A 144,179-nucleotide genomic window follows, 5' to 3' on the forward strand; every position below is an offset into this window, starting at 1 on the left:
TGTGGTGACAAGGTTTAGGTCCCTAGAGTGTGTAGCTCGGTGGGGGCTTTAGGTGTAGCATGTCCAACAGCTCTGGGTTTGACATAGCTTTATATGTTAGGCAGAGATCACCTCGGAGTAGGCAATATGCTACGGAGTAAAGCTGGAGTTTTTTGAGATGGTCAGTGTAGGGCATTTGTTTGAGGCCAGTAATCCTCTTTGTGAGGTACTTCTGTGGCCTTTCCAGCTGCTGCCGATGTCTTGTGAGGTACATTCCAAAAGGGGCGTTGTACTCTATAATGGGTCTAATGAGAGTAGAGAGGAACAATGACCTCTTTTTTCCTGGATGAGAACCCTTTTATGATGAGGTGTGCAACATAGAAGGACTTCCTGACTACTGTGGCAATGTGACTATCAAAGGAGAGACTACTGTCCACCTAGGTCCCAAGGTCTCTTATCACACATTTGGTGTTAAGTAGATTGCTGCCTATGTGGTAGTTCATGGGTACAGAGTTTTTACCAAAGGTGATGACACTGCACTTTTTGGCATTGAACTTGAGGCCATGGCTCTGACACCAGACATCTGTCTCAGCAAGGCCCTTCTGTAGGATGTCCACATCATTTGGGGACTTGACTATGCAGTCATCTGCGAACTTCGTTAGCCAGAGGTCTTCTATGTTAGCCAGTACTTCAGAGAAGTAGATACCAAACAGGAGAGGTCCTAGGACCGAACCCTGTGGTACTCCACTTGTCACTGCTTTGAGGTAAGATTTGGAGTCTGCAACTTTTATAGTGTGGGTTCTGTCAGTGAGCCAGTTAGCAACCCATCTTGTAATGTAGGGATTTATACCTAGTTTAGCAAGTTTAGCTATAATTCCAGAAAGGGGGATGGTGTCAAAAGCCTTGGCAAGGTCAAGATAGGCTGTGTGAACCACCTTACCCTCATCTACGGCTTTGGTGACTGCCTCAAAGAAGTCGATCAGGTTCAGGAGGCATGATCTGCCTTTCACAAACATGAACTGGGTGGAATCCAGAGTTTGGAGGTTACCAAGGTCTTTGTTAATGAGTTCCATGATGATACGTTCCATGGCCTTGCAGACTAGGTTCATCAGGCTAATAGGTCAATAGTTCCCGGGATCAGAGGTGGCTTCCCCTTTGTGGAGTGGGATAACTGTTGCTGTGTGCCATTCAGTGGGCACAAAGCCTGATGCGAGGCTATTATTGAACATGGTGCTTAAGTGGGAAGCCAGTTTGTTCTGAAGTTCATGTAAAATGCAGCCTGGGATATTGTCCGGTCCCATGGATGCTGTGTTTTTGGCTTTAGAGAGTGCAGCTTTTACCTGCATAGTTGTGATTACAGGGACTCTGCATTCTTCCTGTATAGACATGGGCTCTTTAGGGGGTGGGGGGTGGGGGTAAAGTTAGCACTGAACCTATCTGCCAGGATGTTGGCAATATCAGTTGGTTCTGTAATTTTTGTGCCATTGTGCTGTAACTCAGAGCAGATCTGGGTGTTGCCATCAAGATTCCTGACATAGCTATAGAATGCTTTGTGGTTGTCCTTAGAATTAGTGGCAATTTTGTTTTTGTAGCTAGCTTTGGAGGATCTTAGAAGGGATCCCAGCTTCTTACTGAGGCTGACCAGGGAGCTCTTCCACTCATGGGATTTTACTCTCTTTTGCAACAGTTTTTTCCTTCTGTTGTACAGTTTATTTATGGCAGGGGACCACCAGATTGGCTTCCTTTTTTGGAGGATAACATCTTGGTTCTGTTTGGGATAGCACGATCCATGCACTCGTGTAAGTGCTTATAGAATGCATTTGTGTAGGATTCAGCAGTCATAACTGTATTGTCCATCTACTTGGGTGTCATGAAGTTAACCACTTCTGTCTTAAGAAGCATGAAGTTGGCTTTGGAGAAATTCTTTACTGTGGTTTCCTTAATGGGGGTGTGGGAGGGATGTGGATATCAAGGGTGATTAGCTTATGGTCGGATCGGACCAACGAGGAGTTGACTTCAGGTGTGGAACACCGGTCACTCATGTTAGTAATGACTAGGTGTAGGATATTGTTGCACCTGGTGGAGGTGTGGATAAGTTGATCCAGGGCATTGGAATTTATGAATTCCAGAAAGCATTGAGCTAAGGAGTTGGTACACAAGTAATTTTCCCAGTTAATGGTGGGGTAGTTGAAGTCGCCCATTATTAGGGTGTTTAGTTGAACCCTAATATTTTCCAGTACATCAAGAAAAGAGGAATGGGAATTCTGGGGCATGGTGGGGGATCTGTAGAAAGCTACAATTTGGATTGCAGTTTTGCCCAGAGTTAGTTGCACTTGGATAACCTCGGATGCATTATGCTGGGCAACTAGCCTGGAGGTGTGGATATCCTTAATAAATATGGACACACCTCCACCTTTGGTGTTTTGTTCCAGGTTACATGGCCGAAAAGTGTGGTATGAGTTATAGCCTGGTAGTGCAGGGGTGCTCTCTGTAGCCGTGAACCAGGTCTCAGTCACTGCACAGATATCGATGTTCTCCATTTTAAGGAATGCCTCGAGTGAGTGCATTTTGAGATTTAGACTTCTAGCACCGAGTAGCATTACCCTGAGCTTTTGCTTGCTTGTTCCTGCTACGGTGGTGAATTTGTCATTTGAACCTTGCCTAAAAAAGGCACTATAGGGGCAGCAAGAGTCTTAGCCAGTATCCGGAATCCCAGGGGCGACAGATGCAGGCCATCTGTAGCAAAGTATCGTGGTCTGTCTACCATGTCATCCCAAGCAGATACTGGATCCCCTTAGAATGACACCAGAAGCTTAGCCAATTGTTGAAGTCAATCATTTTGTCCTTGTACTGCGGTATCATTCTGGGCAATGGCAGAATGCTACTCAGAGCTAGGGTCATACCTGCCTGGGCTACAAGAGCGAGCTGATGATAGTTATGAGTGATTTTTACATTTGTGATCTATTTTGTGATCTGACAAGATAACCCATGCACATGATTATGGTAGTGTTCTGTGTCCTTTATGCCATGCAATATATACTGATGCTTATATTATATAGTACATTAGCAGGTGATACTAGCTGCAGACATTGTGTAATTGTACAGGCTAATAGATTTATTTATTTTAATTAATTATTTAATTTATTTATTTGCATTTTTAACTTGGACATTCTGGCTAAGAAAAAAGCCCATTTTCAGTGTAGTCCATGGAGAAAAATTTCAACATACATTTAAGATGTTTCAAAATATAAAAGTTAAAATAAAATATACTTGAAAATGAGACAGTAATTTGCATAGTATATTGAATAAAGCTGGGAGGTAAATAACACAATAAAAGATGCATTTTAAAATGTTCATAATTATATATTAAGTGAATACATTTTGTACTAATCAGACTGCATATAGAAATATTAGTAGTGTGAATTACATATAGTTATAGTCCATATTTTAGTATTTTTTAGAATATATCATGCATTACTGATTGCATCACTGCAGTGAGAAGGCATTAGAGGTATTAAATAATAATACTTAGCTTGTGTTAGTTTTGTGAGGTAAGGAAACAATAGGTGGAGGGATGAAGAAAAGAAGAAGAGAAAGAGAGAGACCAGGGCTAGTGGATGAGCTGTAATGGTGTTTAACAATCTTTTTTTTTAATCATATCTTGATATAAATTTGTAGATGACAAAGGATATTCTAGTGATTTGGTCAGAATTTGTTACAAAGGCAATTCTAGGTAGATGATAGATATTTCTTTGTTTTTTGCAGTTGTATTTTAGTTGTGATTATTTGATTTTGGTTTTGAGCTCTTAACTGGGTATGTTGTATATTTGAACCAGAGTTTTGACTGTTGGACTTCTGATAGCTTTGTATAATATGTTACTAACCAGTTGATCTTTCATAGTGCTGTACAGTGACATGTTTTGTTTGTTTGGTTAGCTGCATATTTAGCAATTTAGTTATCTTTGTTTAAGCTTGTGAATTTAAATGTTTTGGATGGTAGTTGGACTGATGATGTGTATAAAAGGCTGGAGAGTAACAAAGCATATCTGGTATCAAGTTGTTCTTGTTCTGTTAAATAATGCTTGGATTTATATAGCAAGCAGAAAGTCTGATTAGTTTTGGATATGACATAATCAATCTGCTTATTTACTGGTCTAGCACACCTCTTCTGCTAACATTCAGCTGTTTTGCATGTCTTCTTATGCATGTACACTATCCATGTATATTACATTTATTAAATCTTAGGATGTAGACATCAGCTTTCGGAGGACAGGAGAAAGGAAAGAGGAACATGGGTCTTTCTGCTTGTGTCTACCTTCACACAACCCTTTTAGTAATCAGGAACCTGTGTAATGCCAGGAATGCCACTCCTCACAAAGGCATGTTTCCATATCCCTGTGTTCTTGTTTACAGTCCCATGCCTGATACCTGAGGTTGAAGCCTGGCTTGTCTACGGCTGCCAGGGGTCATCCAGGCTACAAATGACAAAAGTTACTAGACTTACCCTAGGATGTTCAATTTGGCAATTTACCACACCCATTTCCACCACCACTAGCCTGATACTTGACATTACATCACCTGCATGGCATTGAGTATTCCATCATTCTACACCATACATCCAGCAAGTAATGGCTGTATTATAAATTTATGATTTGTAGATGAAGTAACAAACTGCCTACTGAAGCTTGTAATGGAAATCTGACCCTGTGCTATGTCCTTTACTGCTTTGTAGTTGTAACCTAACTATGACAAATGATGTTATAGCTTGGAGAAATACATGTCTAAAAATCAAAAATGAATAGGGTAAAAATGCTATGTTCCCCGTTACAGTATTCTTGAATGCATACTGAATAAAGAAACATCACACCTCCTATAAGGAAAATAGGATGGTTCCATTTTTTGATTAAACATCTTTAACAATTTTATTGTTATACTTTGGTCCAGAGTCTGTCTTCTTGCTATAAATCAAGACTGTACAGGAAAAACATTTTATCTGGTATTACTAATTTTAGTATATTGGGTAGAATATGTGCAGAAAATGTTTAAATCGATTCTGTCTTCATAGCATAGAGTTATGAAGCCACGATGATGTCACATATGACCTGAGATAGATTAGTGGCTGGGGCACTCAAGTAGAATGATAGTGAAGGGGGGGGGGGCTTGAGTGGCCTGTTGCCAGTGTCAGCTCCTCCTCTTAGGGGGGTAAGATGTGGTATGGCCCACTGCAATAATGATACCTACTGTAGAGAGGTGTATATACCACACATGAGTATAGGTTAGAGATGTGAGATTCACTGTATGAAGCTACAGTATTTATTTTGGACTATGAGTGGAAACATGTAAGCCATGTGAGAATTCATAGTATCCCCTCATGCAGGCTGTCACAGAAGGGGGTTTGCCCAGAAAAGACAGTGTCTAGCATGGTTGTGTTTATGACAGCTGTGCCATGACCAGCATTCATTCCCATGAAGGGGAACAGATGGTTTGCAGTCATGGGGAGATGAGGAAAAAATACAAAATCAAAAATGTTTGCATGTTGGTAAGTCAGCCTGTCTTTGTTAAAACTGAAAATATTTTTAACAGGGTTTAGGCAGTTAAACTGTTTCTGGTTGAATAAATGATAAACCAACAAACCCCTTCCACTTTTAAATAAAATCAGATACTCATAGGAGAATTCTAGTCAATGTAAAAGAATATGTCTTCCAAAAACATTGTAGAATAGTTGTTACGTCCATGGGATTTGCTGATTTTAATATTCAAGTTAACAACTAATACTTCCTCTGTGAGGTCTTTTATCTAGTCCTTCCAGTTGCTTAGTTCTGTCCTGTTGGATTCCAGGTTTTATTAATTTTGCTGGGGCCCCTGGCTCTGTACTCATTTTGGGTGCACCAATACTGTTGAAAGCTTACGGTAGGCTGCCTGATTGCATTTTCTTCGGTGCAGAATCACAAACATGAATTCTGCAGATGGTTTACCAAAACTTTAGTAAGTCCTGCTCTTCAAACTTCGTAAGGGGGAAAAGGTCTTTCATTATCACTATATGACTAAATAGCTATAAATAAATCTTTTGAAAACAAAAGAAGCCCATTATATAGTAGATGTTATTGCCAGAGGATCTTTTAGTCCCTTTTAGGTTCTATTATTGCTCAATGAAATGCACTTTGGAAAATAATAAAATAAACGTGTCAGTACCGGTAGAAGGTGATGTAGCTATTGCAAGACTTTTTTTTTTATTCAGGAGCTTTTCTGTTGACTGCATTGGTATGTGGTGTTGCTGATAAGTTTTAATAGCCATGAATGGGTCTATGTTTGTGCATTGAAAAAAAAAATACAGCAAATAGCTAATAATCAAAAGTTAAACAGCGAAAGTTTAACATACCAAACATGCTTAATGGCAAAAAATAATTACTCAAATGGACATAGTTAGCGAACAACCAGGAAGTACCATGATGCATAAGGTAATTGAAGAAAACCTTTTTTAAATTTGCCCTATTCACCACTGCAGTGCGATCTTGGAGTTGGTATATAGAGTTTATGGAGGATGTGGGGGTACAACCCTCACACTGGAGGGAGTGAAGGTGTGAGGGGTGGAGCCCCCACCTTGGTAGATTATGTTCGTGATGTTGGCCAACTATGGCCATTCAATGAATTATTTTTCACTGTTAAGCTTTTTTGGCACATTAAACATTTGCTGTTTAACATTCGATTATTATCTATTCGCTGTAATTTTTTTTGATGTGCAAACATAGACTTACCACAAACTCACTACTGTGTTGTTTGTACTTTTTTATTTAGTTTTGTATGCAGCTCAAATGACCCAGCTTTTGGATTTATAAAGGTCAGACAACACGTTTCCAGCAAGTAATAAGAAAATGTGGAAAAATTAAACATCTGGGTAAAGCAGTCCGTAATGGTTAAGACTGGATTGGTTTAAACTGAGTTTAGGCAGCAAAACTCTTTCTGATTAATTAACCTATAAGCCAACAATCCCAAACTTTTAAATAAAATCATAAATTTATAGAAGTCTAGCCCACCTGAAAGAAAAAGACTTACAGAAAGTTATAGAATAACTATCAGGTTCAGGAATTTTACTGATTTTAATATTAGAATTATTTTATTTTTGCAATAACTTTATTTGATTTTTTAATAACACTAAGCAGCCAAAAATATAAAATCAAACGCAAACTATAAACCAGTCAAAAACTTTGTACAATCATATGTACATACCTAAATACAACTGTGTTGCATGAAGTAAATTTCAGATGAAAAACTACATGACTATAAGCATGAATAGCAATTACAGAAACAATAGAAGAGAAAGTTGGTAAGTGAATATGTTTCAAAAAATAAAAAAAGTAATATTTCTTTAGTGAAGTCTTGGCATCAGATATATAACACAAATCTAGAACTAGTTACACTCAATAAAATTAATCACATTACAACCTATTATAAACCCCCCCATGACCCCCTCAGAGCATGCAGAATGCCTTAACCAATTAGAAAAGTTAGCAGTCAAACCAAATACTTTTCTTATGGGTGACTTCAACTATTCATAGATAAACTGAGACTCATTCATAACTCACTTGTAATCCTTTATTCTTCAAAATCCCTGCATTTACTCTTAGCATTTGTGTCGGCATGTCCAGACAGTATTTTACCAAAGATTCTAAAAAGGACTTTGTGTAGTCCTAGTATTTGTATAATCATCATTCCATGGGATTTGCTATAAAAGCTATTCTTCTTTGACTCTTGCATGGGAGACCGAAATATACAACATGATTAGTATTCAAACACAGGGCAATGTAGATCCACTGCAAAGACGTTACAAATGATGCATGGGATATACAAACACTGTGAAAGTGTGTCAAGCAAAGTGCAGATAGAAATAAAAAAGTGAAAATATGCCTAGAGCTTGTCATATTGCATGATCTAAAAGGAAGCAAGCAATTCAAAACAGCAGTAAAGAGGGCTTGGAAGAAACAGTGAAACATGGATGAAGGCATTAGTAGTTAAAACATTAAAAGTTGTTGCCCCTCTGCATTAGTCATTATCCTAAACATGCACACACACACACACACACACACACACACACACACACACACACACACACACACACACACGTGCGTGTGCGCAAAGTAAATAAAGTAACTCCCAGAGTGGGGAAATACTTCTCCCACAAGGTTTGCCTCCATATTCAATAAGTTAAATATAGTGCCATGGTTGCATAACCTCAGAGTAAATACAACATAATATTGATGTTCATTGCAATATGCCATCATCTGATGAAATGGATCATGACAAAACATTCTAGTTATTTTAGATCAGTTGCACTAAGCATCAGATAACTCAAATGCTCCCAGGTTTGCAGCTCCCCCACCAGCTGGATAAATGATTTGCCTTGGTGTAATAAATAGTCTTCATGTGACATCACTGTTTGTTTCTGTCCCATATACTTTTTTTGAAATGCATCCAATAATTCCCCTAAAGACCTGGACGCATTTTTTTCCTCATTCACTAAATACTTTGAGATGGCTAATGAAAAATAATGTTGCCATTTCAGATATGTTTAATATATTTACCAGGTTAACAAGAAAATAAACTCTATTAAAATTATATGTGCATGTACTAAAATATGTTTTTTATGTTATGCAATTTTCAGTACATCCAGAAAATGCTGTCTGTAGATGACATTACCGTCTGTAAATATAATTACTGTAAGGCTAGCCATTGTTTTTTTACCAGTTGTTGTTTGCTGTCCACCACCTGTCAGTGGTCATATACATGTTATTCTACTGAGCTGAAAAAAATGAGACTGCTGTACCATTTTTCTGTCCTGTCCTACTGACCTTGTGGATTTGGAGTATTATCTTATTTTTGGGAACGTCTTCATGAGCCTCCAGTTGAAATGGACTATACCCAGCAAGAACATCCCAGTCAACAAAAATAAGGCAGTGAAATGAACAATACATCATTTTTAGTAGTTTAAGTTCAAACTTGTTGTTAAGGGGCCTCTCTGTACCCGGGGAAATTATGTGGAAATAAAATCTAAGACTTAATATCTGCACTGATTAATATTCATGGCTTGTTTTACCAGTCTATGATAACTACCACCCTCCTTCATGCTATTTATCTTTACCAAGTGACTTTTTATATCAGCTGTAGATGCAGATATTCAACTTTAATGTAAATGGTACATAAGGACTTTCTTTGCTGGGGCCATCACAGCAGTGACAACAATCCTTGTTGTCAGTTACCATTATTTGGCATATGTGTTTTTCCTGTTTTTTCCCTTCTCTATATACATTGCTATTCGTTACTTTGTATTGCTTTGTGCATATTGCAATTTTGTGTCCTGGAATATAAACCTTTGTTGTACAAATGGTTTACTTTGAATTCAGTTATTTTGATGCTGCCTCTGGCTATAGTTCTGACTGAAAACTCTCCGGTGGCCTAGCTTACATACCTGATTAACAAATAACTACATAAAGAACAGAGTATATACAGTACATTCACAATATATAGAATAACCAATCACAATGAAGAGCTCCATTAAGCATTGTTGCTGTTCATAGTTTGCTGTAAGGCATAGGGTTGAAGATGAGTGCTTTCAGCCACTTATAGGGTGCATTGCCAGTTAATTTTCCCTATCATAAGTTAATCTACTTATAAGATCATTAATACTCAAAAGCTTTATTATAGTCACTAACTGATTAGAATATATAAAATTCAGCCATGTCACTGTTCAGGCCTGTTTTATTTTGAAATAAAATCTTCAGAAAAAAAAATGTTGGCAGTGAAATCCAGTATAAAACTTATGAGATGAGATATATAAGATAGTCTGAAATTGCTGTTTGTATGCTCAAGATAGTCACTGTTTGATATTTGGAAAGGAAGAAGCAACAAAAGCACTCCTGGTCACATCAGAAATTTTATTACTTTTCTTGTAATGCCATTTATAACTTAATGGTGATAGTTTTGCAACACTCTGTTAAACGTCAGTTCTTTATTTCCAGTCAGGATATGGTAGTTTGTCTGTACAGGAATTCAGAAAAGCAAAAGAGCAAACAAACTAAAGTTAGCAGTCAGTATCCTGTAAGTTATATTATCTGAAAAGGAAGATTTATTTCTGAACGTGATGACAAGAAACAATGGCAGGCTGGTGGCTCTCAGGCTTTTGTTGATGTACCTTCCTACAATTTGCAAGCAGCAGTTTATTAACATTTGGAGCTTTTCTCCCTGGGCCTCTGCTGAAAATGTTTTTCTTTTTTTTTTGTCCAGTCAGATGTTCCTGGCAAACAAATGTAAAATTAAATAAAATAAATAAAATAAACTTTTGCTCATCCAATGGAGTGTTGTATCACTTCACAGGGAACATTTCCATTGGTCAAAGTAACCTAAATTGCTATAGCATCAGTATAATAAAATAGTCAAACTATTGAAACATCTCAGTACTTTCTTCTCAATGGAGAGTTTTGTAAAAGGAATATGAGAATTGAAAAGTAGAGAGTGAGCTGGCTTTTTAGGATATGAAAAGTATGCGGCATTTGATAATTAATAACATTTTTTTCAGCTACATAGTCTTGCATGATTTAATGGTACAACTTCATAGAACTATCTACTGAACACCAGAGCAGGAAGAGTCAGTAGTAACAGATTTTATTACAATGCTTCAGCAAATGACGTATAGTCACTGTTTTATATGTGCATATAGTCTAGGTACATACTGTATACTCAATATATGTACATATAGTCAATGTATATATAGTCAATGTTTTATTACAATGCTTCAGCAAATGATGTATAGTTACTGTTTTACGTGCACATATAGTCAATGTTTTACATGGTATTATAGATTATGACACTATTAAAGGAAGAGAGAGAACCAAAATAAACCTGCAAAAGTCTTGCTGCTGTGAACTTTTTTCTAATACTTTCAGCTAAAAAAGGTCTACTCTATGAAATATAAAATGTATTTGTTATGAAGAAACATTATGGTATCTAACCACCTTTGAGAATTTTGTTTCCTGACCTTTTCTCATTTTGCAACATTTCAGGAATTAGTTATACTAAGTGCTGAGCTGAGTAAAGAAAATTAATTTATTCTACATTTCATTGGTTAGTGTTTTTTTCAAATTAAATGAACTCGGAATTTCGGTGTAATCAGAGTTTGAAGGCACACAAGACAAAGACTAAATAATGTTTTTAAAACTGACAGCATTTAAGATTGTTTAACTGACTATGTTTAAATAAATTAAATAAATGAAGTGGCCAGCAGAAATCCAGATAACATGGTCAAAATAGGTAGATAGATAGATAGATAGATAGATAGATAGATAGATAGATAGATGAGATGCAGTTTAATTCATATCAATCTCTGCAGGCATAACATATGTTTATAGGCCATTCTGAGACTGCTATTAGTGCTCTTCAAGTTTTTCCATGGGACTGGATATAACTCCCCTGCCAGTCATAATTGGCTGTATGAGCTGTCAGTCATGTCCCCCCTCCCCACCGTGGTTGTGGCTTATAAATAGAGAGCTTGGGAGACCATCAGTTTCGATTTTCAAGCCTATCCCTAGGATAAACATTCAGTTGATAGTTTTCTAACTGAAGTTTGAAGAAATGTTACCTTTTGAGGTAGCCTGCCATTTTTTTCTGCTATGGGTGAGCAGACATTCTGTAAATTTCAGTTTGCTGTTTCATGATTTCCTTGTTTATTTAATTGCTTGTGAATGACAGAGTGTCAAAATGTGGCTGTCTATGATAAAATATGCATAGCAAAGTATCAGAGATCAATTATCTGTGTTGAAGATGGAGTGAGAACTTAAATAATGACAGCATATTTCTCAGATTTGAAACTCCTGTTTTCCCTTGCTCAGGTATGTGTCTCATACAGAGAACGTTTAACCTGACCTGGGTATCAGGGCTCCTAGACTTTTTCACCTAACTGGAAAGCTAAAAGGGAAGAAAGAAACTGACAACTGGATAGTTATGTTTTTAGGTATCTAGGATTACTCAACAGGTGCTGATGCATTCATGACTTGACTCATGGGAAGTGTTTTTTCTCAAGATTGAATAACTCTAATAATTTTGCAGAGGGGCTGTGCTCTTAAGTCCCAGTGTGTTTGTGTGTGTGTGGGTGGGTGCTTGTCTCCCCACCTACTTATTTGCATTTAAGGACATCATGGTCATATCACTTTTGAAGAAATTTGTGGAAGCCCTTAGCATGTACCATGAACATGCCATAGACAAATACATTTTGGAGGTTAAACAATTCTGTGAGGAAGCAAAGGTTTTAGGGGGGGGGGACTATTTTCAACACACATTTAAATACCCTAGCTAAAGAGTTACAACAATTGGAACAACATTTAAAAAAGAAAAAGATTGACAAATTTAATAGAGATGTTAGTGACTATCAAAAAGGCAAACCATTCAACACACAAAGAAACGTTCGCTTTCAAGATACTACACAAATATATATTAGGAAAAGACCCAGATCTATTCTTAGAAATAGAACTGAGCTTTTAGAGACAACTTCTGGTGATGATTCATCGTCCTTCACTGACATAGATTCTCTACCCACTCTGGAGTCCCCAGTAGCTAAAAGGAAACCAGTAACTGACCTGTAGGGTCAAAAGACATGGGGGGGGGTAGAAAGCATAGGGCCAATAAACAACATAGAACAACTTTTGAAACAGATATCATAAACAACAACAACATACACAATATTTCATCTTATAATCTTACGGAGGATGAAATAAAGTTACTCAATAAGACACTAAATTTTGTCCCTGCTTTTTTTTTGTAATGAACATGTTTTGGTCAGTGATATAAATGACTTTTGCAGAACTTTAAACTTGAAATTATTTTTTTCAGAGAATGATCAAACTCAGAGACCTACTGACTTTCGGTTTCGTAAGTGTCAATTTATGCCACCCATGCACCGGCATGTCTCTGTGTTCAAAGAATATGTTCTCAAGGATTTACATTTTCATGGTAGGATTAATTCTAATACTAAACAGAATTTAACCAAGAAGGAACAGGCAGCTTTAACTAAACTTAGTAAGAACTATAATTTAATTATTTTACTGGCTGTTGTCCTGTTCGATTCTCAGCTGGAGCGTCTTCTGTGTGGAGACATGCATAAATGGGTGTACCTTCGTTGAAGGTTGTGCATCAGGGCTGGCAACTTGGCATGTAAAAAAATCTACTGCCAGTCATTAGCGGACCGGAGTTCCAGTGTGGCGACCCCTAACTGGGAAAAGCCGAAAGACACAACAACAACCCTTTTGATGAGTGTAGCATGACAAGGTGTCCTATTCATATTCTGACTGTTGTAAGTATTTTTGCTTTTGATGGAGCAGATGATCAGAAGTGGGAGACTGAGACTATTTCTTTCTACCATGTGCAAAGATCTCCTCCAGAAATCTGTTGTTTTCATTCTGATTCCTTTTTTTGTATCAGTGGGTGAGATTCTGGTGATTTTTATATTGCTGAAGAAATAAATTAAATGCTAAGAAAGAGCTTCTAGTGTTTCAGTCATTGAAGAAATTTCCAAATGTATTTAACAGTTTCCGTTTGCTGCAGAATGTTTTGAATACTGCATGCCCTGTATTCTCACATACAGACTGCATTTATTCTAATAGTGTTAAAAGTCCCAGCTTAGGGAAGGAATATACTGTTTCTGCTAAATTAGACTTTTAAAAGTTTGATTAATTTTTATAAAACGATTTACTACATTATTTAAATAAGCAGTTTGGTAGACTCACTGTTCTTTACCACCTCTCCATCAGTGTTTGCTGCTGACGGTTGTGCAGCTATAATTGATTTTAATAATGTGGTTCTTTGTGGAAAAATTATTAATGTTCACTAGAGGCTCTAAGTTTGTTTCTTTTAAGAATTTCATAACTTAACTTTTTCACTGTGAAATTGCAGAGCTTTCTGCTGACAGAAATTCATTTCAAAGCATGACTGAGTCTATCCATACCCTTTTGTAGGTTCATAGATACATAGTAGTCAGTCTGCAGACCATTACATGCTTAGCCAATAACCAGATAGTGACGAAAGGTGGAAATCAAACCCTGTACACTGTATATGTAAGATGAACACCTTAACAAGTTTGCCATTCCCCAAACCACTAAAAGTTTGATGCTCTAACCCAAGAGCTATGTTTTGTACAGGTATGTTCCGATCCTGAATTAAAAAAATTAATTGTCTTTCGAGTACCTCATATGAAAACTTAAGCTCATTTTCTTTGCATAGGGTTTATACTTTCTTGGATTGTTAAAGTTACTGACTCAGTTCTTTTCCTTGAAGATGGGAACAATTTGTTTAGCTATTGTAGCTCCTGGACTATGATTATGTTTTGTTTTTCTTTGCTGAGATTGGTGTTGGTGTTGCTTCCCCAGGCTCTGCTGCACCCCTCAAGAAATGATGCATACCAACTGCATGGTCACACCAGAGTAAACAAAAGGGAAAAAAATCCCTGGAAGGTACACCTCTGGCTTGCACCATACAATACATTGTGGTCAAACTCACTATGACGTTAAATTCTCACACTAAAGCCACTCAGGGAATCCAGCAGTGCAAATGCATAACTATACCCTTCCTTTATGGTAAGGCCATTCAAAGTTGTCCTTGGGGGGTAGGGGTAGAGGATCTCAGGACCAGAAATTTTCTAACTCTGGAGCATTAATGTCATATAGAAAAGATTAATACTTCCTTAGGCTCCACCATTTACCTCAGATGAGGGTCACCCTCCTTCTCCTGTCCTTTCTTCTGTCTGTCTCTCATCCCTATAAATAAGATGCAATGGTCACTGAAGGGTCACTTTATTGCTGTATTCTTCAGAAACTGGAATGGAATTTCTTTAGATTTAACATTGGAGGAGGTACAGGGGAGTATTTTATGATAGGTGCCATCTGCTTGAGTTCGTGGTAGCTCAGTTGGATGTAAAAGATCCCACAGCAACTATGGAGAGGAGTAGGGGGAGTTTAGTTTCATAGTTTCATAGTATAGTACTAGGCTATCTGCCCTGGGGCATTTGTAAGCCTAGCCATAGTGATGTGGCTTTTGCCACCCCATGAAATGGTACAAAAATGAACAGAATAAATCTAGAATACTGTGCATCTGTCTAGTAGTGACACAGTGAAGGTCCCCTTATATAATAGAATTAGTTTACTGTGCCCCTGTCTAGCAGTGACACAGATGTGACCCCTGGGGTAAACTTACGATCTCCCATCCATTCATCAAGATTTCTCTTGAAGAGAGTCAGTGAGGGGCTCTGCCTAATACAAACTGGGATCCTGTTCCAAAGCATGGGAAGCCTCTGGGTTATGAATCTATCCCTCCAGCATGTCCTATTCATACTTGTGCCGAGGTTTAAGTCTTTAGCTCTCGTGGTCCTGATGGATTTGGATTTTTTGAGGTGGAGCATGTCCATCAGATCCTGATTGGACATGGCCTTGCACGTCAGGCAGAGATCACCTCTGAGCAGGCGGTATGCTACTGAATAGAGCTGAAGTTTCTTTAGTCTGGCAGAATAAGACATATGTTGGAGACCCTTGATCCTTTTGGTGAGGTACTTTTGTGGTCTCTCCAGCTGTTGCAAGTGCTGGGTGAGGTACATACCAAATGGGGCATTGTACTCAATCATGGGCCTGATGAGGGAGGAATATAGGGGTACAATGACATCCTTGGATCTGGATATGAAACCCTTCATGATGAGGTGTGCAAGGTAGAATGTTTTTCTAACCACTTTGGCAACGTGGGTGTCAAATGAGAGGTCGCTGTCTACTTGGGTCCCTATGTCTCTGATTACTTTTTCTGTACTCAGTGGGTTGCTGTCTATGTGATAATTTGTGGGTACTTTGTTTTTTCCAAAAGGGATGACTATACATTTTTTGGCATTTAGTTTAAGGCCGTGACTATGGCACCAGTTGTCCGTTTCAGTGAGGCCTTTTTGTAGGATGTGTGTATCTGCTGGTGTATCGACTATGGCGCGTAGTTTGCAGTCATCTGCGAACTTTGTCAGCCACAGCCCTCCCATGTTTGCTTTAACATCTGAGAAATAAATGCCGAACAAGAGGGGTCCCAGGACAGATCCCTGTGGGACACCACTTGTGACTGGTTTTGAGTCTGACATTGCTCCAGTGATTTTAACTTTATGGGTTCTGTCCTTTAGCCAGTTTGCAACCCATCTAGTGACATAAGGGTTTACTTTTAAGCTGTTTAGCTTATCTATGATGCCTGAGTGGGGTATTGTGTCGAAGGCCTTAACCAAGTCTAGGTATGCTGTATGGACTGCTTTGCCCTCATCAATGGCTCTAGTGACTGTTTCGAAAAAGTCAACCAGGTTTAAAAGGCAGGATCTGCCCTTTACAAAGCCAAACTGGGTGGGGTCAAGCATCTGTAGGTCCCCTATGTCTCCGTTTATGAGTTCCATAATGATTCTTTCCATAGCTTTGCAGACCAGGCTAGTCAAGCTTATGGGGCGGTAGTTTCCAGGGTCTGTAGAGGCATCCCCCTTGTGGAGTGGGACCACTGTTGCTGTACGCCAGTGTTCAGGTACATATCCCGAAGTAAGGCTAAGGTTAAATAGCATTTTTATGTGTGGGTTTAGCTCCTCTTGGAGTTCACGTAACACGCACCCCGGGATACCGTCAGGTCCCATTGATGCTGTGTTTTTTGCTTTGTTTAGGGCGGTTCTCACTTGGACATCTGAGATGACAGGGAGATTACATTCAGCTGGGATACATGTTTCTTCTTTTGGGGGTGAAGGAGGCGAGAAATTTGCACTGAACCTGTCAGCCAGAATGTTAGCAATATCTGTGGGTTCAGTGTATTTTTTGTTGTTGTGAACCAACTCTGAGCATATCTGAGGGTTTCCGCCCAGGTTTCTAACATAGCTGAAGAAGGCTTTGTGGTTATCTTTAGTGTCCTTAGCGATTTTTCTCTCAAAGTTTGCCTTGGATGTTTTTATGAGAGAACGTAGTTTTCTGCTAATGTTGATCAGAGATGTCTTCCCTTCATGGGCTTTCACTCTGACGTGCAGTAGCTTCCTTCTTTTGTTATACAATTTGTTTATGGCTGAGGTCTACCAGACAGGACGCTTTCATTTGGTGGAGAGGGACTTGGATTTGTTTGGGATTGCATGATCCATGCATTCTTGGAGATGTCCATAGAAAGCATTTGTGAAGGATTCGGCATTGTGGGATGTGGTATCCACTGGCACAGTGGGCTTAAAGGATACCATCTCAGTCTTAAGAAGAGTGAAGTCTGCTTTTGAGAAGTTTTTCACTGTGGTCTTTTGTGCTGGGGGTGGAGGTGGGATATGTATATCCAGGGTGATTAGTTTGTGGTCAGATCTCACTAGTGAGGGGTATACTTCCAGTGTGGAGCATTTTGTCCCCATGTTTGTGATGATCAGGTCTAGTATATTATCTCCCCTAGTGGGAGAGGCGACTAGTTGTTCCAGTGCATTTGAATTTATGAATTCCAGGAACCTTTGGGCTAGGGTATTAGGGCTAGAATAATGTACCCAATCTATGTTTGGGTAGTTGAAGTCTCCCAGTATGATGGTATTTTGTGATACATTCATATCCTCCAATGTCTTCAGGAAGGCTGAGTGGGGTTCTTGAGATTGGGAGGGTGGTCTGTAACATGCTACCAGTTGTATAGCAGTTTTGCCTATGGTTAGTTGCACCTGTATGGCCTCTGATGCTTCATGTGTTGCTACTAACCTGGAGGTGTGGGTGTCCTTTATGAATATGGACACCCCCCTCCCTTTGTGGTTCATCCCGGGTTTTGGGGCTGAAAAGCATGATACGAGGTATAGCCTGGTAGCGCTGGGGTGCTCTCTGGAGCCTTGAATCAGGTTTCAGTTACTGCACAGACGTCGATGTTCTCCATGCTGAGGAGTGCATCAAGTGCCTGCATCTTGAGATTTAGACTTCTGGCGTTGAGCAGCATTACCCTTAGTTTTTTTCCATTTTTGTTTTCTAAGGAGGTGGGTTTGTCTTTTGAGCCTTGCCTAAAAAAGGCACTATGGGGGTGGCAAGAGCCTTAGCCAATATCCGGAAGCCCAGTGGTGACAGGTGTAAGCCATCCCTTGCGAAGCAGCATGGCTTGTCCAACATATCATCCCAGGCAGACAGACATTGGATCCCCTTAGAATGACACCAGTACTTGAGCCAATTGTTAAAGCTGATCATCTTGTCTTTGTATTGTGGTATCATTCTTGGTGAGGGCAAGATGCTGCTCAGCGTAAGGGTCATACCAGCCTGGGCTACATAATCAGAGAGCTCCTCTATGTCTCTTTTCATGTAGTCCAGGGAGGTACGTCTCAGGTCATTCACACCAGCATGGACAATGACGGAGTCATATTTGTACTTGCTTTGGAGTGACCTGAGTGCGTGTGTTGTGTGATGGATCCTAGCTCCCGATAGACAGCTCACAGTCACCTTCTCCTTGTTCAGCCTGGTCAGTGGGACATCAGTGTGTCTGACTATGGAGTCACCTATTACTAGTGTATCAGGCAAGGTGTTTGGCCTTAAGGGCTGCGATTGGTCGACACACTGATTTATTGAAGTATGTGTTGCATGTGTTTTGTTTTGAGGTGGTGGATTTTTGGATGTCTGCTTTGGGAGCCTCTGTTGTTTTGGTAAGTTTTTTATTAGAGCCTCCGAGTATGTATTTGTGTTTTTATGTGTTTGGTTTGCAGTTGTGGTAGGTCTATGTAGGACTGGGATTGTTGTGTGTGTGATTGCCATCTCCTCCTATCTGGTCATGCCAGCCCTGAGTTGAGAGAGTTCAGCCTCCAGTTTGGCTATATAGTTGCATCTCTCACATGTATTTGTGTTTGTTGGGAGGAGGAAAGGGTTGTCTGTGTACATGAGACAATTGTAGCATTGTCTCAAGATGCCCAGATTGACCAGCTGAACTGGAGACCACACCAGTAATCTACCACTCGACATGCTAGAACAGTATAAGGGAGTGGTATACCTTTAAGGGAAGTGGGTATTCACAGGGGTGGTAAGTAGATGTAGTGCTTTACTTAGTATGAGAGTGCTTACTTAGTAGAGAAGTATTGAGAACAAGTGCTAGGCTTATAATACAGTGAGTAGTCTGGTTATACTAAGAGTAGAGCTTCCTTAAGGGAAAATTTGAAGAACAGACTTGGCGGAGCCAGAAAAAGTTTAACCTTGTTTAACCGGCGCTGCGCTTATGCGACGCAAAAGCCGTGCAAACGCGGATTTTAAACAGTGAACTACAAAACAGCTGGAAATGGTCCCAAACAACCAATTACTACAGCTTCTTGTGCTGAGGTCACTTCCCCCAAGGACAGGTAGGCTGCTCAAGGCTCCCCACTCCCACTGGTGAGCAAAGAAACTTCCTTCTATCCAAGTAAGGTAATGGACAACACAGGAACTACACCACAGCCCAGAATACAGCAATGCCTGTAAACTGGTCTAAACTAGTCGAGGAAGGGGGAAAACAAGGATTATTTTTGTTTTTGTTTTATTGGTAGAAACACACAGAAAATGCAGAAACAGTGATAAATTAGTTACACAGGCTAGCACACTTTAGTGGGCAGCCTCCACAGTTAAATTAAACAAACAAACAAGCAAACTTTCGATCAAATTTGACTAAAATGTAACGTTAAGTGCAGATTTTAAAATAATGCAGCAATCAGTTAAAAAATAGTTCAGGCTAGTTCAAGGTAAGCTACAGAAGCTATTTCAAGTGAAAAAAAAGCAAAGATACTTAAATCCAGAAGGTAGTCGCTTTTCTGAGTTCCCTGCTGCTAGGACCACTCTATAAACCCACGTGGAGCTTGTCTGAGCAGTTCCCAGATGCTCAGGCCAGATTTCCTCTGGTATTATAGATACCACCTTGAGTCTCTCCTGAAAAGATGCTACTAGCCTAGTGGGACTAACCCGGTCAACAAAGAATAAATAAATAAAAAAAAATAAAATTGTTTAAGTGATGCATCTTCCTCACTTCCCATGTTATCAATTTTTCTGAGAGATTGGTCCATCCTGTGAAAATGTTAAAAAAAAAAAAAAAAAAAACAGGTCAATTCACTCAACTGTTCTCTACAAACATGACTTGGTGGTGAAGTACAGGATAGTAGTTCTTTTGTCCTTGAAACTCGCACCTTCCCTAGTCATGGATAGCAATAATGGGCCTAAAGTATGTTTACTGGCATATTTTGGATTTTGATGAGTATAGGATATTTGCAGGTGGAGTAGCAGGATTCTCAGTTTGAAGTTCTCCCCACAGGTGTGGCTACTGCATACAAAGTTTTTGTCAAATGTTTGTCACCAGCTAGTGTACTCTTCAGGTTGCTGGGCATCCACATTTTCCTTACCTGTTCTTTTGTCAGACAACAAGCAATGTCATATTGTCATTCCTTTCTTTGACTTCCTGTGAGTGACATTTAAAGTCAGTCTTGTGTCTTTCACAACAGGCAGTATTTCTGAGTCTTGGTGGATACCTTTTAGGTAAGGCTTTTTATAACATCTGACAGTATACTAAAGGCAGTGAACCTGTTTTTGTGGGTGGTGGATTCCATTGGTGAAAGGACAGAGCATTTTTATGTTTCCTGAATCACTTTTCTACATTGTAACTATAGATATCTATCTCTGTCTACCTATATCAGTACATAATGAATAACCATCAATGAGCTTGTTCAAAATAAAACCGATAAGCATCTTCATCGACAACACTGAATTTTAGTAGGGCAGGAAGACTGTTATTACAGAGACTGAAGTAGAGTGGAGATTAAGGAATTTGCATTTTTCCCATTGTAGTGAGATGTTGGAGTTGGCATACATAATTAGCATCAGGTGTGGGGGGATTGTCCCTGCAAAAATAAAGTGCTTGATTTTTCCTGTATTTTTCAACATTTCAGATGTAAAACAACTATGCAGGGGGAAATGACCCCCTTCCAGCCTCCATATTTCCTGTTACCTATATATACCAACTCCAAGACTGCACTACAGTGGGAAAAGGGTAGCATACCTCTCAACTGTACAGATTTTCGCAGAATGTCCAGATTTTTGCCTCATATTTTTGGTGTGTTCCTCCTAAAATCTGTACCTTTATGGCAAATAGCTGAGGATTGAAGTAATTAAATAATGGCAAACATTTGAGTTTAAGACTCCACATCCTTCAGAAAATTCATGCTAATGCAAAACCTATTGTTCTATCAACTTTCTAAGTTTTTAAGAGCAATATTTAAAATATGTCCGTATTTGTCCCCCCCATCATTTCAGGGTTTGTCCAGATTTTTTGCTCTGAGGTTGAGAGGTATGGGTAGAAGCCATGCATAAGTTGAAGGACTGCATTGTTGAACTCTGTTCAGAGATACATAGAAAAATTGCCATGAATGCTCTATCAAAGCACATTATAGAAAAAAGCATGGGGCATGATTTTAAATTTAGGGTCATACAGATAGTGCAAATGACTATTAGGGGTATACATTTAAATAATAAATTACAGAGAAGGTTATTTTGTGTGAGGTAAAGTAAGACTTGCGACTGGTTGCATTTTTAAGTATTTTTGATAGAGGGGGGAGGATGGTGATGGCTCTGTAGTTTGAGAATTCAGCTGAATGCCTTCCTTTGTGGAGGAGAAGAATGTGGCTTTTTTTCCATAGGGTGGGGACATGTGCTTTATTGATGGAGTCATTTGTTAGAAGTGGGGTGGTGTAGTCAATTGCTTCCACAGCCATCTTAAGGTATTTATCAGGGTTAAGGAGGTGTCTATTAATTTAAGTAATGTTTTTTTTATGTAAGTAGTGGGGACTGGTTGGAAGGAGAGGTTATGAAGAGGAAGGGTTGGTGGTACTGTTGCCTCGTTGTTGGGATTAGGGGGAATTTGAAGTAGTGATGAGGCTGACAGAATGAAGTGAAAGTTGAAACCATCAGCACAGTTGACAGAGTTGTTGTTAATGTTAAATGTAGGCGATGGTTGAGTGGTAGGGCTGGGATTGAGTAGCTGGTTTATACAGAACCAGAATGTTTTGGGATTTTTGTACTTTTTATGTTGCAGGTCAGTGTCATATGTTTTTATCTAACTTAAGCTTTAGTTTGATTTCTGAGTCATCTGAATTTTTGGAGATTTGTTAGTGCTTTATTGGATAGCCATGTATTCTAGGCTCTATTCCTAAGTGTCATAAGATGTTTTGTATTTCAAGACAACTGGGGGCAAGTTTGGCCCTAACTCTCTTTTTTCTGAGTGGAGCAAGGTCAGTTAGGATGTTTAAGAAAGCAGAATTAAAAAGAGCTACTGCTTCATCTAGAGAAATGTATTTTTGAGCATTCCAGTTATACAGTTTTAGATAAGAGATAAATGAATCTTTCTTGAAATATGTGAGGTTATGTGCTATGCTGAAATGAGGCTCCTTTTGAATATTAGTTTGCTTTCTTATTATGTAGATAGGGAAATGATCAATTAGGGTATCTGGAAGCGTACCTGAGGTAAAGATTTTATGAGGCATAGAGATAATAATCCGGTCAATTAATGTTCCCTTAGTGTTGTTTTCATTATAATGGGTGGGAGTGGTGATTAGCTGTGAGAGATCAAAGTGGCTTATTGATTAGTTAGGTAAGTTGGAGGGGAGAGTGTGTGTGTGAGAGAGAGAGAGACAGAGAGAGAGAGAGAGTCAATATTAAAATCAGCCAGTATGCATTTTTCTTGGGAGATGTTGGATGACCCAGCAGAAGAAGTCTTTTGCAAAAGAGAGATTATTCTTAGATGTCAAGTAAGCACCTATGATGTCTTGTTTTGGTTGAGTCTGAGGGTAGATAAGAACATTTTTGCCTTACCAAATTGTGGAGGATTTAGTGGTGAAGGGTTATGCCAAAGGGAATTTTTGTATAATATTGCAACTCCGCTGGCCTTTTTATTTTGTCTATCTGCTCTTAGTATATTATAGTTTGGGGTTAGAACTTCATTATCTTTTGTTTCTTTTTTCAGCCAGGTTTCAGTTAGTACTACTATATCTGGAACATGTAGGTTAAGTCAGGCATGGAACTGTGGTATTTTGTTGTGGATGCTACTAATGTTTATATGTGCAATGTTAAAGGAACACACGTAGCGTTATGTTGTATTGGAGAGGTGTGGCTTGATGGGGGGTTGCTGAGTTAAATGTTTGAGTGGATGTAGCTGGTCCAGGGTTTGGATGGAATTCACGACTGAGTTTTAGTTTGGGGGAAACATGTTGGTTGTAGGATAAGCATTTAATTTTAATGTTAATTATTAATTTTAGCTTAGGTATTATCGGACTGTATAAGTGTAGGTTTTGTTTGAAAAGGTCTGTGGTACTCGAAGAGTATAACGTAGATGGTATCTTGGGTGAATTAAGGGCTGAGTATACTGCAGCATGTTGGATATTACAAGTAGAATGATGGTGAAGGGCTGTGTAGTACTGGGAGAGTATAAGGTGGGTGTTAACTTGGGTGAATTAAGGGCTGACTATGCTGCAGCATGTTGGATAGTACAACTAGGATGATGGTGATGAGTTGCATGGAAGTGTGAAGGGAAAGATGTTAAATGGGTGAATAGCAGGAAAAGTGAGAGTCAGCCTGCAGACTGATGTCATGGTGGTTGGTTGCAGGATGACACTGACAAGTTTAGAGATAGAGGAGAAAGTGTGATATGTTGTACTGGAAAACAATATGGTGTTTAGCAAGAGGGCAAGGAGTATGTTAGTTATGATACACAGGGCAGAAAGGAGAGCTGGATAGTTGTGAGAATGTTGTTGTTGTTGTGTCTTTCAGCTTTTCCCGGTCAGGGGTCGCCACAGCGGAACTCCGGTCTGCTAATGATTGGTAGTTGATTTTTACGTGCCAAGTTACCGGCCTTGATGCACAACCTTCAACGAAGGTACGCCCATTCACGCATGTCTCCACGCAGAAGACGCTCTAGCTGAGAATCGAACCGGACAGCGTCTTACTGTGAGGCGACAAGTGAGAATATTGAAATAAATATGGGACGGACTGTCAATAGTTAATATGTGCACATGGTAAAGACTGGGACTGGTTGAGCTTTGAGGTGGGTGGAGATAAAGGATTTTAAATTTAGAGTAACTGCAGTAAGTGGGAATAGCGGTAGGGTAGAGGAGTGGACCAGATTCCACTTACTCAGGATGTTGTGGGGCAGAAAACAATCAAACAGTGAACTGGGCCAAAAGTATTTTCAATAAAGGATATGCCATTTTTAACTCGTCTGTGGACTGCTTACTATTTCATCACGTTGTAATACGTATTTTAAACTTCAAATTTCATTAGTGAACTAGGTGCATAACATATTTCAAGGAGTGAACTTCACACCCTCCACACTGCAAAATTTCTGCTTGTTTTTTTTTAAAGTGTGTAACTGTTACTGTTGCACTTTATTGCATAAAGCAAATTATATAAATCAGGGAATTAATGAAACAGTCTACACACTTGCTATGTAGGCCACTGGTAGGAAGAATAGTTTAGTACATACAAATAAGTAGAGAGAAATAAATAAACGAAGTGAGATTAGGGATGGTTTGACAAAATCTACAGCTTATTTGGGAACTGTTAAACAAAGAAAAATGTGAAATTAGATTAATAACTACAACAACAAAACTGCTAGTTAATGACCTGATGTTGAAAAAAAGGAGAGGGGGAAACAGGTTTACCTAATGTGGGCCTATGAAAGACTGTTATTAAAAGTAAACTAAGTAATGATAGATGGGAGTTTGCATAGAATATCTGAATATGTAAGAGGTGTATATTAAAAGTTGCCTATAAAGAGATATATTAGGCTATTAAAATTTGGGTAATGCAGTTTTTAATGTATAACAAGTTATACTATATTATCTAATATACAAAGCTACTGACTACTTCTGTGATGTAGTGTGCATGCCTTATACAAATACTACAACAGAGGTTTGACTACTTGAAGTGAAGAAATGAAAATAAGTTCTTCAAAACACCTATTTATGGAGGTTATATATACACAGTAGTATAGTAGATAGGCTGACTTTACTTTGTCTTTAATAGGCTACTGCTGAGGTTCAGATGCTTGCTATTGCCTGTAGCATGTAAAACTAGGTGGCAATTGTATATATATATATATATATATATATATATATATATATATATATATATATATGTATATAGTTTCCTCTCTAAACATTGAACATTCACAAGAGCAAGCTTTAAAATACCTAAGCCACATCACCGATAATCCGGAAGCTCGAGCATTATGGGCAGTTACTGCATGGAATCATGGTAAAGTGGGGGTTGGAGCTTTGACCCTTTTTCCACTGCACTGTGATCTCAGAGTTTCTATATATAATTAACAGGGGGTGTAGGGGAGCAGCAGGGCTTACCCTCCTGCAAAAAAGAAGATCTTCTGATCCTGGCATAGCATTCGAGCTTCTGGGTTTTCAGTCATGTCTGTTTGGTGTTTTAACATTTACTGTTATGAATGTTTGGTGCTTACACAGGGATCCAGACTTGCACTTCCCAACAAAAACACTTACTGTTGGTTTTGTCTGCTCTACGGTAATCCATGGAGTATGCACAAAATGTGTCAATATTAGTGACTTCGATATTATAACGTCAATCTACTGGGTGTCAGGGCACTGTCCATTCGATCTAGTGCTCTACATGGATGCATACACACACACACACACATATTATATATATATATATATATATATATATATATATGTATATATATATATAGGTTTACTATCATTATGTCAAAAATTAAAACAAAAAGTCTACTTAGCGAAGTGTTTCACCGAAAGTACACAATTCCAAACCTTCCTAAAGTCGAAAACAGCTGTTAATGTCGAAAATGTTGCAATCCCACCCTTCCCTTAATTCCCTAACTAACTAGCCTAAACTCACGTTTATGCAGGGGGGCAAGCCCTCCTGCTCCCCCCTGTGGGGGGCAATATTCCAACTCTGAGATCGCACTACAGTGAGGAAAGGGATGTATTTCCCTAACTGCACTGTACTGCGATCCCCTTACATGAGCAAACATTATAATTGCGAATGCACAGTCCATTCGCAATAATAATGTTCGTTCACATAACCTGCCAAAATATGAAGTATTCGAACATCTGTTGTTCGAATACTTCATAGCTGTGCAATTGCATGGCAAAATTATCATAGTAAAAAAAAAAAAAAATATATATATATATATATATATATATATATATATATATATTGCACTTTTTTGCATTTAGTTTTAGACTGTGGCTTTGGCACCAGTCATTTATCTGTGTCAGACCCTCCTGTAAAATGTTAACATCGTTTGGAGACTCGGTTTACAATCATCAATGAACCTGGTAAGCCAAAGGCCATCTTCTTTAGGCTGGACTTTCCAAACAGTAAACGGCCCAGCACAGATCCCAGATCCTTGTGGTGCACCACTGATGACAGCTCTACTGGTAGAGGTGGAGTCACCAACTTTGACAGTATGTGTTCTGTCAGTGAGCCAATTGGCTACCTATCTAGTGATGTAAGGGTTAATCCCCAGCTGGGAGAGTTTCTCAATGATACCTGAGTGGGGAGTTATGTCAAAAACCTTGGCTAGGTCAAGATAGGCAGTATGCACTGTTTTGCCGTCATCCAAGGCTGTAGTGACTTTCTTAAGGAAGTCTACTAGGTTTAATAAGCATGAGCTATCCTTAATGAAGCCAAACTGGGTTGGGTCTAGATTATGAAGGTCACCTATGTCCTTGTTGATAAGGTCCATGATGATTCTTTCCATGGCCTTGCAGATGAGGCTGGTTAGACTTATGGGTCTATAGTTCCCAGGGTTGGTTGATGGCCTTCCCTTTTTGCAAGAGGATTACTTTTGCTGTTCTCCATTTTGCTGAAACAAAGCCAGTTCTCAGGCTATGGTTAAACAGAACACCAAGTGGGTCAGTTAGGTCCTGTTTTAGCTTGCTTAGTAAGCAACCTGTGATGTTATCTGGTCTCATTGAAGCCATGTGTTTGGCCTTGGAGAGTGCAGATATGACCTGATCTCTATAGAGATACTAGGCAGAGGACTGGTGCTAGGTATGCTTTAGGGTATGGCTGGTGGGGTCAGGGGGGTGAAGTTTGAGCTAAATCTGTCAGCTAGCAGATTGGAAATTTATGACTGGAACCATCTACTACCAATTTGGCACATAGCTGGGCATTCCCTTTTAGATTCCAGACGTTATCAAAGAATGCCTAACGATTATCATTTAGCTAGGGATACTATTTTAGCTTTGTAATTAGCTTTAGAGGACTTTGAAAGATTTCTAATTTGCTTTTTCAAGATGTGGAGGGAATTCTTCCTTTGCTGAATAAGTTCCCTCTTGTTCTTAGACATCATTTTCTTCCCTTTGTTATATAACCTGTTTAAATTTGAGGTCCACCAGGGTGGCTTGTTTTTTCAGGAGGACATGCCTTTAATCTGGTCAGGTACAGCCAAGTCTATACAGTTGCTTAAGTGTTTATACAGGGCATATGTGTACACCTCTGCATAGTAGTCATTGTTTGTGACTGTGGAGTATAAAACTTTTTATACTATCACTTAGTAGGCTGTAGTTTGCTTTGGAAAAGTTTTTTAGTTTTTTTTGCTCTTGTGGTGGAGACAGTTCCAATAGTTACTTCTATACTAATTTATGCTACAACCTTACCAATTAGGGTATTACAAATGGAGGACTACATGACCCCCTATGTTGGTGAGTACTATGTCTAGGAGATTTGAGCCCCTTGTGGGGGTGTAGACTATCCGTTCCAGATCATTTGTATTGACAAAGTCCAGAAACCTCTGGGTAAGCATTTTTGTGTTCATGTATGTCACCCAGTCGATGAAAGAATAGTTGGAATCTCCCATGACTAAGGTGTTGAGCTGTATGGCAAATGACTCCAGGAAGTCTAGGTAGGCAGTGTGCTTTTCTTGGTTCATGGTCGGGAACCTATAGTTAGAAATGATGTGGCAGGGTATTTTGCCTATAGTTAATTGGACATGGAGTAGTTTGAGACAGTCATACTGTTTGACCAGTCTTGAGGTGTACTTGATTTTAATGAAGATGGATACACCTCCACCTTTGGATCTTTTACAATCATTTTGAGGTCTGAATGTGTGGAAGGCATTGTAGCCACACAGCTGGGGTGCTGTCTCCGACCTTGAACCATGTCTTAGTGACTGTACAGATGTCAGCATCTTCCAAGGTGAGGAGTGCTTCCAGGGAATGCAGCTTCATTTTTAGGCTCCTAGCATTAACAGCAGAATCTTGAGTTTGTCTTGATTGGATTTTGTTACATCGGAAATGTTGTTTTGACATTTCCTAAAAAAGGCACTATGGGGAAGGTAAGCATCTTTGCCAGTATCTGAAAGTCTAGAGGAGACAGGTGCAGACCATCTATGGCAAAGCAGCATGGCCTGTCACCCATGTCTTTCCAGACTAAAAGATACTGGATCCCCCTGGACTGACACCACAAGCTAAGCCAATTGTTGAAGTTGATTATTTTTTTGTTTATATTGTGGCATCATCCTGGGTGAAGGTAGAATGCTGCTTAGGGATAGGGTCATACCTGCCTGGGACTCATAATCTGAGAGTCCAGTCATGTCTTTTTTCATATAGTCCAGAGAGGTATGTCTGAAGTCATTGACCCCCAACATGGTCTATGACAGAGTCATAACAGTACTTGTTGTTGAGTAACTTGAGTGGATGTGTGATTTGATGGATCCTTGCACCTAACAGGCAGTTGACCATGACCTTCTCCTTGTCCAGCCTGGTGAGGGGGGCATCTGTATGTCTCACTATGGAGTTGTGTATGACCAAGACATTAGGTTTGAGGTGTTTTGCCTTAGGGGCTTATTTGCTGAGACACTGGTGTATCTGTTATTATGTGTAGTGGTTTCTATTTGCATAACAGTGTGTGCAAGTGGTTTACGTTTGGGAGGTCTTTGATCTTTTGGTAGGCTTCTAGTGAGTACCCCCAAATATATGGGTTTATGTGTCTTGAACTTATGTTATGTGAGAAGTGAAGTGTGTATGCTGACAACCTGTTTGATGTGTGGTTTATTGTTATGCGAGTGAACTGATTCCAATTTCATAGAGCAATTACATCTTTCACATAGAGTATTTGTTTGTTTTAGGAATAAGTAGTTGTCAGTATACATGAATCAATTACTGCATTTCCTCAGGATGCCCATTTCAATCAGACTGGCCAGTAAAATGATGGGAAACTGCCCATCCATTATAGCAGATTTTTACCGTATGTGCTGTTAGGAAAGGGAGTGGCCTAGTTTGATCAGTTTTTGTGCTAGGGCTAACAAAGGTGCTTGTTCTGTTGAAAGCTATGGGTGATAAGTGTGGCAATGCTGCTCAGCACTTAACTGAGTTGTCCATAGTGTAGTAGGGAAGCTTGGGACAGATGTCTAGGGAAAAATTGAGTTTCAAGGGATTTGCATCTATACAGGGTACCACTAACTCCTGTTGCATGGTGTGCTGCAACATGCAAACACGAGGCTTAAATACAGGTAAAATTAAAACACATTTAAGCTACTCTACTAATAGGAAAGCACACAATGAACCTTCCTCCAGCAATCCCTAGCTCAGACAAGGCTGGATTCACACTCTTCTACCACAAGGGTGCAGGGGAGTCCTTCTTAATGTAAGATGGTTGGTTTAGTGCTCAAGTTTATCAATATCAGGCTAGATTCAGCAGGTCTGAATCTAGTTTATGCTATCCAGGTATCAGAACAGTGCAAATCAAGTGCAGAGAAGTGGAAAAAAATGCATACAGCCCTTTTGTGTGTTTCCCAGCTCAGAATAGACAAGGTAAACACCTACTGCCACCAGAGGAATAATCCCAGTCCTCCTAATGTAAAATCACAGTAAATGAGTGCCTGCAGAGAAATGCTAAAACAAACAAACTTAAAAGGTATGAAATGCTAACATAAAGCTAAATATATGGATACAGCAGTGTACTTTAAACAGCTTATAAAAGTGTAATTATTCAAGAAAAGTACTTTGTTTTGAATAAATGACCCAAGAGACACAATTTATAAAGGCATTAAAAACAAGATAAGCTAATTAATAATCCCTCCAGCCAGTAAAAGTACATTCTGAAATCTCAGGTGTTTCCCCAACCTAAACAGGCCAGGCTACCTCTCAGTACACTAGATGGAAAATCCACTGACCTGTTTTGTTAGCATGTAAAAATACAATACTTTATCCAACAACTAGCTAGATAATGAAGTCAGCTCAATTATGGTAACATAACAGGTAATAAAAGGCAAAATGCACTTTTTCAATATAAACACAAGGAAAGACAAATTAATTCAGGATACTAACAGCATTGTTGAAAATGAGGAGCTTATTAAGCTCAGTTTACATTAGGGGTGGGCAGCTTAAATATCTCTAGGTTTAAAAAGCAGATCAACAAAGGAGAGAATGGGTGGGAAAAGACAGCAGGGAATCACCAGCAGTGCTTTAGTTTTCAGACAAAGACAAAGGCCCAGAATTTCACTGAGTATTTAAGTATCACTCAAGAGACAATTTAACCAATAAAAAACATTTGAAATGTGCAGCTTAGATAATTTGTCTACCTCTCACATAGAACAAAAACACAAGGCCAAACACATTTCTTAAAACAGAGATCAAAATGGAGCAGGCAACAGAAAGCAGCTCCATCATTCACAGACAAAACATATAGGCTTACTTTCCTCACCCAGTAGGGAATCACCAGAACTTCTTTAGTTTATACAGGCTTGAAATCTTTTCAAACAAAGACAAAGGCAAAGAATTTAATTGAGTGTTTAAATAACTGACCCAGGGAACTATAGACCCCTCAGTCTATAAAGCCTAATATACAAAGCCATGGAACAAATGTTCATGGAGATGATAAACAAGGTAATTGTCAATCTACAGACACTAGACCCATCCCAGTTTGGTTTTATTAAGGGAAGGCTTTGCCTAGTTAATCTGGTAGACTTCTTTGAGAGGGCCACAAAGGCAATGGACAAGGGTTAAACTGCATTCAATACAAAACCCCTCTCATTGCTTGTTGACAAGCTCTCTGAGCTAGGCATAAACCCTTACATAACTCACAGGAGTGCTGGCTAGCTCACAGACAGGACCCAAGAGGTTAGGATTGGTGAGATCACTTCCACTGAGAAATTAGTCACTAGTGGAGTACCCCAGGGTTCCATGCTGGGCCCACCTCTGTTTGGCATCTGCTTCTTGGAAGACAAGGCTAATGTTCAAAGCCTCTGGTTTACCAGGTTCACAGATGACTATAAATTGGGAGCTGTTACAGATTCCATTAAGATACCAATCTCTTGCAAGTGGGTTTAACATAGACAAACAAGTGCTGCTAAAGCTGTGTCCTAAAACTCAATGCCAAAAAATTATAATGCCCTTCATGAAACTTAACCCAAGCTAATTACTCCATTAATAAAATTCCCCTAAGGGTCAACCCAGTAGTAAGGAATTTGGCCTTTGACCAACATGTATCTAAGATAATAGGAAAATCATTCTATATTGCCCAACTTGTGCAGGAGGGTATGACATCTTGGTCCAATGAAGTTATAGTACCACTCTACTCTGCCCTTATCAGACTATCATTGAATACAGTGTCCCCTTTGACATCTATCAACCAGACACTTGCAACAGTTGGAACACCCACAAAGGTTTCTCACCAGGAGAGCTCAGGATGTGAATACCTGTCCTACACTGATCATTTAAATGCTCTGTATCTGTACTCAGTCTCCTACAGTGTAGTGAGAGAGGATCTTTGCCTGACTTACAGGGCTTCCTCAGACCCAGCCTTGATAGATCTGTTGTATATGTGCAAAACAAACATCATCAGAGACACTAGATCTCTCCTATCTTCCGCAGACACGTCTGACTATTATAGGTCTTTTGTCACATAGTCCATCCATCGCTTTGCTTTACATTCTCATTTCCTCTTACTTTTTTCCTGCCTCTCCAAAGTCTTCTTCACCAAATTATGTTCTGTGTTTATGCACATGTGCCCAAACTACCATTATCTGCTCTGTTTGATCTTTTCTGCAACTGGAGCTTCTGCTTTGATATCATAATTTTCTCTCAGTTGTTTCAAAAGTGGAAGGATATCCCAATAATGTACATATCTGAGTTCATAGTGATTATAAAGTAAGCCATAGTTGTCAACATCTTAGCTCAAGAAGCCAGAAAAAAAAACATAAAAAGAAGTTGGGGGGGGGGGTGTTTAATACATGGAAATTTTGTGCAATAACTGTGTGTGTGTGTGTGTGTGTGTGTGTGTGTGTGTGTGTGGCATGTGTGTGTGTGTGTGTGTGTGTGTGTGTGTGTGTGTGTGTGTGTGTGTGTGTGTGTGTGTGTGTGTGTGTGTGTATGCGCATGCACACCAGTTCATTCATAAAGACATGCCAAATTTAGGCACACACAAGCCATAAGTGAAAGGATTGCATTGCCTGAGCTCACCATGAGATTGTTCATTTTAAATTTTTGGACTTTAAAAGTTTGCTGCTAGACTACTTGGAACTGGTACTGTAACACTTATGGGAGCATTACCTAAATGCAGATTCAGCAGTTAAAGGTAAGTGTTATGATTGCAGATGATATTTAACTCTGACTGATTATAGAAAGTAATGTATCCTATGATGTGAACTATGAACATATGTACCTCCATGTGCATCCAGTGCATAGAGTTTAAAAGGACTGTTGGTAAGACTTCAGTAACATAATCCTTTTTGGTCTGGATCATGGCTGAAGGGGGTTCTATGGATCAGTCTGCCTATCTGTTAACAAACAAACAAACACAGGTAAGACAGCAGCAAGATGTTATGGTCAAAGGGTGGTCTTTGCTTACTCTGGTGGAAAGCCAGTGAGGGAAGTTGTTGGCTTAAACAAAATAAGCTTTCTATGCAGTGTAACTGGTGTGTGTGTGTGTGTGTGCGTGGGGGGGGGGGGGGGGCTCTTCACATTTAACCAATATACTGTAATGGTCAGGAAGACAGCAGCTGCAGCAGTCACAGAACTGATAGGAATTTTGTTAAGACATAGAGTAGGACTTTTAAACAGCCTCACAGAGGTTATAGAAAAACAGCTGATGATCTTAATTTTCTTCAATGGTGTATAAATGTTGATCTGTTCTGAGGACACTGTCAGGAGGTGGAAAGAAAACTTATATCAGTTCTTGAATATGATAAAACATTCTCCTTTGAAGAAGCAATGCAAAGCAACTGATGGGATTGGGTCTATTTATGCAGATGGGTTTTTGCAGCAACTAAACAATTCTGAAATGTCATGACTGTGAGAATGGATGAGATCTAGCCATAAGTGCTGACAGCATTATATATGCTTAGAGTGTCATGGTTAACAAACCTTTTTGTTGTTTTGTGGAAGACTGACACAGTAGCTGTGGTTGGGCAGTCTGGAGTGGTGGTCCCCAATTTAAAAAAGGGAGATGAGGAATGTTCCAATTTCCGTGAGACCATGCTAGTCTTCTTTCCTATAAAGACAGTGCCAGGGTGCTAGAAAGCATAATCTGTTAGATAGATGAGTCTTTGATTCAGGAGAAACAATGAAGATTCCATTCTAGATATACAAAAGTGGATAAACTTCCTGAACTTTCATTGTTAATGACAGGGATCACCACAACAGTCTACATGATGAAGCCATCTGTTTACCCCAGAATGTATTATGACAGTTCACACTGCAAAACAGGATCACAAGACAGCTGCTGCATACAATTTATTCCCTGTATTTGTAGTGCAATAGCTGTGTCTCCATTCTTATTGTTAAGTGATACACATTCAGAAAAAGCACAGGACTCCACCAAGGGTATATTTTGTCTCCCCACCTATTCAGTGTTTTCATGGACATGATATAGAAGTTCAGCTGAAGTTGGGAGTATCCAGTCTAGGAAGATAAGTTCTGCATCTTTACCGTTCCCAGGGATTGTTGTCCTCTTGACCTCAAGTGACTATCATTCTGGTACACAATGGATACATTTGCTGCTGGAAAGTGAAGCAGATGAGATGGAAATCAGCACCTCCAGATTAAAAGTTTTAGTTTTTTTTCCCCAGAAACAGTGTATTACTCTCTGTTGGTCAGAATGGGTGTTACTGCTTCATGTAAAGGTGATTAAGTATCTTGGGGTCCCCAAGTGTAAGCAGATAAGATCAGGAGGTTGACCAATGGATGAGGGCAGGACCAGCAGTACTGTAGGTATTGTACCTTACTGCTGACTTCCTGTAAAGCATTGCTATAGGTGCCTTACACCTGTAAAATGCACTTATAGATGGCTTAGAGCTGTTCTCCTAGTTTCCCATAAACAATCATTGGACAATTAAAACAATGCACAGTAAAGCAATAAAGCAGCCTAATGTTATGATCAGGGCATTTCTGAATTGTGATTCAGGGATACACCACTCCACCTCTTCATGCAAGAAATCTGGACAAAGCTTAAAATAGTGGGAGGACAAGGGACCAAAAATAGGGACAGATTTTAAATATTGCTGTTATGAACTTAGAAAGTTGCTAGAATAACAGGATTTGTGTTAACATGCATCTTCTGAAAGATATAAAGTCTAAAACTCAAGTGTATATTATTATTTATTGATGTCAGTCCTTCGTGATTTGCTTAGAAACCATGCATTTTATGAGGAACAGACCAAAAATATGAGGCAAAATCTAGACATTCTGGAAAAAACTGGACAGTTGTGAGGCAAGTCCAGCAAGCAAATACCTTTCTGCAGTTCCTTTCTCTGTAAAATGCAATATAAATGCAAATTCTGAAATGCAGGACATATCACTTAATAAACACGATTCCACACTAGAATAATTCCCATGCATGTCACTCCATTTATGCAACTACCACTATGCGTCTGCTTCCTGTAAATATGTACAAAGGTTCACTTTCTCCTTGCTCATTGCCATTTTACATAATTTACTTTTCTCAGTCTGTCTATCCTGTTGGACTCTATGTTACTTTTGTGTTTTACTGTTGGTTGTATTTGTCACATTTTTGTTGTAACTAATCTGAATATAACCCAGGCTAAACCTACATTTGATTGTACTGTGATCAGTGCTCTGCCCCAGTAACCAAAATGGAAAAATAATAATAATAAATAAATAAAATACTTATTTTCATTCTGTAAGTAGATTTCCTAATACAGTTAATAACAAGCTCTTCAAACTGGTGGAAAATGTAGCACAATGTTCATTCTGTGTTGAGTGTATCACTCTTTAGATTATGTAAAAGAAGTTTTGAGAGGTGGCTTATGACTATACTGCAACAGACAGCAGACTGAGTGTCCATGCAGTTCAAATAATAACACAGACTGCCTTTATCTGAACTTGTTTTAGTCCCTTTTTTACTTCAAAATCAACAAAGAAATAAACTATTTCTGCTGTGACACCACACTGTATACACTAGTTTCTATGTCCTGTCGGAATATTGGGATTTTGCTTGGTGATCTCAGACATGTGAACCCGTTTCTTATTTACATTGTAAGTCCCTACACATAACACCATGCAAACTATCAGTAGGAGAATGGTATTTCTAGATGGGCAAAGTTCATTTTATTACTTTAAACAGTTGTGGTAACATTTTCCAGAAACAAAAGGAAGGCAAACTACAAAGAACTTTTCATAAGTGTGAACAGAAAAATGAAGTAATTTTTAGCAGATTTTCTAAAAATACTGCTACAAAGAGGGGATGCCAAAAAGAAAAAAAGCATGGAAGAGTGATACTGAAAGTCAAAACTGTAGAAAGCTGAAACAGGTACATATAACAAAAACGATGTCTGCAGAGATCCCTAGCCTGTCAGCTTTTGTCATAGACCTTGATACAGACAAATTATGCTCACAATGGTACTCAGCTGCATTAATTATAGTATTCCAGTATGTATTTGCAGAAATGACAGATTTAAGTTGGTATATGAAAAATTCAAAGATGGCTGCCATTCTGTGAACACTGCAAATCTACAGCTCTGCAAATATCCTGAGGAAAATCTAACCCTGAAGTTATACTATGAGTCATTTAACAACAATCTTTTGAAAAACTGAATCTGCTCCATTCAGGTATCTGAGGAGAGGTGATTGTATCTGGGAAAATCAAAGAATTCAACAGGATTAGACCTGATTAACTGACTCTGAAGAGAGTGCCAAACAAAGGATCTGTCTGAATAACAAACTTTACTATCAAGCTATAGTGAAAGACAATACTGATCTACAATGTCAAAACAAGATCAAAATATGGAGACAACAACAACAAAAACTAAACTGTCTGAATTGCAATCACCAGAAAAGGACTTAACTTCGAAAAGGCAGAAAATCATTAAACAACAGGAGCTTTCCAAAGCAGGGAATAAAAATAAACCAGACCAGCTAGCGCACATGGAGGATATCAAATCTGCTTTGTTATCTATTCAGGGAGCTTTTGAAGAATTATCTAAGCAGGTACAATCTTTTGGCATTACATGTAGTCAAATGCTAGAAAGAATGGACAGAACTGAAGCCAGAATATCTGAAAATGATAAAATAACACTGCTGTCTAAAAAATCTGATACTCATGACCTGGACATACAATCTATGCAAGCAAAAATCCTGGACCTCGAGGCGAGATCCAGGAGAAATAATATAATTATCAGAGGGATACCTGAAAATATCCAATACAATGATTTAATTCCTTCCATTATACAAATTTTTACAATATTGTTTAATGATTCTGACATAGCTAAACAAATAATAATAGAAAGAGCTCATAGAGCTTTGAGAGAAATGCAAGCATCCAATATACCAAGACCAGTCTATGTCAAAATTCTTAACCACCAAGATGTTAATAAAATAATAATGGCTGTTAAAAAGAACGGAGGTTATATTATGTGGAATAGCAATAAAGTTTCTGTGGCTCATTATTTACCCCTTCAAATAAAACAAGCTAGGCAAGCTTTATCTGCTTACTGTAAATTTCTTATTGAAAAACAGATTAAATTTCAAATGAAGTATTCCAATACATTAATGTTTACAGTCGAGGGATATAAATATGCATTTTCTACAAAAAAAGAAGCAAAATCTACCTTTTTGAAGTTATTTAAAGTCTTGCCTGCTTCAGAGAGCTAATATGGCCTTCCATTGGGACTGTTACAACAATAGAGGTTGGATTCATGTTTTGCTTTAATCCGAGGCTTCTGAATCCTTTGTGTAAAGTTTTGGTTCTGCAGGCCTCTTTCTAATCTGATAAGGACTTGTTTTTCATCGTTGGATTGTTTACGAGCCATTCACAAGTTTTTATGGCTCTCACGAACTCTTCCTCATCACAAAGTTACAGGAAATGCTTCTTTTGTTGTCCTAAAGCCGGTTTTGAAGTGGCGCATCCGGAAGTCCGCTCGTTTAAAGGGCCCCCCGTCGCGAACTCGATGGCAGTTTCTCAGGTTTGGGAAACTGAAAATACTCTGTGAAAGAATGTAAAATGACTATTACAGCACAAGTGCTTATATTTTAAACACATAGGAAACACTGAACTGTCTTATATAATACATCTAATTATTTAGGTATCCAGGTATTTTTGAAATTGCAGTGCTTATTTAATAGTGTGGTGAGAGCAGATATAGCTTTAATTCTAGTCCTAATATAAAGTTTATATGCAGTTAGTGAGTGCTCAAGTTTGATGTCATAACACAAAGGACTGTGATTTTGTTTTAATTGCTGTGGTTATTGCTGTTTTGACAATTGCTGACTACTCTGGGATCCCTTGTGTTTGTTTAAGCTCTCAGATTCTAGTTAATTTAATGACATTTGATTCACTGTGTGTTTTCTCCACAGGGAACAAACAAAAGAGAATGCATTTTAAACAGGACAGTATTAACATTAAGGAATTTCTTAGGAAATGTGTGTCCAGTCATTCACTGAAAATTAAAACAAACTGTGCATGTAAGATCTCTGCATAACAGCACATATGAAACCATCATACAGAGTAAATGCTGAAGTGTATTTGAATAGTACATACAGTATAGATTGTCTACAAATAATTACTGTAATTTATATTATGGTTTAGTGTCTCATGTTTTGACTTTATGGGGTTTTGGAAATTGTCTTTTAGTTATTCTTAAGATGTATGATGTTTATATTACAGGAAAGTATCAGTTTTTCTATTCACAGAATGTTCTTAATGGGACACAACTTATTATTATTATCATTAGATATTTGAAGTGTTTGGAGAGGAATGATAAGAATAATTTATGTTGTTAATATTTTTTTTCCTTGACATTATTTCTGAAATTGATAAAACAAGAGATGTAGATGTTTAGCAGTGTTTAATAGGGACTGTTTAGGTTAGGCTTTGTAGATTTAGTGGTAGTAGTCATAGGTTTTTTGCATGATATAGTGGTAATATATTTTAATCTAAAGAACATTTATTTAGTAATGTTATTAATCCTTATAATGTTTAACAATGTGGAAAATCTATGTATGTCCTGGTCCAGGGGTTTAGTGGGTAGGCACTGGTGTGGGACGGGATTTCAACAATGCTTCCAGAAAGTATATCATTTGAAAAAATATTTGAATCTATTCATTTTTTTCCAATGTAAACCATATTTGAATCAATTAAAGGTCTTACTATGTGGGAAATAGATTCATGGAATATGAAAGGGCTCCAGAACTTGAAAAAGAGGAAACTGTTTCTTCATTTATTTTTGCAGGCTAGGGCACGTTTTATTTTACTTCAAGAAACTCATTTGACTAATGATCAATGGGCAGTTATTAGGGAAAGGAAAAAAATGGATCAGAGAGGTCATAGCTTCGGAAGGTAAAACTAATAGTGCGGGGGTCGCGATAGTTATAAAGAGCCAATACCAAGAAAAAATTCTAGACTTTAAAGTAGATAAGGAGGGAAGATGGTGTTACGTGATTCTGTCATCTAATCACTATGATAAACCTATTTTACTTCTTAATATATATGCACCATGTAACAATCAACACCTTTTTATACTATCACTTTATTTCATTTTGAATCAATATAATAATCACTACATAATTATAGGAGGCGACTGGAATTCATATCAAGATCCTAAATTGGATAAATCAAGTGTCTATAGGTCATTTAATACTCAAGCAGTAATAGCTTTGAGTGAACTTAAAGCTGACTTTAGATTGTATGATCCTTTTAAATACGTAAGCAATCAGTTTAATACAAATAACTTTACATTCTATTCAACATGCCACAAAATGTGGTCTAGAATAGATTTTTTCTTGATTTCAAAAAGTTTAATTATTCTAGACCCCAGTGTTACTGTACAAGTTCGGTACTTATCAGATCATTCTAAAATTACTTTAAATTTTAATAAAGACCCCAAAAATAGCTTATTACATAGAGGGTACAATTGGACCCTAAATCCAAATTTATTAAATAAAGAGGATATGATTCAGGAAACTCAGGCTATTCTTGATCTTCTATTAGTTAGTCTATCTAAACAACAACATTTACCCGATATTGAATGGGCAACAACCAAAGCACAAGTAAGAGGGATTTTTTTGCAAAAAGCTACCTATTATAAAATAATTCAAAATAGTGATATGCAAAGACTGGAAACCAAAATCAAGTCATTAGAACAGGATTTATTTAGGAAATTTAACCAGCAAACAGAAAAAGAACTATTAAAACATGTAAATGTTCTGCTTGTTTCTGCATTATTTGTACTTAGAATCACCATCATCATTATCATCAACCTCCTTTTCCCCATTTTATACATGGGGTTGGAGTGTTGTGTCACCATCTCTCTTGGTTCAGTGCCAATCTCCTACTTTCTTCAGTAGCCATGCCTGTCTTTTGCAGGTCTTCTTTCAGACAATCCAGCCACCTCTTTGCTGGTCTCCCTAATTTCCTCTTGCCTTCTTCCTGTCTGTCCCAAATTTTCTTCACCAGATTGTCTTCTGCTTTTCTGCATGTGTCTGAACCACTGTGATCTGTTCTTTTTGACATTTTCTGCAATTGGAGCTACTTTGGATTCTGCTGTGATGTCCTCATTTCTTCATCTGTCCCACAGCATGCAACCTACAGTCATTTTAAGACCCTCATCTCCATCACTTCTAGCTTTATCAGCTGCTCTGCCTTTGGTGCCCTGGTTTCTGTACCATACAGTAATACTGATTGCACCACTGTTTTGCACACCTTACTTTTCAGCTTTTTTGGCATTCTTCTGTCATACACTATCTTTGACCTCCTCATTCAGACTTCCCTTCTTCTTAATCACCCCTCCAAGATACTTGAATCTGTTAACCTCTTCAACTATTTTCCCTTCTGCCTCAGTTCTGAATTTCTTCTGATTCCCATTTGCTGCCATTACATTTATTTATTTATTTATTTATTTAACATTTGTTAACCGGGAATGTCCGACTAGGTTCCACAGAGCCTGTTTTCAGCGGAGGCCCGGGGAGAAATGCTCCAGATGCATGTCTTTGGAATGTGGGAGGAAACCGGAGTACCCGGAGGAAACCCACGCGAACACAGGGAGAACATACAGACTCCACACAGAAGGCACCCCAGCCGAGAATCAAACCGGAGAACCTCATGCTGTGAGGTGACAACGTTAACCACTGCACCACTGTGCCGCCCATCTCTTCTCTGTACTCATTTTCATCCCGTGTCCCTTTAGTATTGCATTCTATTCCCCTAACCTTTGCTGAAGTTCTTGCATAGAGTCTGCCTGTAATCCCACATTGTCTACATACAGCAACATTGTTGATCTGTCCCTTCTTAACTGTTTGCTAATATTGTCCTTCACCACTGTGAACAGCAGTGGGCTCAAAGATGAAACCTGCTGCACATCCGCTACCACTTGGACCCCCCTCTATGAGTCTGAACACTGTTTGTACTTGAGTCATTGGGTCCTTGTACAAACCCTGCACAAATTCTACCAATGTTTCTGAGACTTCAAACCACAGCAGGACTGCCCAAAACAGCTTTTATGGGACCATGTCACTGGCTTTTTCCAAGTTTAGGAATGCCCAATTAGATTCTTTTCTCATATCAGAAAAGACAAACTTTCGAGATTCTAAGTATTTTTTTTCTGCATTTTTGACTTTTTGTGCCTTTCGACGACTATTTCTGCCTATTTTATTCAGTTATTACCTGCTTTTACTGTTTTTAATAGCTTGAATTGTTTGTTGCACTTGCTAGTTTAAGTTTTGCTTAAAAGTTAAACTACAGGCTAATACACTCAAGTGTACTAGCTTTTGATAGCAATTAATCGAAAAACACAGCATTTATTGTATTTTCTGTCTATCTGTTAAAAAAACTTGAAAAAAACAAAAAAAAATACTCTTGTTTTCCATACTTTCCTAATAGTTTGTTCCAGTGATCAGATTTTGCTGATCCCTGGGCTTTGTCTTGGTACCTGTGTTTCTCCATTTTCCTTGTTTGGTCAGGGGGAAGTTTCTTTACTCACCAGTGAGAGTGGGGAGTACTGAGCTGCCTGTTTGTCCTCAGAGGAGTGGTTTAAGGCAGTAACTTGTAGTTTATTGGCCATTTTGGGTCATTTCCTGTCTTTTCCAGCCCCCTGCTATAAAGCACGCTTTAGCGCGGAGTTGCCACAGGAGCACACAAGAGCAGCGGCGGTTAATCAAGGTTAAACTATTCGGGCTACCTAAAGTCCACTCTTCAAATTTTCCCTTAGAACAGCTTTCCTTGAACTGTACTGCTGATCAAACCAGCGTATTCTATATCTAAAAAGTTCAGCTCTACTTGATTCCTAAGTAGACTATTCTCTATCTGTAAAGCCTAGCACTTGCTCCTAAAGTACTTTTTACCTTGATATAGCACTTTTATTACCCCACCAGCCTAAAACCCCTTTTTCGATCACACACATCCCCAAATTCTTTTCAAACTCATCTACATAAAGTTTTTGTCTATTCCTTCTAGCATGTCGAGGGATCAGTTGCTAGTGTCCTCTCCTGCTCAGATGGTGAATCTGGGAATATTGAGGCAATGTGTTGAACCGTAAATATAAAAAACTAAGAAGGGATTTGTTAGAGTATGAACAGGGGCGACAATACCCTAGTCCTCCTCCATTTAAATGGCAATTTTACCATCAAGATCCTGAGCAGGGTTTTTCTTCCTACAGTCCTTCCAGGGACGTCCCTGAGGAACACAGGAACATTGAATCCCCCCATGGTGAAACCCACGAAGTATTTGGGGATGGGGAACCAGCTCTGCGTAGGTCAGAACGCATACGTCAGCAAGGGCAGCAACCCCCTAACAATTGTCACCCTTTAGAATGAGCCCCCCTAGCACAGAGAGGGGGAGGGGGGGTTCACTCGGGGGTGGAAGAGAAACCAGAGGCAGAATTGGTAAAAAATAACCAGCATGTTGTTACAACTCTGGGACAATATACTTTACACACCTACAACAACTATCATATTTATAATTACAGTGATTTTGTCATCTCGGATCATTGTTTTCAGTTGTTTACTAAGGGGTTTAAATTTGTCCCTAAAAAACACAGCAATCTAATTCATGCCATTTTAGATCTTAAGCTTTTTATCCGTAAATTAAACTTGGAACATTTGTTGGGTAATTCCAATGGTACTCCTGGTTTCTTTTTGAAAAAATCTAGCACCTTTAATCCCCCCCTTCACCCACAACTCAAAAACTTGGAGAAAAGGATTGAGGGCAGGTTTAGGAAGGAGTTGGGGTTGGACCATTTGGTGGCCAATTTAACTTCCCAGGAAAGACAACTTCTTGAACAACTTAGTGGTGATCCCACCCTAAGGGTCATGGAACCGGATAAGGGTGGGGGGACGGTCATTATGGACTGTCTTGTCTACCAGGGTAAAATGTATGACATTTTACACGACCATCAAAAATACACCTCTGCCTCCTTGAATGAAATCAATGTGTCCTACCACAAGATAGATCTAGTTGTTCAGGACTTGCTGGATCAGGAGGTGATCGATTTTCAAATCTATACCTTTCTTTCAAACACGGAACCCAGGATACCATCCATTTTTGGGATACCCAAGGTGCACAAAACCCCCCTGGATCCACCATTAAGACCCATAGTAGCATCACAGGGTTCGAAGACCCACTCCATATCCAAATTTTTGGACTGGAGACTGAAGGAGTTATGGGGGAGAGAGGAGTACATTCTCAAAGACTCTTGGGCCTTTTTGCGTGGTGTCACCCCAGATTTACTTGAACCCAATATGGTATTTCTAACCATTGACGTGGTGGACCTTTTTTCCGTTATTCCTCACGAATTGGGTCTTGAATGGTTAGAAGATGCCCTTTGGGAATGTCCCCAGATCACCAACAATGATGTGCATGCTATCACCGAGTTGTTGGGTCTTGTTTTAAAGAACAATTTTGTGTTCTTTTTGGGTGAATACTTCCACCAAGTGACAGGTGTTTCCATGGGGGCGAATTGTGCACCCACTTATGCTGACATTGTTATGCACATATGGGAAAAGAAATACATTTTGGACAGCCCCTTTTCAAAATTTTGGAACTTCTATTGTAGATTCCTTGATGATATTTGTATTTTTTGGACGGGACCCGTAGATGACATTGGGAAATTTATTGATTATATACATACTACTACAAACTTTTTAAAGTTTACACATCATATTTCCCAACACAGTGTTAATTATCTTGATGTGACACTTACTGTGGGTGACTATGGGTTTAAATCCAATATCTATCATAAACCTACATTTTCCAATGGTTATCTACATTATCAGAGTTCCCACCCCAATTTTCAAAAAAGGGGGATTCTTAAGGGGCAATATGTCCGTATTTCTCGGATGACCTCTCTTGATGAGGATTATCACCAAGAATGTGGTATATTGCAACATCTATTTTTGGAAAGGGGTTACCCTGTATCGTTGATTAAGGCTGTGCAAGAGGAGGTAACCTTGGCAAGGTCATCCAGATTCACTCCCATTTTAGGTACAATTGGTGTCAGTACTGAAGATGGTCCGACAGTCAACAAGACAGATCAGTATGTTGGTAGCTTTACATTTATTACAGAGTTTAGTGGAAATGCCTCCCATGTAAGAAACATTGTCGAAAATGAATGGGGTATGTTTAGGGAATTGACCGATCTAGACATCTTCAAGGATAGAGACATCAAAACTGTATTTAGGAGGGGTATGAATATTAAAAAAACCCTGGAACAACAAGATGTTTCCATTCAATATTCTAGAACCAATACAGGTACTTTCAAGTGTGGCCATTGTTCCTCCTGCAAGTATATTTTGCAAGCCAGTCATGTTTACCTGGAAAGTAGAAGTAGGGATATTAAATCAAGGGGTCATCACAACTGCAAGTCAGGTGGTTTAGTTTACTTGGCAACATGTCAAAAATGTCCAGCGTTTTACATTGGAAAAACCGAAAGGTTACTTTCCAGGCGCATATACGAACATATTTATGACATCTCCAAGTGTAAAAACACCAGTGCCTTATACAAACATACCACCTCATGTGTAAATGCCAAATTCCTGTTTTTTGTCCTAGAGGTAGTCCAAAAGGACATTAGGGGGGGCCCATGGGAGGCACGATTGGCCCACAAGGAAACATATTGGCAGATTTTGTTGGAAGCTAACAAATCCCCTGGTTTAAATGAATCCATTTCAATAGTGCCATATTTGAAAATTAAGGCGCAGTATATAAAATAAAATACGCCTAATGAGTTTTTATATTCAGTATATATATATATATATATATATTTTTTTTTGTAAATATATTTTTTGCATATTTTGTAATGTAATAGGTTACCTGAAATTGTTCCCTGTTTTTCATCAAGTTTTTTATTTAGTTATTTACTCAAGTTTTTTATTTAAGTTGTGTTATTATGATGTATGTAGTTTAGGATGCAATATTGACATTTTACTTATAGTGTTGGTGTATATACATTTTTTAGAAAAATGTCTTTTTGAAATTATGTTTTTAGACTTATTTTATTTTACAATTGATCAATTAATTAATGAATCAATTACTTGGGTAAGATATTTAAACTGAGTGGAAACAGGAAATTGTTTTATCTGATGAAGTCTTACTGAGAGACGAAAACGTGTGTGGTGCTTATTGCTGGAGTCTGTTACACGTTAATAAATTGTTGGTGGATTATTCGTGCCTGATTGTGAGCCTTTTTGCCCTGATTGCTACTGGACCGGTGTGGCTGCTTTTCTTTTATGAGGAATATTGAGGCAATGTTACAATTGCCTCATGTACACAGACAACCCTCTCCTTCTCCCACAAAACACAAATACATGCGAGAGATGCAACTATATAGCCAAACTGGAGGCTGAGATCTCTCAACATAGGACTGGCAAGACCAGACAGGAGGAGAAGGTAACCATACACACCACAAACCCAGTCTCACATAGTACTATCACAACTTCAAATCATTCACATAAACACACAAAGACATACTCGGAGGCTCTGATCAAAAATCTACCAAAACAGCAGAGGCCACCAAAGCATACACCCAAACAACTGCCACCTCAGGACACAACACATGCAACACATAGACCACAAAGTCAGTGTGCCAAACAGCCACAGCCCTTAAGGCCAAACACAATGCCAGACACACTCGTCATTGGTGACTCCATAGTCAGACACACTGATGTCCCGCTCACCAGATTGAGTAAGGAGAAGGTCACAGTAAGCTGCCTGTCGGGCGCTAGAATCCGCCACATAACGCAAGCACTCAGGTCTCTCAACAGCAGGTACAAGTACGACTCAGTCATTGTCCATGCTGGTGTAAACGACCTGAGACGTACCTCCCTGGACTACATGAAAAGAGACATAGAGGAGCTCTCTGATTATGTAGCCCAGGCAGGTATGACCCTGACCTTGAGCAGTATCCTACCTTCACCAAGAATGATGCCACAATACAGAGACAAGATGATCAGCTTTAATAATTGGCTTAAACTCTGGTGTCATTCAAAGGGGATCCAATGTCTGTCTGGGATGACATGCTGGACAAGCCACACTGCTTCATGAGGATGGCTTGCACCTGTCACCCTGGGCTTCCGGATATTGGCAAAGGCTCTTGCCACCCCCATAGTGCCTTTTTTAGGCAAGGCTCAAATTCTAAACCTACCACCCTAGAACACAAAAAAGGAAAAAAACTAAGGGTAATGCTGCTCAATGCCAGAAGTCTCAACCTCAAGATGCACGCACTCGAAGCCCTTCTCAGTATGGAGAACATCGATGTCTGTGCTGTGACTGAAACCTGGTTCAAGGCCCCTGAGAGCACCCTGGCACTATCAGGTTTTACCTCATATCATGCGTTCCGGCCCCAAAATTCAGACAACACCAAGAAAGGAGGGGGGTGTCCATATTCATCAAGGACACCCACACCTCAAGGTTGGTGGCAATGCACGATGCATCGGAGACCATCCAGGTGCAATTAACCATAGGCAAGACTGCTCTGCAATTTATAGCATGTTACAGGCCTCCCTCCCAAACTCAGGAACCTCACATAGTTTTCCTGAAAACACTGGAGGGGATAAATGTATCTCCAAACACCATCATACTAGGTGATTTCAACTACCCGAATATAGACTGGGATCACTACTCAAGCCCCAACACTCTAGCCCAAAGGTTCCTAGAGTTCATAAACTCAAATGCCATGGAACAACTAGTCACCATCCCCACAAGAGGAGAAAACATACTAGATCTCATCATCACAAACATGGGGTCACAATGTTCAACACCGGAAGTATTCCCCTCACTGGTGAGATCAGATCATAAACTAATCTCACTGGAAGTCCACATCCCGCCCCCACCCCAGATAAAAAAAGCCACAGTGAAGAACTTCTCAAAAGCCGACTTCACACTTCTAAAGACTAGTGTGGTCTCTTTCAAGGCCCCAGAGCCTGCGGAAACCATTACTCTAGCCGCTGAATCACTTACAAATGCCTTCTACCAGCACCTACAGGACTGCATGGATCAGGCAATCCCAAACAAAACAAAGACACTTTGTACCAAAGGCAAGCGTCCAGTCTGGTGGACCCCAGCCATAAACAAGCTCTACAACAAAAGGAGGAAGCTACTACAAGATAGAGCAAAATCCCCAAAAGGGAAAACACCCTTGATCATTATAAGTAAAAAACTAAGATCTCTCATAAAATCATCCAAGGCAAATTTTGAGAGAAAAGTCACTAAGGACTCAAAAGACAATCATAAGGCCTTTTTTAGCTATGTTAGAAACCTGGGAGGAAACTCCCAGATATGCTCAGAATTAGTTCAAAATTATGTAAAAATCACTGAACCTACAGACATTGCCAACATACTGGCTGACAGGTTCAGTGCAAATTCCCCCCCCCCAAAAGGAGAGATATCTATACCAGAGGATTGTAGCCCCCCCCAAACATCTCAAACGCTCAGGTGAGAACTGCTCTCTCTAAGGCGAAAAACACAGCATCCATGGGACCAGATGGTGTCCCCAGTTGTGTGCTCCACAAACTCAATGAGGAACTAAACCCGCAGTTAGGGCAGCTGTTTAATCTTAGCCTCACCTCAGGATACATACCCAAGAAGTGGCGTACGGCAACTGTGGTCCCACTTCACAAAGAAGGTGCCTCCACCGACCCTGGAAATTACTGTCCCATCAGCCTGACAAGCCTGGTCTGCAAAGCTATGGAGAGGATCATATTGGAACTCATAAATAATGACATAGGGGACTTGCAGACATTGGAGCCAACCCAGTCTGGCTTTGTCAAAGGCAGATCATGCCTTTTAAACTTGGTTGACTTTTTCGAAACAGTCACCAAGGCCGTTGATGAGGGCAAGGCAGACCACACAGCCTACCTTGACCTGGCAAAGGCTTTCGACACAATACCCCACTCAGGTATCATTGAAAAACTCACCAGCTTAAATGTAAACCCATACGTCACAAGATGGGTTGCAAACTGGCTAAGTGACAGAACCCACAGGGTCAGAGTTGCTGACGCCATGTCATACTCAAAGCCTGTCACAAGTGGTGTCCCACAGGGCTCAGTCCTGGGCCCACTCTTGTTCGGCATCTACTTTTCAGAAGTACAAGCAAACACAGGAGGGTTATGGCTGACAAAATTTGCAGATGACTGCAAACTGGGCGCCATAGTCGAGAAGATATCCTTCAGAAGGGTCTCACAGAAACGGATAACTGGTGCCAGAGCCATGGCCTAAAGTTAAACGCCAAGAAATGCATAGTCATACCCTTCGGGAAAAACAAGGTTACCCCTAGCTACCATATAGGTGGCAATCCACTGAGCACAGAAGAAGTTATCAGAGATCTGGGGACTCAGGTTGACAGTAACCTATCGTTTGATACTCACGTTGCTAAAGTAGTTAGGAAGACCTTCTACATTGCCCACCTGATCATGAAGGGATTCACATCTAGATCAAGGGAGGTCATCGTCACCCTGTACTCATCACTCATCAGACCAATGATTGAGTACAATGCTCCATTCGGAATGTATCTGACCCGACACCTGCAGCAGCTGGAAAGGCCCCAAAAGTTCCTCACCAAAAGGATAAAGGGTCTCAAAAATATGTCTTATGCTGCCCGACTGAAAGAACTTCAGCTCTGTTCAGTCGCTTATTGCCTGCTCAGAGGTGACCTGTGCCTGACATACAAGGCCATGTCAAACCCAGATTTGATGAACATGCTTCACCTCAAAAAATCTAGATCCCTCAAAACTACAAGGGCGGGAGACTTAAACCTTGACACGGTCATTAATAGGACATGCTGGAGGGACAGATTCATCACCCAAAGACTCCCTATGCTGTGGAACAAAATCCCGGTACATGTGAGGCAGAGCACCTCGCTGGCCATGTTCAAGAGAAATCTTGACCAATGGATGGGAGATCGCAGATATACCCTAGGGATTACCTCAGTGTCTCTGCTTGACAGAGGCACAGCAAAACAATGGGCATAGTTTTCTTCAAACTAAAGGGGTGGTGAAAGCCACAAAAACTCTGGGTTAGGCTTATAAATGCCCTTGGGCAGATAGCCTAGTACGAACCTATGAACCTATGAACACATCTGACACAGATATCCTTCAGAAGGGTCTTATAGAAATGGATAACTGGTGCCAGAGCCATGGCCTAAAGTTAAACGCCAAAAAATGCATAGTCATACCCTTCAGGAAAAACAAGGTTACCCCTAGCTACCATATAGGTGGCAATCCACTAAGTACAGAAGAGGTTATCAGAGATCTGGGGACCCAGGTTGACAGTAACCTTTCGTTTGACACTCACATTGCCAAAGTAGTTAGGAAGACCTTTTACATTGCCCACCTGATCATGAAGGGATTCACATCTAGATCAAGGGAGGTCATCGTTCCCCTGTACTCATCACTCATCAGACCAATGATTGAGTACAATGCCCCGTTCGGAATGTATCTGACCAGACACCTGCAGCAATTGGAAAGGCCCCAAAAGTTCCTCACCAAAAGGATAAAGGGTCTCTAAAATATGTCTTATGCTGCCCGACTGAAGGAACTCCAGCTCTATTCAGTCGCTTACCGTCTGCTCAGAGGTGACCTGTGCCTGACATACAAGGCCATGTCCAACCCGGAATTAATGAACATGCTTCACCTCAAAAAATCTAAATCCATCAGAACTACAAGGGCAAGAGACTTAAACCTCAGCACGGCTATTAATAGGACGTGCTGGAGGGACAGATTCATCACCCAGAGACTCCCTATGCTGTGGAACAAAATCCCGGTACATGTGAGGCAGAGCACCTCGCTGGCTTTGTTCAAGAGAAATCTTGACCAATGGATGGGAGATCGCAGGTATACCCCAGGGATTACCTCAGTGTCACTGCTTGACAGAGGCACAGCAAAATAATGGGCATAGTATCCTTCAATCTAAAGGGGTGGCGAAAGCCACAAAACTCTGGGCTAGGCTTATAAATGCCCTTGGGCAGATAGCCTAGTATGAAACTATGAACCTATCTCACGTCTTCTCAACTATCTGTCTCACTGCAAACATCAGGTCAGTTGTGCTGCATCCTGATCTGAATCCAAATTGCTCATCTCCCATCTTACTTTCTATTACTCTGCATATTAATTTATCAATCACCCTTTCCAGAACTTTCATGCAAAATGACAGGAGTTTCATGCCTCTGTACTGCCATGGTTGTGGATGTCCTCTTTGTTCTTGTACACTGGCACTAGTATGCTTATTCTCCAGTCATCTGGATTATGCCTTTTTTTCATGTTGTAATGAGTACCCTCAGGAGCCATTTCTTCTCTGTCACACCCAACATCTTGATCATATCTGCTGTGACCTCATCTGACCCTGTTGTTTTCCCTTGACTACATTTTCCTTAATGCTGTTCTTACTTTTTGTAGGTTGGGCTCCTCCTCTTCATTCATACTAGGGTGTGTCTGAGGCAGTATATCTTCTGTGGGTTTTTCTTCATTCAGAATCTGCTGAAAGTACTCCTTTCATCTGCCTTTGATATCCTGTGGACTGGTGAACAGGTTGTTGCCAGCACTTATGAAGGGTCTCTGACTGTCTTCTTTATCTTTCTGTTTTTGCCTTGCAACTTGACAGAGTTTCTTTGTGGCTTCTTCCAAGTTTCTTTCCAGAAGCTGGTTGAATATTTGTTATGCCTTATTCTTTGCTATTGCAACTCTTCTCTTAGCCTCTTTGTTAGCCAACCAACATTCCTTTTCACTTTTCTGCTCACCTCTTTTTCCTGTATGCCTTCTTTCTTTTTATGACTTCTTGGACATCTGCATTTCACCACTAGCTTTCCTTGTGTACCTTATTTCCATGCCTGACTCAGCCACATATTTGCTCAGTAGTTCTCACACATGCTGTTTTGGGGTGCCACCATTCTTCTTCTTCAACTCCACCTATTTCCTCTTCTTCCTGAGGTGCTAGAGCCCTTAATAATTTCATGAATTCATGTACTTTCTCTTCTGTCAACTTCCAAGTCTTTAGCCTGGTCTTCGTTCACCTTAGAGCCTTTTATGACCACTGCTTGCTGTTGATTGGGGCGATTAGTGGTTTATGCTGTGGGCTGACTCTTTCACTGGGGAGCACTTTGCAATCGTTGATTTTTTCCCATTGCCATTTCCTTTTCAGGAGGAAGTTTACCCGAGTTGCATGTTGACCACTGATGTATGTGATCTTGTGACTCTCTCTCTCTTGCTGAACTATGTGTTTGCCACTATCTAGACAGATGTGAGGCAGTTCTTATATCCTGTTATGTCTATCCCAAAATGTGCATTCAGGTCACCCATTATCAATTCAATTAATTTTGTCCTGCTTTATCTGATAGGTCTTGCAACTGCTGCCTGAATGCACTCTTCACAATCCTCTTAACTAACAACCCTGCTGTGGGGCATTGCACATTTTCCTTAGGCTGAAGTCTGATTGTCATGAGTTTGTCACTAATTCTGATGACATCCCTCACTGTTTTCTGAAGCCTCTCCCTCAACACAATCCCCACATCATTTCTAGTCTGTTCTCATCCTTCTGAGTAGTACATTCTGGATCCCAAGCCAAATGGCTTTGCTGTACTGCCCTTCCATCTTGCCTCCTGGATGCATAGGCTGCCCAGCCTCTTTCTTATCATCATGTCATCCACTTCCAAGCTGCATCCTGTCAATAAACCTACACTGAGTGTAGCAATTTTTAGTTCACATTTGATAGGTTAATTGGTTTTATATCCAGCATTTGCTCAACAGAGCTGTCCAAGGTAACTCAGGCTGGACAACTGGACACCAACCAGCCAGTAGTTTGTTGACCTAGGGCTGCTGGGCTTTATGGTGGGCACACACACTGGCCAATAGGAGCACATATACTCCTAGCAAAATTATCATGGCTCCCTGGCCTAGGTCATAGTAGGCCTGGTCTTCAACTCACTTATCATCTGCAAATACATATGTCCATTTTTGGTGAAAAATTAGTCAACGCACGAAATTACCTAGAACCAATTTTTACATGCATGCAGTCAGTGGTCCATCTTGAGGATGCTGCCAACTACAGTTGAGGTGCAAAGCAGTTGCTCTACATAACTCTTTCTTCTATAAGCACTATCTGGAGTCTGTGTTGCTGCCCGCAATTCCACTCATGGGTGAGTTTGAGGTAGAAACACTCTGCATGTTTTTGGGATGTGGAAAGAACCCTACAGAGGCAAAGGGAGAACATGCAAACTCCATGCAGGTATTGACTGGAGGTCAGGACCAAACCTTCTACCTTGTGCATTGGAAGTGAAGACCTTAACCACTTATGCCAATTGGTCTCTCTCTTATTAGTACTTAAAATATAACGATTAAAAACTCTATAAGAATGTATGGCTAGGCTTCTAAAGTTCCTCACAGATCAATAGCCTAATACGTAACTATGAACCTATACCATATTTACTGCAGTGAGATTTTGTATGCTATGTTTTGTAACTGTGCATCTGTCATGTTTTATGATGTAATATTATTACTGCATGATACCATGTTTATGGAAGTCATGACTAGTGTGTTGTAATTTCTATGTATATACCACATTTACATAAGTGAGATTTTTTGTGCTGTGTTTTATAACTGTTCATACCTCATATTTTATGATTTGGCTGTATTACTTCATGGTACCACATTTAATGAAATGGGTTATTGAGTGCTGTATTGTATAATTATGCATACCTCATGTCTTATGATGTACTATTATTACCACACAATACCACATTACAGCAATGCTGATATGTGTGTTGTAATTTGATAACTGTGCATATGTTATATTTTGTGATGTAATAGTACTACCACGTGATACTACTTTAATGGCTCTTTCATTTTGGTGTGCTTTGTTTTATAACTCTGTAAACTATATGTTTTATGATATTGTAGCATTACTATGCAGTACATTTATATTTGAATGAGGTTTTCTGAGCTATGAATATTATAATTTTATATCTAATAATACATTATTATTAATGTAATGTTATTTTTTATAAAAGCAAAATTTATTTTCTGTTCTGTATACCTTATGGCCACGGTCGTGCAGCGGTTAGCGTTAATACCTCACAGCAAGAGGTTCTTTGGTTCGATTCTCGGCCGGAGTTCCTTCTGTGTGGAGTCTGCATGTCCTCCCTGTGGCTACATAAACAACAAAGACATGCATGTAGGTGCATGTGGGTGTGCCTTCCGTGTAGGCTGGGTGTTGGGCTGGCAACTCGGCACCGTAAAAATCCACTGCAAATCATTAGCGGACTGGTGATCTGCTGTGGTGACCCCTAACTGGGAAAAGTCGAAAAGACATTGCATTAATAATGTTACATGAGCTGACTTTTCCATGTCATGTGCAACATTACCTCTGTTTCCAGAGCATTTGTTGGCAGATGTGGGCATATCCAGATAGTGTGATGCATTGACTATCTTTACTCCTGTAGCATCATTAAAATGAGATACAATTTTTTTGGAAGTGTGATTTTGTGTGTTGTGCATTTTATAGTTCTGCATGTGTTGCCAATGATCTATATGTAAGCCATTATTTATATCAGAATAGCATGAAATATTTACATTTGTCTGTTTTTTAAGGTAATTAATATCATTATTTGTGATGGCATGTGTGCAACTGTGTGCAAATGACTTCTATATTGATTAGTTTTGAAATTTGTATACAAAGTGAATGGGAATGGAGAAGAAAGATTTGCTGTCAGCTTAGGTCATAGAGATAGCCTGATGAAATGGGTTTCACTGTGTGTGTGTGTGTGTGTATGTGTGTGTGTGTGTGTGTGTGTGTGTGTGTGTGTGTGTGTGTGTGGGTATGCATGCCTGTATGTGTGAACAGTGGGTACAGTTAAACTTGTGGTATGTGGCAGTGCATTTTTAGGTGAGGATTAGGTGTGAATACTTTAGGTACTTCCAGTTTTGTTACAGGTGCCAAGTGCCTCCTTCACCTGCTTGCAGAATGTAATATAAACAAGACTGCATTGGACCCAAGTACAAGCATCACCTGCTAAGGAATGGATTAATCTGACATACTTGTCAACTTTCAGCCTTGCTGTGAAGACACTCTCCCTCTGTTTTACACACAAGATCTGTGTCCACAGCACCAGGACGCTGGTGGCAATTATGCTAATAATTATGATGGGCTGTATATACTCTGTGACTTCATTAAGTCTCTTTGCCTCTCCCTGCAGCTGATCCATGCAACTTATATAGAAATGATATGCAGACTGAAGAACTATCTCCTTTTACAACCCTAAGTAACCTGAAACATAGGCTTTTTCTTACTGTTCATTTGCTTTCTTTTTCAGCCTTTTCAGTTTTACGTTTGTGTTACACTGGAGGTTTTAAGGTAGTAGAGCTATAACTTTAAATGTATTTAAATCTGAACTGCCCAGAAACAGGATACATTAGTATTCAGTTTTTGGGTTCCCTTTGATATCCCCTGTTGCTTAAATCCTTTTTAGATTTATGTATTTTTGATTATATCACTTCCAGATGACTCTTGTCCTAGACAGAGATTTTTATGCTTCCCCCGTGTCTTCTTCCTTTGACTCCTTCTGTTTGCCTTCACCACTATCTATGGTATTCAAACAGTATATTTCCTGGATGTTTACTGTTCTTCTACTGTTAACACAGGTGGCCCCAGGTATGCAGGTAGTCTTTCTTATCTTAACTGTGGCATGTTCTTTGCATGTCTGCTTCTTGCCGATACTTAAGATGCCAACCCCACACCTGTTGCTTTACTATGCTCATTCATACAAGCTGAAGCATAAATATGATTAAAACACCTAAAGTGTAATTTGTCTTATCTTTGCTGGTTTTGTCATTTGCCTCTGGTTGGCTCATGTCTGTAACATGAAATTCTAGTTTCTGTACTCCTAACTGTTATGTAGTAATATCTTTTCTGAAATACAAATGGAAACAAAATGCCTCATACTGATTATTTATATTGCTAGCTGCCCACATCACAAATTATAAACTTTTCCTTCATCTTATCAGTCAATGTTTTCTCTTTCCATACCTTTTTAGAGATTTCTTCTCTTATCTAATTTAGAATTTTTGTGCAGTTTATTTAGTTCCCATTTATAAACTGAATGATCCAAATAAACAATCACACAGACAAAATCAAATATTGGAAGCTAACTTTTTAATTTTACTCAAGGGCCAAACAACATCACAAAACAAAGCATGATGTTTTCCCTGCATCTTCATATGCCTCCATTTTTTATCTATGAAGTTCTATCTTGTAGTTATCCATATATTTTTTATTTGTATTTGTGTCCATTCATTATTGGTTTAGCTTTCAGTTTACTAATCCCCTGATAGCACATATAAAATAAAATGGGAACTGAAATAGAAATCACCTTAATCTTAGATATTAGAAGTTAAGAGCCCAATGCAGGAATTAATGATGCAGTGCCATGAACATAAGTTTAAAACGGTTTCATCTGGTGAACTCACACATGGTCAGTTCTTAATTATTCCCCAAGATTAGCTGTAATGAAATAATCTAGATGTACTCACAGAATAAATTAAGTAACATATAAGGAAATCTAGGAATGCACATACTGCATTACACTAAGTATTTCTGCTAGACTAGAATATAAACCATTTATTCATTCCTTTTCTGTTACCTACTAGTCTTACACAGGGAAGCATTCATGATATAACTAATCAAGTAAGTATGGAAACATTGTGAAATAGCACAGAAATAAAGCAGACATCAGGAAAGGTTAAATCACAAAGTGTTTTTGCTGGGAGGAGAGAAAGGTATCCCACATATCCCAGACTGGGGGTGGAAAACTTCCTTACCCCAGAGTTCTCTGATCTCAAATTAGTAATATCAGTATATATATTTAAATAAAGTTGACTAATAGCTCTTGACTGTTCCCACTTTGAACAAAGCTGCATTGATTAAACCCACATATTCCTTCATGGTAGCAGGGAAGTCAGAGTCTTTCCTAACACACATAGTGTATAATGCCACACATGAGTATGTGCACCACACACACACACACACACACACACACACACACACACACACACACACACACACACACACACATGCAGTTTTATAGTCTCACAAATTCACCTATTAGCATATTTTTGTGCTGTGAGGAATTCAAAGACCTCACTGAAAACATACATGGCATTACGGAGGAAATACTAATTGTACAGAGAAGACATTCCAGCTAGGACCAGGAACATAACCAAAGAGCAAAGCTCATTTTCACCTGAAATTAAATGTTTATCGTGTGATGCTGTAAAGATCATAGTTTTCCATTAAAAATGTGTGTCAAATATTGTTTGCTGTCTTCTGTGATATCCTATTTATCTGCTTATCTTTAATTGTTTATTCTATGGAAAATGCAATAAACACAAGCATGAATTTACTCATGTATACTATCGACATAAATAAATAATAAAGCAAAGAGGTAATATCATGCTGGGTTTCTTTATCTTTAATCTCCTGTACCAAGGCACTGTCTCAGTCCAGCAGTTAGCATTGTCACCTCACAACAAGAGGTTCTCCATTTCAATTCTCGACTGGGGTGCCTTCTGTGCGGAGTCTGCATGTCCTCCCTGTGTTTATGTGAGTTTCATCCCGGTGCTCCGGTTTCCTCCCACATTCCCAAGACATGCTGCAGGTCGATTGGACATTCTAAATAGGCCCTAGGTGTGAGTGTATGTGTGTGTGTGTGTGCCTTCTAAGGAAGGTTGGATGCCGGGCTGGCAACTCAACACTTTAAAACTCTGCTGCCACTCACTCTGCGGACCAATGATCCACTGTGGTGACCCCCTAACAGAAACAGCCAAAAGGAGAAGAAGAAGACCAAGACAGTGTCTCACCCCTCTCTGCTAAACTCATTCTTATTATCCCTTGCCACAACATTCCCTGTTTCCTAGCTGGCTCTGGGATTCTTACAACCTTGCTCATTTTAAGAGTGGATTAAAAGCACACTTGTTTGAGTTAGCTTATCCCTGACAAGTTTTTCCTCACTAAGCTACTGATTTTTTTCTTTAATTTTGTTTGTAATGTTTTGTGTATTTTTATTATAATCTATGTTTTGTTACCTTGATTGTCATTGTTATGTATTAATTTGTACAGTGCCTGGGCTTTGTACAAATAAATAAACTTCAACCTGAACTGTCAGGACAAACCATTAAAACACTCAGAACAAAACTACAGAGCAGCAAACACAGTTCAGCATTTCTAGCCTTCTAACAATGTCAGAAATGACCTCTCAGTTTAAGGGACATCTCTACTTGTGACATATTCTTCTTTTTCTTTCGGCTGCTCCTGTTATGGGTCACCACAGCGGATCATCTGTTTCCATTTCTTACTGTCCTCTGCATCATACTCTGTCACACCAACCACCTGCATGTCCTCTCTCACCACATCCATAAACCTTATAGGTTTTTCATACTCACAGGTTTTTCATATTTTAGGCCTTCCTCTTTTTCTCTTACCTGGCAGCTCCATCCTTAGCATCCTTCTCCCAATACACCCAGCATTCCCCCCCAGTACATGCCCATACCAATGCAATCTTGCCTCTCTGGCTTTGTCTCCAAACTTTCAAACCTGAGCTGACCCTCTAATATACTGCTTCATAATCCTGTCCATCCTCATCACACCCAGTGTAAATCCTAACATCTTTAACTCTGCCACCTCCAGCTCTGACTCTTGTCTTTTCGTCAATGCCACCATCTCCAACCATATAGCATAGCTGGTCTCACTACCATCTTGTAGGCCTTCTGTTTCACTCTTACTGTTACCTGTCTATCATAAATCACTCCTTACATTCTTCTACACTCACTCCACCCTGCTAGCACTCTCTTCTTCATCTCTCTTCCACACTCACCATTGCTCTGAACTGTTGATCCAAAGTATTTAAACTCATCCACCTTCACCACCTCTACTCCCTGCATCCTCACCATTCCTCTATCCTCCCTCTCATTCACACACATATATTTTGTCTTAGTCCTGCTGACCTTCATTCCTCTTCTCTCTAGAGCATATCTCCATCTCTCCAGGGTCTCCTCCACCTGTTCCCTACTCTCACTACAGATCACAATATCATCTGCAAACATCATAGTCCACGGGACACCTGTCTGATCTTTTCTCTCAACCTGTCCATCACCATTGCAAATAAGAAAGGGCTTAGATCAGATCCTTGATGTAATCCCACCTCCACCTTGAATGCATCCATCACTCCTACTGCAGATCTCACCACTGTCACACTGCCCTTGTACATATCCTGTACCACTTTTACATATTTCTCTGCCCCTCTTGACTTCCTCATACAGTACCACAACTCCTTTCTAGGCACCCTGTCATATACTTTCTCTAAGTCGACGAACATACAACGCACCTCCTTCTGACCTTCTGTATACTTCTCCATCAACACCCAGAGAGCAAACATTGCATCTGTAGTGCTATTTCCTGGCAATGTATTGTTGTGACTAATCTGTTTTATCCCTCTGTAGTTGCTACAGCTCTATACATCACCATTATTCTTAAAAATCTGTACCCAAACACTTTTTCTTCACTACTCAGGCATTCTCTCACTTTCCAAGATTTCATTAAATAATCTGGTTAAAAACCCCACTGCGATCTCTACTAAACACTGCTATGCTTCCACAAGTATGTCATCTGGACCAACAGCCTTTCCATTCTGCATCCGCTTCATAGCTGCTCTTACTTCCTCCTTTAATCCTTTGCACTTTCTGATTCATTATCCCCACAGCCAACCTTTTCTCTCTCTCATTCTCCATTCATCAACCCCTCAAAGTACTCTTTCCATCTGCTCAACACACTCTCATCACTTGTGAGTATGTTTCCCTCATGATCCTTTATCACATTTACCTGCTGCACATCTTTCCCAGCTTGGACCCTCTGTCTAGCCAATCGGCACAAGTCCTTTTCTCCCTCCTTACTGTCCAGCCTTTCATACAACCTATGACATATTCAAAACACAATTAAAGCATACCTACAAAAACAGAGGAAGAAGTGCCTTAACTCAGGCCACTTAACTCTCCCTTAGTAGCCTTAGACCTGTCCTTAACGACCTTGATTCACCACTATATATGTATATATGTATATATCTATATATATATATATATATATATATATATATATATATATATATATATATATGTACATAGATAGACACAATACAAAGTAGGCCTTCCAAACTACTCTTTTCTGACTCTTTCTTTAGAAATAAATTCTGTCTGTCTCTATCTTGCTCCTCCTTCACATTCTTGTTATTAGAACTATTGAACTGCATTTTCTGTTATATTGGATGCAGAGCAGCACTTACACGTAATGCATGCTGTACATCTGTTGCCAACTCTATGAAACCTCGACTATTTGCTGTAGTACAGCAACGCAGGCTGGTCCTGAAATTGGTCATTATAAATCAGCACCCTACCCCAGTAAACAAATGTAAGTAAGTAAATACAAATATATAAACAGTCATAATATTTCTACTTTCTGCAGTCCCTAACTAGGAATTATAAAATGGAACTTTTTTTCTCCCCATTCAGTCAGCTCTGGTGGTTTCTTTACGTTATCCCATAGGCCTGTTTATTCCTCTGAAGTGAGAGCTGGACACATTTCATCCCCAGCCTGCATGAAAACCTTCTACCTCATTCATTCCCAGACTAGGAAAGAGATGTATTGGCCTGTTCACACCTCAGAAGGGAAGATCAAGTGGAAGCCAACAGACTAGACCACAAATTAGTTAGTTCCCCCACATCTAACTCCTCTCTGTGATGGCTGCTAAGCATACTTAGTGCTACAGCATGACTGACACCCATAAATGGACTGCCCGTGGCTTGCCTCCTGGTATGACATCTGCATTCCCTCCCTGTCCCACAGAAACACCCACTATACCGTTGCACTACCTCAGCCCTCTGTCTGAAGTCATGGGTACAGCAACCCCAAAAATGGATAAGCCAGTGTGAGCCTCTCAGTCCCACGGTCTCCAACAAAGTGAAAAGAGCCACTAATCACACTTAGGTTATCTGTGGCATAGGTAGGGCTTTGAAAAATAGGTATTTTTAAATAATTATAATGCAAATTCAAGTAAAGTAGTTACTATAAACAACTGAGTTCCTACAATCTATATTATTAATTACTCAAAAGAAGTAGTTGCAGATCTCCATTAATTATAATTTCATGCTAAATAAATTCATTTATTTAAAAAGATAAAAGGCTGTGTTTTCCTCGCTATATCTTTCCCTCAAGTTCAGCAGCTTGTAAACAGAAATACAGCACAAAGTGGCATAGCAGTGTCAGAAATTGTAGAATAAATTAAATATACGGAGTGTTCAGGAAGGTGCAAGCTTCTTCTGTGTTGGTCTCCTCTCTAGTGCCCAAAAGGCTTGTTAATATGCACAGTCAGCAAACAAATAAACCTTGACAAAATAATTCTTCAGATAATCTTTTGTCATGCCGTATGATTTCATGGAAAAACAACAAATCATCTGGATGCCAGAAAGCATTTTAGGAAAGTGGACCATGCATTCTAAGATATGTGGCTAGTGATATCAAAATTTTCAATTATATGATAACAAAGAGAAAATAGCACTAGCAAGCAAGACAGTGTTTAGACATTTAAACCAATGCTAAAGTATGGACATGGTAAGGGCAGTGGCTTTTAGATATAATGTTTAACATACAGATCACCAGGAAATAGTTGGGGGTGTCTTTCTCAGTAGAGTAGATCAATAAATTATTAATAAAAATATAAAACATTGTATTAAATGGTAAAAAATAATATGATGAAATAGAAAAAATCACATCAGAGAGTGTACATATGTGCACACAGTCACATACTCAGATACAGAAACACACATACACATGCTCACATATGAGCGTGCACACACACACACACACACACACACACACACACACACACACACACACATGCGCGCACATGCGCATGCACACACACACACACACACACACACACACACACACAAGCACATGTATGAGCATGCAACACATGGCATCCTCTCCCTTCCATTACTGCAGTGTAAAACTTGAGTTACACGGATTAATATCATGTGTCTGAAGAGTGTTGCTGGAAATGCAAATGAGAGATGAAGACTAGGGCTTATTGACAATCACTGTTCATAGTACTGAGAGTAGAACTCAATCAAGACTGAACTGGATGTGTAGAGCAAGCTTAGGTTTGATTTCTACAGTTTCTCTTGCATTTATATTACTCTTCTTGACTTTCTAAGTGCATCTATGTTAGCCCTAAAACAGAGCAGCTATACACAGCAGATATCTTCCATTTACGGTGAAGGAAGTACATCTATGTATATCAAGGTCCGCAGAGTTAGTATGTGGTGGTTAGAGGTATATTATCTACAGACGAGTCTATATTGCAACATCGAATGCTAAAAACAGCGAACGATGTTACATCGACACATTTTCAGCGAAAGCTGAAAATGTCGAATCCACAGAACAGTGATTTCTTTCCTAGGGAAAGAAATCGCTGTTCCAACCCCCGCAAAAAAACAAACATTACACACTTCCAAACACATACACACATACCCAATCCTAATTATACCCCCCCAAAAACCAGTAAACAACTAAATACACATATGCACATAACCCAACCATACATTTAACGAAAAAAAAACCAGTAAACATTTTAAACCATATGCACTTATCTTAACCCGCACCCTAACCCTAAGGTCAGTAACTCTCGCACATTTACATAAACAGCTCTAAACACATACACACTTACCTTAACCCTAATTCTACCCCCCCAAAACAAAAGTAAATAGCTGAAAACACATACACACGTAACTCAACCATACATCTAACACAAAATATAAAACAGTAAACACTTTCATACATATGCACTTACCTTAACCCGCACCCTAAGCCTAAGGTCAGTAACTGTTGCACAATCACGCTCGGGAGCTATACCGGACAAAGGACCACACTACACTTCAGAACACGGCAAAACAATGAAGCGGTCAAGTGACTTCTTTCCCAGGGAAAGAATTCACTGAACAGCCGCTTCGCTGTTTTGCCTGTTCGCTCTACATGTGTCGATGAAAACACATTCGACATAATGCATTTTTGTTGTACTCATAGGAACCCCTACAGACAAGGGTGAAAAATATGAGGAATTAGTGTTTTATCAAGTGAAATTCCACTGGTAAAGTAGCATGAATTGCTTATTTAATGTGCACACAAATGTAATGAAAAACATTTCTTCATTTAAGCTAGGTGGAAAAGTGATTTTTCATAATAATAAATTTTCAGTGATGCATTGTGCACAAGCTGCAGGATCTGTGCATTATGCTGACCATATGTAAAGGCTTTAGCAGCATTCAGAGCTTCAAATCCTTTTGTTACCCATGGATCTGTAATACTGAGAAATATATGACTTGATCCCCCTCAGCCATATGGCACGTTTTGTTTTATCACCTGTATTTAAATCAAAACGGCAGTGGGTCATGTTGTTTCAAGTCTCTTCTGTTTAAGCTGTGTACATTTTTACCACTAACTTTCTTTTTACATCTGGATAGTAAGAGTTTTAAATCTTGTTGCTGCCACCTGGATGACATTTTGTTTTACAACCAGACAGTTGTAACTTCTTCAGGTTATCAGTACAAAGTTACCATGTGGGTGGACCGAGCAGTTTAGACATCTTGGCAGCATACTTGGCATTACTAATTCCCAGTAATTATCTCTTGTTTCCTATTAATGTTGTCATGGCAGCTATCTTTTTAAAATAGAAACCAGAATTCTGAGAACTTTAAAAAGTTCTGCCATCAGATTTACATTCTGTTGAATGGTGTACAGAGACACAATCATAATTCTGTGGATGGATTTAATACTTTAAAACAACATTTTCACAGACTGCATAGCCACAGAAACTTATTCTAATCTCAGGTTTTGCAAATGTTCACATTAAGTAGTCAACTAAATTCAGAATGATATGATTGCTTGGTAAGCTTGGTAACTCTACTCATGATAGCAGATTTGATCCTGAGGTGTGTTACAATACTTCTCAGGAAATGCTAGCCTAAATAACTAGTTGATCCAACAATTTTTCTATGGAACTGAAAGGAACTTGTTATAAGGGCTACCTATGGTGGAAAAGATAGAAAGACCCCCTTTTTCAAATATATATTTTTATACGGGAAGTTTGGGAAGGAAGGGAGGCAGAGTTTATAGCAGACAGAGATGGTTAGGAAAGGATTAATCTTTTTTTTTTTTTTTTTTAACAAAAACATAAAAGATAGACAAGACAGACAGGAACAGTATGGTGGGCTAAATCTGGATAGTGAATAGACACAAAGGGGATGGTGAAGAGGGTCTCACAATTGTTATTGTGCAGATCTGGAAAACCACAAATATACTCCTGCCCTGACCCTAATGGTGAAGGCTCAATTGTTGGAGCTGACCAGAACAGATAGCATTGCACCTGCTGGAGAAAGCTTCTTGTGGGCCCCATTGCCTCTACACTGCTCTCTCTAATACAGCTTCCACCAAGTCTGAAGCTCAGCATGCTGGCTTGTCAGGCTGCCACATTCTGGGATGCACATAGGATTGGAGCAGCCACTTTCACTGTGTGAAACAATCCCTGTGTGAGCAGGGCATGATGGAGAACTTTGAGATTGTTGCGGTCAAGGTGCTTCAGACAGTCCTGGACCTGTAGACAACACAATTAAAAAGGGACAGAAACAAGAATGAGAGAACGAACGACACATATTTCTATAAGTGTTAAATAGCAAGTGGCTTTATTTAAATGAACCAAAAATCAGGGCAGTAACATTTTTATTCAGGAATGCTAAACTGTCAGTAACTAAATATATCTTGCAATTAATTGCTTTAACATTGAATACTGGCATGTACTGCTTCAGTTTCAGGTCTTCATCATGTCAAAAGTTAATCTTTGTAATACTGCATTTTCTTTACCATGACTAAATATGTATATGAATTTCTGCGATGAAATTCTATGCTTTCTACAATTACTTTAACAGTAAATACTGACAAGTACTGGTTCATGTTCAGATCCTTTAGCATTTCAGAAGTGTTCATCCTTGTAATACTACATTTTCTTTAACATAACTGAATAATTATATAAATGTCTATATCTGTATTTACTGACCACGATTGTAACTGTAAGTTTAACAGCCTGACAGGTTGCAATCTGTGGTTACGTAATTATTCAACTTCATTTTATTTTTTTATTTCATTTCTAGATTTTTGTTTCTTTCTTGATGTGAATCTGTACTTATGGGATCATGACAATAGCTGTTCGTGCCTCTGCTGGTACCATTCTCAGTTGCAGCTCTCTTCTTCTGCAGAGTTTACAATATGATAAAATAGGAGAAAAAAGAATGGGTTACTCAACCTGAGTGTCTGTATAGTGTGATTCGAAGGTCTGTGTTAGCTAATATTTATAAAAAGCACCCCCCCGGGTAGCTTCATTAAGGGAACATAGCTGTACACTTTGTGGTTTGTCACACCCATCCCTCTCCTTCTCCCACATTTTATCCTGTCCTTTATAACTTGTATGTTAAGAAATGAGACTAAACTCTGCAAATATAAGCAATGTTCCATGGCATGGGCCGTAGGGAAAACGTTGTGTTTCAATTCTGGCAAAAAAGTAGAGACGGTATCTATCCTGAAACTGAATGTTAATATATCCCTATGATAAAATGATGGAATGCTTTGAAATTGAAAATAAATTGTAACAGAAAGTACTTCTGCAGTTGATACAGTAAGATGAACCAAATACCTTTGCTGGGTGGAAGGGTGACTGAGGTATTGATCTGCATATTGGTGAAGTTTGCTGTTATGGCAAATTTAACAGATAGAAACTTTCAGGAAATCCAGAGTGCTACGGTATTATTGTGCATGTAAACAACTTGCAAGTGCCAGCCTAAGCTGACACAAATTATTGCCATTAATGTTAACATTTTAATATGTGTATTTTGCATTGTTACTACTAATATGATATTACAATTACGTTTTCATCATTAGGCAGGTCTTAGAAAATATCTGATTGATCAGGAAATAAAACATTGCAGTTTGCATTGATGGAAACAGAACGAACAGTATGTAGTTCAATAACTTTCTCCCCCCCCCCCCAATTATGACGTGTGTGTAACATTTGCAGAACTAGACAAGAGGTCTGGAAATTCCCAATAGATTATCTACAACATATTTAACCCAGCCACTGGGAATGCACAAGCCAGTGCATTTCTTTGTGCCGGTCCCAAGCCCGGAGAAATGGGGAGGGTTGCGTCAGGAAGGGCATCCGGTGTATGTTATTGTTGTCTTTCAGCTTTTCCCGGTTACGGGTCGCCACAGAGGAACTCCGGTCCACTAATGATTGGCAGTAGATTTTGATGAATGCCAAGGTGCCAGCTCGACGTTCAACCTTCAGCGAAGGCATGCCCATTTACGCATGTCTTTCGAATGCCCACCGGCGTATAATTTTGCCAAATCATACATGCGGACAACAATACAGATATACATACCGGATCGGTCGAGCCCGCGTTAACAATGACCGCCACCAGTACTGTTGGCCAACAGGGTGCTGGCGGAAATTGGGTTACTGTTGGCCAAAGGAGGAGAAGAGGGGGAAGGCATGCCCGAAGGCCGGTAAAGTCTAGGACTGTGATAGTGAGGGTCGGAACTTTGAATGTTGGCAATATGACTGGTATAGGGAGAGAGCTAGCTGATATGATGGACCAAAGAAAGGTTGGTATATTATGTGTGCAAGAGACCAGATGAAAGGGGAGAAAGGCTAGGTGTATCAGAGGCAGGTTCAAATTGTTTTATCATGGTGTGGATGGGTGGAGAAATGGCGTAGGGGTTATCCTGAAGGAACAGTATGCTGAGAGTGTTTTGGAGGTGAAAAGAATGTCAGATAGAGTGATGTTTATGAAGCTGGGAATTGATGGTGTAATGATGAATGTTGTTAATGCATATGCTCCACAAGTTGGGTGTGCGATGGATGAGAAAGAAAAATTTTGGAGTGAGTTGGATGAAGTGGTGATGACTGTACCCAAGGGTGAGAGACTGGTGATTGGAGCAGATTTCAATGGGCATGTTGGTGAAGGGAACAGAGGGGATGAGGAAGTGATGGGTAGGTATGGTGTTGAGCAAAGGAATGCAGAAGGTCAGATGGTAGTGGATTTTGCGAAAAGGATGGACATGGCTGTGATGAATACGTATTTTAACAAGAGGGAGGAGCATGGGGTGACATACAAGAGTGGAGGAAGATGCACACAGGTGGATTACATCTTATGTAGAAGGTCCAGTCTGAAGGAGATTGGAGACTGTAAAGTGGTGGCAGGGGAAAGTGCAGTTAGGCAGCATAGGACGGTGGTTTGTAGGATGACATTGGTGATCAAGAAGAGGTGGATGAGTGTGAGGGCAGCACCAGGGATCAAATGGTGGAAATTGAAAAAGGGTAATTGTGAGGTGATGTTCAGGGAAGAGTTAAGACAGGCACTGGGTGGCAGTGAAGAGTTACCGAATAGCTGGGTAACTACAGCAGAGTTAGTAAGAGAGATGGCTAGAAAGGTGCTTGGTTTGACATCGGAAAGAGGAAGGAGGACAAGGAGACCTGGTGGTGGAATGAAGAAATACAGGGGAGTATACAGAGAAAGAGGTTGGCGAGGAAGTGGGATTGTCAGAGAGATGAAGGAAGTAGACAAGGGTATAAGGAGATGAGGTGCATGGCAAAGAGAGAGGTGGCGAATGCTAAGGATAAGGCATATGAAGAGTTGTATGAAAGGTTGGGCATTAAGGAGGGAGAAAAGGACCTGTACCGATTGACTAGACAGAGGGACCAAGTTAGTAAAGATGTGCAGCAGGTAAGGGTGATAAAGGATAATGAGGGAAATGTACTCACAAGTGAGGAGAGTGTTTTGAGCAGATGGAAAGAGTACTTTGAGGGGTTGATGAATGAAGGGAATGAGAGGGAGAGAAGGTTGGATGATGTGCGGATAGTGAATCACAAAGTGCAGTGGATTAGCAAGGAGGAAGTAAGGATAGCTATGAAGAGGATGAAGAATGGAAGGGCTGTTGGCCCAGATGACGTACCTGTGGAAGCATGGAGGTGTTTAGTTGAAGTGGCAGTGGAGTTTTTAACTAGATTGTTTAATGAAATCTTGGAAAGTGAGAGGATGCCTGAGGAATAGAGAAAAAGTGTTTTGGTACCGATTTTTAAGAATACGGGTGATGTGCAGAGCTGTAGTAACTACAGAGGAATTAAATTGATCAGTCACAGCATGAAGTTATGGGAAAGAGTAGTGGAAGCAAGGTTAAGAAGGGAGGTGATGATTAGTGATCAGCAGTATGGTTTCATGCCAGAAAAGAGCACTACAGATGCGATGTTTGCTTTGAGAGTGTTGATGGAGAAGTACAGAGAATGTCAGAAGGAGTTGCATTGTGTCTTTGTGGACTTAGAGAAAGCATATGACAGGGTGTCTAGAGAGGAGTTGTGGTATTGTATGAGGAAGTCGGGAGTATCAGAGAAGTATGTAAGAGTGGTATAGGATATGTACGAGGGTAGTGTGACAGCGGTGAGGTCTGCGGTGGTAGTGACGGATGTGCTTAAGGTGGAGGTGGGATTACATCAAGGATCAGCTCTGAGCCCTTTCTTCTTCTTCTTATTATTATTATCATGTGTAAAAATCTGTTAACCAGTTTACTGTGTAATTTAATTTAATCCTAACTTGCGCTCAGGATTAACTCTAACCTGTAGAACTTGTTTAACTTGCTTACTTATGTAATCTCTGTAAATAGTCTGTTTGTAATATGTAATGCTAGTATTATGTAATGCTGTATCTGCTTACCCTTGGAGCTTTTCTGCCCGGGCCTCCACTGAAAATGGACAAGCATCCAGTTGGACTATCCCGGTCAACAAATGTAAAATAAAAAATAAAAATAAAATTATTTGCAATGGTGATGGACAGGTTGACAGACAAGATCAGACAGGTGTCCCCGTGGACTATGATGTTTGCAGATGACATTGTGATCTGTAGTGAGAGTAGGGAACAGGTGGAGGAGACCCTGGAGAGGTGGAGATATGAGAGAAGAGGAATATAGGTCAGCAGGACTAAGACAGAATATGTGTGTGTGAATGAGAGGGAGACTAGAGGAATGGTGAGGATGCAGGGAGTAGAGGTGGCGAAGGTGGATGAGTTTAAATACTTGGGATCAACAGTTCAGAGTAATGGTGAGTGTGGAAGAGAGGTGAAGAAGAGAGTACAGGCAGGATGGAGTGGGTGGAGAAGAGTGTCAGGAGTGATTTGTGACAGACGAGTACCAGTAAGAGTGAAAGAGAAGGTCTACAAGAGGGAAGTGAGATCAGCTATGTTGTATGGGTTGGAGACAGTGGCACTGACAAAAAGGCAGGAGTCAGAGCTTGACGTGGCAGAGTTGAAGATGTTAAGATTTGCACTGGGTATGACAAGGATGGACAGGATTAGGAATAAGTATATTAGAGGGTCAGCCCAGGTTGAAAGGTTTGGAGACAAAGCCAGAGAGGAAAGATTAAGTTGGTTTGGACATGTGCTGAGGAGGGATGCAGAGTATATTGGGAAAAAGATGCTAAGGATGAAGCTGCCAGGTAACAGGAAAAGAGGGAGGCCTAAGATAAGGTTTATGGATGTGGTGAGAGAGGACATGCAGGTGGTTGGTGTGACAGAGCAAGATGCAGAGGACAGGAATAAATGGAAACAGTTGATCTGCTGTGGCAACCCCCTAACGGGAGCAGCCGAAAGAAGAAGAAGAAGATTATCTACAGCATATTTAGAAGGAAATACAAAATGAAAGAAAGAGTGACATTCACAACAAATAACAAGGAAGAAAAAACTGATCTGTAAAGTAAAGAGAATAGATACTAAAAAGGACATTGCTTTATTATGTAGCACACAGATTACATGGAATGATAACAGTTTTCCATCAGAAAACCTTCAGTCTACAGAAAAAGGCAGCATGTTTCCAGAAGAGAAGGTAGGAAAAAAAGGCAAATGGCAGGTGAAAAGGAAGAAATCAAAATTTAATGTGGATGGATTGAAGAACATTACTATAAGAAAAAAAGAGGGGAAAGGCGTTGACAACATGGCTCAAGCTATGGATGTGCAAAGCCAGCTGGAGAGAATTGCATGCTTACAAATGCAATATGCAATGAAAACAGTGGAATTAATATGACAAATGGTGATGAATATCATTCATTTGTAACAGTTGATAGAGCAGATATTACTGAATTAGAATTTGAATATTCTTCAGATCTGGTCAGCAAAGATATTCTTGTAAATGGAGATTCAAATATTAGAGGAACTGATACTTACATTTCCAGAGAAGATAATAAACATTGAATCATGCTATGTTTGCCAGTAGCACAAACAGAGGATTTGAGTCAAGCCTTAGAATGCCTTAATGTAAGGAAGTATGTTTCTGTTTTCATTCATATCAGTACAAATGATCTCATCCGCAAGGATTCTCTGACTGTTAGTAGGGAACTTAAAACCTTCTTAGATAGCATAGCTTTTACTGGTGTTAGGTCGTATTTTTCACAAATCATATATAGAAAGGATTGTCAGGTCACTGTGAATGAAGAGATTTTTTTTGGTAAATACCTAAATGAAAAAAATGGAAATTTGTAGAGCATCTGAGGCTAATTTTGGGAACACATGCTTGCAGACAAGATGGTGTGCTATTGTCATAATAAGGGAGGAGAATTTTTGCAGCAGATGTTTTGCAATATTTGAAAAACACAAAGCAGGATTTTTGCCAGGTTGAAAATTTAACAGCTCACAGATAGCAACAATTGATGCATCTCTGATGGTTGTTAATGCCAGGAGCATTAATAATAAAGTTTTATTACTGGAAAAACTGCTAACATTCCCACAAGATTGACGTTGCTATTGTTTGTTAAACATGGTTAAAGAACAATGACTGGAAACCAATTCTGCAGAGTATAAATGTTTTACTGTAACAGACATTCTAAAAAAATCATCTGGAAGTGTTATGATAGGGATTAAAGATAGTTATGAAACCTGTGATAATTACATGATCAGTGATAACACCAACCCTGGAACATATAACAATTGTTAGAGTGCATGGACTATCAAAGTCAAGTTCTGATGACCTAGAGGAATTCATACATTTCTTGTATGAAGCACAGGAGGAAAGAATAATAGTGTCTGGGGACGTACATTTACCTGAAAATGAAAAGGAACAATATTGATTCAACAATATTAGTAAGAAAGTTATTCACAACATCTGTTCTTGAACAACAATTGCTTTAGATTGTAAAAAAAAAACAGGAAAAGGAACACACAAGACATTGTTTGTGTTCCTAAAGAAATTACTGCTACTTCATGTCAATTTTTACCACCATTGATATGCAGTGATTATGGAGTTATAAGGGTTAATTTGTTGCTAAATAATTCTGCCAAACTGAAATCTAAACCGATGCACAGAAGAGTAATTGCAGATTATATGAAACCAAACAGTCACCATGTAAAAGTAAGTGGAGTGATGTGCTCAGTGGAACAAATGCAGTAGGAATATGGAAAGTTTTGGAAGAGAAATTGTTTGAGTGCTAAAAGTCAAAATAATGTTTCATATCAAGCTGTAGGCATACAATGTCAGGTGGATCAATTTCCATACGAAAAAAGATACTTGATTAAGGTGGGAGACAAAAAATATAAGAAATGGAAAAAAGGTTAAATTACAACTTTGAAAACTGAAATAAACAAGCTAGACAAACAAATTAAGAGTAGTGTGAGACAAGATCAAGAAAACTTTGAAGAAAATTTATATAAAGATACTGAGCATAATAGGAAACCATTTTATAGACACATAAGACGTGGAAGGAGTAAAGACATACAAATTGATAAACCATATATAGTTTCTAAAATGTATCCTCAGACACAACAGATTATAGATATATTTACAAAAACTTATGCAAAACAGTTTGACTCCACAGAGGGGGTGATAAGTTGTTCTAATGAAATCCAGGTAGCCTCAGATGCTGGAATCAAAATAGACTTTACCCCAAAAAAGAACTACACCAAATGGATTCAAGCAGAGCACTGGGAGGAAGTGGAATAAGTAATAATGACCTGTGAGCACTTCAGCAAGAACTTATAGTACCATTATATCTATTATTTACTAGGTCATAGAAATATGTTGAGATTCCTTAAGATTGGAAACATGAGCTTATTAAAACTGTTTTTAAAGGAAAGGGGAGTAGCACAACTTCAAAGTCATATAGACCCTTAAGTCTACTTTCATGTTATGTAAAAATAATGGAAAAGGTAATATTGGATAAGTTATTGTCAGAAATGGAAAGGTTGGGACTTGAAACCTTAGATCAGTATGCATATGTTGAAAATAGATCTATTACCATATGTAACATGATGTTTTATAACAATATAACAACAGCTATGAATGATAAATTGTGCTGTGATGTGATTTATATAGATTTAACTTCAGCATCTGACAGGATCATACATAAACCACTGATCAATAAATTACAACTAGGTATTGATATACTCTTGCTAAGATGGATAGCTGCATGGCTTACAAATAGGACATGGCAGTTGGACAGGTGAAATTCTTGGTTCCAGTTAGGGTGTCTCACAGGGCTATGTCCTAGGCCCTTACTTGTTTATATTGCATCTTTCAGACCTAACTTTCATCTGAGGTGTTCTATAGTCTGTTTGTAGATGACCTGAAATTGGATAAACCAATTACAGGTGTTACAGATAGGGCTTGTCTGCAAAGAACTTGACTAAATTAACCATTTGGAATAGGAGAATAATATGCTGATAAATACATCAAAAACTATGTATATGAGATTTGGGAGTCATACATTGAAAGGTGAATATTAATACAACACACAGTGATTGAAAATGTAGATTCATTTAAGGGCCTGGATATATGGGTAGAGACAGCTTTGAGTTTTTCTCATCATATCGACCAATTGGTTAATATAGCAATAACCCACGCTTGGGTGTGGGTAATGCTGGATTTACCCACGGTTGGCGTGGTTTGGTCCCGAGGGCAAAGCCTGAGGGACCAAACAAAGCCAACCGTGGGTATATCCAGCATTACCCACCAGGCGTCAGGTTATGCTATTATCATGACATTATTTAAGAAAAGAAACTATTACTTTTCTTAAATAATGGCATAGTATAATGCCTGTTTACTGCCCTTCCGCAGATGTCTGGCATCCGCAGCAGTTCTGATGTACTGCGCGCCTGCGCAGTACATCAGAGCTGTGAGCAAAAACGGAGAAAGCAAGATCTCTGTTGCTTTTTTATTTTAAGCTATGTTAAATGGGTTTAACATGGCGAGACAGTTTAAAATAAGCAGCGGAGATGTCCGTTGCTTATTTTAAAACTGTCTCGCTATGTTAAACCCATTTAACATAGCGAAAAAAGCAACGGAGATTTTGCTTTCTCCGTTGCTTTTTAAAACCTGTCTCGCTATGTTAAATGGGTTTAGCATAGCGAGACAGCTAAAATAAGCAGCGGAGATCTCCGTTGCTTATTTTAAAGCTGTCTCGCTATGTTAAACCCATTTAACATAGCGAGACAGTGTTTTAAAAGTAGAGTTATACTAATGGAAAAAAGTCTGGGCGACCAGACCTTTTTCCATTAGTATAACTCGATTTACAATGTGCACGCTGGCCAATCAGCGTGCACGTTTTGGGGGGGGTCATGGTATAATGATAGTTATAGAACTATAGGTTGTATAAAAAAAATTATGAAGTTCAGGAACTCAGAAATGATGAAGTCATTGTTTGTTAATTACATTAGACCCAAACTTGAGTATGGAATAACAAAATGGGAACCTTATAAGAAAACAAGCATGAGTAAACTGGAAAGAGTACAGCGGAAATATACCAAGAGCATCCATAGATGAGAACATTTAAGTTATTATGAATGATTAAAATATCTGAAATTATACAGTGTCTTACAGATATTTTAGAAGAGATCTTATTCAGGTATATAGGGCATTAAGAGACAACTATCTCTAGGAATGTTTGGCGTTATCAAAAAGTAGCAGAGAATCATCAACCTATCTAGAAGATCCAGTAGGAATAAGAAGAGTACTAACTGATTCTCTGAGAGATCATCTGATGCATGGAACAGACCACCAAATTACATTAAAGCAAGAACTAGTTTGGATATTTTTATGAACAGCCTGGACACTTATTATGGGAATAACTGTTTTGGTATATTGGCAGGCTAGAAGGGCATTACCGTCCATGCGTGAAATATTTGTATGTATGTATGTATGTATGTATGCATTTTACATGTTTTATGGAAACATGTTGCAGTGGCCCTTGGTAATGCAATGTATAAGTAATGCAATTTAGTAAATACATTTCTGACTAAAAATTTCACCAGACAAACTGAGTTATGTCTGTGGTAATTCAGTGTAAATAATAGCATAAACAACATGTGGCAGTAGCATTAAATATTTGCTATTGTAGTGCAATTTATGTGTTAGCACAACAAAAATGGTTTAAGTTACACTAGAAATGAAAAATAACCAAGCAAGTAATTCAAAATATATGTGATATACCCACCCTGTCAACCAGTTATGCCCATGGAGCAGTCCAATACACTTAATATAATTGCAGTACTTTCTCCTAAGTTCTAAAGAACAAATAGAAGTCTATAAAAAATGCACGCGTATATATATATATATATATATATATATATATATATATATATATATATATATACACACATACACACACACACACACACACACACACACACACACACACACACACACACACACACACACACACACACACACACATTCCCATCTTATATAACACTTTAATACAGCAGAAAAGTACTACTTACAGTAAAACTCTGACCTCCCTTTCCTGTACCTTTGAAACTCAATGGGCCAGCTGGCTCCCCTCCACCTCATCAGGTCATTGTACCTGTAATGGCATTGTTTTCCAGAGTGGGGGATATCCATCACTGAAGACAGGTGACTACTCAACTCAGACCAGGGGTCTATTTTACAGGTGTTGGGAGCAGCAGCACTCTCCTACCTTTACAGATATGATTCCTGCAGCAGTTGAAGAAGAATTTGGATCTCTTTCTTGGACCAGCTTGGGGCACAACCCGGGGTTTTAACAGACTGCATGTTCTGTCTACCAGATTCAAATGGGAATTAAGATGCACTGCAGTGTTAACCACATCTACTAGTGACTGGCACCTGCCTTTTTTCTGGTGCCTTACACTTGGATTGTGCCATTAAAATGAGGCACACACAGCATGTACAGTGTTCATGAGGACTTTTTGGTTTGTCCACAGCAGTAATAACTGAGCTATGCCAATAAATGCACATATGCTTATGAACATTGATATGATTTGCAGTGATAAGCATGGCAATGGCTAATTTGCAAAGGAACTTCTTACATCAGACCAAAGTGTTGCCAAAGCTCACCATTTTGACAGTCACTGGGCTCCGCATTTATGTGAAGGCTGACAAAAATGCAAATTAAATAAAAAACTTTATAAAAGGCACAATTATGTTGAACTTATTGAAAATAGTTATCAATAGCTTTCATTGTGACACCTATAGGATTAGCTTGTGATGTACAGGTAAGGCAAGAAATCTTATAATAACAATGTACAGCTACCTGCAAATGTTTGGGATTTGCAAAGTTCATATTCAGTGTTGTGGTATTACCTTTATATGTATAAATTTGGCTACCCCAGACAGCGATCACTGGCAGTGGAAATGCTCAAGACCAAAGTGCATGCTACCTTATTAAAAATAAAGGAATACACAACTGAGGTATTACTTATCATTCAGTTTGCACAGTCTTACACATAATATAGGTGATAAATGTATAACACAGACAACAGAGGGAATGAAAAAATCATTACAGAAGAGGGAATAAGTGAAACTCTCATGTACATAAATGATGCTTCACTTTGTTTTGCTGTTGTTCAGTTCCAAAGTAAAATACATGCCACAGAACTGGTTGTACTCTTGATAATGTAGGAATGTGCAATTATTTGCAAACCTGTACTTTCAGGTTAAAAAATGATGCAACATCAGGGAGCAGGGCACAGGAAAGAAAACATCAGCCCTGAGGAAAGTTGCATCCTCGTGGATGCACTTAGAATGTATGGAAAATTATTTTAGAAAAAAAGGTGAGTAGCGCAGGCAGAGTGAGAAAAAACACGAAAACAAGCTGTGGCTGACATAATTTTATGAAGAAAGGAAGTGCACTTTGGCACAGTGGAGGAAAAGAGTTAATGGCATGGTGAGACACGCAGGGCAAAGGCTAGGCAGAATGTAATTAACAAAACACGTGATAGGCCTTCCACTGTCCAGCCTTTATCACTGGATGAAGTATATCTGACCTCCATATGGGACAATGTCATAGATGCAGATGAGGATGCTGCAGGAATCATTCAAGGTGGCACTGACAAAAGTACTTTCAGGCACCTCCAAAATTCAGATACAGGCAGTTCAGAAGGTTAGCATTTGTTTGGCATTGCAAAATTCAGGCTAGGTTTGCTTGCCCTGGTATCTGTGTACAGATAACTTTCAAACACTTCATCTTTAGGTACTCTATCAACGTCAGCTGCAACACAAACTCTACAGACACTTAATGGTAAGTGTGGACATCATACCTTTAATGCAAAGTCATATACCTGCTTCTGGTCATATTAACCACATCATTATTTATTTATTAACAGGATGAACAGCAGAACTGATTGCATGGTTTGCAGCAGCACAGCAGGCTTACGGCAGCAGAATGTCTGTCAACAATGATGCTGTTACTTTCATTCTCATGATACGGCCTCAGGACAGTGGCACACAGTCATAAAGTGTACTGGCAAGGCCCACTACTCCACGGCAGGTGGATTACTCTGTAAGCACTAACACAGACTCACAGACTCAGCACAATAAGGAAATGACATGACAAAAAAGTGTGGAAACACCACGTAGTTCAGCATAGTTCAACAGCTGCTTCTTGTACACAGCCTAAACTCCTTGATGAAGAGATGAGTACTTTGGAGGTAGCGGTATTGCAGTACCCACTGTTACACCTGTACAGTATAGCAGTACACACTTTTACACCTGTACATTATAGCAGTACCCACTGTTGCACCTGTACAGTATAGCAGTACCCACTGTTACACCTGTACAGTATAGCAGTACCCCCATTCCACCTGTACAGTATAGCAGTACCCCCTGTTACACCTGTACAGTATAGCAGTACCCACTGTTACACCTGTACAGTATAGCAGTACCCACTATTACACATGTACACAGAGGTGCAAGCTGAAGGCATCTTTGACAGTTGGACATTTTTTACAGCTAGACATTTTTTACACTTACCTCCAGGGACACACAAGTCCTTGTCTGCACAATAACAGATGTACCATGGCAAAGTTCAAGCCCAGGCAATTGCCAATAAGAGTCAAGTAGAGATGGTTAGAAAAAAAAAAGAACTACAGCAGTAATGACACATTTCATGATGGAAAACAAAATACATTTCCATTAACAAGTAAATGCAACTTTATTAACACTGAATTGAATTACTCACCTTGTAACCCTAAACATTTTTTATAATACCTGTTCCTTTACAGTTTATGCAAAATCTGCCAGTATAACTAGAACTTGTGCCGCTGACCACAGAACACTGTACAAATGATGATGGTTAATATCATATGATGACATTCTATCTATGATATGTGGAGAAATTTCTGATGCATAATGTAAATTTCTCCCCTCAGCATAGCCCACAAATAACATTGAATGCATCAAGTATTATCTTTGTAACTTTACACTGTCTCATACTGAATGTCAGCACCCACAGTTGTGGACTAGATGCTGGCTCTTTATCCACTCAGCCATGTAATGTACAGAAGCCTGTTGGAGGGGTTGCATTGCTACTGCCATTGGTTGGTCACCATCACTATTACCACTGGTGGGAGAAATGATAGAGGAATCTACACTGTCACTATCGATAACTAGCTATAGCAGTTGTGCACCAGAATGATGTACGATCATGTTATGAATGCATCAGGCTGTAACATTACACATGCAGTAACAGATTCATATTGGAGGGCCTCACCATCTAGTCTATACCCTCATCCAATGACTATGTCTGGGACAGGGTGGGATTAAAGTGCTCCTTGGCCGCTCCCTGTGGGTTATGGACTGGTGTTGTTAGCCAAGGTTTGAGTGGGTAACCTGCGTCACCTGGAAAACAAAAAAGGGAGGGGGACACATAACAAAACTTGGGATAATTACTCAACATTACTTATGCCACTACATACAGAGAGAAATGGTTAACAACATTACAATAGTTTGCATATACCAATTAGATGACCTTGAGGAATCCTATCTTGCAGTAGGCGGTAGAACAGTGAACATGTGTGATAAATGTGAGACTTATGAGCACTACCAGGATGCTGGGCCAACATGTTCGCAATGCATTTCCATGTATTACACACTGCCTGGTGGTTGATAGCATGGAAGCCCTTGCTATTAATGTCCTGCTTTCCCCTGTGGTTCAAATGGGGCCATTCTAGTAACATGGGTGCAACCTATTGCACCAATTACTTCAAGAAAGCATGCCATTCCACAGAAGGCAGCCATGGTGCTGGCTCAGTCTTGTGGTGATATTCATAGATTCATATATTGTTACTAGGCTAATGATCTGGGAGGCCTTTCTAAGACTAGCCAAGTTATCCTGAAAGAATAATGATGTCCTGTATTCAAACAGGACATTGAGGGACAGGCATTTATAAGCTACCCCTGTCCATAAGGGATGTGGGCAAGGACATCAGGAGGCATACGCACTGTATGCAATTCAGTACAGTTTACCTGGAGTGGGGGTAGAATCTGGAAGGCACTAGGTGGGTCATGGTATCGGATTCTATGTGAAACTCAGAGCAGTCTGGATTGGGAAGACCACAGGCATCAATGAAGATGCCACAAAGTCATTGCGGTTTTAACCACAAGAAATAAGAAGCTGACTGTTGGGACTGTAAAGTCATCAGCACGTCACGTATGTGATGTGGCTGCTGATTAGTCCAGTTACTCTCGCATTTTCTTCCCACACTTTAGTTCCGAGGGACAGAGCGAGAGTGGAGATACAGAGATCGGGTTAGTGTGCAAAGTAAGTTCTCATTTTTTTTTCCTGGCAGGGCCAACCAAATACTTTCTGCATTTATTTTTTCTGGCAAGGTCAGTCAGATCAGCCAGATACTAATGGTCTGTGTGTTTTAGGGACTGTTGATGACTTTTTTAAATATAATATCCTGGCATGTGTCAAAGAGATACTAGGTATGCTGTGTGTTCTGGGGTGCTGTTTGTTAATGACATTTTTTTTTATCTGTTATCTTTTTGCAGGGTTAATCAAGATACATTAGGATGGTTTGTCAATGTTTTGTTGCTGAACCAAACTCTATTCTTACATGAGTAAAGTGTGTATAGTTAAACAGAAATAAGATCACATGCAAATTCTTGACTGTGATGTGAAAGAAATACAGTAATGTAACTGTGGTCTTTTATTTTCATTATTTCAAACCTTGTAGGCTCAAAGCAGATTCTCTGGGTAGGCAGTTGGGATGGGGGCAGGGTTGCCAGACATCCCTATTTAAGAGGGAGTGTTCCGGGATCATCAGCCCGATCCCGAGTCCCACACTCCCGGCAAAACAGCCTCTGCTTTGTTTTTTTTTTTTTTTTTGATTGGCCCATATGCCGGTATATGAGACAATAAAAAAAAATTGCAAAACGGAGCTACTTCTGTTTAATGGGAACTGCCTGATGTTTCGCATTGAACAAAAGAGGGTCCGCTGTGTGATTTTTTTTGATTGGCTCATATATCAGCATACAGGCCAATCAAAAATTGCGAGAAATCTGGCATCCCTGGATGGAGGCAATGCTTATGTGCAAATGGAATGACTGCAGTTCTGGATCGTTTTGCAAGAGTAATGTGTATTTGAATGAAGTATAATTGACCACAAGCTCTTAATTCTGAGTATTGTTTATGTGAAAAAAAATAGAATACTTACCTTAATGACAGTGTCATCTTTTTTGTTGCTGTTTTTGTTTTTGTTTTTAATGTTGCAAAATCAAATCAGATACAGTGGGTTGGGTAAACAGTGGAGATTGGGGCTATGTGTAAAAGAAACAACTGGCTCTAATGTTTACTGTTGTTGTAATTCCAGCTTTGCAAAACTTTTCTGTCTGTACTTCAAGATGAATGTAAAATAATTAGCAAGTTTATGAGTAATTCTTAATGTATGTTATTTCATATCTGTTTATGTATATACTGAATGTTTGTTTAAAAATGTGTCTTAATATGTTGGATGTTTTTTCCCTGGAGATATGCTGAAAATGTTTTTTTTTTCTCGAATAAAGCCAGTTGCAGAAACCCAGGTAAACAAAAGTAAAATAAAGTGAAATGTGTATTTGGCTGTCATACACAAGTTGTAACTAATGTTTCTGTCAACAAAATGAAAGTAATGCAAGTATGCAACCCAAATGTTACTATTATTTCTGCTTTAATCCTGACAGGGTAAAAAGCAGCTACTTTAGTTAGGTAATGATGTGTGTGTGTGTGTGTGTGTGTGTGTGTGTGTGTGTGTGTGTGTGTGTGTGTGTGTGTGAATGAAATAAGTTGACTGACCTTACTGTTTACTGTTGTAATTGTGGCTTTGCAAGATTAATGTGCATTTGGGTAAAGTCAGCTGTCATACAAGCCTGTAACAACTGTTTCTGTGCAACAGACTAAATTAATAGTCATTGCTATTTTTGTTTTAATCCTGGCAGGGTCAAAGCAGATATTTTAGGTAGGCAATTGATATGATGGCTGTTTGTGGATGAAATGCTTGGCACTGTAGCTTTGGTGTAACAATGCTGACTTTGCAGGACTAATGTGTATTTGGGTGAAACAAGATAGAATGCAAATTCTGACTGTTTGCATGCATAAATTCAATACAGTGATGAAAACATTATTACTAATGCTGATGAGGCCAAATCACCTACTTTAGGTAGGTAATAGATATGGGGGGGGGGGTGTTTGAAGTGAAATGAGTGGTCCTACTATTTACTGTTATAATTCCACTAAATAACACAGCACACCAGGCAAAGGTGCAACACCGAACCATATAACAAAAAGCACCCAAAAAAATGCACGAGGAGGCCACCAAGTTGAAGGCATTTAGCATAGTCAAGATTTAATAGTCGCTATTCGTCACAGACTTCTTCAGAAACAAGACACCAACATACCTTACACATTTAAATAGTCATACTATTAACACTAACCAATCACATAACTCAATTAATTAACTACTAGAAATGCTTAAATGAGAAATACACTTTACATAAATGTATATACATAACTATAAAATGCCCATTTAAACACAACACAATAAAAACTAAAACTAAGACTTATTTATAATCACTTTTCTATTATTTAAAAAACATTTTATATTCACAGTATCATTAAGACCTGGATAAATATAGGAGGCCAACCTGAATTGCCACTCAACTTCCCTCTGAGCAACCCAATTTTTAAAATTACCTCCCCTTATGTCCTGTTTAACTACCTCTTAAACAGAGAAGGTGAACTTTTTCCAATTAACACATACAATAGAGTGCTTAAACAAAGCATTATTAGAATTTTTTGTTTTTATAGCATACTCATGCTCTCTAAGATCCTTTTTCTTAAACACCTACTGGACATACCTACATAAAAAGCAGGACAGGTGGAGCATAAAGCAATGTATACAATACCTTCTGTATTACAATCCACCCTCCCAGGAACTTTAAAGGTCCTGTCCATATTAGGTAAAGATATAAACGGTCCTCCCAGGAACTTTAAAGGTCCTGTCCATATTAGTTAAAGATATAAACGGACCTTCACAAATGAACCTACAGGCCCTGCAACCTAAACATGTATACAGTCCCCCACCATTTACAATAGGATCCTTAGCATCAGAATAATTCCTATTAGACTCCAAGATTTGTTTTATACTAAAATTATTTTTGTAGACAAAAAGTGGGGTATCCCCTAATACCTTGGCCACATCCGAATTACCAGCAATAACCTTCCAATTGTCACAAATAATACTACGTATGACATGACTATCCACACTCATTTCCAAGGCATACCTGGGTCCATCCAACCCATAGTTGTTAGTATGGGTCGGACGATCCCATAGTTGTTAGTATTGACCATCTGGCCTAATGCTGGCTTTTTCTTATGAAAGCCATGCATTAAAATAGGGGAAAATCCACATAGCTTCTTCTACTAACCTCGTCTACTGCTTCTGACAACAAATCTTCTGAGTAACCCCTGTCGATAAATAAACACTTAATGAACTGTGTCTCAGATAAAAAAACAGTGTCATCCACTGTCATACGAGAAGCTCTAATAAGCTGTCCTCTTGGGGGACACTTTTTCATAAATTTAGGATGTCCACTTTTAAAATGAACATACCTATTACAAAAAGTGCACTTCCTATGAATAGAACTAGAAAACCTAGTATTATGTATGTCCCATAGGACATTAACATCTAAAAATGAGATATGATGGCTGTTTGTGGATGAAATGCTTGGCACTGTAGCTTTGGTGTAATAATGCTGACTTTGCAGGACTAATGTGTATTTGAGTGAAGCAAGAGTCAATATAGTGATGAAAACATTATTACTAATGCTGACAAGGCAAGCCACCTACTTTAGGTAGGTAATGGATATATGGGGTGTTTGTAAGTCAAATGAGTGATCCTACTACTTACTGTTATAATTCTGCCTTTGCAAGACTGTTGTGCATTTGGGTATGTTTACTGGCACTTGGGACTATTTGATAATCTCTTGCTATTTATATTTAACTGGTATACATGTGTGGTGTGATGTTTTGTGTGTGTGTGTGTGTGTGTGTGTGTGTGTGTGTGTGTGTGTGTGTGTGTGTGTGTGTGTGTGACTGGGTAAATGGGAAGATATTTTGCTGCTTCATCATGCAAGTAATTGCCATTCTGGCATATGGTTGTCAATGATCCATTCAGTGAGCATCATTGTGAAAGGGGAGTGGCTTAGTCAGCAGTTTAAGGAAGTGCATGGACAGCAATGTATTGATATGAGTGTGGCTTGTTGGGGGTAGCAGTCTGAGAGCTGTGAGTAAAAATCTGAAAATCCTGCCTACACCCCTGAACGTGGGTGCCATGTCATCCACATGTGCCAAGAGTATATCAAAGGATTGCTGTAGTCTCCTTGAAGCAGAATCCTGTGAGATACCTAACTTGTCCAAAGTTTGTCGTTGAATGGTCCCTGTGGTAAGAAGGGTGAGGGCTATACATACCTTGGTGTCCACAGGTATAGGAAGGCCTTGCATTTTCTCATTTCCCATTTGTAGATCATACAAGTTCACCAAAGCCTTTATTATATCCCTTTTCATGGTAAACACTATCAAGTAACTTTTGCTCATCAAAGTTAAGGTGAATCATTCTTTGTCTATACCTTCTTCTCCTTGGCTTGTGGCTGGTACACTGCGCATTAGGATTTGGCACTACAGAAACCAGGATTTTAAAATGGGAAACAGACATACATTGAAACTAAGCATCTTTGTAAATTACAAAGTGGATAAAAAAGTGCAGATTTCCTTTTTATTGCCCATCTGTACAGACCACAGATATGGACCAAAAAACAACTATAAATTACAAAAGGTGGGGAAAGACATTCATTTACACAAGAAAGTCACAGATTTTCAAATATTCATCATTATTCCCTTATTTGCATAAGACGTACGCCATCATTTTCTTATTGATTTGTTTTGGCACAGCTTGTGTCTTTGAATCCCAGTTCAGTTGCACTTGTGCATGACTTGTACACATACCTGTGTCACTTAAGCATGACTATAAATACTATACTTTATCTTTAGACAGTTGCTTGCCTTTTAGCATAATTAAGCTTCTCTCAATGTGCAGATATTATATACACATATAACTACATCTTTAGTAAATAATTTTCTATATTTTAATACCTTAGACACCTTTTTTTGATTGTTTATATTGTATTCATCACCCAGCCATTTGTAGTTTAATTTACATTATTTCCTTTTAAGATTTGTATTTGCCACCTCACCACCTATACTTTAATTTATATTTCCTTTTATGATTCATTCACTCTTGAGCTTGGGCTGCCTTATTTTTTCTTATCATAATTACCTTTCCTATAGATAATTTTCCATGGGTATGCATTGTTGACAGTTATGTGCTTGACTTGGTTTTGCCATCTAAGGAAATCTTTGCATCACTTTATTTTTCCAAATTTGCATACAACAAATAACAGAACATACATGATTTCATGGAAATATAACATACATCTATTAATTGTAAAATTGATGACAAAACTAAACTTATTATAAGAAACATCCTACATCTAGTATCCATATTAAATTATCAAATATGACCACTAGATGTACTCTTGTATATTTTTGTCACAATTGTTTGTCTGCATATATTCCATAAATGTGGAGCTTTTCTCCCTGGGCCTCTGCTGAAAATGGACATATATCCAGTCGGACTTTCCCAGTCAACAAATGTAAAATAAAATAAAAAATAAAAATAAATAGATGAAGCTAAAATAATGAGGGCTTGTACTTAGATTCTACATATAGAAAGATATAAAGAATCTATTAAATAACAGTTTATAAAAAGTAAAACATAAATGAAGATGAACAACAACTATACACATATCAGTCCCCGATCAGTTAAAATAGCGAATGGAGTACGATTGAGAAATATATAAAGAGGATGTAAAAGAAAAAGTGTGATGCTCAAAAACCTACTAAACTAATTAGCACAATCTCACTAATGATAAAAAGATAAAGTACAATGTCCATAAAATTATGGAACAATTAGTTTTAGCATATATTCTTTGCTACAGACCTAACCAAAAGAGAGAGGGGTAAAATAGGGGGATTAAAGTTGGAGAACTTCCACACACTGTTCCCATTTTTGCATCATAGAAGAGTCCCTCTCCTTCCTATGTGCTAACTGCATATCTGCCTGGTAAATTTGGCACATTATCTTATCACATTCTTCAATAGCCAGCGGCAGAGGGGGGGTGGTAATGAGACATCCAATGTCTAATAATGGCTTTCTAAGCAGCAAGTATCAAAATATGGTTAAGATCTTCTCAGTCAACACTTTACGCTGTTCCAAAGATAACTAGTTCTTTTTGATTTAGGTTAGATACTGGTCATAATTCATTCCCATTTACTCAAAATGCCTCCCAAAACCTTCGCATTAAAGGGCACTCCCATATTAAATTAATCCACGTTCCTGTATCATTTCCTAGAAAATAGTGCTGACATGTGAATGTAAGAGTCAGTTTCAAGTGCCAACAGTCAGGAGTTATAAATAGCCTGTGTAGATACTTCCATGCAAAGTGTTTTCTCTTAGGTATGGAAAACACGATGTATGTCATCCTTATTGCTCCCTTTACCTGTTCATTGGCTACGGTACTCTGAAATTCTAGTTGGTAGGCATCCCACAGAGGTGTAAGGAAAAATACAGTTATGTAAAATCTTACCATAATAGTAGATGTGCTTCTCTTCACTGTTGCAGTGTTCTACATAAAAGGGATCTGCCTGACGCATGTCCAGTATGCAAACGCCTAAACAATCTTGTATGTGCTGTATGACACGTTTATGTTCCCCGCACAGAACATAGGGAGACTTATGGATGCCACTACCCAGAACTGACTTGCCCCAGAAGAGAATAGAGTCCATAGAACAAAGGAGTCCATGCGCATCCAGAAGGAAAAAATACAGAACAAACAAGAGGGGGTTGGAGGGAGGGAGCGAATACTGCAACAGTGAGAGAAGAAAATCTACTGTTACAGTAAGATTTTACTCAAATCTGCTATGTCCTTCTATATCACCGTTGCAGGATTCTACATAGATGGGAGAGTAAAAAAGCTCAAGAAACAGAATGGGAGGTGGAAGACTGAGAACAGCCCTCAACAAACCCACATAAGATGGTTTCAGCAAAACCTGCTGTGCCTCTAGAAACCATATCCAACTTATAATGCTTAGTAAAGGTATGCACTGAAGACCAAGTAGTAGCGTCAAGGATGGAAGTGGTATCCAACCCCTTGAGGAAGGCACCAGAAGAGGCAACAGGCCTAGTGGAATGAGCTCTAACTGAAGTAGACAGAGACTTGCCATGAAAAGAATAACAAAAGAAAATGGTCTTGGATATCCAGCAGGAGAAGGTTTGTTTAGAAACAGCCAAACCCAAAGACCTGGGATGAAAGGAAACAAAAAGCTGATCAGACTTACAAACAGTCCTAGTTTTATCCAAATAGTACCTGAGCTGTCTGTGCAAATCCAAGGTATGCAGGACCCTCTCATTAGCAGACTAAGTAAAAGGAAAACAGTAAGGGAGTTGCATCAACTTATTCAAGGAGAACTCATTTACTACCTTGTGCATAAAAGAAGGATTAATATGAAATGACAATCTGTCCCTGTGAAAAAACAAAAAAGGGGTAACGGCCATAAGGTCCTGAAGCTCAGAAGCCCTCAGAGCAGAATTAAGAGCCAGCAACAAAACAGTCTTCCAGGTACAATGTTGCAAAGAAACAGAATCTGCAGGCTGAAAAGGAGCCTGAGTCAAATGTTCCAAAATAAAATTAAGGTCCTAAGAAGGAGGAATAGTTTTTTTGGAGGCCTAATATACAGGACACCTTTAAGAAATTGTTTGATCTAAAAATGAGAAGTCAGTGGAGGATTCAAGGGCATACAAGCAGAAATGGCTGACAAATGGGCCTTCACAGAAGAATAGGCCAAGCCAGACTGGAACAACTCACACAAATTTGATTTATTTAAAGGGAAAGTCTGACTTGGATCAAAGCCAATTTTCAGTGGAGGTCTGGGGAGAAATGCTCCAGATGCATGTCTTTGAAACCAAAGAACCTCTTGCTGTGAGGTAACAACACTACCACTGCACCACTGTGCTGATAAATAAGAGAGGACCAGAAGGACCCCCACTGAAAAACGGTCCTAGTTATGAGTATGGCACTAGATTTACAATCTTTTCCATTTGGACATGTAAGATTTTCTGGCTGATGGTTTCCTTGCCTCCTGTAAAATTCTGAGCATGTCCTCAGAAAAGAGGTACCTGAAAGGGATCATAACCCCATTACCCACAGTGTCAGTTGCAGAGTGGACAAGTGGGGATGGATGAGACACCCCTTGTCTTGTGTGAGGAGATTCAACCAGTGAGGTAACTTGTGATGATTGCTCCTGGCCAGCTGCATTAAGAAAGGGAACCAGTGCTATCTTGGCCAAAAGGGAGTCACTAGCAAGAGTTTTGGGGAGTCCAGCTGAATCTTCTGCAGGACTCTTGGAAGTAGAAGAAGAAGAGGGAAAGCATAAAGAAACCTCCCCTTCCAAGGAAAGGAAAGGGCGTCCATCTTTCATACCAGATGGCATGGCACTCTGGAACAGAAGCGAGGAAGCTGCCTGTTAAGAGGGGAGGCAAAAAGATCTACCTGAGGAATACCCCATCGATGGACAATATCCAGAAACATGTCTCAAAGAAGCATCCATTTGTGAGCCTGTATCTTGGACCTGCTCATAGAGTCTGCCACTAGAATGTGCTCTGAAGAAATGTATACTGCCTGAAGAGTTAAATGAGAGCTACTTCCCAAGCCTGAAGAGCCATCCTACATTGGTGATAAGATTGTGTGAACCCTTGGTTGTTGAAATACCACATTACTGTAGTATTGTCAGTGTACACCTTCAAGGGGCCTGGAATGAACATTGGGTGAAAATCCTGAAGAGCCCAGAATCAGAGCTCTCATCTCTTTGATGTTGATATGGTCGGACTTCTGACGGGAAAGCCAAAGACCCTGAACTTTCAGGTGACCAAGAGAAGTCCCCCATCCCATGTCCAAGGCATCAGTGAACAGCTGTTATGAAGGGATTGGAGACTGAAAGGGTTGGCCTGGGTTGAGATTGAACTGTTGAATCCACCACTTGAATTCTTTCTTTAGGCAGGGAAGGAGAGGTGCACTGAAATCCAGATGGTGGCATTGCTATAGCTAAATTGACTTGAGGTACCATTGAAGCTTCTGCATTTGCAGTCTGGCAAGAGGAAGCATTGGAATAGAAGAAGCCATAAATCGCAGAGCCTGAAGAAACTCCCTGGCTGTCACGGCAGTCAGAGGAAGACATGACTGAAAGAAGGCTGTCAACAATAATACCTTTGGAGGTGGAAGAGAGGCCGACTTTGGCACTGTCTGAATCCTGCATCCCAGATACACATGATCCTGACAGGGAGTCATGATGGACTTTTGGAAGTTGATAGTAAACCCCAGACTTTGAAGAAGAGAGATGGTGAACTGCAGATCCAACAACAATTGACTGGGAGAAGACTCTTGAAGTAACAGGTCATCTAGATAAGGAAAAATCTGAATGCCTTGGAGCCTGCAGAAGGTAATCACAAGAGCTAGGCATTTTGGGATTACCTTTGGAGTAGTAGAGAGGTCGAAAGGAAAAGCAGAATACTGAGAATGAGAGAAAGACACAGAGAAACCCAAAAACTTTCTGAAAAGAGGGTGAATAGAGATATGGAGGTAAGCATTTTTCAGATACAAGGACACCAGAAAAGCCTGGGGTAAATGTGATGATATGGGCTAGTGCTAGCATAGATAGCTGGGGTTTTGTAAAGAATGATATCCTTTGAATATTAAACTGATATGTACAAGATGCTTGTGTTACAAATGTATTGGAACTGTATGGCACTTGAATATATTTGTACAGATACTTATATTATAATTGTATTAGAACTATATGGCATTTGAATACCAATCTGACTTGTACAGATGCTTATGTTACAAATGTATTAGAACTGTATGGCATTTAAATATCAAAATGCATTTGTAAAGTTGCTAGTGTTGAAAAATGTATCAACAGTGGGTCTTGTATGTATATATGTTAGGGTTACCACCTTTTCAAAAGCCCAAAGTGGGACATTTTTGGTACAAACATCAGATTTTGCAAGCTGAAACATACCCATGGCCAGTGCAAAGGACAGAACTTCACTTCTTTGCCTACGTAAAAGCTTATTCTTGTAGCATTTTCGTTGCTTATTCTGCTTTTTATAACATTTAGGTGTTTTAGATACAGAATAACTGTTTTATGCAACTATTAAATAAAATATAGGAAATAATTTTGTCCTAAAATCTCAGGACATTTGCCATTTTACAAATGCCCAAAGAGGGACTGTCCCAAGTGGGACAGGTGGTAACCCTAATATATGTTAGCAAGGAACCGTGGAAGAGCATAGGTTAGACAGCTAGCTTAATTTAGAAATATAAGGGAAATGTAAATTAGCTGTTAAGCCATCAACACAGCATCTCTCTGCACTAAATGGAACTGGAGTCAGTGGATCTAGGAGAGACCATTGTTTAATAGCCTCTGCAAAGAAGAGTGAAAGCATTGTAATTGTTTCATGGCTCAAGGCCACTGCCATAAACACTTAGCTGTGTATTGTAGCCATCTATGCTAAATTCCTGTCTCACCTTCAAAGGGGGATACTTTGAGAATTTAGAGTCAGGTCATTCTGTCAGCCATCTTGGAAATTATGTTTTAGATATTACAGTGGGAAATCTTTCAGTATTGGGTATTTTGCCTTGGGCCTGACAACAAGAAGGACCATTCACCACATCATCTTCCTGACTCTATTAAGTAAGTAGGAAATAGGGAATAGTAATTCTCCTAGATTCAGCCAAGAAAATATAATGAAGTTTAGTTTAGATATTGTTTTCTTTATGTCTCTGAGTCTGTCCATCAATGTTATTTTCAGTATTTCCTGTGATTTGAACTTTGTGGTTTACTGTACATATATATTCTGTATTTTCATGTTCTTTTATTATTATTAAATATATTTAAAACTTTCATTGTGGCTGGTCCCTTTTAGAAAGTATTTAACCTTTGAGAGTGCTTATATTTATTTGGTGACATTGTGTAGGCCACTCCTGAGGGTCTAGCTGTCTTGGCCAACTACTACCATTTGTTAAGGGCCTTAGAGTAGCGATTGTGGAGTGTCTGGTAGCAGTGATGTCTACCTTATACTCTGGGCAAAAGGGGGCACAGCAGGTAAATCTGTGTGTGTGTGTGTGCGTGTGTGCGTGTGTGTGTGTGTGTGTGTGTGTGTGTGTGTGTGTGTGTGTGTGTGTGTGTGTGTGTGTGTGTGTGTGTGTGTGTGTGTGTGTGTGTGTGTGTGTGTGTGTGTGTGCGTGTGCGTGTGTGTGTGTCTGTGTGTGTGTGTGTGTCAGCTACTTGGAGTAGGGACATAAAGCACTGGGTTCACAGAGAGGGTGCTGGAGGACTTGGCTTGAACACTCTATCCGAGGACCTAACCCTACAGCTGTACCACTGGGGAGTTTTATTGGGGACCTGGAGGGAGAAAGAGAGATATTCAGACCCCAGACTGAGTGTGTTACCTGTGCACCCTTAAGGGAAATTGTGCTTGATGCAGTGAGGTCTGCATCTGGAAATACTGAGTGTATCCATTTGTATTCCAAGTGAACATCCATCTTCAGTGTCAGTGGTGAGAATTCAGCTCCTTGATTACTGGCCCAGAGAGGGGTTGTCAAAGTAATAAAAGAGGAACAGAGTTTGAAGAGCAAGTGTTGAAAAAGAAGGGATCTTGAGAAAGATGTTGAGCCTGGAGAGATCCAAAATAGGTCTCCAAGCACCCTGCTTTTGAGGAACCAGGAACATCCAGGAATAAAAAAAACCTTTCCACTTGGGAAGGGGGGAGAGGTTGAATGGTTCCTTGGTTCACCAGGGATCCTAGAAGAGGAATCCTTGAAAAAGGAGGAAACGACTTCTATACCACAAAGTAACCCTGACAAATGATAGAAATAACCCAAGAGTCTGAAGTGAGAAGATGTAAATTTGGAGCCAAGGGGACAAAGGAACCTGGTCTAAAGGGGGGTGTGTGTGAACTGTCAAACAGAAGAAGGCTTATCAGATAAAGGAGGCTTCTGGGCTACAGAAATCTGAGAAACCTTAGCAGAGGGGGCCCGCCTCCCACCCTTCCTGCCCTTAGAGATTTGGTGGAGTTACCTGCAAACAAAAGCAGACAAAAAAGGATAATTCCTCTGGAAAATAGGGATATGATACACAAAAATATGTTTAAGGTCCAGTAAGGCTTTGCCTTTTTCTTGAAGAGACTTAAACATGTCAACAGTAGGAGTCCCAGAAAGATGTTTATTATCCAGAGGAGCATCCAACAACTTAGCCTTAATGTCTTCAGGGAGAGACTGGAGATGAAGCCAAGAATAATGCCTCATGGTGGACACAAAAGCCACAGCCCTAGAAGAGGCATCAGCAGCATTATAGCTACACTTAATAGAGTGGCAAGCCGCTTGAGAAGCAGAACCTAAAACAGATAAGGCAGAGGATTGCCTTCAGAATCTGATAGGTCAGAGATAACCTGACAAGCCTGAGAAATCAAGGCCAGGGTATATGTGGTCATGTGGGTCTGGTAATTAAGAGCCCTAAAGTGCAAAATAGAAGCAGTGTAAACTTTCTTAACAATCCTCTCCACTGCCCTACTATCTTAATCAGAAGGCAAAGGTTTGGAAAAAGGCAAATATTTAGAGGGCTTGTCAGAAGAGACTGACACCTCAGCAGGATCAGCAGAAGGACATTTAAATAGAATTTGACAATCCCCAGGAACCTTATAGAACCTGAGAATCAGGAGATTTAGAAGCAGCAATGAAAGTATCCAACAAGGCAGCCAACACAGGAGGAACTGCCGATGGTTTAGGAGTATCCACCTGAAGCAATTCATAATATCTTCTCTGAACATCAAACACTTGAGAAGAATCCCACTGAAAGAATCCCATCATCCTATCCTGTCTAAAGGACATTTCCTTGAAAGGAGACTCAGGGCTAACAGACTGCTATTCATCAGAGCCATAAACTAAAGATGAAGGCATCTGTGAAGAAAAGGACAAAGACACCTCACCAGGCACTGGATCCTCATCGAAGGAATCTGTTTCCCTAAGCCATTTAGAAGGGGGAGAGGTCCAAGAAGGAGCAGATACTGAACCCCCTTAAGGCAGAAAAGAAGTCCTGAGTTAACTCTTGCCATTCTCTTTGAAGATCCTTAGAATGGACTGAAACATGCTTCAGTTGTTGTCCTTTCTAAGAAGGATCATCAGCCCTAAGAAATAATAGAGATTCTAACCCTTGGCATGATTTGATAAGAGAACCCAGAGCTTCCTCCCTGATCAATATCTGTGGAATCCCTGTAGGACCCTCTGAGATAATCAACCATGGTTCCCCCACAATGTCTGGAGAAGATTCCTGCAAAGCCTCAGAAGACATATGAAAAAAAAAACGGATCCATGCTGGCCTCTGGTGGGGTCTTGGAAGAGGAATCTGACATAGACACTGAATGACCTACAGAGATAATACCTACTTCTAGAGGGATGTCCAGTGGAGCTGGAAAGCTAAAGAATCCATCCGAGACGTCTTGGCTTTCTTCTTACCTAGTGGGAGTATCCCGGGGTTAAAGGATTCTGCCATGGACTAACTGTTTAAGCTGCTGGTCCTCAAGATAAATGGCCAGGGAAGACAAATGGCTTCTGAGTGTCTTAGGCACAAATATCTTACAGATACTAGAAGATGTATGGTCGTGAGAAGCACTCAAACAAAAAAGACATTATTTGTGATGATACTTATGGGTAATCTGCCTCCCACACTGACATTTTCCCTTCTTGGATGACATGAACTCATGAACTCTAGGTAGTAAAACAATATAAAACAACCCCAATGAGACACTTATCTGGTGTAAGTATTCAGTACAGCACAAGGCATTCAGATCAGCTGGCAAAAAAGGCATTTGAGGTGGTGGCAACGAAGTTTAGGGTAGTTCCATCCATACGTCCCTTTTATGCCCTACATTCTGTGTGGGGAGTGTGAATGTGATGTATGGTGCATACAAGATCTTTTGGGCTTTTGTTTAGTGGCCAAGTGTTGGGCTGCTCTGACATCTATATTATTTAAACAAAGTTTCAAAACTTCAAATGTACCTTCATCGACAGCTTAATGTCGAAAAGGCCAAATTCTGAACAAACGGAACAGTGATTTTTGTCCTAGGGAAAAAAAATCGGGGCTGTGCTCCCCCACCCCTACTTAAATATACTAACATAGAGATCGCACCACAGTGTAGGAAATGGCAAAGACTAGAAAATGCCCCTGTGACGGTACACCAAATTCCTCATTCCTGATCTAACTAGAGACTGAATACAAAATGTGTTACAGAATATGAAATTTGTTAAAATGTAATATGAATAATTCCTTCTTTGTGTCACAACAGGATTATGAGCAGCCTTCAAATTTATGTTAAACGATTTATTAATTAGCAAAGCATCATATATGTTGCAGTGTAAAATAGATAAGCACTTTGGAAGAATGTTGTTGGTATTTATCACCCTGCACTGCAAAAATATGTAAGATGAATGTATAAAAAGTATTGCCAATATGCAAATGAAATACATGGGAACTTGTGGTGCTGGCTTTCTCTTATATGAAACCAGTTAAAAACTGCACAGGTAAACTGCTCAGAGATGGAACTGTGTAAAATGGCTAAGAAATATTCAGTAATATGCCTGCATTTGTGCAACTGATGCCTATATTCTCAAGTTCACAGTCTGATGGTGATCCCAGCTGTGAGCTAATAATTTCATGAAACATATTGGGAACGTGCAAACTTGGGCTCAGCACCACTGGTGACTTGCTAGAGGTCTTATTCTGCAGGTGTTCCTTCAAGGACAACAGTTTATAACTTTTATAAATATGGAAAGGGGTGGATAAGAAAATAGGGAAAAGGAGTGAGCAAACAAGAGAAATACAGTCGGAGGACATAGGAGGGTTGTGTTGGAGGAAGTAGGAGATGAGGGGGGGGTTCTTTTGTTGTTGCTGTCGTAGAGTCCCATTTACTGAAATTTATAAGGAATGGTGGGGAAGTAGAAAGGATACCAAATGAAGAAATGAGGGTTAGGAAGGAAGTAAGGTACTGACAATATAATATAAATGCAGACAAGACAGACAGGGGTAGGTGATCACATAGTGAAGGGAAGACAGACTTTAGATAGACAAATATTGACGGGGTAGAAGTTGTGGGAGTGCAGGAGGGATGAATTTTATTCAAAAGATGGTTGCACAGATGATGTGGGATAAAGTGGACATGGGACTGATGCCAATGTTTTTCTGGCCCACAGACCCTCAGAAAGAGGCCTGTCCTAGGGTACCTGGGTGGGCAGACACCACTGTCGAGGGGGTAGTGGCCAATGATGGCTAGGTGGTTGGAGCTGACCAGGACAATGAATCTTACAGCCACAGTAGGTGACTGAAATGGGCTCAGTTGCCTTTCACAGCCCTATTGACTGCAGCCTCCATAAATTTCTGCAGTTGAAGCTGCTGGCTGTCCATGAGTTCCTCACAGGAAAGGGGGCACCACTCCTATCTGGCAAACCAGACCCCTGACAAGGAAGGGGTGGTAATCTCTCCCAGGTTATAGAAGGCTGCAGCTGAGGTGCTCAAGGCTTCTCTTGATCTATACAGAGACGAATAAAGGAGATAATGAAGAAGTCACACGTATGAGAATGAAATGGTTGGTATGTTGCAGTACTAAAATCAGAATTATTTTGAGTAATGCTATGATGCCAAATATTGTGATTTAATATACAAATTATTTATCATAGTAATCTATCATACTATTATTATACCAGTAAGTGATATACATGTTTTAAATATTGCAATGTAATAATTAGTACAATAGTAATGCATAATATAATTAGTGTAATATAGTACAATCATACCTCTCAACCTCTTAGAGCAAGAAATCTATACAAAGCCACAAATAAAAGTCGGACAAAGGCCCAAAATAGGGACAATTTTTAAATATTGTTCTTACAAACTTAGAAAGTTGATAGAATAACAGATTTTGCATTACCATGAATTTCCTGAAGGATATGAAGTATGAAACTCAAATGTGAGCCATTATTTTCTAACTTCAGTCTTTAATGATTTGCCCCTAATTTGCCAGAAAACCCCAATTTTATGAAAAATGGACCAAAAATATGAGACAAAAATCTGGACATTCTGTGAAAATGTTTACAGTTGAGAGGTATTAGTGCAATGCAATAAATAATTAGTTATATATTATTTGTTTGATACAAGGACTACTTATGGGGTCAGGGGACTAAGCACATCAGCCTCCTTTGAAAGAGGCAACAGTTGAGAAAAATCTCTTTTTCTTACAGAGAGAGAGAGAGAGAGAGAGAGAGAGAGAGAGAAGAAATGGAAATTAGAAAGCTTTGCTGTGCTAGGTGAAAATCATTTGCTATTGTCAGTTGTAAGCTATGACTCTACGATAGTAGCGTACATCTAACTGCAGCTATACGACTGAGTACAGAAAGAATTACCTTTTTTATGAAGTGGTGTGTGTTAGTCCCCCCACCTTACATTTTGTGATGTTTGGCAGTATGTAGAAAGGCACCATCTTTTGACTTAGCTTTTCTGCCTTGCTTCATAGGAATCCCCAGTAGAGTGCTCGCATTCCCCTCAGCAAAAGTTTCATCCTGTGTCTTGGCTGACCTCCAATCAACCCAAGGCTGTCTCATTGACCTGCACTGTGAGACCCTGCATTGGTGGAATACTAAGGTGCTTTCAGCTGCACTAGTGTATATTAGAGTTGTATTTAATCTGTCCTCTGAACTGAAGACTCTTTCCCTTTTCACTGTACGCGTGCACACTACTGCCCCCCCCCCCCATTTTCAATTTCTATTCTACTACAGGGTCAATTACTTAAAGCTACTTTCTCTTGAAAAAAGTTTACCTATGTACCTGCAGCCCATACTTCAATTATTTTTCCATGTAGAAGTGGTGGTCCTTTTTACCACACTGTACTAGATTAATAGCATAAGATTTGTAGTTATTAGGAAGATACTGCACTACACTGACCTGAATTTGCCTTAGCTTGGTTTTCCTGTTTTCCTTTTAGCAGCTGGCCTAGTCAAGTTTTTCTGACTCACAACTTTGTATTACTTGGTTTTCCTGTTTTATTTTTAGCAGCTGGCCTAGTCCAGTTTTTCTGACTCACAACCTTGTATTACTTTGTGTCTACTCCCCTCCCCCACCTCAAACCTGCACACCTCCCTCTCACTCCTGCTTAATTACAGAGGTATCAAAAAAAAAAACTGATGTAGAAAGGCATCATCTTTTGACTTAGCTTTTTTGCCTTGCTTCATAGGAATCCCCAGTAGTGTGCTTGCATGTAAGTACTATCTGGTATTGTTTTTGTTTGTGATTCTTATTGTTATTTTTGTAAAATTCATCCTAAGGGGATCCTGCAGTGCTTCTGTAACCACTCTGGCTCCCCAAGAACTAACTTTAAATGTGTATGTACCCTACTGTAAAATAAAAATATATCCTATACCTACCACTGTTGTATATTAACCATGCGTACATTCGTTAGCAGTCTACCATGGATTTTGTCTCCCTTTTCTCTCCTAGGCTCTTTCCCCCTCCTCTGAGTGCTCGTAGCTTACTATTGTACTTACTCAGTTAGGCCACCAGGTGGCATTGTTCAACCACCACCTATCTTTTAATACAAGCCAAAAGTACTGTAACTGTTCTGTTAATTTACCACTGCCCTGTTTTAGCCCTATTAATACTTCCTATATTTTACTAAACTGCTACTGCCCTGTTTTCAGCTTCTATCCCCTGTCAACCCTCTGCAGCCTTCTAATTTCACACACACAGTGCCTTATGCCAGTGCCTCATTACCTCTGAGCTAGTTCTCAGCTTCACTGATAACTTTTCACTGGCTTTCTTCCTTCTTCTTGGCTCTACCCACTCTGTTCATCCTGTGGGCTCACTTCGCTCTCCTACCCTGCCCCCATTTCCCACCCATCCCCACTACTCTTTCTTTTATTTCAACCACTCCCCACTCACTCAAGACAACCATCCAGTTAAAGCCTCCCCTTTTTGTCTCTCCTCCTTTCACCCACAGTCAACCATCTAATCAAAGCCTTCCCCTCTTTACCCCTCCTGCTTTCACCCACAGTAATTAAATACATCACTAATTAAATACATCACTCATTCACTACTTCCTCTCACCCCACAGCTCTTCTCTCCAACTACAAATCCTCCCATATTAAACTACCTTTTTCTAACCATGCTTTCCTTACTGTTCTTAATGCTCTGAACCCCCATCTCCCTCCTCCTACTCCTAACAACTTCATACCATGCCAGCTCCTATACCTCCAATCAGCTTCCACTCTCTGCTCCTTACCATACTCCCACACAAAACCATCTCCTCCCTCACACAAATAATCATTTCTTTTCCATCTCCTCCTCTCTGTTTCAGCTCAACCCTCTGCACCGTTAATCCTAAAATTATTTCCACTACTGCTAAGACACTTACTCCTAAACAAATACTAGACCATCCAGAATATCCTAAATCCAAAGCAAAACACACTAAAATAACTTCCTTCAATAACCTCATCTTAGCTAGAGACATTCACCCCAACCCAGGACCTAACCCACCCACAAAAAACAATTACCCTTCCCTTCCTCTAACCTTTCATCCCCCTACAATATTCTTAAGTTTTTCGCACTCAGTGCCCAGAGTCTCAACAACATAGCACATCAGTTTCAGTCATGGCTAAGTCACTCTGAAACTTGGCTGAAACCCTCATCTATGACTCTGAAATCCTACCCTCTGGATTTCAAACTCTTAGATGTGACTGCACAAATAAAAAAGGCGGAGGCGTTACATTAATCTATTCCAATCTACTTACCTTAATCCCCCTACCAAATCCCATTCCTAAATTTGCCAATGCAGAACTAACAGTTGGTCTATTAAAATAAATAATCACAAAAGCCTCTGTATCATCACCCTTTATATCCCACCAGGAAATAATGTCTCAACCCTTGAAGACATACTCCAATGGGCCTCAGCTGAAATTAACCTTAATTAAGACAAAAAATCCTACTACACTAAGCTCCAGTCCAACCATCCTCAAAACCCTAGGCTTTTTTGGAATGCCATAAACTCGCTCCTCAACCCAGGCTCCAAAAATAATCCCTGTCTGGATCCAAGTAAATCTGACCTCGAATTAGCCTCACTATTCAACTCTTTCTTTATAGAGACAACATCAGACCTAACAAAAACTTTTCCCAACAACGACCCATCTCTCCTATATTCCACCTCATCTAAGTCCCCAAATAATTTCCCCCTATGTTTGAGCTTAAACCTGTCTCCACTAGCTTCATAAAAAGACTTCTATCCAAACTTAAACCCTGCTCCAATGCACCTGACAACATCCACTCTTCCTTTCTCAAGTCTGCTGCTGATGGTATAGCTCCCCAATTAGTATCCTAATTAATAGATCCATAAAGGAATCCTATGTCCCTAAACTCTGGAATTCTGCCTTTATTCTTCCTCTCTACAAGGGAGGCAAAAACACTAACATTTCAAACTTCCACCCTATAACTCTTCTCTCTCCAATCTCCAAAATCCTAGAAAAACGCATTCACCTCCAACTTATGCCTTTTCTGACAAAAAAACACCTTCTTACCCCTACCCAACAAGGCTTCCGACCAGGACATAGCACCATAATAGCTCTACTCTCATTCTTAGAAACTGTCAATCAAGCCTGAGATTCTGGGAACTTAGTATCCACAGTGCTCCTAGATCTCTCTAAAGCATTCAATACTCTTTCCTATAAGCATCTTCTAAGTCACCTCTCAAACATAAATCCTCCCAAAACACTCTTTCCTGGTTCTCAAGCTATCTGTCAGACAGATCTCAGGCTGTGAAATGGAAAAAGGCACCTCACCTTTCTTATCCACCCCTACCAGAGTACCACAGGTGTCCATCCTCGGACCAATACTGTTTAATATCTATCGATAACTTTCACATTGCTATTCCTAATGCCAAAGTAATCCAATATGCAGATGACTCTGCACTTGTCTGCTCTGCCTCTAACCTCCCTGAACTCCTATCTAAAACTCAGACTGCCTTCTCAACTACTGAGATCTGGATATGCCAAAAATCACCTTTCTCCCAATGCTAACAAATTTAAAGTACTACTATTCACACCCTCAAAATCTTCCAAGTCCTTAGCCAAAGCAACTCTCCGATCAAAGTTGTTCCCTTTGCCAAACTACTCAGTGTAACTATAGATGAACACCTCAAGTTTGACATCCATATTCAGCAAAATATAAAGAAAACCCACCAAAAACTAGGTATGCTATACAGGAACAATCACTTCCTCTCTACTTCTACCAGGCATACTCTGACCTCCTCTTACCTCCTTCCTTTCCCTTCTGTATGGTGTCCTGCTACTAACTAACCTGTCTTCTTCCATCATTTCGCAACTTGAAAGCTGTTATAACAAAATTTCTAAATTTGTTACCAAAGCCAAACATTCCACTCATCACTGTGTTACCCTTCAATCCCTCAACTGATTCGAATTCACAAATTACCTGGACTTCCTCCAGCTCACTTCAGCACATAGACTAATATTTAATCCAACCAAACACCCTGCTCTAACATCCTTCCCCATACACCACAAATAAAATTCATAGATCTGAACACCAAAACTTAATTACTGTCCACAAACCTAAACAACCTGCTGGACAACTTCTCCTCTCCTTCTCCTTAGGTAAGAACTGGAACTCTCTCCCTTCCACACTAAGGAAAATGTCAAATACAAACAACTTCAAAACTCACCTTTACACCTACCTCTCCTCCAAATGGAAATGTAACTGCATTCTCCCTACCTAGAACTCTTTAACAAAAGCCCATGTGAGAGTATCCTCCTGAGTTCCTAAGCACCTTATAGCTGGCTATAACCTTCTATTGCTAATTCCCATATGATCTCTCACACTCTGTAAATATTGTAAATACCTTTTGACTTTAACTGTGTGAATTAGTTAAAATGTATCTGCATGATGTTTTTTCCACTATGGGCAATATTGCTCACGCTTTGTATTATTTGATATGTATTTGTACTTGTACTTTTATTTTTACTGGACTGCTGTCTTTACTGTAATCTGTTTCATGGAGCTTTTCTCCCCGGGCCTCCACTGAAAACGGGCTCTCTGGGCCCAGTGGACTTCCTCGGAAATAAATAAATAAATGTCCTGAAAATGCTTAACAACGTAAATGTACCAATGACTAATGTAAGGACTATTTATATATGGAAATGTTTCTTCTCCCCAGCCAAGTTAAAATTTCATCCATGAGTTTTTCACTTTGTTGTCCTGTATCATATACCTAACAGCAAACAAATCATGTAATACATCAAGGAGTGCCATATTTAATACAGTAGTAAAGTTTTAAAGAGGTGAGATGCTACCAGTGAATTGATAACCATTTACACTGACAAAGAAAATGTATTGTATTAACAATAAAGAACAATGAATTACTCTTTAGGTGTACATCTGGGTTTAAAGACCTTGTGTTTCTGAAGTATAACCAAACTATCCACTTATGCTGTGCAAATCACAACTAGGAGGGTTTGGCTTTATTGACCTGACGGTAACCATAAAGACTTAAAAAGTAAAATAAAAAAAGGCATGGACATTCAGAAACAATGTAGCTAAAACACTTGATCTCCTTAAGGGATCATTTACATATATCCCATGGGCCTTCATTACCAGACGTCTAAGGTACTACACAGTGAAAACCCTAGCTTGGCTAAGTTTTTCTTGCATTTTTTACTAAATTTATAGAATGCTGACTGCTGATGCTGTTCAAAGTGTTTAATATTTGCAGTAGTTTAAACAGGGACAGATTGCAAAGTTGGCATCACCTCAGCTGTATTGAATCATATCCTGTTTATTTACTGAATTGGGCAGCAGTGGTACAGTGTTTAGAATTGCTGTGGTCCAAGCTGTTTATTTACTGAAATGGACAAATTGCAAAATATGCATTACAGCAGCCATTTTGTCCTATAACTATATAATTTAAATTGTACCATTTAATAATAAGTACTGACTGACTGCTAAATAATGTAAACAGACAAACTGCAAAGTTTTTATTACCACAGCAGTGCCTACTTATACCTCTTCAATTCTTATATATCTTAATACTGTAGTAATACTTAAGATATTATATCTACTGAAGGACACTAGTCAGCTCTGTTCCACTTCTACCACACACAGGGCAAACTAGTGTGGCTCTTTATGCTGGAAGTTGCCCTGGTGATGATGGCATTACTCCCCTGTGAGGACTGACAGCTCATCTGCAAGGTCTATCCAAATGTCTATGTGATACAAAGGACTGCCAGACACAGGTTCCATCCTGGTCTAATATATATTGCAATAAAGATGAAGGAAGAACTTTGTCTCCTTTACACTCCAGGCTCTGCCTTGAACTTTCAGAGAAGAATTAATGCTGTCTTGGCCAGAATCTACTGCACAGTGGTGCCTAAGTGTGAAAATAAGACTCCTGGGGTGTGATGTGCACCCTATGCAACATAATAGTAAGCAGCTCAGGTAGCTGACAGGCTGCACTGGTGCATGTAGTGCAAATGTGCATTCATAGGTTCATAGATGCTTACTCGGCTAATGACCACAAGAGCCTTTTAAACCTAGCCATTGCATACCAAATCTCTGCTAAGTTCTAGTACTCTTGATAAAAATAAGCAAGGGCTTGGGAGATGAAATATTTACAAGTAACGGCCTGGGAGATGAACCATTTACAGGTTGCCTGTGTCCATTAGAAACATTGGTACCAACCCAGGGAAGAATTTCCTGTTCTCCATCCAATTGTCCAAGTTACACTTGAACTGGGTAAAGGAGTAACTTTGCTTCACATGGATGGGGAGCCTGTTCCAGAGATGGGGTAGTCTCTGGGATACATACTGTACCTGTCTCTCTCCAGTAGGTCCTATTTATATCACAGGCAAGGTTTACGTCTTTAGAACAGGTCATTTTGGTGCTAATTGCTTTGCAGATATGCAGGAGGTCCATCAGAGTGGGGTATGACAATGCCTTGTATGCCAGGCATAGATCTCCTCTCAACAGCCTGTAGGAGATAGAATACAGGGATAGGGCCTTGAAGCACTCGGCATAGGGCATGTTACTTATGCCTTGTATTCTTTTAGTGAGAAACCTCTGTGGACATTCCAGTTGTTGGATGTGCCTGGTTAGGTACATACCAAAGTGGTATTGCACTCAATGATAGGATTGATGAATGCCAAATACAGGGAAGTAATGACTTCCTTGAACCTAGATACCATACCTTTGTATATAAGTTTCACAGCATAAAATGATTTTCTCACTACTGTAGACCTGTGATGGTCAAAGGCTAGATTACTGTCTATGTGTGTCCCCAAGTCCCTGACTACTGGGCCAACTCTTCAGGGTGTGATATTTACCAGGGGTGAATGACTTCCCTAACGATACTATTACACATTTCTTGGCATTTAGTTTTAGTCCATGGCTCTGGTACCAGTTATTTGTTTGTGTCAGCCTTTCCTGGAGAACATTTGTATCAATGAGGGAGTCAATCACTGCACCTAATTTGCAATCATCTGCAAATTTAACCAGCTAGAGGCTATTGACATTGGCCTTGATTTCAGAGAGGTAAATGTCAAAAAGGAGCAGTTACAGAACCAGTCCCTGAGGGACTCTGCTTGTTATTGACCTCTTTGCAGAGGCTGACTCCCCAATTCTAACTTCTTGGGTCCTGTCTGTGAGCCAGTTGGCTGTCTATCGTGTGGCATATGAGTTTATACCTAACCTCTTGAGTTTGTCAAAAAGATCCAAGTAGGATATTGTGTCAAATGCCTTGGCCATGTCAAGGTAGGAAGTTTGAACATTCTGCCATCATCCATTGCTTTGGTGACCTTATCACACAGAGAAGCTCTAGTGCAGTGTTCTATTTGACGAGCCTTGAGGTATATTTATTTTTCATGTAAATCGAGATGCTGCCACCTTTAGTTCCTGTCTGTGTAGTAGCTGGTCATGAACTTCGGTTTGCTGGCTCATGATTCTATAAACATTACAACAATATTGGCTAGACTTAAAGATGCACACAGTAATGCAATACATAGGGTAAACCATCAGAAATGTTGGGATCCATTTCAGTGAGTCCTGAAATACGGAGACTGAATGACTGAAAGCATGGAGTTGCATTTACCAAGTATGAGATGCTTATTTCTTAGAATATTTTGTAAGGTATTGTGATCTCAGAGCTAGTATGTATATGCTTACGGTCTATGTAGGGGTTTGCTCCCTGCACAAAAAATAGTTTAAATGAAAAGAGCAACGTTCAATATTCACTCTTTTTGGGCTTTGCTTTTGATGTGCCAGCATTCGGTGTTATGAGCACCAACATTTCAATAAGGAGTCGCTCCATAGACCTACATATGTGCTTACAAATCTTATTTACATAATAACTTTGTAAACTTAATAAAATTTGTTGAAGTTTTGTCAGCATTGCTATTTTGTGTGCAGCTGGTTACCATGATACTGTGAAGATTGCCTGAAAGCCATGTCAAACCCAGATTTGATGAATATGCTTCACCTCAAAAAATCTAGATCCATCAGAGCCACAAGGGCGGGAGACTTAAACCTTGACATGGCTATTAATAGGACGTGCTGGAGGGATAGATTCATCACCCAAAGACTCCCTATGCTGTGGAACAAAATCCCGGTACATGTGAGGCAGAGTACCTCGCTGGCCTTGTTCAAGAGAAATCTTGACCAATGGATGGGAGATCACAGATATACCCCAGGGATTACCTCAGTGTCACTGCTCGACAGAGGCACAGCAAAATAATGGGTATAGTTCCCCATACTAAAGGGGTGGCGTAAGCCACAAAACGATGGGCTAGGCTTGTAAATGCCCTCGGGCAGATAGCCTAGTATGAACCTATGAACCTATAAAAGTGCAGTTAGGACCATAATAGAAAGAATAATCTTGCAGTAGAAAACAGTCAAGGAATAGCTTCTAAAGTATTGTTAGGACCTAATTCTGTTATCCACTACCATTGCCTTGTCGAGTGAAGACTTCTGTTGCATATGCTGTAGTTAGCAGATCTCCTTATTTGTCACAGCTAATGGTACCTTTTAACAGTAATGCACAGGACCAGTTGCCCAATTTCATGAAGTGAAACATCAATCTTTAAGTAGGCCATAGGCTGTCCCGCTTTCATCTCCTGCTTACCTTAGCGTGCCTGCACTGCAATCTCATACATTTTGCAGTCTTTTAAGCATGGCATTTTAAAATTTAGTATTCATTGGCACAGGAAAAAAAAAGCAAGCCAAGCAAACACATACACAGACACACACACACACACACACACACACACACACACACACACACACACACACACACACACACACACACACACACACACAAGCGCACATATGTATATACAAATAAATAAAAAGAAGAAATAATATGTGGAAAATTCTTCACTGCCATAAAAGTTTTGCAGCACTGTTTAAAGGAGGTATTTGTTTTAAACTGTATGACATAACAGCTGTTGGGAGATGTAGCCTTCTGATTCATTTCACTCAGGGAAGGTTTACAATAGTATTTATTTATTTTTTTTGTTTTGTTTATTGGGAACGTTCAACTGGGCACAAGGCCCTTTTTCAGAAGAGGCTGGGGGAGAAAAGCTTCATATACATAAAGCTGAAGAACAATGTATTCTACTATCACATCTTCACATTCATTGCAAATGCTAAAATGTTAAATGTACATAACAGTAATACATAAGACATGTATTTGTACTTAATAATGAGACTTAGTAATGCAAAGGGACTTTCTGTTGCACTTAATACATGCTTGTAACAGAACTTTAATTGTAATATGATCAGGCAAATTTACAACTGCCCAATTAGTACTTAAGTCACTACATGCATGAAACTTCTCACTGTTTGATTCTAAAATCCAGGCCGAGTATGTAGAATGAGACTCCCTTCCATTTAAGGACAAGGGTAGTGTAATAAAATTATGTAGTGCATGGAGCACCATGATTATACTCAAATAATAGTTAAATAACATGCTGGTTCAGAGCTACTCTAGAGGGAGACCCGACCTTAACAATGCTCAGAAGGGTGCTTAATTACTAAGCACACCTACATGCTGTTAAGATCACATCTGGCATTAAAAACTGACAGTGCTGACTAGTAAACAGCAGCAGCTTCCCTTAGACAGCTAATATGTAAAGACATCAATCACTTCCTCGCTGTTTTTCCAACTTTTGAAGTCAATACAACTCATTGATTTTCTTCTTTGTTTCACTTTTGTGTTACTAGTAGTGCATGGAGCAGATAAATCTCCAAGCAATACAAAGAATTATAACTAGATCTCTGATCATAACATAGTATTATGTATTCTCGACATGAGATTCACCTCTTGAGTTTCATTATTGAATAGAATTTCTTGGCATTCATGTCTCAAATACATAGCACGTACATTACAGTAGGAGATCTCTGATCATGGTCCTCTATATTACAGTTTAAATAAAATCTCACTACTGTTGGATAATGATTATTTTTACAAAGACCCTGGGGATATATTCAAAGTATTCTAAGACATAAGAAGCCATACAATTCCACTAATTCACATGTATATTTGAATGACGTTGATCATTTTATTGTTCATTTTTTATGACTATAGTTCTTGAATTCCACATTCTAAAACTAAATAAAGATGTGTCACTAATGGAAGTTGTAGAATGTTATTTTGGAAATTAAAATAGATAAGACTCCAGGCAGCAATGGTTTTGACACTACTTTCTACAAAAAGCTCAAACATCAACTAGCTCCAGTTTTGTTGAAGCTGTATTATTATGTTAAGCATAATAGCATAATAAATCAATATATGAATCAGTTTAAGACAATATTTATTTTTAAACTGAGTTCAGATCCCTTATAAATAAAAAATACCATCTATATGGCTTATTCATGTTTATATTAACATTTGTTCAGTGATGCTTGGTAAAAGGTTTCATTTAGTTGGAAACAAAAGTATTTCAAAATTTTATTCAGGGTTTATGGACTCAAGCGAGATTTGGGATAATAATGTTATTGCATAGTTAATCCTGTTTCTAGCATACAAGTAGATAATCAACAAAGAGTATTCACACTGGACACAAGTAAAGCATTTAACCATGTTCATATCCCCTTAGCTGAGGTTTAAAATATGTTCATTTCAAAAGAAAAATGTATCCAAGTTGTGAAAGCTTATGTTATCCAGCATCTTCTTATATTGCAATCAGTGGTAAGATCTCAACCTTTCACATATTTCTAAAAGTAGTAGGCATAAATACCCCTTTGTCACCCTAAATTTTAATTTTGTCTCTCAAAGTTTTCTAAAATCTTACAGACACTTTTGATAATATGTATTACATTTTAAGCCACATATCAACATTACATCATTCACCAATGATGCTCATTTATGTTTTAAATATCAGTTGAATCTGTTAGAGGTCACAGAAAAGTGCATCAAAGTTTCAAATTATAAACCGAATCCTAAAAAAAAAATCAACCCTTTTCCCTTTAAATGTCATGCAGGGGCGGCTCATGCTATTGGACTGCTGGACTGCAGCCCCCCCAGCTGTAAAATTAAAGAAAATAAAAGATAATTAAAGAAAATAAAAGATAAAAGAAAAAAATTTAAATTTGCAGACTTTCGCGCATTAGTCCGGACTGCTGCTGAGACAGTCTGGAGCATGCACAGACTGTTTCAGCAGCAGTCCAGACTGGGAAACATGGAAGAGCAGAGATCCCAGAAGTCTATGCAGTTGTAACTGCATAGACTGTCACTGGAAACGGATCAGACCCGGACTGCAACGTCGGCAGGCTGGAGTCTCGTCAGGGGAAGAACATCTCACGTGGTGGATGTGCTCCAATGGATGTAATGCGTGGGGCAGGGTTTGTAGTGCACTAACAGCTATCGGATCGCAGACAGCTATGGATTTATTTAATGGCACGGGATCCACATTGCTCCAGGTAAGAGTGTGTGTGTGTGTGTGTGTGTGTGTGTGTGTGTGTGTGTGTATGCTATATACTGGTGGCTAGAACAAACTCATGGTGGTGTGGTAGGGAATACCTCAGGCTTGAACCCTGTACCTTGTACACAGGTATTAAGGACCTGAATTCCCTACCCACCACCATTTGTAAAAAAACTGCATATTTTTGCCTCATATTTGATCTGATCTGTTCCTCATAATATCTGTGGTTTCTAAATGTCGTAATGCTTGATATTTGATGGTGCAGTAGTAGCATTGTTGCCTCACAGCTGCAGGTTCTCAGGTTTGATTCTTGGCTGGGGTGCCTTCTGTGTGGGGTCTGCATCTTCTCTCTGTGTTTGTGTGGGTTTGCTTTTGTGTCCTTCCATGTTACAAATACATGTTTGCATTATTTCTTCCTGGGCCTTTGCTGAAAATTGTTTTTGTTCCTTCAGAAGTAAAATTGACAGGCATTTGAATTTCAGACTTCATATTCTTCAGAAAATACATAGTAACACAACCTTTTATTCTAGCAATTTTCTAAGTTTATAAGATGACTATTTGAAATTTGTCCTTATTTTTGGGACTGTATTACCCCATTATTGGCTTTGTCTAGGTTTTTTGTGCTAAGGTTGACAGCTGTGGCAAGAACTGAATTCACTGAATATGTTTAAGGGCTGTATTCTCTCATTATTGTGTTTGTCCAGGTGTTTAATGCTAAGAGGTTGACAGCTATGGTTAGAACTGAATTCATTAAATGATAGCCATTTAAGTTTCAGTCTTCTGCTCTTTCACAAAGCAGCTGATTTGGTGTAGGGGTATGTTTCTCTGACTGATTTGCACAGGGACCTTGGCAGTAAAATGTATGGTGGTAACACAGCATTTTTCTTTTACAAAGCAGGTGATTTGGCATAGTGGTATGTTGCTCTGCCTGTTTTGCACAGGGACATTGGTAGTAAAATGTATGGTGGTAACACAGCATTTTATTCTAGCAACTTTCCAAGATTATACAAGCAATGTTTAATGTGTCCCTGTTTTTTGGGGCTTTTGACCCCCCCCCCCCCATAAATTTGGCTTTTTCCAGATTTCTTGTGCTGCAAAGTTGAGATGCAGTTGAGTATTGAGTAGATTTTACAAGGAGCTGAGAGCTGCATGGGAAGAGAAGTTTAGTGCTGCTTATGCTAAGTCAGCTTACATTGTTAATAGCACAACAGGTTGTGTATTTGCTTTTGATGCAGAAGGTTGTTGGTTCTACTCCCACAAGGGGTGAATGCTGCCGTACTGAAAAAAGTTAAGATACTAACTATGAGCCTGTTATCAGTTTGCCATCCATTTCCTATTGCAATATTACTAGCTTATCATTTTTAATGTAATATAGGCAATTTATTCCTCATGGGGCATCAGACACTTTATTTTTCAATGAAACCATCAAATATAAAGGTGTTTGCTAGCAGAAACCTCTTCATTAGTTACAGATTTATTTAATGTGGAATTATTCAGATGACTTTTTTACTTCTTCAGAGATTGTGCATATTTACTGATAATGGTGGACTGTAGAATTGTGCATATTTACTGATAATGGTGGACTGTAGAAGTTTGAGTAGACGTTTATGATGGAAATGTTCTGAACTGGGCAGTTTTGTCATTATGGGTGCATGCATTTTGTTTCATTGTTTACTGGAAAGATGTTCTGAATTGGGCAGTTTTGTCATTATTGGTGCATGCTTTTTGTTTCATAGTTTATTGGAAAAATGTTCAAAACAATAGGAACGTTTATCAAAGAGCACATGTATGTTTCATATGCAAGAGGCCTATGATTTGAAAACAGCCCAGAATTAATCTTTATCTGCCACTGGTAAAATGTATTTTCTTTGAATGTGGGTTTCAATGCTGTTTCAATGAATGTGAGTTTCAAGGGCAGAGAAGTTTTAATGCTAAGTTTGTTTAGCAGATGTCTTAGTGTTTATGCTGTAAAATGCAAAATAAAACTTTCAAATGAAGTCCAAATCATCATAGAAGTAAATCAGTACGCACATTAGTGTTTATGGTAAATGGAGTGAAATAGCCAAGTAATGGATCATTGGAATGGCTGCAGGGGGAGGCTCCATTCGACCATGATTTTATGAGGGGGAAGGGCAGCAAACTTAAAGACAGCCCCAGCTGAACTATACCTCCCAACTGTCCAGATTTTCAAAGAATGAATAGATTTTTGCTTCTTATTTTTGGTTTGTTCCTCATAAAATTTGTGGTTTTCTGGCAAATCATTTAGGAATTAAGTCACTAAATAATGACACACTGAGTTTCAGACTTCATAACCTTCAGAAAAATGCATGCTAAAGTAAGACCTGTTGTTCTATCAGCTGTCTCAGTTTATACAAGAGCAATTTTTAGTACTGTTTATATGTTACCCCAGTATATTTGGCCTTGTCCAGATTTATTGCATTAACAGGTTGAGAGGTACATGAAAATAAATTGCTTTATAGAATTAGGCATAGCCAAACCTCTCAACTGTCCCTGATTTTGGCTCAAAATGTTGCTCTTTCCCCTAATAATTCCTCAGCAAAATAGCAATTTTGGAAGAAAACATGGAGGGTTTACAATTAAGAAATAACTGTAATAATCAGTTATAGATTACTTTTATTTCAGAAATGCATGTAGATTCTTTTATTTTGTCAGCTGCTCAAGTTAGCAGTACTAATATTAAAGTGTCCCTTCTTTGACAGGTTCCCAGCTGTATTGTGTGGCTATTTTATATTTTTACATCACATTTTGGGTCCATTTTTCATAAAATTGTGTTTTTTTGGCAAATTAGTGACAAATCATTAAAGACTGAAGTTAGAAAATAATGACAGACATTTGAGTTTCAGATTTCATACCATTCAGAAAATTCATACTAATGCAAGACCTATTCTATTATCTTTCTAAGTTTATAAGAGCAATATTTAAAAATTCTCCTTATTTTTGGGCCTTTGTCCCACTTCTTTGTATGGCTTTGTCCAGATTTCTTGCTCTGAGGTTCAGAGGTATGACAAATGTGTCAGGGCCATCATAGTCAGCCAGAGATATTTCAAATTGTGACATACTTGTTGCACCCCACTCCCCCATGTAGTGATTGGATGTGTCGAAGCAAGGCAAAGAGTAGTTATGCAGTGTAAATGTGCAGAGTATCCCCCCATCCAAGGTAGACACAAGTACTAGAGTGGCTTTTCATCTGTCCTTGATTTTTGCAGAATAGTCTGGTTTCTGTCATATTTTTTGTACTGTTGATTTATGCTTATTACTCAAAGTGCCTGTTGCTCAGTGTTTAAGTAGCAATACTTTAATGACCATCAGGTAAGCTTGGCTGAGATCGTAAGATGCAAGTAAGCTTTAATAAGCATACTGTTAAAAAATTGCCAACATTGAAAGCCTTTCTGTTGTTGCCATGCAGAGAATACTTAACTAGATAATGTATAAGCCTTGGGTATTGAAATGCATATGACAGTATTTGTAATAAAGGACAGGATTACATTATTTTAAGAAGCTCATTACACTTGGAGATTTCCAGTCATCTCTGCAGGCTTTACCCGTAAACTAAACAGAATGCCAATCGTGTGGTCCATAACCTGTACAGTAATCCTTTTAAGCAATGTATCTTGAGCTTATTTCTTGTTTGCTTTTCATTTTTTACTTTGATCATGTTTTCCCCATGAAACAAGTAGATAGTTGTCAGACAGCAGGTCTTTTTTTGGATAAGAAACATTTTTACAAGTGGGGGCATTAGAGATTTCTCCTTTCAGCATGTTACTTGGTACTTTAATAAAGCTGAATATAAATTATAATTAGAACTGCAGTGCAAGAAGTGGTTTGAGTTGAGTGCTGCTTGTTTTTCTTATACTTGATTTTGAGTGGCATTCCATTAATGTATTTAAAAAGTAATTTATTTTTTTCATGCCTCACAACCTTTTTGTTTCCATCTAGATATTAAGTAAGCTGTCATGCAGCCAATGCATTGTAATATTTTTATTCTTCTACACTTCATTTTGTCTTGATTGGACTCTCATAATGACGGTTTGGCACCCAGGGCAGTGTATTTAGTTAATTTTTGTGGTTTTGAGCATAGCTCCTCCCCTTTCTGGTTGGCCACACCTCTTCCAATTGACCCCACCCATTCAGCTGTCTTCTGCAGCCCCCTTTGATTTGAAGTCACCAGCCGCTACTGATGTCATGTATAAGCTGCAATGCTCTTCTTTCACAAATAGTATCACATAATAAACTCAAATACCTCTGGGTTAAATATGCATTTATTTTGATGAACTTTAACTTGGCTTTAGAAAAACTAAGGACTAACTTAGCAAACTAAATTAAGTTCACATTTAACCTAATTGCAAAACTATCTGTTAGTAAAATGAACATTTTACTAGCATAATCTATTTTGAAACAAATGCATTTTGCATATTCCAGACTCTTTAAATCAATATACAAATTAATTTTACCATACCCTGGAATAATAATAAGTCTACAGTAAGTGAAATAATCTCTCTGACTCAAAAAGGAAGGTGTACTTAATGTTCCAAACATTTCCATCATTTATAATATGTTGAGACTGGTCAGGATTCTCAGTATATCAGGATAATTTACTTTCAGCTCTAATAATATCTCCAGTTGAGTCTTACATCCAATTCAGTTATTTAAAAGTATAACATTACTCCTAAATTTTTACCTGGCATTGTGAAAACTTTTAATGTTTTTATCAAACTTCCTTAATTTTTTAAACTGATAACAGTAGATATTTAGAATATGATTAAAAAATAGAGGTATTAAAAACAATTTATTTTGTTCCACCTTCTCAACGTTAATACAAATATTACTATACACAATGAAAAACTCAGGTTTTCCTTTTTTTGATGGTAAAAGATAAATGTCTGCATTATTTATTAATAGGTAATAACTTATGTCTTCATGGCAGAATACTATGTTATGACATTCCTTGAATACTGCCACTCAACTGATAAATCTAATAAGAATTGCAGTTGCAAAAATGTTCCCATCTTTTGAGTTTGATACTAGCAATTTAATTTAATATTTTCCTAGTTGGATTACTATAGAAAGAAATACTCCCCGGGATTCATGAAGTTTGTGCCAAGCACAGGCGATCTAATGCCAAATATGGCTACCGAGCGATTCAGGTATGAGCTATTTCCACGTGCACTACCAGCGTATGCCACAGCTGCACAGCTCCCAGTGCATGTATGCTAATTACCCCATGTGTAGCAGTGTAGCATGCAAATGAAGGTATATAGCGATTCATGAAGTGGTGCGTTGGAGCCATGACAGCGGACCAAACTCACATATTATACTGTTAATATATGCCAATGGCTACATATATAGCCACTGGCATAAAAAAACATGCACAACACATACAAAAGAACATTTAATGTCATGGCCACACTAACGCAAAGTAAAATCGCAGTGCATCGGTGCGCAAACGGGATCACAATGAAAATATATTTATATGTAATGAAACAGCAATGTAACACATTTCATGAATTCCCCATAATAGTCAATGGCATGCATGCTACACCACAACCATGGCGCAAGGGTTGCTAAGGGTCTGTGACAGTGTTCTGTGCGGTAACTAGGAATTAGTAGTCGATGCCATACAAATGAGACAAGTAATACTGAATCGCAAAATCCCCACCGGCGTAAGGATGTACCTCACAGCATAGCGGTACAACACCGATGTGTGTCCTGGAGATAAAGATGACATCAAGAGAGGGTGCGCCACCTTAGCTGTAAGCACATTGGAGCATTGCTAATCCAGGTTGCCTGTTGCTAAGCAAAGCAGCAGGATAGGGGTATGGAAGTAGCCATAGGTTTGCTTAGCTGAGAGCACACACAGTAACTGAAAGTGCATGTGAACATGGATGAAAACGCGCTTGAAACCTGGTAAATGGCTGTGCGTGGTGTGCACCACAGCTGAAACAGGAAGGATACGGGAAGACAATAAGGAAATGCTGCAGCATGGTAATAGGAGTACAAATGATTAATTAACACATACGAACTCACAGTGGGCCATTGACAACAGCTAACAAGGCTGCTAGCAGCTACTTGCAGAACAGGAAAGGGGAGGTGCCGTACTGCAAAGAAAAGAGAACTTTAACAGCAGAACAAAGCTTGATCAGCTACATAACACATTTTGCTACACAATCCGGGGTTGGAAAAGTACAAAACAAGAAAGCCGGCAGCTGGATGCATGCCTGACAATGAGAGGGGAATCGGGTTGAAAAGTGAAGTAAAGGGCAATAGATGAATCACGGCAGCCAAGTGTAATTCAACACCAAAGGCCCCAAAATAGCAGTACCTGCTGTAAAACCCATAATTCAGATACCCTGCAGCTGGAATTGTACATACACACCCAATTACACCAGCAGCATCCATTGCACAATAATATAAAGTGTGAAAGCACCTCACACACACTTGTGTATTCCCAGACACTCTGCACCATTGGTGTATACAGACAGGGAACTTTTAATATGTACATGTTAGGGGCTGCCATAGCTTTGATTCACCAGCATGTGTTGGAGACTGACGGTGGTGTGGAGGATGATGCTGACAATCATCTCAGGCACCGGAGGAGGAGAAGAGTGTTCAGACCCAGGGTAACCTGCCAGGAGCTACATGATCTGGAGATAGTAGAGCATTACAGGGTGGACAGGGACACCATACAGCAACTAGTTGAGCTGTGCCAGCCATGCCTCAGAGCCAGAAATAACAGAGGGGAACCCATCCCAGTGGACACGAAGGTATGTGTAAGCTTGAGAATACTAGCAACAGGTACCTTTCAAAGGCCAACTGGGGATATCGTGGGGATCTCACAGGCATCAGCATCCAGGGTACTCCACCAGTTCCTGGATGCCATGTTACCACATGCCAATGAGCACATATACTTCCCCTGAATGCAGGAGGAGTTGGCCAGCAATATGCGTCTCTTCCACCATGTGGCAGACTACCCAGAGGTACTGGGTGCAATAGACTGCACGCACATACACATCAAGACACCACCCGGTGTGCAGGGTAGGCGCTACATAAACCGCAAGGGATACCCCTCCATCAACTGCCAGGTCGTGTGCAATGCCCAGGGCATTATCATGGATGTGTGTGCTGGCAGCCCTGGAAGTTATCATGATTCCCACATCTGGCATGCCTCACAGCTGTATCAGGTATTTGCCAGGGGGGGCATCCCATATGGTCACCTGGTGGGAGATGCTGGCTATGCACTGGAACCGTGGATGATGACTCCCATCAGAAATGCACACACACCCATGCAAGAATGCCATAATGAGGCATATGCAGAAACCAGAATCATCATAGAGCATGTGTTGGGGATGATGAAATCATGGTTCTGTTGCTTGGACATATCTGGTGGAGTCTTGCAGTACTCTCCAGGCATGTGTGCCCACATCTTCATAGTATGTGCCATGCTACACAATATGATCCTGCGGAAACAGCTGCACCAGGGACAGACTGGTGAAGGCCCTTACAGCCCACCACCATTTTCAAGGGCCCCACAGGCACAGAGGGACTCAGACCACAAACACCCTGTGCCAGCCCCAGTAGGCAGATGGAGGCATGCCCAGTATGCCCATGCCTTGGCAAAGAGGGAACGTATAGCACGCACACTGACAGTATAGGCACCTACGGACTGACACCCTTCTCCACCTGCACACACAGCAAACATGGATGGCACACACACACAACCACCTGTAAATTGTCATGTATAGGTAGTCTACTCTATGCATCCTACATGGGCAGCCCTCAACTATTGTACACACAACTGCCATTGGCACAAGGTAAGTAAATACCTGAACAGTAAATTATGCTATCAGCATGTGTTGATACTGTATGTATAGGTTCATAGGTACATAGGTAGGTACATGCCTAACTGCCCGAAGCCATTCATAAGCATAGTGAAAATGTGTCTGTTGTCTCCACCCCATTGATTAACTACCTGTTCCTCTGTGGAGCAGAGCCAATTGCAGGATCCCTGGGGTGTATCCACTATTCCCCACCACTCTGCAAGGATTCCCTGGAGTGTTAGTGAGGGGCTCTGTATAATGTAATCAGGGATGTAGTTCAAAATCATGGGGAGTACTGTGACAGGAATCTGTCACTCCAGCATCTTCCAGTTATGGTTGTGGCAAGGTGTAGCTCATTACAGTGTGTGGCTCACTTTGACATGGACTCCCATAGGTGGAGCATATCCATTAAGCCTGACTTGGACATGGCTTTGTTGGCCAGCAAATATCATCTCTGAGTAATCAAGATGCCATTGAGTAATGCAAGAGTTTATGCAGTCTGGCAGCATAGGACACATGTCTGAGGGCATTATCCCTATTTGCGAAGTACGTTCATGGCCCTTCCAGCTGTTGGATGTGTCTTCTGAGGTACATCTAAAATGGGTTATCATACTCGTTGATGGGATTGATGAGTGATGAGTAAAGGGGCACAATAACCTACGTCTGTTTAGATGCGAACCCTTAAGTAATCAGATGGCCTACATAGACGGATGTCCTAACTACTTCACAGATATGACTGTCAAAGGAGAGATCACTATGTAATGTAGTCCCCACATACCCATTACGTCATCTGAATTATAGTGTCTGTCACTCATGTGTTAATATGTGTGTGTGTAGTTTCCCAAAATGGAATGACCATGCAGTATGTGGCCTTTAGCTGGAGGCCATCACTCTGACACCCTGTGTTGGTCTATGTGAGACCCCTTGAAGGAAATCTGTGACAGCTGGAATGTCAGTTATGGCTCCCAGTCTGCCTTAATTGCCAAACATGGCCTGCTGTATTCCACCTGTGTTAGCTCGTACCTCTGAGAATTATATGGCAAACAGTAGGGGTCTCAGGACTGAGTCCTGTGGGACACCAGTTGTGACTGGTCAAGAGTTGGACCTGGAGGCTGCTAGGCTTACCATTTGGGTCCTGTGTGTAAGCCTGTTGGCAAACCAACCTGTGATGTATGGATGTATGTAGTGGCTGGTGAGTGTAGAAATAATACCTGAGTGGGGAATGGTGTCAAAACCCTTGACGAGGTCCAGGTAGTATGTGTGAACTACCACACCCCACACTTAAAGTCTAGGTGACTGTAAGATGTCAAACAGGTTCAGTAGGCATGATCTGCACTCAGTCAAGCTGACCTGGGTTGGATCAAGTGTCTGGAGGTTACCATTGTCTATGTTAATGAGTGCCATGAGGATGCACTCCATAACCGTGCAGATCAGGCTACCCAGGCTTATGGGGTGGTAGTTACCATGGTCATTTGTGTCACCACCTTGGTGGAGTGGAATAGCTGTTGCCATGCACCAGTAAATGGCCATGTAGCCTGTGTAGAGGCTGATGTTGAATTGCTATATTAGGCGGGGGGGGGGTCACTTTGTCTTGTAGTGTCTGCAGGATGCAGTCTGGGACACCATCTGCTTCCATTGATGCTCTGTCATGCTGTTTGAAAGGGCCATTACCACCTGTATGTCTCAGATGTTTGGGATACTGTACATTTTTGGTATTGTTGTGGGCCCTGTAGGGGGTGAAGCTTGCTCCGAATGTATCATCAAGTGTGTTGGTGATATCAGTTGGGTCAGTATATTCAGTGCAATATTGCACCAGCACAGTGCAAATCTGTGTGTTACTTCTTACATCCTTGACATAGCCAAAGAAGCCTTTGTGGTCATATTCCAAATCCATACCTATTTACCTGTGGATGTCAGCCTTGAATGATTACATGAGTAACATAAGTATCTTGCTAATACTGGTCACGGACGTCTGCAAGTCTTGGGATTTGCTGCTGTTCTGGACTACTGTCCTACTTCTGTTGTATAGCCTGTATAATGCAGGGGTAGCGAGTCCTGGTTTACCATTGATGGCATGACCCATACATCTTTGTAGGTGCTTATAGAGTGCATTTGTAATTCTGTCTGTATCTTGAGCAGTGTCATCCCTGAGCATGGGGGCTGTGAACCCTCCCACCTCTGTCATTAGTACTGTGAATTTAGCTGTAGGAAAGTGTCCACTGTGTGTTCCTTGGGTGGGGTAGATGGTTGGGAGTGGAAATCAGTGAATAGTTCATGGTCAGATATAAACAGTGACTGGTTTACCTCTGCTATAGTGCACCTGTTGCACATGTCAGTGATTACCATTTCTACTATGTTTTCACCTATCGTTAGTTCGTCTACCAACTGATACAGGCCATGTGAGGTGATAAATCCCAGGAAGTGCTGGGCCTGGAAGTGAATACTCGAGTAGATTATCTAGTTAAGTGTAGGGTAGCCGACATTTACCAATAACAGGATGTCTGGTAGGACTGTCATGTTTACCATTGTCTCCAGATAGTTGTAGTGGTGCTCCTGGATCATGGAGGGTTATCTGTAGCAGCACATAGTTTGCATTGCAGTTGTGGCTGATGTTAGCTGCACATGGATGATCACAGAGGTATCATGCTGCCCCACTAACTTGGAGGTGTAGGTATCCCCGATGAATATGGATACACCCTCTCCATGTCTCTGCCAGTCCATGTTCAGTGGCTGAAATGTGTGTTATGGGTTGTAATCTGGTAGTGCCGGTGTGCTCACAGGAGCCTTATACAGGTCCCAGTCAAAGAACAGATGCAGATGTTGTCCATACTGAGGGGTGCTGTGAGTGAGTGCATGTTGTGAGTACTACCCCTGGTGTTGAGTAGCCTAACCCTCATTGATTCTGCTATTGTGCAGTTCATGGAGGTGAGATTCACCTCTGAGACCTGCCTAAAAACGGCACCATGGGGGCGCCAATAGCCTTGCCCAGCATTCCAAAGCCTTAGGCTGAAACATGCAAGTTGATATGGCATTGTTGCTGGCATGTTTCCCATCTGTGCTTGTGTCCCATCTTTCCTGTAGGTAACCTACTGGTAAGCAATAAAAAGCCTGAAACCTATACATGTCCACTAGCTTCCAGGATAGGCTTTTGGAGTGATTATGTATCAGTTGTCTGTATGCTATTGCTGTACTTAACTGTTGCCTGACTACATGGCACTTTTACACTGTATATTGTGATCAGAAAACTCTGTATAATCACATATGATGTTGGAGATGGCCTGCACTGTAGAGGTTCACAGATAGGTAGTAGGCTATCTGCCCAAGGGCATTTAGAAGCATAGCTACAGTGTGGTGGCTTTACCTGCACCATTGATGAAGTAACTGAGCCTCTGTCAAGCATAACCAATGAAGTGATTCCAGGCAGAGTTGCTGGAAGCTGTTGAAGACTGGGGTGCTGTAGGGTGATAGGGGCACATAGTGATCTCAAAAGGGCATGTTAACATGACAACCCAGCAGCATTCAATTTCCCCAACAGGTCTTGCAGCTATAAAACTTGAGTGGCTCCCCCACACCCTGGCTGTATGTTTCTGGGACACATGATCCCAGAGGTATATATACTGTTGGCCAGTCACACATCAAGGTTTCCCCTAAAGTGTGTCAGTGAGGGGCTATGCCAAATGTAGTTAGGATGTTAATGTATAGTCTCTCAATTCATGTGTTATGTCGGTATTTCGAGAAGCTCACTGGGTGTGGGTGGCTCCGCCTGTTGTGTAGCCAAGCTTACACATAGGATTCATGGACATAGGAAATAGGCAGAAGGAACGTTAATATCAATAGTGTAATGGCTACAGCATTTGCATAATATATGTGCAGTCCTGGTTTAAATCCCAATAAAGTCAGAGTTGATTTACATGTTACATAGTATACCTTAACCACAGCTTGCATATATAGGTAATATTCCACAGAATAATAAACATTTGGAACACACAACCATTGAAATGTGCGTTAATCACCCTTGCACTACCAGTGCCTGCTCTGAGAGGTAAAATGACCACTGCCAGGATTAGAGCATGCAACCATGTACTCATTCTTCACAATAACCTACCACTAAGCTACCTGTGATGTACCAACGGCAGTTGTGTATTCTGACAGGTTAAAACACAAAAGAGAGGAATGTGTGGAAATAGGACAAACTGCCATGTACCCAATGAAAGGTGTATGCTATATATATATATATATATATATATATATATATATATATATATATATATATATATATATATATATATATATATATATATATATATATATATATATATATATATATATAAATCAACATATATATATACAGAGAGGGAGAGAGAGGGTTATATATCAATATATAGGGATATACATATATATGTAGATATATAGATGGGTTAACAACATCTACACAACCATGGAGGTAAATATAAATGGGATACCTACCAAATACCAAATGCTTGACATACCGATGTGTGTAATCACGAGGCTTAAAGACCAAAAGACCACAGTACCGAAACACCAGCAGAGCGAGTTTTAAAATCCTGATGTTAAGGGACATTTATTTAGTGCTTCTGGTGTTGCAGTTCAGGTAGGTTACTGTGTGTAAGTGTGTTTCTGAGGGCGGTAATGTGTGTAAGTGTGCGTTCTGAGTGTGGTGTGTGTTCCTGGGGGACTGTAATGTGTGGGTGTGGGTTTGCTTTGTGCATCTGTTTGTGCAATCTCGGAGGTAGAATATTAAAGTGGGGGGGTGTGGGGGCCGCAGCCACCCACATGGGGGGTTTAGGGGGGCTTGGCCACCTGCTCATACGTAGTGTAGGATGGTTTGTTTGGATGTGGTGAGTAGCAGTGTGTCTGTGTGTGTGTCTGTGTGTGTGTCTGTGTATGTGTCTGTGTGTGTGTGTGTGTGTGTGTGTGTGTGTGTGTGTGTGTGTGTCTATTGTATAGATTGTAAAGTACAGTTCTTGTCTGCCCCTCACAGGTGATGTAGGTGCTTTCTGCTCCTGCAGTCCATCTGATGTTAGTGTCCCCACAGACTCTAGCAGTGATGATGAACGTATGATTGAGGCACAGGCAGGGTTGTCAGGGGCTGAATCTGTGCCATTGGTTGCCATTCTACCTATATCCCCCTCATCCCCACACACAGTTCTCAGGCCTACACATACCCCATCATCAGTGGCCATACAGGAAGGACAGTTGGCGTGTGGTAGTTTGAAACAGAAAAGTGTGGAGGCTATGGAAGGTGTGCCTGCACACCATGGCATCAGCCAACTGACTGGTGATGCCCCACACAGGCATGTGGCCAGTGCTGCTCATAGGAGGACCTCTGGACAACATGCCCCTGCAAGACAGAGCACAGCAACTGGTGTCACCAGACACATGTTTCAGGCTTTAATGGAGGCACAGGCATGTGCTGAATGGCACAACAGAGAAGATTAGAGGCTTCAGAGGGCTGCTGTCCATTCTTTAAACAACAACATCCAGGCAATGGTAAATGCTCAACAGCAGATTTTTGAAGCTTTGGATAGACAATTGGGTGACATGGTTGGAATCCTTGACCATGGCATGACAATCTGCGAGCGTGAGCTGTCTGTGTTGGAACATTTGGTAGGAGTGAGGCATTGGGCACGTGGACATAGGCCTGCTACATCACCTGTTTCAGGTCTACTTGAATGAGCTACCTCACATGTTTGCTCCCATAGTAGTGGCAGCAGCAGCAGTGCAGCTGGTGCTGTGCTGTCCATACCATGACACAGCAGGCCACGTGCACGTGGCCCTGGAAGGTCCCAACAGGGACACGGTTCCAGTGGACATGTGTCATCAGACAGTACCCAATCTGCACCTCTGCCTGGTAGTGTCCATGCAACCCCTAGTAGGCACAGGTCACGTGGTCGTGGCCGGACACCGTGAACTGTAAAATCTGGCCTGTACAGTTCGCAGCTGTCAATAATACCTCTGTTTGGGCCAGACACATGCTAGAACTGTGTGCATACATACACACACACACTGGAAACTTATGTAGGGCACCTGAACACACACATGCATAACATCCACACACGCCCAATTAGATCAAAGGCCCTAACCCACACACATGATTTCATCCAATGGTGCAGCCTAGACCTCTGGCAAACATTATCACCCTGTGCATATGATGATGCCTGTGCCGCATCCCTGTCATCCACACCATCGGTGCATGGACATGCTCATATGGTCTGATGCACAGGGTGAACAGATTAGGAAGATAAGTGTAGATTACAATTGTTGTGTACTGTTGACAGGCAGCAGACATACCATGTAGTACAGGTTTACAATGCATTTCGTACTGTCAACAGTATGTGTCTTATGTAACAACAGTAACTGCATGTTGGTCATGATGTTCTGCTTTCCTCCTTCAGGTCTAATTGCATGTGCCAGTGGATGTCAATGTTTGCAGTTAGTGTCGCATATGTAAATATGGACTACTCACAGGTATGTATGTAAATACCAGCATGCACCTTGTAGCGTCCACATCACAGTTAGAAAGTCCCATGTTCCAAACACGTCTACTGATCCAAGAGCATGATAGCTGTGTATTAAGCTACTGTGGCTAGACGTGACATCCATACTGGGTGACATCACAGGTACAGTTACATGGAGTGGTGAGGTAAGAGAGCGGTCTAGCTGATGACAAGTGTAGAGGCCAGTGGGAAGTGTGATGCCTTATTGGGAAGCAGTAATACATGTTCCCATGACAGGATGCGAACACACAACTGCACCCACACACTCAGGTATTCACACACATGTATTCAGAGACACAGTAACACACCCACACACTTATGGATTCACCGACACAGTAACACACACTCACACACACAGTTGCTAGTGTTGAGGTGAGGACCCTTGCCTATGTGCAAATCATCATTACAGTACTGTGCATCTACATGATGTGCCACAGAGATTACACATGTACAGGTAGTCAGTATGGCATAAGATCGGGGACATCAACATGGATAGTAGATTGCATCACCTGGATGGGGGGAGGGGTCTTATCAGTTCACTATGGTAACATACATCCTCACTCCAGGGACCAGACAGCCACACACACACACACACACACACACACACACACACACACACACACACACACACACACACACACACACACACACACACACACACACACACACTGTGGCATTCACTATTTAATACACCTATGTCACACACATACAGATACCTCACATGTGTGAGATACACACCCCTGCCTATGTCCTGCTTTCTACATTGCAGACTGTACAGATGTCTACAACAGTGTACAGGAGAGTGAGTAACAATTGAGATGTATTCCCCATCATATGTGACATATATGGACACATGCAACCACACATGCCAGTACTGTGAATCAAACACCTGCCTATCTCATGATACGTATGACAGACTTACAGCAGTATTGCACGCATTACAAAGTGTACTGATGCTTCCTTTGGCAACTGTGCTGATATATGCACATGGGAGGTCTTAACTGTTACAGGTGACAAGTGATTTACCTTTGGTGTCACCCTGACCGCTGTCTATGTTGTGTGTGTTCCCCTTCAATTAACAAAACCATAGCTTAGTTGTTACACAAGTTATTGTAGGACTGCTTGTGACACACCTGTGAGCTGTCCTCAGCAAACATCCATCTGCAAAGATGCCCCTCCACTTAGTTATGTCCACACATCTGTCCATACCCGAGGTACATCTTTCCGTACTTTCAGCATATCACCATATACAGTTGGCAATGTTGAGGCTGCATTACAACTGCATGATGTACTAAGACACACGTCACCTGCATACATCAGCAACTGCACACGCATGGTATCTGAATGCACACCACTACATGTACATGTGTGTAGGTCCTACAATCCTGTCATTTGGGCATGTTTGTAGGCATTGCAATTGGTGGACATGTGTAATGACATACATGACACATGGACTGTTGTATGATATGATAGGTGTAATGGGTGACCAGTACAGAGGGAATGTTACCTCTGTCAACATTGATATCACATCTTATGTACTGTTAGCATTCAGCAGCCATGGACCTACATTCCATGTGCATGTGTGTAATGGCTGCAGCCACCTGTCTGCACAAAGGACAACAACAGCTATGCTATTTACATATATGTTATATGTGTGTGGCATGTACACATCCAGGGCAGGTACATGTATGTCATATCCAAACATGAGGGTGTTTACTGGTGTACAACAACAGTCATCTGTTAATGCTGTAAATAACTGAGGGCCCCTGGTATGTGTACAGCTGACCTGGTTACAGACAGTGGTATCATTGCATTGCATAACACATGATGCAACTGTATCAGTGCATGAGTACTCTGCACAGTTGATGTAGAGCTTGGTACAGTCCACTGGTCAAGGGTCACATGGTGGTATACTATTATATGTCCTACCACATGTATGGATGTGTGTTGGTGGTCTGAGTGCATGGTGGTGTCTGAGGGTTACATCCTTGAATGCAGCGTTTGACACTGTGTCCTGCACCTGACTCATCTGTGGGAGTACTGGTCAGTACAAGTGAGTGGCCTTTATGTATGTGGGGACACCACCACCTGGAGCAGTCCGTACCTGTGTTATGGCCCACATGTCTGGTTCTGAGGTATATGGTGGTAGTGCTATTGTGCACTACAGAGCCTTCAGCCAGGTGTTCCTCACTGCACAGATGTCAATATTCCCCATTGTTGGATCTACAGTAAGCAGCTGTAATTACAGACACTACACATCTAGCACTGATTAGCATAAGCATACAATGCAATTGTCCTCTAGGTGTCAGGGTGTTATCCTGTGTTTAGGACATTTTCCCTGGAATGGCACTATATGGGCGAATGTGACCTAGGTATTATCCCCACTCCCTTGAATCATAGATGCATGTGATATGTGACAAAGCCCTGTCTACTTTCAGTCATGTCATCCCAGAATGACAAACACTGGACAACCTCATAATTACAGCAGGACATTGGCTCATTGTGTTGGTCAAGCAGTTGCCACTCCTAGCAAAACATCACTGCGAGTGGTAGTATTGTGCTTGCTATAGAATGGTACATTTAAGGTGACGGACAGCAACAGATGTTGTGTATAAGACCGGTGTCAGATATATGTAGTGCAGCGTTCCTGCTAACAATGACACCTACTAACACCGGAGTCCATTACAATGTGTTCTTTATGTCTAACTGTAATAGCATGGCCACTGTGGCCTTTCGTGTTTAGAATCAGAGTGCATCCCAAACAGCCCTGTGCTACTAAGTGTATGAGCATGCCCAGTATAACCTTGTGTCGGTTATGTGCCTCTATGTGTATGGGCATGGCCATTGTAACCCTGTATAGTGATAGTAGTCGTCCATTCCACAGATGGGCATACTCTAGTTCAGGATGGATTCCTACTTTAAATGCACAGGTTCACAGTTATGTACATCTTAACTGCCAGCATCCCTGTTGATGTCCGCATTGCTAGAAGGTCATAATGACAGCCTTGAAATGTGTAGTGTCTGTGGTGCGACTCATAACTATGTAGTATTGTAACAGTGATCTGTAGATAGGCAGGTGTTCTGTTCTCACCACTGGTGTGTGTGTGTGTGTGTGTGTGTGTGTGTGTGTGTGTGTGTGTATGTGTGTGTGTTTGTGTATGTCTCCATCTGCCTGAGGACAGAATAATGCTTTTAGACTGCTCACACTCCATACAATACCTATACCCACCTTTGACAAGGCTGATGATGTCACCCACCTAGAAATACACCTCTGGGAGTGCTGTGACCCAGTAATCTTGGTAGCGCATTCTGTAATGGCGTAATGCTGTAGTGTGATAAAGTAGTTAGGTCGGTGTTCTAATCCCAGACTTGCCAAGTGTGTGTGTGTGTGTGTGTGTGTGTGTGTGTGTGTGTGTGTGTGTGTGTGTGTGTATGTGTGTGTATGTGTGTGTGTTTGTGTATGTCTCCGTCTGCCTGAGGACAGAATAATGCTTTTAGACTGCTCACACTCCATACAATACCTATACCCACCTTTGACAAGGCTGATGATGTCACCCACCTAGAAATACACCTCTGGGAGTGCTGTGACCCAGTAATCTTGGTAGCGCATTCTGTAATGGCGTAATGCTGTAGTGTGATAAAGTAGTTAGGTCGGTGTTCTAATCCCAGACTTGCCAAGTGTGTGTGTGTGTGTGTGTGTGTGTGTGTGTGTGTGTGTGTGTGTGTGTGTGTGTGTGCATGTGTGTGTCTCTGTCTGCCAGAGGACATAATAATGCTTTTAGACTGCTCACACTCCATACAATACCTATACCCACCTCTGACAAGGTTGATGATGTCACCCACCTAGAAATACACCTCTAGGAGTGCTGTGACCCAGTAATCTCAGTAGCGCATTCTGTAACTGCGTAATGCTGTAGTGTGATAAAGTAGTTAGGTCGGTGTTCTATTCCCAGACTTGCCAAGTGAGTGTGTGTGTGTGTGTGTGTGTGTGTGTGTGTGTGTGTGTGTGTGTGTGTGCGTGTGTGTGTGTCTCCATCTGCCTGAGAACTGAATAATGCTTTTAGACTGCTCACACTCCATACAATTCCTATACCCACCTTTGGCAAGGTTGATGATGTCACCCACCTAGAAATACACCTCTGGGAATGCTGTGACCCAGTAATCTCAGTAGCATGTTCTGTAACTGCATAATGCTGTAGTGTGATGAAGTAGTTAGGTCGGTGTTCTAATCCCAGACTTGCCAACTGTGTGTGTGTGTGTGTGTGTGTGTGTGTGTCTGCCTGCATGAGACAAGTACAGTGCTTTGTAGAGTATGCACTTTCTGTATAAATCATAGGACCACCTTTGTCAAACCTGCTGTTGTCACCCACCTAGGAATACACCTGTAGGAGTGCTGTAACCCAGTATTTGCCGTAGTGCGTGCCCTAAAAGTGTATTGCTGCAGTGTGATATGGTAGGTAGGGGGTTCGAATACAGGACATGGCAAGTGTGTGTGTTTGGCTGTCAGAGCCTGTGTAGAGGTGGCTGTAAGTGTCTAACCACTGGACATGTTGGGGAGCAGATTTTGTAGTTTTCCTATATGGTGTCCGTCTTATGACACATTGGCCTCCTCACGAGGAGTACAGCTGTCAGTCAGCCATGGGACTGTGTTGGCAAGCCATACCCCTACATCTGGCAAAAGGCCTGGTGAACAAAGTATGCAACCCCACTAGTACCCGGTATATGTCTTGCACCCATGTGCTATACACAAACACACTTGCCTAGGATATCCCACTATGTTGCTAGTACCATGCAGATTGATGACAGATAGTAGGCATGGCGTGAATGCAGTGGGCTGCAGAGGACATGGCACCCTGTACAGCAGTACAATAGGCACATATTTGCAGACAATGTGCCTTCATTATGTTCCCCACTGGATGCCTGCAACATATGTGGTGCCATCAAATGTGATCCCCAGATGCCATACAATGCCATACACATGTGCCGTGTATGGACCAATGCCACTGACACCAGAGAATACCTGTATCATACTATCAATGCAGGTACAGGGCCGGCCTGCTCACTATTAGCAGGTTTCACCACACCAGGCCAGTATTGGCATATTGGGGGATAACAATCTGTGTACACAACATGTGCCTACCAAACCAGGTACACCTGTACATGTCACTGTACAGTATTGTGGGACATGCACATCCCAGGCAATGTCCATGTGAAGGACTATCAAATGCAGAGATGGCATGCATTGCAAAGCTATGGCCATACACATTGGTGACCAGGATGTCAGGGCAGATCATGAAGTACCCATCTGTGTGGGACATTGCAGACACTACACCCCTGTACCGCACTGCACACCATTGTCGGGTGATGCGATGCCAAGGATTACCCCTCACCCAACCTTGTACAGCTATCTTGCACAGCCAACCGCTACACACCCATGAAACAATGCATACATGCATGTCAGTACTGGAACCTTGTGTCTGCATGTGGGTTATGATCTCCCAACCACAGTCACTCCCAATATAACCCTTGTTGGCATACCAACAGTTGTCAAATACTTTCACATGCCCTAGCCTATAGAACCTCCAGATATCCCCTGTGGTGCATGTAGTCCTGTGCATTACTGCAGTGTGGCAAACTAAGTAGTTAGGTTGTGTATTTGTGGCCCCGGCAAAGAGTGTCAATGCGAGTCCATTAGAGAGTGTAGTTGTGGTGACAATGGCATCCGTTCACATGGACAGCCATGTGTGCTACACCTAATGTATGTCTACTATATCTCTGTTGCACATGTCTCTCACCTACACACATATATGTTCTTACAGCACAGCAACATGTTGGTTTTGTGGCGCATGTGGTAATGTTATGCACATGTAATAGTAATGACTAGTCAGTCAGGGGTTTGACCCCTGTACTGTTAGGTGTGTGGCAGACAATGCTTAAGGTTTAGTCTCCAAGCCCTTCTTTGGTATACTTTGCCTCTTCCACCCACACACTCTCTGGTGGATGTGGATGTGTACACCTGTTCAGCAGCAGCATGTGTATTGTAAGTGATGGACATGATCATGTGATGGCCTCTGCACTTATTGAAGCCCTCCTCTAGCTGATTGCATGTGAAACAGCTGTGATGGCGTTCCCATAGCCATTTGCATGATAAACACAGTACACTATCTAGGAAAATCATGTTGGTATTTGGTCACGACAGTCGCTGTGAGTGGTACCTGGATGTGGTTTTCTGAAACGGCATCACAGATGATATCTGGATGTACCTCAAACATCATACACAGTGGGAAATAGCCTAAAGGCAGGAGGGTGATGTGCCACACATGACTACAGCATGTAAGTGTAGCTATGCTGCACTGGGACTACTGCCTGTTTAACATGTATGTGGTAATGGCTATTCTGCATGTTTTAATACAGACATGGCAATAATCTATTAGTGAGGGACCCCCATCTGTAGGGCCATCTGTGAACTGGTCAGTGTGTGGAACCATTTGTATCCTGTGATACACACTGAACACACATCTGTGCACAGCAGGAGCATAGTGTGAGGATTGCAGACAGTACATGATGATAGGGATGTGTTACTGCCATTGCATCCCTGACTGGACATATGTCACATGAAACAGTGGTATGACATACACTGTCTGGGGTTCCCAGTGACAAGCCAATAATGGGCAACTGTTCATAGCTGCAGTCACACATCTACTACACATTGTACAGATGTCATGCAGTATATATGCATGTGTTGTGCTCCCTCTGCAAATGTATACCATCTGTTGTGTTGGGTTGATGGTGATATCTATGCATACTGTTGTAGGTAATCCTGAATGCTGTTGTCTATCACTAAGCCATATGTGGTATTAAACTGCAACACCATAGGCTGTATGGGTTGGGAGGTCCCAGTAGAACCTCCTGTCCCACTTCAGCTGACCATGGCACCAGACACCAGCACATCTGGGGCCCAGCCTTGGACCTCAACCTCTGTTGGCTCTGCACCACCTTCTGGTGGTACCACCACTGAGGATGGGGCATGTGCCCCCTGGAAGCAGGACCAAACAGGAACATGTCTGCTGTCGTGCGGTCCCGGACGTGTTGCGTTGGGGGCTCACTAGGGGGTTCTGAAGCCAGATACGCAAGCTAAAGTGTGGAGTGTCACATTTACAGGGTGATGCTGCCCCTCCTGGACAGTCCCCAGCATTGCCTCCTTTGCAGCTGTTTGGGTGCAGTGGCAGCTGCCCATGGCTCGGGACCTCCATCCCACTGTTCCCATGGGCTTGTGACTGTCGAACACCCATCCGCATCTGAGGTGCATCCCCTCAGATGTGTCATATACCGACCCTGTATGCAGTCTTGTCTGTGATACTACTCTACCTATCCTCCACAGCCATACCTACTCTCCTTACCCCACATCCGACCCTCACCCTATGGAAACACAAGGCCAATCGGCTCCTAGGAAAACATCTGCCCTATACATAGCTGTCCATTTCACACACGTGCCCACTGGACACATGTAACCCTTGTAATATGCATCACAACATACTCCTGTTATCCTCACCCCTGACCCTCAAGTGCACGATCCTGGTATGCACATCACTCCTAAATGGTCCAGGTACACGTGATGAGGACGACCCCACTGTAAACACAGCACTACCAGTCCCTATATGGTTACCCCATTTACCTTTATCATGATGATGATGTTGCACACAGCACCTTGCAAGAGTACTGTTTACACATAATGATTGGACAGGTACTGTTGTGTTAATGTACATTACATGCACAGAGTGATGTATACGGCCAATGTACAACTGTTTGCATGTATGAATGACACATGTCTGTCTGAGGGAGTCTTGAGATTACATAGGACAACACCACTAGTACAGGCGTCGCTGGTGTTGCCCGTTTCATTTGTTTGTAATGCTTTGTTGCCACATGGTATGTTCCTGATATATCTCTATATATGCATGTACCTCTATGCTGGACATAAACACTCACATATACAGCTACATGATGGGATACATTCCTATACTGTTGAATGACTGTGCTGTATGATATGTTTGTGGTACTGTCCGTTGTCTGTATATCTGCCATGGCATATGGTAAATCACATTAGCTGTGTGTGCAGGGTCCTGGTTCCGAGCCTTGCAGAGGCCGTTTATTTTGTTGTAGGGCAGAACAAGGCCATTGGATATGGAGGGAGTAAGGCACATTAAAGCAGTTGTGAGCGGGTGTGCATGGGTTTGTGTGGTGTTAAGCAATGCTAACCTCTGGTTACAGCTTCTTACACTCGGTTAGCCTCTACATTGCTTTACCAGTGCAATACTCACATACTGGTAGCCAGACAGGTTTACACCCACTCGCTCCCGCACTTGCAAATGCACCAACATTGGTGCTTGCATCTGACATTCACACACTTGGGTGGGAGTGTGGACCACAATATTACCTGTTGTGATGCCTATTACATCAGATTACATGCCTACAGTATCGGGAATGGCTGCCCATTAGGCGACGGCATGCCGTTCGACTGTACGGAATTGGCGGCCTGTCCAGTGATTTATTCATATTATTTGTGCGTTCCTCTTACAATCTGCACCCATCTGGCTGATACATGGGAGCCGAGACTCTTCAATACAGACAAGTAATTGGATTTTGGGACCTACATCCATCAGCCGAGTAAACATACCCACAGCCAGTACAAAGGAAAGAACTTCACTGTTTTGCCTAAATAAAAGCTTATTCTTGTAGCATTATAGTTGCTTATTCTGTTTCTTATAACATTTAGGTTTTTCAGATACAAAATAATTGTTTTATGCAACTACTACAGACAATATAGGAAGATCTTTGTCTTAAAATATCAGGACATTAGCCATATTTTCAATTATTTTGCAGGACACAACTGCCCAAAGGGGACTGTCCCTCGCAAAGGTGGACAGGTGGTAACCCTAACCTATTATTCTATAATCTTTCTAAGGTAGTCAGCGGAATATGCGCTTTCTGTCACTATCAGACCTCTCATACGAATGGGGAATTATGAACACTGAATCAGGGACACTACATAACAACATCAGGGACACATTTGGAAATTTGGTGCTATTAACCTGACACATTGACAGACCCAGAGCATATGTATTCATACACATTGTCTGAGGTACATGCTGTTTATGACTCTTAAATGTTGTCATTATTCATTACATGTATTCCATCACCTTTCCTCCTAACATCACTAGTTCTAGGAGGGTTTAGGTGGGGCAGAGTTAGAGTCTGAGTAGTAATCAGGAACGTCCCTGGTAATCGGGGACAGTTCAATGGTATGGTCCCTATGTGTTCCCCCAATGGTTTACGGACTATCCAGTGGATGTGTTCTTAGGGGTTGGGAGGTATGGGCGTCTGCTATGCCGACATCGGAATATTACTTACATCCACGGGGCAGTCCTAATACGGCTCTGCCAGCCAACACCTGCACGTCTAGGCCCATAATCACATACCCATAGTTCCCCTACCTGCCACTCCTCTACAGCACTCATCCTTACTGTGGGTGCAGGTGGGGCATAAACACACCACTACACACTGCCCACTCTCCCCGTGTCAGGACACATGCCGTACATTGTGTCGACCCATGTATTATCAGGCTTGCACAACCTACTGGTCTGTGTACATCTACAGCCTGGTTGGAGAAATCATTACCGGGACTGGCTCCAATCATTAATTTTTGGTGTCCCACAAGGGACATCAATGTCTATGTTTCAAGTGTAGTCGTTGCAGATCTCTACCACTGGTAATATCCTGTTGGTGGTCTGGGAAGCAGTGGTGTGTTTACCTTTATTGTGTGTCTGTATGTCTCACCGGCCTAGCTGGAGGGGTGGGGGGTGATGCTACATGTTACACGTTTGTTTATTGAACCCCCACCAACATATGCCCGGCCTGTGAACATATGTTACTCATAACTGCTGTATCATATCCTAGCTATATACGTGTGTATATTTACTGTAACAGATATATATCTATTTACATTAATATATACAGATATATCTGCATATGTATGCATACATGTATAGTTATATCTTGCTGCCTATATATATATATATATATATATATATATATATATAATATATATATATATATATATATATATATATATATTTATATATATATTTATATATATATATATATATATATATATTATATATATATATATATATATATATATATATATATATCTATATATATAAAATCTAAAGACATATAGATCTATGGTTGTCTGCATATGTATATATTCATATATGAGTATGTATCTGTATTCTTTCTCTGTATATATACATTCGTACTAAGGCTAGGGAGAGGCATATCTCTATCTTGCTATGGGTAGATATACATACACGTAGCTCTACATATATATGTCTACATCTGGTTATTCCATTCCTTGCCATATAGATTACACTTTGCTTTAGTGGGTCTCGCACTGGGAGTGGCTGCTCGATGGGCGATGCCTCTGCCCAATGAACACATTCACTTGCATCCCTAGGGCTGTCCATATTGGCCAACATCAGCCAACACTTGCACACCTAGACCCATAAGTAGCTACCCATAGTTTCCCCACCTTCGCCTCCTCGACAGCACCCATCCTTACTCTGGGACCTGGTCAGTTCTGGACACACCACTACACGCTGCCCACTCTCCACTTCACGGGACCCATTTCATAAATTATTCTCAGCCCATGGGTCATCAGGGTTACCCACCCCTGTATTCCGAGTCTGTATACACCGCGGACAAAACGGATGATCTATCACATTCATATGGTTTGGCCAATTTTTGGGGTGTCCCGCAAGGGACGCTCCAGTAAGTGTTCCATGATTAGAAACCATGGGTGCACTGTGTACCCCCCCTGTTGTATCCTGTCTGTGGTCTGGGGAGCAGTGGACACTTTACATTGACTGCGTGTATATTTCCCAACCCGTGCCTGGCTGTGGGTGGGGGGGGTGGAAGGGCATGCTGCGTGTGTCATGTCTCTTGCTTGGGCTCCTCACTTCCATTGGCATAGCCTGTGAACATATGTCATTCCTGTGTGCTGTTTCCTATCATAGCTGTATATCTCTGTATAGCTAAGCACACACACACACTCACACACGCACACACACACACACACATATATATATATATATATATATATATATATATATATATATATATATATATATATATATATATATGTATATATGTACATATATGTGTGTGTATATATATATATATATATATATATATATATATATATATATATATATATATATATATGTATATGTAGGTCTCCAACCATATATATTTATTTAGATATATATATATATATATCTATATATATATATATATATATATATATATATATATATATATATATACATATATGTATATATATTTATATATATGTGTGCATCTGTAAACCAATACATACCCCGCGCATACGCACTTACACATGCATAATGGTGTTTATCTATGCTTCATCTGCATACTAGTGCCTTATTCATTATGACACTGACACTTCACTCCAGTTATCTTGTAATCAGTATTTAGCACGTTATACAGCAGACAGATGTCGCAATATGTTCACGTACGGATTACTGATGGTAATTGGAATGTGATACAGTGTGATTCGGTACAAGAATATCTGTTCATTAGGGGGTTGCTCTAACGAATGTACTATTGCTGTGCCACTCCATATGCATATATACCCATATACCCATGGCTCCTGGTTCCCCAAACACACCCCAATGCCTCCCTAACACTGCTGTCATCCATTCTCTTGTTGGATTCACGGTGTATCAATACCACTACACACTGGCCACACCCTACTCCTATAGAGAAATCCCATCGGTTTACTCACTCCACGTATCCTCAGACCTCCCATACATTTAGTCCATGAACATTGGTGATGTGAGCGACCAAAGGAATACTATTTGCAGTTATTGGGCTGCCCCACATGGAACACGCAAGTGTTTATGGCAAGAGTAGACACTATACTTCATTACATCCTTACTCCCATTAACGTGATGCTACAATTCATTAATATGTATGACTATGTGGGCGGTATCGCACACGTTACACACGAGAGCCTAATTATGTACGTTTTCAGTGTATTTCTTTTACAATTAGACTGGTTTAGTACTTGGCATTGCCGTAGCGGGCAGATCACAGGAATGATTCCATGTGTGGGGAAGCCCTCACATTTGATTATCGTCAGCACAGCACTGACTTAGGACACTGTACATGCCTCTGTGTTGTAGCAGTTTCATCCCATCCCTCTTCTGCACAGCCTATTATTCCATCTACTGTCAATGTTTGTATGTGCACATTCCTATTATTTATGTCTACAAATGGAATGCATGTGTTACAGAGAATGTACTTCTACATATTGATGTCTGCATGTGTGTATGCATATATACCTATTACGAACTCACTGACCTCCACTGGGCGGTCCAGTTAGTACCGGGCCATCCAACCCTGGTACGCCTGGATCCATAATTTCATACCCATAGTTCCTCCACCCCACCCGTGTTCAACTTACATGCGTAACTTCCATTATCCACTTGTTATCGCAGCCATGACACACCTCCAAACATTGCCCTCTCCAGAGCGTTAGGGGCCCTACACATATGTTGTCCCACCTCGTGTATTCTCAGGCTCTCCCACCATTTAGTCTTTGAACATACCAGCCCTTGCTTGTGTAATGGTAGGAGGGCTAAACGCTCTAAATAATTTTTGGGTAGTCCCAGCAGGGACTACCCTCTGTGTGTAAAGTAGACTTAGCAATTCAACTATGTTACTCTCACTGGTAATATCCTGCATGTGGTGTGTGTATCAGTGCTTTGCTCACTCCTGGCCAGTGTGATATGGCATACGTTGACAGCACTCTCTGATACTATAGTTGCTGTTGATTCCCTTCTCATCCCTTGTCTATGCTTTATTGTTACAACGTTCATTCATCACAGTTAGTTCCACTGTTAGCATCCTACCTGTGGTTGGGGATGCAGGAGGTTTGCTCACCTCTGGGTGGCTTGATATGACGGCACTAAATACTACAGGGGGTTCCGCTGCTGTTTCTCTTTACATGCGTTATGACTGTTTTATTGTGTCCATGTTTATTCTTCATGGATATATATATATATATATATATATATATATATATATATATATATATATATATATATATATATATATATATATATATATCTGTCTGTACATTCACCTGCATATACACCTACATGCTTGTTTATATTTCCCATACTGTTGAATGACCACCAGTTACCGTCACCCATACCCGCTTACGTCTGCTTTAAGGCTCCATAATCAGCCTATTTCCGACTGCCATTATTGTGGGCATCATTTAAAATTAGCAGCCCTTGCATGGCTTGGACCCGGGAATAGGAACAGCATAGTCACTGGTTCTACCACTAACCCATCCATGATACATTCTGTATGGATGGTAATTAGGATATATGACTTTACTACAGGCATTCCACAGTACTGGCAACATATGTGACAGTCGGTTGGTGTACATATGTATAGTACATGTTACTGTTCATATGTTTCTGAGAGGCATATGTATGTATTTGCTTGTAGACATATTTATGAATAGGAGACATACTTGACAACTACTTATATGCATGTATTTGTGATGTGTAGCTATGCGAGTGTAAGTATGTACATTTATAGATATATGACTACATATCTAGAGTTATACATGGCCATGTATATGAAGAACCGCATACGGGAGGCACCTGTACCATTTGTATACAGGGGTTGTGTGCATCATTACAACGAGAAACCTGGACAGGGTATACAATTTGTGGATATGTACTTATGGATGGTAATTAGAATATACGACTTTACTACAGGCATTCCACAGTACTGGCAACAAATGTGACAGTCGGTTGGTGTACATATGTATAGTAAATGTTACTGTTCATATGTTTCTGAGAGGCATATGTATACATTTGCGAGTAGACATATTTATGAATAGGAGACATACTTGACAACTACTTATATGCATGTATTTGTGATGTGTAGCTATGCGAGTGTAAGTATGTACATTTATAGATATATGACTACATATCTAGAGTTATACATGGCCATGTATATGAACAACCGCATACGGGAGGCACCTGTACCATTTGTATACAGGGGTTGTGTGCATCATTACAATGAGGAACCTGGACAGGGTATACAATTTGTGGATATGTACTATTTGGAAGATGGCTATGGGGAAGCTTTATGAGAACATGTGAAAGGCATTTATTCCTGATAATGCACGTGGGGAGACGTGCATCACGGTCAGGTGTTTAATCCCGGGTCATAGGTTCTGCAGGACTGGGTGGAGGCTAAGCAGGGTTGTGGTCAGGTACTGCTAATCTGACTTGTGCCCGCTGTCTGGATGCCAACGGGGGTGGACATCGTGTTATACCACAAAGTCTAATCTTGAGAACAGACACTTATCCCATGAGGAATGTCCAAAAATTGTGAACGACGGACCCCATTCAGCTGGCTATTTGAAAATGTGGTAGGGTTATGCATGCATGGGATACCTAGTTTGTAAGCCTTAGACTGCCTAGGGTGCAACTGCCTACTAGATGTGGGTAGGGGGCACTATGTGCAGATATGGCTGCGCCAAGCTAGCAGCCCGAGTATGGGTGGTTTTTGTGGACGTTCAGCAAGGGGAGTGGTGGTGTGATGTGGAGGGGACGATGGGTATTCAGTTATGTATCCAGGTGTGTTGGGGTTGGATAGCTCAGTTCAGGCCAGACCATTATGTGGGTGTGAGCTGGAAACATTTCTGTACATGGATATCGCACATTTTAATGTTCATATGTTTGTGGGATTGTGTTCTGCAGTATGGCCTGTCAGGGTGCATTGCGGATGTGAATGTATATTCTTTGGTTTCCTTTCTGATTTACCCACTGCTCGCTCGTATACCTCCAGTTCACCTATTGTACATCTGACCCAGTCTCCCCTTGGTGAATTATTACATTACCTGTCACCCCCTCCCCCCTAATTACACACACACCATCCATCCCGTCTCTGGTTGATGGTCCATGGCACAGACAACAGAACACATTGCGTACTCTACATATCTCTGGTACCAATATGGTTGTGAGGACAACCCTGGCATATTTGATCTTCCACATGCTGTACTTCACGCACATAGGTACACACAAATACCTATCTTTCATGACATGGTAGGTAGACCTGGTTAATACCCATTCATCTTTGGGCCGTTCAGACAGGGATGACCTGGACCGCGAATGGGCAGATATTGAGCAAATGATATGACCATTGGTAGGGTTGCCACCTTTTCAAATGACCAAAGTGGGACATTTTCGTGACACACATCAGATTTTACAGGCCGACACATACCCACGGTCAGTACAAAGGATAGTACTTTACTTTTAATGCTAAGTGAAAGCTTATTCTTTTAGCGGTTTAGTTGCTTATTCAGTTTCTTATAACATTTAAGTATTTTATATACAGAAATAACTATTTTATGGAACTATACATAAAATATGGGACATAATTATGTCCTACAATTGCAGGACATTTGCCATTTTTAATATTTGTTGTAAGGACATGACTGCCCAGAGAGAGACTGTCCCTCACAAAGTGGGACAGGTGGTAACCCTAACCAGTTGTCTAGGCTTAGCAAAGGGCAGCGGTGCACAAACATGCTGCGTTTCACTTCCACTTGGTATAACAATCAACACTACAATGGAATACGGGCACAGGGTTTTAAATGGCATTTGTTTGAGGGACGGGGTCTCAATATTCAGCTACGTGCCTTTGTGTTTACTTTTTATTTTGGTGTTCGCGAAACTATCTTGTATGCTTTGCATACATTTCAGTATCCACAGACACTGACAGGAGTGATTACTATTGGAGGCAGGCTGTACTAGTCAGCATTTTAGGTTGCGTGTCTGCAGCAGACATGTTCACACCTCCGTGCAGCGCTTAGACACACCCCCTGCACTCGCGCACGTTTCCTATGCACATGGACGTTGTGGCAGCGCGCCTTCATTAATATGCATGTGGTGCTTCTACGCCATCTCTATGCCGCACAGTCGGCACAAGGCTAACGCCGTCCTTGCGCCGAGCTTCATGAATCCCGGGGACTGTCTTTTCTTTGTATGTAGCTCAGTGTTAAACTCACTGTACTTTTTAAAAATTCATTCTTTAAATTACTGGCTGTCTTTATTAAAATGAAATGCTTAACCTGGATTGGGCGATACTTTGGACTAATGCTTATAAAGGCTTTTATCAAAATGTATACATCAACAATTTATGTTACCTCACAATGCTTATATGACTCATCACAAAATTAGCTGTTATGGGCCAAATGATTTGCCAAGTTGCAAGATTATGGTGAGAAATTCACCAGTGTTATTTTTCATTTTTTCTTGTCATCATATATGTTCAACCAACTTGGTCTTTTGTGTTAGAAAAAAAAAACTAAAAAATAAACTACTAAAGGTAATTGTAAATTATACAATGTTTTTCTAGATGTTCATATTTCTAAAACTCTTATATAAAAGATTATTTACTTTTAAGTTTAATCTAATCATGGGTAAGCTTATTTGTGGCTAAACACTGGACTAAAAGAAAAGATGTAGCACTCATTTAATGGCACTCTTTTTTTTTTAATCTTTACTGTCCTCATGTTAATTCTGACAAATGCTGACAAATTTCTTCATGTCACTATTACATTTTCTCATTTGGGTCTAAACTAAATAAGGTTTGTTGTTCTCAATGCTAAAATGCTAAAGTCCTTCGGACTCTTTAGTATTTGTCACAACCTGTGATGCTAATGTCTCTCATCTCCTCTTGGTTATCAATCATTGGTTTGTATGTCCTAAGACTCCTTCTATGTTATTTCTGCATGGTTTTGAAATAGACTGTTAGTGTGGATTAGTATTAAGTGTCATTCTGGATTTTTGGCTTTTGCCAGATTTATGTATTGTTTCATATACAACTCTGAATAAATTATGCTACTGAAAAATGGCTGCTTGTTCCCAAACTTGTTTCAGCCATAACTACAACACCACCTATGTGAGCTTTAATGTACAAGCTTTATGCCGGCTTCAACAGTACCAAGATGTATTCTGCTGTCCACCCTATTCCTATGGGCAAGCTAAGATATTGATCGATTAGTCATAATGTTGGTGAGTAAAATTCAAACAGGATGACACGTGCCAATGACTATTGAAATGACCCCCAAAAGATAACTAAAATCAAAACTCACTGTAATGGTCTTCATATTACACAAGTAGAAAAATCATAAGCATTGTGCATTATGTAAATAACAGGATTTTCTTATTTGTGCAGCATTGTCAACTGTGCCCTTCACAACTTAGGTTTACTTTGTCTGTAAATATCATGCCTTAACTTCCTGAGATGTCATTTGATGTCACTTTTACTGATGTTATTATATTGTTTAGTTGAAAAGTAAACTAGGTCTCTTTTATTGAATCATGGGAAGATGACATGGTGTAAAGAGGACCAATGAAGGAAATATACAGTACCAATTTTTCAGGGGTGGAAGGAGGGGAGAGTTTTTTATTTGACTTTTAACATTTAAGCAGAGGACAAACACATTTGAAAAATGTGGTCATATGAAATATCCAATGTATGTGCAATAATTTCAACTACTGACCATACATATGTCACAGACACTATACAGAAACATAAACAAGCATGCACAGATTAATTTTTCCCACTCCTCAGTGAGGAGTCCATAAGTACTCTGCATTATCAGAACTGTTTTAGTATACAAGTAAATATCAGTATACTTTTTCATGTGGTATTGTTCAGACTCAGACATCATAATTTACACATAACAGGACTATATAAACAGTAGTTATTTGATATACCTTGCATGAAGTATCCTTATGTTCAAGTACTGAGTACTATATAAAGTCAAAAAATGCTACTAACATTGTACAAAATTGTAATACCGAGTATTAATATGTGCTCCTAACTTAATACAAATGTGTAAAAAAATATTCTGTTGATTGAAACATGTTTCTTACTTTAAGCACAGTCATAATTACATGTAGATGCTAAAATGTCAGTAATCATGGTACACACATACCAACACATTGATCCTATTAGACAGCCTTGCTATATTGTCAAACAACATATTCATTATAGCTAGGGAATGACAGAACTGGGAAAAAAAATATCCATTTACCTAGTGCAGTTCAGCTTACAGAAGTTGTGTAAATCTCCAATATTATGGCAAGAAATATGCTTAATAGACCCTTCTTCTGTGTTTTGTCTTATTTACTTAACGTGTTAACAGAATTTTATTGGGAAGGTCTAATAATAGCACTCTCACATTTTCTTTAAAGGCTAGTTATACAGGTTTCTGTTTCTTGATTATACATAATTCTCTGTCTACTGTTATTGTCCAAACCATTACCTGTTGCATTTTTCCATTGTTGACTATTCTCCATGTGCAGAAGATCTCCACAGGACCCATTTAATGCCCTGCTGCAGTGCTGTCTCCAAAACACTCTTGATTACATCATAGGCAGCTCCTCATGAGTCTACAACTGGATGCAAGTCCATAATATAGGTGCATAATCTTCATTTATATAACCACACATCTATCAAACTGACTAATTCATCGTCCTCTTATGATGTAATCTATCTGATGTTCGATGTTCCATGATTTATATCATACTGATTATTTTGCATTTCACAAAAAATTCATAGTTACTGCCTATATAGGACCTGGCAGTAGTTTCTCTGCTTATGTCTTTCCTAGCACATTTTGCAAGTAATTAATGAATGTTTTGTCCAATATCTCAGTATACCAACCCTACTGACCAGTTTTGTTTAGCCTCTGTAAAGTATTCATGCAGCTCACCATACTCTGCTCTGTGCTCACCCTCCTTGTCTGCCATCTTGTAACCAGGCACATACATCTCTTCTTTTACCAAGCTACCATAGTACATTTAAACAGAAAAGATATCTAACTTCTGAACCAGGCCAAACTTGTTTCTCAGACCTAAGAACCCTTCCTTTACTAAAGTACCATGCAGCATTAGGTGACTAACCAGACTGGTACAATTTCCTTCCATTTTACAAATAGGGGTCCATAATATCCACTAGTATCTATCAGCTATCAAACAGATGAACTCCTGACAGCTTCCACATGTCCACCCCATTACAGTGCCTGTCTTATGTATATTGGTCCAATGTGCATAAAATATAGCCAACAAAGCACTGGTAGCTACACATTCTATAATCTGTCAGTGTGCTTTTTTGTCCACCTCCTTCCATATAGGCCATGATGTTTGGAAAAGCTTTGGGCATAAATGTTGTGCTGCTACCATCAAATGATGAATATTTAAGTTAGGATGCCTCAAGGTGCACTTACCTTTTATGAATTTTAGCTTTCTGTGCTCTAGAGTCTTTATTCCTTCACAGAAATGTCATCATTGCTATTTCCACTAAATTTATAAACTGGTAGAATATTTATTATTTTATTTTATTTTACATTTGTTTACCGGGAAAGTCCTACTGGACACAGGTCCCTTTCCAGTGGAGGCCTGGGAAGAAAAGCTCCACATACAATATATACAATATAAATCATTTACAAACTGACAATTGTATATATACATAAGATAGTTTGATATACATCATAACAATATTATTGCAGTAGGACAGTACTTATCATTGCAAAAGTATATATATATATCTCAATTTCACAAGTGGTGTCCTGAAATTTTCTATCCTGTACCCAATCCTCTTTGCCATCTATTTCTCAGATGTGAAAGCACAGTCCAAGACACTGTGGTGCCCCACTAATAGACCAGTAATCAAGGAGCCTAAATCCTCACCACTGGTCCCAGTCAGGGAAGTACACTGGGAGGATGGCAAGTGCACTCACAGTATTTCCAGATGCAGCTCTCTGCCTCAAGTGCAATTTCCATAAAGAGCACACAGAGACCACAGTCAGTCTGGAGCTGGTTTCTCCCTCTTTTACCAGATCCCCAATAGGACTCCTCACTGGCACATCTACAGAGCTGAGATCTCAGCTGAGTGACCAAGTCAAGAACTCCAACACCCTCTCTGTCCAAACAGTGCTTTGTGTCCCTGTCCAAGTAGCAGACACACACACACTCTTTAAGATTTGATTTGCACCCAGACACACAACTGGGATAGGAGCATTCTCACAGACAAGCCAGTAGGTTGGAGGTGAAATTGGCACCTCTGTCAGTCAGTATTTATTTTGGGAAACCTACCCTGCTGAAAATCTCCAACAAAGCATTTGCCACTTTTTCTGCCTCAATGGAGGACAGATCCACTGCCTCAGAGTATCTGGTCGCATAATCTACTACCACTAGGATATACTTCTTCCCTGTGGATCTAGGGGTACTCATAGGCCCAACAATATCCATAGCTACCTTCTGAAATGGCTCCTCAATCACAGGCAAAGGCATCAAAGGAGCTTTGACCTTGTCTCCTGCCTTGCCTACCATTTGGGACTACTCACAGGTCCTGCAGTACCCTGTTACATGCCCAGAAATCCCAGACCAATAAAAGTGCTGCATAATACGTCTCTTGGAATGCTTTATGCCCACATGATCTGCAAAGGGAATGTCATGGGTTATGGCTAAAAGTGCCAGATGGTAGGCTCTGGGCACTACCAACTGCAGTATTCTCTCAACCTCTAGTCCTCTCTCTGGGGTCCACTCTCTATAGAGTAACCCTTTGTCCCAGTATACAGATTCACCCCTTCCTTGAGAATCAGGTGCCTCACTAGCTACCTCCCTCAAGCCTTGTATTTTAGGGGTTGAGAGCTGAGCCTTTCTCACCTCTCTCTCCTTGTAACCCTTCCCAGCTCCCCTTTCACTAGAAGTCTGGTATCCTCTGACAGCAGTGTCTCAATGTCAGCCTGGGTACTGCTACTCACCTCTGCCCTTGCAGTCACTCTGTCCAAGGGCACATCAGTACCTAGAAGCAGCTGTGGCTCACCTTCAGTCTCACTGCTACATGGTAGCTCCCTCTCTGAAGTAACCACCTTACCAGTCCTGGCTTCGAGTGTGCAGTCTGTCTGGGTCCCTCACAGACTACCAGACCCACATGCTTGTCTCCAAGCCTGTCTACATGTAACTGTATGCACACAATGTACTAAATTATAAAAATCATTCCTTATCAGGGCATCTGCAGGGATATCCTCAAACACACATACTTGCTTGCTTCAAAGGTATTTGTAATGGGGTCCCTCCTAAAGCTCTGACTGGAGTAGACTGCCCAAGCAAGTAATGCTCCTCTTTAACCATTGCAGGCTTTACAATGATTAGGTTAGAAGTTGTGTCTCTCTTAGCAGTGACCTGTTTTCCATCTACTAAGATAGGCTATAACTTCTTGTGGTAGTTTGGTACCCTTGTTGTCTCCAGACAACTTACTGCTGGCATTCTGTTATTCCCACTTACTGGCTCCCCTACCTTTTGATCCCCACCTTGCCTCCATGGACATCTATATGCTACATGGCCCACTGATTACATTTAAAACATTTAACCCTTGATCCTGGCTGTGTACCTGAACAAGTGGCTTCTCCGATTACTGGTGGACTCTATTGAGGTGGTTTAGGTTGCCCACCATGGGTTCCCTTAGATCCATGAGCAGCACTGGGTATCCCTCTCCTGTGCAGTGATGCCCTGCCTGCTAGGTATAGGCCTCTGTTTCCCCCAACTCATCTGCAGTATTATATTCACTAGCTGACAACGAGATTCTCATGTCCTCAGGCAAAGTGCTAAGAGCTTGTTCCCTCACCAAAAGGTCTGCCAACCTTTCAAAAGTGGTGACCTGACACCCACTCACCCACCTATGAAAATAAGTGCTTAGTTCAGCAATATATTCACACACACTTTCATCTGCCTTGCGTCTATGCTCACAAAACTTTTTTCTATAAGCTTCAGGTGTTAACTTAAAACACTCAAATAAACAATTTTTAACAGTATTGTAATTTAAGTAATCAGTATCAGGGAATTTAGAAACAGCAGTTACAGCTTTACCATGGAGTAAGGGGTCAGAAACTGTACCCAGAGCCCTTGGTCAACATTATACTGTTGACATACTCTTTCAAACATATGAATAAAAGGTTTACTATCAAAACCGGGAAATGCACCCGGTCGAGTGAAAGACCATTGAAAACAGGTTTTCCAAGAGGCTAAACATTGAATCTTACTGTACTGAAGCCTGAATATCGACATCCAGATGGTACAAGCAGGACAATGGGCACAGTGTCAAAATGGCGAATATCGTAATCTTGACATTACCATGGTTTGAGATGGGGGCTGAAAAATGTTTTCATTTTCTCTATTCGACCGGGTGCATTTCCAGATTTTGATTGTAAACCGAATAAAACTATCAAAATTATCACACTCTGTAAATTGTGGAAGAAATTTACTGAGCTTTATTGCTTCTGGGGTTTGGTTACTCCCTTTCCCATTACCTCCATAACCCTGGTGAAGAATCAGCATCTCCTTTTCATGTCTTCTCTGCTGCTCATTTTCTTCCTCTTCCAGGCATCTCAGTCTCTCTGCTGATTCTATTTTCAAATGTTTGGCGACCAGTTCAAGTCTCTTTAACTCCAGACAGATTTTTAAGTTATCTGTGTAAAGGTTGAACTGTCCATTTTCTGAGAGCTGTACATCCCCAAGGCCAGTCTGGTTGTCCTCCTGGGTGCTGGTCTGTGATGCAGCTGTGACTAAGGCTGCAATAATTTCTGCTTTAGTCAGTTTAGCATGCACCAGTCCTTTGGCTCGGCACATCTCAGCCAACTGGGTCCTTGTCAGCTTGCCAAAATTCTCAGCTGACATCCTTGTCTGTTCTCCCTGACTAACTTAGTTAACAAAAAATAAATAAAACGTTTGTGAAATGAATCTCTGAATGTCTATTGAGTGGCTACTTGAGAGTACAAACACCTTCTTTACTGACCACTGTTTACAGGCTACAGGAGTTCAATATCTACCCCACTGAATCCCAGTATGTGGATATACCACCACTGCAAACTAATAAATATGTGACACCCCACCACTGGATCAGTAATCAAGGAGCCTCAATGCCCACCACTGGTGTCAGTGGGGGCCGTATTTCCAGATGCAGCTCTCTGCATCAAGTGCAATTTCCTCAAGAGCACAGAGATCACAGTCAGTCCGGGGCTGGTTTCTCCTTCTTTCTTCAGATCCCTAGTAAGACTCCCCACTGTCACAGCTATAGAGTTGAGATCTCACCTGAGTGGCCAAGCCGAAACCTCCAGCACCCTCTCTGTCCAACCAGTGCTTTGTGTCCCTACCCAAGTAGTTGGCACACACACTCTTTGAAGTTTGATTTACAAACACACATACACACTCACACACACACACACACACACACACACACACACACACACACACACACACACACACACACACACACACACATCTGGAAACGTTTGGTACAGGTTTACTAGTTATGCCCTCTTTTGCCCAGATTATAAGGTACTTATCACTGCCACCAGCCAACTCCTTATCAGCTACTTTAAGCCCCTTAACAAAGGGTGTCCAATCTTACTGTGTAATATTAATATTAATACAAATGGTAGTTCGACCAAGACAAAAGGCTATTAGGAGTGGCACACACAGTGTCATCAAATAAATATGCAAGTACTCTCAAAATATAAATATCTCTAGACAGATCAGCCACAATGAAAGGTTTCAATATATTTAATAATAAATAAAATAGCAAGAACATACTCAGTATATAATCACAGTGACATCAGAGTT

Source organism: Protopterus annectens, chromosome 4.part0 (genome assembly GCF_019279795.1).
Source record: "Protopterus annectens isolate FY-2018-M chromosome 4.part0, PAN1.0, whole genome shotgun sequence".
In the NCBI taxonomy this organism is placed as follows: Eukaryota; Metazoa; Chordata; order Ceratodontiformes; family Protopteridae; genus Protopterus; species Protopterus annectens.